This window comes from Coenobita brevimanus, chromosome 6, assembly GCF_032717465.1.
Source record: "Coenobita brevimanus isolate Jiangsu-jjx chromosome 6, ASM3271746v2, whole genome shotgun sequence".
Lineage (NCBI taxonomy): Eukaryota > Metazoa > Arthropoda > Malacostraca > Decapoda > Coenobitidae > Coenobita > Coenobita brevimanus.
The window spans coordinates 60388487-60532665 of record NC_136959.1 but is presented as its reverse complement, the minus strand read 5'-3'; the positions used below and the strand labels follow the sequence as shown (position 1 = coordinate 60532665).

General features: G+C 42.5%; 1 protein-coding gene across 11 annotated transcripts; it reads right to left on the bottom strand.

Moving 5' to 3' along the window:
* Positions 1-49297: 49297 nt before the first annotated feature.
* Positions 49298-123117, bottom strand: Fas3 (fasciclin 3). 11 transcript variants are annotated; one of them, XM_080272500.1, is made up of 16 exons: positions 122791-123117; positions 105463-105605; positions 103108-103282; positions 99802-99986; positions 96963-97095; positions 94574-94764; positions 94034-94181; positions 92830-92922; positions 91898-92005; positions 80324-80375; positions 74540-74575; positions 66948-67053; positions 65286-65381; positions 62551-62631; positions 62145-62222; positions 49298-49876 (listed from the first exon to the last, which is right to left on the bottom strand). In XM_080272500.1, the coding sequence occupies exons 1-16, from the start codon at positions 122900-122902 to the stop codon at positions 49742-49744; spliced, it is 1872 nt and encodes a 623-aa protein (XP_080128626.1). In that variant the 5' UTR covers positions 122903-123117; the 3' UTR covers positions 49298-49741. The 11 variants fall into 11 exon arrangements, with proteins under 11 accessions (XP_080128626.1, XP_080128633.1, XP_080128640.1 ...); XM_080272507.1 differs by having other exon boundaries at positions 66948-67050; XM_080272514.1 differs by having other exon boundaries at positions 92860-92922.
* Positions 123118-144179: the final 21062 nt, after the last annotated feature.

The window sequence follows — 144179 nt, the reverse complement described above, 5'->3', positions numbered from 1 at the left end:
CAAATTACTATTCAAAATGGAGAGATGGAATAATAAGGCCAGGTTAAGGTAAAAAGAGTAGTTATCATGGCAATTACCAGTATGCAATAAAATAATAATAATACAACAATAATATTCTATCTATCTATCTATAGCCTGACGCCCTAATCCCGCAAAGGGTGGCCGCAGACAAAACGCCTCCAAGTCACTCTGTCACCCACCATTTGACTCCCCTCCCCCCAACTCACCCCCCCCTCCCTCATATACCTCTCAACTCCATCCCTCCACCTCATCCTCGGTCTGCCCCTCCCTCTCCCTCCCTCCACCTCACCTACATACACCCTCTTGGTCAGTCTTTCATTCTCCATTCTCTCCACATGTCCAAACCACCTCAGTGTATTTCTCCTAATCTTTTCAACCACATCCACATCTACCCCACAACGTTCCTTCACTTCTTCATTCGTCAACCTGTCCCTCCACGTCACTCCACATGCTCCTCTCAAGTAACTCATTTCCACTGCTCTCACTCTTGACTTGTTCCCCTCTTGCAAGGTCCACGCCTCGCTTCCATACGTCAGGGTAGGGATCACAATACCATCATGCAGTGACTTCTTAACTTCCATACTCACCTCCCTATTTCTCATCACTGCTTTCAGTGTACCAACAACCTTTCTTCCCTGCTGTACCCTTTCACGTACTTCATCCTCCAAAGTTCCATCCTTACTCATCACACTACCCAAGTACTTGAATGCACTCACATTCTCCATATCCTCACCATCCAACCTCACTGCACACTCTGTGACTTCATTCCTCACAAACACCATAACTTTACTTTTGTTTACATTAACTTTCAGCTTCCTCCTCCTACACACTGTCCCAAATTCATTCACCAGACCTTGCAACTCCCATTCATCTTCACTCAACAATACTGTACCATCAGCAAACAGCAACACCGGAAGCTTCCAAATCTCACCCTCATTCATTAGGGCCACCCCCACATCCACTGCCCTACCTTGCACCTCCTTTACAACCCCATCCATATATATATTAAACAGCCATGGAGACATCACACCCCTCCGTTTCAGTCCCACAATGAGATCAAAGAACTCACTCAGCTCACCATCCACTCGCACCGCAGCCCTAGCTCCCTCGTACATACTCTTCACAGCACTCAACAATTTCCCCTCCACTCCATATATTCTTAATACCTTCCACATACCTTGCCTATCTATTCTGTCATAAGCTTTCTCCAAGTCCATGAAGGCAGCATACACTTTCCTTCCCTTCTCTAGATACTTCTCCACTAAACATCTTAGAACAAATATCTGATCTACACACCCTTTTCCCTTCCTAAATCCCCCTTGTTCTTCTCCAACTAGCTCCTCTGTCATATGCCTAACCCTATCAATGAGTATTCTACCATATATTTTACCAGTCACACTAAGAAGGCAAATACCCCTATGGTTACCACATACTTCTCTCTCCCCTTTTCCTTTGTACAGAGGAACAATTATACCTGATTTCCAGTCCTCTGGAACCTTTCCCTCTTCCCAAGCCAATCTACACAACTTCCATATCCACTCCACAACAATCTCACCCCCATACCTAAGCATTTCACCACACACTCCATCAATTCCTGGGGCCTTTCCCAGCTTAATCTTCTTCATCGCTTCCACTACTTCCGACCTACTGATCTCTTCCTCCCTCCTCTCATCTCTTCTTCTCCCAGCCATTCCCCAACCACTTATACTCACACTGCTCTCACTCCCTACATTCAACAAATCCTCAAAGTGCTCCTTCCATCTCCTCAATTTCTCTCTCTTCTCCATCAACAATCTATTATTCCTATCTTTCACTCCCCTACTATTTCCCCTTTCACACTGCCTTACTTTCTTTACCTCCTTCCAAAACAATTTCTTACTCTCCCTCCATTTCACACTCAGATTCCTCCCAAACTCTTCATCCACTTTCTTCTTACTCTCCTTCACCAGTCTCTTAACCTCCCTTCTCCTGCTCACATATACCTCTCTCTCCTCTCTCTCATCTTCTCCCTTACCTCTACTCGCCAACCACTCACCATATGCCTTCTTCTTTTGTTCCACAGCTCGTTTCACCTCATCATTCCACCATGCTGTCCCTTGCATCTCCTCCTCACTCCACAAACCGCCTCACACGCTGCGCTTATCTCTTCCGTGAATATCTTACATACGTCTTCCACCCCTTCCATCTGCTCTAGCTCATACCTTCCCAATCTTTCTTCCACTATGCTCTTATACTCTGTCATTTTCTCACTATCTTGCAATTTCTCCACTCTTCCCACAGGAGCTGCTTCCTCCTGTCTTCCCCTTCGTCTCCTCAACCACTTTCTTTGCAGCTCTACCTTGGCCATCACTAAGTGATGGTCCGAGACTCCATTCCCCCACCCTCTCCACACCCTTGCATCCAACACTTGCCTTCTCATTCGCTCATCCACACACACGTAGTCTATCATTGCCTTTCGTTCAACAAGTTCACCATCCATCCTCCTCATTACTCTCCATGTATACCGGTGGATCATCTTATGACGAAAGTAGGTGTTGGCTATTGCCAACCCCTTACCAGCACAGATGTCCACCAAAGCACTACCATTCCCATCTACTTCAGCTGGCACACCCCACTGACCAACCACTCCATCCACTCGTACATTCCCAACTTTGCCATTCATGTCTCCAATCAACAGCACTCTCTCGCTCCTCTCAAACTTGTCCATACATGCTTCTACTCTTGCCCAAAACTCATCTTTCACTCTTGCCACTCGATCCTCTGTTGGAGCATACACACATACAATCGCCCATGCTTGTATACCTACTTTCATCCTCACCCATACAATCCTTGCACCCACTGTTCCATACTCTCTTATATTCTCCTTCCACTTCTTGCTTATCATCAGGCATACTCCCTCTCTTGCCCTCTCATTCTCACTGATTCCCGCACATATACCTACACCGTATTCCCATTCTCTCGTCCTTTCACCTTTCCATTTAGTTTCAGTCAATCCACATATATCCACTTTTGCATCCTCAAGCACCTGGACAATCTCTCTCTCTTTCACTTCATCATTCACTCCTCTCACATTCCATGTTCCTACCCTCAGAATGTCCTTTGTCCGTTCCTTAGTCGTCAACGTATGGTCCGTCAGGGTCCGAGGCGCTTTATTTGCTTTTTTAGTTAGTTCTTTTTACGGGGTGGGGCACTAACCCACCACCAACCCTTTTAGTCGCCTCGTACGACATGCAGGGATACTGGGGGAGTATTCTTGAAACCCTCCTACCCCCAGGATAAATTACATCAAAAAGGGAGCATGACTACTTAAACCTTCAATCAGATGGCACGTCTTTGGTCATACTTTACGATGACCCAGCGTGTAATGAATGGCTTGTATGATGACTACAAGAACCTTTTCTGATATACAGCATAGCAAAGGTACTGTTCAATCATCAAAACGCCAGCATATTCAATTGTTAGTTTCAAGATGGCCTCTGAACTCTGTCACTACTGGGTGTGTTAGTGTCAGTGATGGAACACTACTGTAGTGGTGTGGCCAAATCTGCAAGTGAAGTGCAGGGAAATTTAAAAACTACCAGAACAGAAGAGTTGTAAACTGATTATTATACATATTTTTTTGGCCAAGAGCAAATGCAATGCAATGAAGTAAAACAATTACCAGTTTAGGTGAGCTGGAAACTTTTTTTGACTTTGTTGAGTAGGTGACCCTCGGCCAAAAACATTCCCACTGAACATATACTATAATGACTACAAACATAACAAATCCCAAGGTGATGGATTTTATTCAAAAACATAATCGTAAAACAAGGGTGGATTGTACTCCTTCTACCTCCACATGATTTAACTCGAGAGACTTTTCAGAGGAGACTTATCCAACTAGATGGCCAGATACAGCCTTCATCAAACAATTCACAAGAAATTACTCTAAAGTTGATATATTTGGAGGTATCAGTGCTACTGGGTGAAGCCATCCCTATCCAACATTTTATCATTAATCACCTTCAAAAGAGGGCATTGCAGGGATGGATGATCTTGCTGCATATCTGCAAAATATGACTGTATTAGTAAATTGGACATTTAATATTTTAACTCATTCAATCAGGTGATTTCTTTTATATTTCAGTCTTGCTACCTCAGACATTTCCATTCTCCTAAACAGTTTCTCTGAGCTAGAATGGTTAGATACAAGCTTTATTAATCCCTCAGCTACTGAATGTTATGAAAAAAAAAAAAAAAAAAAAAAAAAAAAAAAATACTACAAATATTTTGGTGGTATGATTAATCAAGATAAAAAATAAACTTATGGTACATGCCAAAAGTGTAACTGAAACTGAAAACCTACCTGGTAGTAAGAAATACTGAAATGAAATTGTGGAATTATTACTTACCTCCATGGGGTGAACAGATGAGAGTTCGTATGAAGTGGAGAAAGAAATGGTATGTCCTCAGCCACTGATGATTAAGCTTGAAGGCTGCCCATCGGATCTTCAAACCCCAGCCAGTTAATTTCCGAAGTACCTGCAAAACTTCTAAAAATTACCATTCTATACATTACTATGCTGTACATTGTTATACAGTACAGGTATACTCCGGTTTAACAATGCAACTGGTTAAGTAAAAACCTATCACCAGATGGGGTATCATGTATCAAGGTATATGTAACATGTAAAGTATAGGGATTCTTTTTTGAGCCTTGGGTTCCCCCCCCCCCAACCAAGTCCTAAACCCACCGAAATTAGTCCAAAAACAAGTTTCTAGCTCATATACACCCCAAAATAGCTTTTAAAAAAGCTAAACTAAGCCTAAGAGCAGTTTATAACTCACCTAAACCCAAAAATATAATCTAAAAAATGTCAAATGTCTAGAAAAAAATCAATCTTATTAAACTGTACCCCAAAATGACAATGTTCACCCCACCTAAGACTAAAACACATTAATCAAAGTCTAAAAACAGTTTGTAAATCAACCTAAACACAAAATTTGTTATAAGATCATCAAAACTGGTAAAAAAACAAAAAATTTAAACTCATCGTTAAACCAGGGTTTGGCCACCGTTAGGCGGGGTATGATGGTATTTCTACCCCCATCGCTAAGCTGGGGTATTGCATACCGGGGTATACCAGTACATCAGTACAGTTGACCATTATGCTGGAGAGAGAGACCTGCAAACAGTGACAATGATATAACAGAGAATTTCTGCCATTTTCAATAGCGTGTCTCAGCTCCATCCATATTCCCTGAGAGGAGGAGGATGGACTGCAGGACTCTTCTTAAGTAACTGGACAGTACCAGTGCACAGTCATTTCTGTGTCACCAGGTCAAGGCATCCCTCTCCAGCATCTACGTATTATGTGGCCAAAATTCATCTATAACCAACTATGAGGCAGGGATACCTAAGTAGCATACAGATACTACCCCTCCTCCACACACACACAAAAGGCTTTTAACCCACAGCGTCCCGGCCAATTTTTCACCAATGACCTCCTCCACTCCAGGCAGATTTTCATTTTTTTTTTTTTTTTTTTTTTTTGCTCAAACCTCCACTTTTTATGAGAAACATTGGAAAATACCAAAAAAAGTGCTCACCTGAGCTAATAAGTACGCTATACAGGTTTCCGTCTGAACACCTGGTACCGTCTTCTCTGGGCGCGTGCTGCTGCTGTCATGTTTTTTATGGTAGCGGTAACTATTGGAAACCACTCAGAACAGGTAGATATTTCTTCACTCGGTACGAATTTATACGTAGTACAAGAATATATTGGTTTTCACACAATAAAATAGGTGATACAAGCGGTTTCACTCACCGAACACATCAATATACCACACCTTCTTTGGCAACATTACCCCCCTCATCACTCCTGCTCGTTTTTTCCTTTGGCGCCACGTAATCTTTGTCCTCCACATCGTCATCGAATGGGGAATCTCTCTCACCTGTGGAGGCATCAATGGAGGCTTGAATTTTGTCACTGGAGAGACTGCAGAGTGACATGTCTTTATTGGCCAGGTCACTGCTAACAGGTAAGTTGCTGAGACAATGGTGAAAAGGGGTGACTCGGGGTCGGGGAGTCTCAACGCCTGGCGGCAGGTAGAGGAAGGTCTCCCACGTGCCTATCAAAAATCACCAGTGAAACTTTAAAAATGTGCAAATGACGGACCTCACAATTGCAAAACGTGGCGGTACGTCGATGGGTCTTGGCTTGCAAAAAAATTCTGACGTACCCATATGCTGACGGGATGCAGTGGGTTAATCATAATCAGTAGGTACTTTATCAAGATATTTGCATTTTACTAAAATTTTCTTTACATACCTCTAGTTGTACTGTTAGCACTCACCACCTTGTCCCACACCTTCTGTTGATGGCCTGGCTCCTCCAGTGTTCATCGTTATCTTCCCAAACTTTACTGGGCTGTTCCCTCGCCTGGAAAACTGTAAATGAATTACCATATTGTGTGTTAAATTTAATGTTCCATACCACTCCAACAAACCCTGGTGCTGGAGAGGGACACCTTCAAATACTGTAGTAGCACTGGCATGAGAAGACTGCTCCACTGCCTGTTTATAATAAAGTCCCTCAACCACAAGTCACCCTTGTATTCCAATCAGCTGTTTTGCAGTTAGGTATCTGCTTCTATAACCTTAACATTTTGGCATCTTTTTTGGATATACCATCACCATTTCTTCTCAAACAATAACTGTCATGCCCTAAGAAGAACCATTTTTTTTTTTTTTTTTTTTTTTAACATATGATCAATAAGTCCACATGTAAGATCACTACAATCCCTATTTTCAGTATTCAATCACTGGGTATCTGACTGGTTTCCCAAGGACATAACACAGTTGTATAATGTGGCTAGCCTGCCTTCCCTACTCTGAAAATGTTGGGTCTCACTGAGGCCTAAAATGTTGTTACAAGTTGGAGGCCCAGAGGTCTCCTCCCAGAGGCTCACAAAGAGAACTCTCAAGATAAAGGCTGTGTAGTAGTCCAGATCTCGTGAGGAAGACATTCAAGTGGCATAGGACTCGACGTCGTTGATGATGGCTCAGGACCACTCTGCCAAGGAGTATTCGGAGGGAAAAAGTCAGTGTTTCCTAGTGCAGCTAGACGATCCCTTAGGTTAGTGAGAGTGCAGTAGAAACAAAGGCAGTGCAATGTGAAGTGGGCTGTGGTCTCCTCTTGGTTTCTGCACCACTGGCAAAAGGGTGTGAGACTAGTCTGATACGGTGGAGATGAGAAGTGAGGCCAACATGCACTATGTACAATCTGGTGAGTGCCACACCCAGGGCACAGGAAGATACTTAGCCCAATGGGTGATTAGATGAGTCCATGCGGTATGACTCCAATATTGTGGTGGAAAGGTGAACCTCCAGGTCAGCATCACAGGCTCCTCTGCAAGCGAAGCCAAGAGATGATGATGTGTAGCTTCTGTGAGAGGAAGAGGCACTAAAAATAACACGACCATCTGTGGAGTGACACCTACAATCTCACAGCCCCTGATGCCAATATGGGAGGGGACCCACTGAAAGTGAACCTCCAAGTCCCTGATAAGAAGGCACCAGAATAGGGCTGGGACAGCATGAATCTGGTGTCATGCCAGTTGAGGTCATGTAGAAATGATGAGGTGAAGAGCTGCCAAACAGTTGGCAGAGAGTACCACCTGAAGCTGGAAGAGGGAGTTGAGGAATTCAAGGGAGTTAAGCAGAGCAAAGGGGGAATGGAAGCCATCAGAGTGGACTTCCAGGTGTTCTGCACAGGAGGTGGATGCCAGCTGCTGAAAGACTTGGTGGACAAGATGTCCACCCTGGGACTTGCTGAACGACTGAGCTGATGTGAAACCATGATCAAGAGATCCCACCAAGGAGGGAGAGAAGGTACTGATGCCACTGGCTGATGGGGAGAAGGCTGGAGGGACAATGTCCAGTACGCCTGAGGGGCTCGGATCAACAAAGGCCGTCTGGACTTGATGGGCCAAGTAGAGTTGAAATGGTTAACTTCCACAACAGCATGGAGAACTGGTAGAGGGTGGTGGGAGAGACTGCTGAATGGCTAGGAAGTGTCTGCACTTGGCTGGGCAGCATCTTGGCAGTGGCACTGACTGGGAGCAGATGAGAATCAGTGGCCTGGTAAGCTGAAGATGTCTGAAGAGGTCTGGCAGACGGGGTAGGAGGCTGGGCATCAGTGGCTGGGGCAGCAACGCACAGACCTAGGTCCTGATGTGGCTCCTTGGAGACTGATGAGCAAGCCTGGTGCTGCTGACGACATGGACGCTGGGGAAGAGGCGTCCATCTCCTAGCAGGATCAAGACCTCAGCCTGAGATGTCAGTTTGGAGGAAACCCTCACTGTGTCTATTCCTTGCTCGGGGCTGTCCTCCTGATCTTGACTGGCCAGTACATTGTTCTTGGTGGTTCAGGCACAGCTTGCCCCATCCTTTACACTGGCATCCCAGTGAAGCATGAGAGGCACAGATGAGGATGTGACCACAAATGTCGAGGAGTGGAGTGCAGTGAACAATGTTTCTTGCTGATGTCCATCATGGACACACTATCTCCATGTAGGGTGTTGTGCATGCCATAAGCCTCCAAGTACACCGGGCATCCCCCAAACGCTACCCTGTGGTCCCACCACACACAGAACACTTGAGGCTCCGTGAACAAGTCTGACCCTCTGAGTCTGCCTCACCTGACCTAAAGGATGGTAGATGCTGCACACAATGAACACTTGGTCTATTCCTACAGGACAGCCAGTGTGATCAGATTGAAGGCAGTCACACCAACAGAGAACTGATGGTACATATACACTTACCGGGAGTGACACGTGCCCATACATTACCCAGGAGAGTAGAGGTCCCCTGAACATCAGCCACACCCACTGCAAATTGTATCAGGATCTGGGACGTCTCCAGCAGCATCGGGGAACTGTGGTTGTTTGGCCAATGCTTGCTCACCAGGGCTGCCTTGTCCAGGTCCAGTGACACAGGTCTGATTTTCCCAAACCTGATGGATGAGTCATTCCTTGAGTGGGCATAGCAGCAGGTCACCTTCCATTTGCCAAAGGACATCATTGTCTACTTAGGTGAAGGTTGGCTTAAGTGAAGATAAACTTATAGGCTAATAATGGTTGCCTGTTTTATAGCTAAGTTAAAGTTAGGTTTGGTTAGGTGAGGTTAGTAGATGTATGATGAGGGATAGATATGTTGTTATACAAGGTTAGATGGGGTTAGATATGGTTAGATGAGGTTAAATAAAGTTAGACAGGGCTAGATGAGGTTAGATAAGGTTAGACAGGGCTAGATGGAGTTAGATAAGGTTAGACGGGGCTAGATAAGGTTAGACAGGGTTAGATAAGGTTAGACAGGGTTAGATAATGATGAGTTACGGTAGATCTGGTTTGCTTAGTATCAAAACAATGGCTTACATGATGATTCGTGATCTGATTTCTTTAAATTCTGCCTTTTAAATTCAAACTATCTCCAAACCATGAAAAAAAAAAAAAAGAATTACGTAGTTTTCTGGTCAAAGCAATGTGTAAAGAATATAAAATTTACTCTAAAATTTTTCCAAAACGGAGAAGAGGGTGTGGGCTGGGGAGAGAACAGTGAAATAGCAGGGTACAGGGCGACATGGAGGCGATTTGTTTTTGGCCACCCCTCACGGGATTAAGGCGTCTGGAAACAGGTAGACAGAAACAATATAAATCGGCTTATGTCACTTCAAATTAATTCTAACATGTATTCTTTAACTAGGAAGCACCAGCAGGGTAAATAATCTATTCTCGCCACACCTAACCCATCCTAACCTAGCCTATCATCTTAACACCAAACCCAACTAAATGAATCTTAACACCAAACCTAACTCACAATGGTGTTACGGAAAATTGACCTATATTTAGACCCAACCCTGACTGTGTCCTGAGGCTAAGCAATTGCCTTAACATAATTCACTAACCTACTTAATTTGTTTACCTCATATGATTTTCCGCCGATTATACGCGTCTTTGCGGATGGTTCTTGAATATCTTGGTAGTATTAGGCCACTTCATTAGTACCTCTGCATTGCCAAAACACTCCATCCCCAGCCCCGGTCTTGCTCCTGATATCTCCCAATATGGCTGCCAGCCTGCTAGGCACAACATCCGGGAATTTAGTCACCTGAAGATCTATAACAACTTGAAATAACTCTTTGAAAAAAGAAATATTATAAAAAATACATTGAATGACATAGAGAAGGTAAAAGTCTATTGGTGAAGTACTTCTGCTGCTCAAAATATAATTAAATAACGGCTCAGTTAAACATGTAAACAGATGCGCAGGTCTCCAGGGAGATGAAGAGCATGACGTCACGTTGGCTGAGTTTCCCGCTCTCATTTGAATAAAGATGAAGAATCATAAGGTTGATCTGATGCTATCTTTCATCTGTCTTACGTTCATGTAATCAATAAAAAATAAATAAATAAATTGTGTATATGGTCGCTTGAAAACCAAGACTAAAACAAAAAGCACAGAAATTCAGTACACCATATAGACCGATGATGAGATGGAGGGTGGAGAGGTGTATGAGAGAGGGGGTGTGAGTGAGGAATTATTTTTACAGGATGCCCAACTACCACTACCATATAGCCTCCATACAAGGACGAATTAACCGTTACCCTGACAACGCTGCAAATTAGGTCACCACCCATGAAGGGGCACCCATTAAAAAATCACAATATTAAATGTTTTCACCCATTGAGCCTCAGGATGTCTTTCACTTTTGTCTTTCCACCTGACAGTTTTATTCAGCTTAGGATCTACTTTTCGGTCTGCTGGAGTTATATACGTTCTTAATAAAGCCTTACAATACGAGAAGACAGAGTGAAACCGTGTGATGACAGGGAGAGTAAAATAAAGAGGACATCAACCGGATTCAAGAGAATAATAAACTGGCGGAGGGGGGAGAGTGAGGGGGAAGCCACGGATGAGATAGAGGGATGGAGTGGAGAGGTATACAAGGTAGGGGGGTGGGAGCAGGGAGAAGGGCAGCGAATGGCGGGGGAGGGCAGCGAAATGGCGGGGGAGGGCAGCGAAATGGCGGGGGAGGGCAGGGAAATGGCGGAAACAGGACGACATGGAGGCGATTGGTTAGTGGCTACCCCTTACGGGATTAATGCGTATGCCAATACTGTAGATAGATAGACACAATAAACAAGTTGATAAATGATTAAGAGATGACAGCATCCGGTGTCATAATTATAAGATCCAGAGGTGGTCAATTAAGTCTTATGGGGGTTCCTTAGCCTAATTTGGAGGTCCCGTACCTAGCCTAGCCGACCGTCCCCCATTGAGGTTAATCCGATCCTGCCACCACATAACCCTGCCCTCAACACTGCCCTTCCTCCAGCTCCCATCTCCCTCACTCCTAGCCCTCTCTTTCTCTCCCTATCCCCCTACCTCTCCCTCTCCCTCTCCCTCTCTTCCTACCGCCCCCTCTCTCCTATATGACTCCTATGCAAGGCAATTACTCCAGCTGAGGCATTCTAACCACCTCACCATCAGGAAGAACCTCAGTTAATAAAGATGTTGAATAAGTGTGTTATTGTTCATGCTGAAGAGGGACGTCTTCTCGCGGTGGCACCAGCATAACCGAGCCACTCCGCTGCCTGACAATACGAACGCCCCTCGACTCCCTGTCTCACGAAAGGAGGATGGTGGACTGCAGGACCACCATATTAGCCTGCAGTCCACTGGGTCCAAGTCAGGATGAGCCAGCTACTAGCAATTCAGTTCAGTCTTCTGCCTAAACGTAATAAACAGTTTTCCCTTCATGTTATTCTTCGCCCCTTCAACGTGGATGCGTGCCATTCCCTAAGCATTTGTGAGGTATGAATGACACCCTGGTTACAGGTCAAATTAATCCTCCAGTATGTGACAGAAAATGTTAGGAGAAATACACTGTGGTGGTTTGACCTCTCTGGCCTCTCTACTTCATCCTTCCATCTTATCCTCGGTCTTCCCCTTCCTCTCCCCCCCTCCACCTCACTTCCATAAACTCTCCTAGTTGGTCTCATCCTCGGTCTTCCCCTTCCTCTCCCCTCTCCACCTCACATAAACTCTCCTAGGTGGTCTCATACTCTCCATCCCTCCCCCCCCAGCTTACATCTCATCTCTCTCATATACCTTTACTCCATCCCTCCATATCACCCTCTGTCTTCCCCTCCCTCTCCCTTCTCCACCTCACGCAATCATGCTCTCCTCGTTAGTCTCTCATTCTCCATTCTCTCCACATGGCTAAACCACCTCAAAATACTTCTCCTAACACTCCTTGTGAAACTACCGATCACCTGAAGACAGTTTTCTGATGGTGTTGTCGATCAAGGAGTGTGTGAATGATATGGAGGGTGGGGGAGGGAGGGAGAGATCGGGAATGAGCTGGAGGGATGGAGTGGAGAGGGATGGAGTGAAGAGGTATGAGAGAGAGAGAGGGGGTACAAGCTGGGGGGAGGGCAGCGAAATGACAGGGGACAGGGCGATAAGGAGGCGATTTGTTTGTGGCCACCCCTCATGGGATTAAGGTGCCTGGCATTAGATAGGTATAGATGTACAGAGACAGATAGATGGATGGATAGATGGATGGACAGATAGATGGACAGACAAATGGACACAGGGAGATAGCAACCTTCATTTTTTTTTTTTCCGTTGTTAGTCTATAGCTCTACGTAAATCCACAAAGATGCTCCACTTCCTGATTTATTATACCTTACTGTTCTATGTTAAGTTATTCCAATATCACAACACCCTGCATCAATAACGTACAGAAACATATTAGCCAGCTGTATCCAAAAATAAATTGGTAAGGAAGAGGTGTTAGGTAGCGTCCTTAACCGACGAGAATACCAGCCTATGTCACAGCCCGCTATCAGACTGCCCTCTCCCCAGCATCCCACCCTCTCTCTCTCTCCAGCATCCCACCCTCCCTCTCTCTCTCCAGCATCCCACCCTCCCTCTCCAGCATCCCACCCTCAGTCATACCTGGCCAGTCCATCCCTCCATTTCATATTCATCCTACTCCCTCTGTCTCCACTTCTATATTAATAGCCATTTCCAAATGACCAACATATCTATTGAATGAAATTCGCCGAGCATTAGTTTTGAGGGTCCTCTATTTCCCACTCTCTATGACCTCCAGTCTTCTAAACGCTGTGTTCAGGCATCTCGAAATGAACGTATCTTGCATTTGGCTGTTTTTCTTTGAGTTTTATTGGTGGGAACAATCTTGCAGGCTTCTGGCCTATGGTTCCTTCTCCCTTTCATAGAAGAAAAAATAGGACGCATGCTTACAAATGCAAAACTTTATTGACATCGGTAGAAATATGTATGGCGTTCCCGTAACTGAGTATGAGAGAGAGAATTATTCGTGTGGCAGGTTAAGGAAATGACAGTAAATTGTTGATTTTATTGGTATTGGCGGAGATGTGGGTAAATTGTTGATATTACTGGTATTGGCAGAGATTGTGTGCTGTTTAATTCACCATCTGGCTGTCGTCTGCAGGTGCTTCGAAGGCCAAATTCATTACACTGGTTGATCTAGGTCGCAGGAGAGGACATTTTATCTGCCAAGATTAGCACCAATGTCAGACAGGCTCAGGCGTGGAGCAGAGGGTAGGCTGACAGACGTGGAGCAGAGGGTAGGCTGACAAGCGTGCAGCAGAGGGTGGGGGGGCCTTGGACAGATCAGAGGGTAGGGGGGCACTGGGCATGGAGAGGGGGGGGTGTCATCAGGCATGGGTCAGAGGGAGTAGGGGGTTATAGGGCATGGGTCCGAGGGAGGGGGTGTTATAGGGCATGGGTCCGGGGGGAGGGGGGGCCGTCGTCGGACATGGGTACGAGGAAGGGGGGGCGGTCGTCGGGCATGGGTACGAGGAAGGGGGGGCGGTCGTCGGGCATGGGTACGAGGAAGGGGGGGAGAGGTCATCGGGCATGGATCTGACGGTTGATGGGCAGAGGTTGTAGGCAGGGCAGGGCAGGGCAGGGCAGGGCAATATACGGTATAAAATATTTCCACTAAAATTTATCACAATGGTACACTAGTAACAACCACGAAGACCGACAACCAGGATTTACAATCAAGACTGGATCAAACCAGCAACCAATCTAAGCTCATCTAAACCACCTCTCTAATCATTCTAAGCTTATCTAAACTTCTCTACCTCAGTCCCATTATACCCTCCCTTCCTCCTATCTCACCCTCCCATCCTCACATTCCTGAACCTACTCACAGCGAGACAGTAATACCAGTTTAATACCAGGATTTTACCTCAATTTTCATTCATTGCTGCCATTACCCTGTTTTAGTTCAAGCTTTATGAATTAGAGGAATTTTATTATTATTATTATTATTATTATTATTATTGTCATCAGAATTATTATTTTTTTTTAATGCAAACGTGTCAGGAGTTAGTGAATCCTTTTAAAAACTGGTGCTCTGAGAAATGACCAAGATATTATCTTCATTATTATTATCACCATTATTATTATTATTATTATTATTATTATTATTATTATATTAATATTATTATTATTATGATTTTTTTTTTACATAATACGTGGGTCTATGCGGCTGGACAAGAGGCCCACCAAGACAGTAACTAGGTGGTGGGATGAGGGTGTAGAAGTTGCAGTTAAGGAGAGAAGGAAGCTTTTCAGGGTATGGACTTGGGGTGGTAAAGAGGAATACTTGACTGCCAAGCGTAGGGCTAGAAGAGGGGTATACAGGCAAAGTCTGAGTTAGAGATTTTTACCTGATAACCTAAATCGTGTGGAAAGGAAGAATATGATATTTAAGGTGGCAAATCAGGTGAAGAGGGAGATTCGGGATATTATAGGTGAGTAGTGTGTGAAGAATAAAGAAGAAAAGGTAATGGTGAACAGAGGGGATATTAATGACCCATGGAGAAAGCATTATAGCTGGTTGTTGAATGAAGAGTTTGACTGGGACAGGGAAGGTTTGGAGCCAGCAGATCCAGTGTTTGGCCCTTGGCCTTTGATTGACGCTGCTACTGTGAGTGAGGTAATAGGCAGGATGCAGGGGGGGAAGGCAGCAGGTGTGTCTGGGTTGACTGCTGAAATGTTGAAGGCCTCAGGAGATACAGGAGTGAGGTTAGTCACTGACCTGATAATAATGATTATATATGAGTGTGTTGTCCCAGATGATTGGCTGATGAGTATTTTTTTTTTTTTTTTTTTTTTTTATGTGACCGACTCTGGGCATAGGCTTCACAGCCTGCTTTCAAGGCCCAGTAGTCCTCTTACGTACCGCACACCTCTACATGTCACCACTTCGGCGCTAACACCCACCGTCCATACTGAATACATGCTAGGGCTGTCTCATACAGGACTGGTGTAGTGGTATTAGCGGGGGTATTTTTACGACATGTCGGCGGGCCTTCTGGTAGATTAGTAAAGTCTGATTTTATGAAATTCAAATCCTTAAACTGTTCCCTGCCTCAGCGGGATTTGAACCCGGGTCCTTCAGGACTGCAGGCCAACTCTCTACCGATTGAGCCACCGCCTCCCCTAAATTGTACAATGTGTACAAGGGGAAGGGTGATGCCCTGGAAAGAGGAAACTATAGAGGTATAAAGCTTTCAGATCGGATGATGAAGATAATGGAGAGTTACAAAAGGGTATGATTAGAGAAAGTGAATATTAATGAGATGCAGCTTGGGTTGATGCCAAACAGGGGTACCTCTGATGCCATATTCATTGTTCGACAGGTTCTGAAAAATATATAGGAAAGAAAAGGGAACTGTACTTTGTTTTCGTTGATTTGGAGAAAGCCTTTGACAGAGTCCATAGAGAGGCTGTAAAGTGGGCAATGAGAAAGCTTGGGATCGAAGAGTGGCTGGTTATAGTGGTTATGGCCATGTACGTGGGTGCTCGCACCCAGCTGAGAGCGAGTGTAGATTTGAGTGATGAGTTTTCCATGAAAGCTGGTGTACATCAGGGGTCAGTTTTGAGTACTTTGTTGTTTATCATGGCGCTTGAAGCCCTCTTACGTGACTTTAGAAATGGACTCCCGTGGGAGATGATGTATACTGATGATTTGGTGTTAATAGAGAATGAAAGGGAGGTGGAGGAGATTTAGGAAGTGGAGAGATGGTATGGGGCACAAGGGCTTAAGAGTAAATGCAGATAAAACAAAAGTGATGATATGTAGGATTGGTGCCAGTACTGTCAAAGAAGAGGGGGAGTGGCCGTGTGCAATCTGCCCCAAGGGCGTGGGAAGTAATTCTATCTTGTACGGTGTTTGTGATAAGTGGGTGCATAAGAGAAGTAGTGGTATTAGAGGTAGACAGCGAGATAATGCTGATTTTGTGTGTGCGGTGTGTTGGGAAGTGCAGGTGGAGATTGAACTTGCTGGTGTGACTTAAGTGTGTGGAAGAGTTTTGTTATTTGGGAGACATGTTATGTGCTGGAGGTGGAGCTGGCAGCAGCTCTGTGGCTAGAGTGAGGAGTGTTTGGAAGAAGTTCAGGGAGCAGTTGCCTTTACTGACATTGTGGGGGGTCTCCCTACGTGCTAAGGGATCTTTGTATGCAGCGTGTGTTAGTAGTGTAATCCTGTATGGTGGTGAGACGTGGGCAGTAAAGGATGAGCATATTCGCAGGCTCAAACGTACAGAAATGACAATGATTAGGTGGATGTGCAGTGCGTCCTTGAGTGCAAGGTCTGGGGGGGCTAGGTTTATGATGGAAAAGTTGAGAGGTAGGATGGGACTGGAGTGTAATAGTTTTGTGATGAGGTGAGGTAGATTGAGGTAGTTTAGCCATGTGGAGAGGATGGGTGGTGATAACTGGGTGCAGAAAGTGAGACGCGTTAATAGTAGGGGTGGGGCTGAGAGGGGTAGACCAAAAAAGACCTCAGGGTTAAGGGACTGAACAGGGAGGCTGCCAGAGATCGAGCAGCATGGAGAGCCGCCAGTAGGTGACCAACGCCAAAGCATGCAAGCATGTTGGAGCATTCAAAAACGAAACCATTATTACAATTATATATATATATATTATTATTATTATTATTAGCGTCATTATCATTATTATTATTATCATTATCATCATCATTGTTACTCTAGTTCAAAAAGTGGCATTAAAATAGCCATAGCAGCTATGAAACAAACATACGGTACTTATCTTTTACGCAGTATCTTCTCAGTCTCCATGCCGTAGTCTTCAACCTGTTAAAGAAAAGAATTTGCATTATTTTATTGGTAGTGAGCGTGTGTGTGTGTGTGTGTACTTGTGTGTGCTTTGGGGGGGGGGATGCCTGTAGTCCCAGGTTCATCGGAAAGTGAACCCAGTGGACTGCAGGCTTAAGCTGCCCCTCCCCAGTTGTCCATCATCCTTTCGGGGGATAGGGAGGGAGCTGAAGGATAACCATGCCGCTCCACCACCCAGTTATATCTGTGCCACCACGAGAAGGACTGCACTTCCATGCATGCCAGTAATAGTTAAAAAGCGTATGTTATATATGTTACACTTTCAGTTTACGAGTATTACCGAGACTTTGTAAAATACAAAATCCTTCCTACAAGTCATCCTGTTCCTTGCTCGTGCTACCATAACACCAATACACTCCATTCCCATCCTTCCTCCCAAACCATCTCAATCTACCCATCCTCATCACACCACCAATGCACACCCATGGGAGTCCGGAGGGGGGAGCCAAGGCGGGGCAGTTGCACCCCCTTGGAATTCGACGGCTTCACTTCTTGTTCAAGGATGATTGAGTGATTTGAGTCGATTCATGCATTCTGTCACTATGTATTTGATGCAAGTCATGTACCTCATGTAAGTATACTGTATGCCTATGCCTATTCGGAGTGTGTGTATTTTGATAAAACCGCACATATATGTATAATTTCTTTTATTTTGCTCCCCCTTACAAAAAATCCTGCTGACGCCCCTGTGCACACCAGTTCCTTCCTTTCTTCCAAGCATCTCAATTTGCCCCTCATCACAACACCAATACACACCAGTCCCATCCCTCCAAACCATGTCCATCTACCCTTCATCACAACACCAATACACTCGAGTCACATCCTTCCTCCCAAGCAATCTCAAGCTATCTCTCCATTACAGCATAGTCCGGTGGCAGAAGGGTCAAACTTCACAATGTCTGGTAGCAATCATTTTTCTGCATTTGTCAGTACTCTAGACGATGTAGTTCAAGAGTCCATCGGGAATAATGAGTAACTTCACTTAGCATTTTCAAAATTCAAGATGGCCGCCAAATCACATTATTGGCTTTGACTTGTGAACTATACAACAAAATCATTATTTTGGTGTCTAGACTTGGATTTTTGGGGACAAGGAATCCATTTCAGATCAGATATTTGCTTAATCACACCCTAGTGTGATGAGTAAGGATGGAGGTTTGGAGGGTGAAGTGCTTGAAAGGGTACAGCAGGGAAAAAAGGTTGCTGGTTCTTTGAAAGCAGTGATAAACAGGGAAGTGAGCATGGAAGTGAAAAAGTTACTACATGACAGTATTGTGATACCAACTCTAACGTATGGAAGTGAAGCGTGGACGTTGTTGGAAGGACACAAGTCAAGAGTGAGAGCAGTGGAAATGAGTTACTTAAGAGGAGCCTGTGGAGTCACATGGAGAGACAGGCTGACGAATGAGGATATAAAGGAGCGTTGTGGTGTGGATGTGGATGTGATAGGAAGCGTTATGAGGAACACACTGAGGTGGTTTGGCCATGTGGAGAGGATGGAGGGTGAAAGACTGACGAAGAGAGAGTATGTGAGTGAGGTGGAGGGGGGAAGAGGGAGGGGGGAAGAGGGAGGGGGGAAGAGGGAGGGGGGAAGAGGGAGGGGGGAAGAGGGAGGGGGGAAGAGGGAGGGGGGAAGAGGGAGGGGGGAAGAGGGAGGGGGGAAGAGGGAGGGGGGAAGGGGGAGGGGGGAAGAGGGAGGGGGAGGCTGAGGATGAGATGGAATGATGGGGTGGAGAGGTACATGAGAGAGGGGGGTTTGAGTTGGGAGCAGGGCAGTGAAATGGCGGGGGACAGGGCGACTTGGAGGCGATTTGTTTGTGGCCACCCCAAACGGGATTGAGGCGTCTGGCAATAGATAGATAGATCATTGAGCCGAATGGATTTACCTTATGGCTAAGTACAGATTACAAAGAACAAGGTAAGAAATACAAACAGTAATAAATTGTAACAAGCAGTGAGGTATATGCAAGAACTGAAAACTAGTATGACTACATTGAAATACACTGAATAAAAATCATGAAAAATATATTTAATACATTAATGTCCACGTGGTTCAGGTGTCCTTGGTGGGAGGAGTATTGATGCTCAGTTTGTAAACCAGTAAGGGCCACCTTGCCTGCATGAACTGTCCTTGTACTGCACTTAGTAGTCATAGTACCTGCCCAGTACAAGGTGAACAATGGCTTTGTCAAGGTGGTGCGCGACCCATATCTTGAATGAACTGGCAAAGGTGGGGATAATGCCCTTCGTGGGCCAATAAATTTCTGCCAAATTTTACTAATTTTGGTGGTCATATGAGCTGTCTTCTTTGAATCTGAATATCAGGGGTGATCAGATAGTTATTTGAACAACAGAAATGGATTCCTTGACCCCCGAAACCCTACCCTAGACTCTAAAATAATGATTTTATGTGGTAAGGTTGAAAAGTTAGAGTCAATAACGTGATTTGGCGGCCATATTGAATTTTCAAAATGCCAAAAGGGGATACTCGTTACACCAGATGGATTCTTTAATTACATGGTCTAGAGTACTGGAAAATGCAGAGAAATGATTGTTACCAGACACTGCGAGGTTTTAATTAAAAAAAAAAAAAAAGGGCCTGTGCCACCGGACTAGCACCAAATACACTCCAGTCCCATCCTTCCCTCCCAGACCATCTCAATCTATCCCTCCTCGTTACAGCAATACACTCCTGTCCCATCCTTCCTCCCACACCATCTCAATTTACCCCTCATCACAACACCAATACACACCAGTCCCATCCTTCTTTCCACATCATCTCAATTTACCCCTTATCACAACACCAATACACTCCAGTTCCATCCTTCCTTTCACACCATCTCAATCTACCCCTCATCACAACACCAATACACTCCAGCCTCATCCTTCGTTTCAACTCTTCAATTGTAAACCTAGTACCCCCAGGCCTCGCACTCAATGACGCATTACAGAAAATAATATCCACAGACAGTTCGTTCACAGGAATAAAACTGATAAACGAAAATATTATAGCTTTCAAATTCATCTGGAGTCCATTATGATCAATATTCTTTGCATTACTGATTCCTGTCGGGTAAGGAGGCTCTCTCTCGCCCTTTAGAGATTATTTTTGGATAAGGCTGGTTAATGTATTTGTACGCGTTTTATGCAGAGTGGCGATGCTGGACGGATTTATATAACGCAGAGGAGGACAGTAAAGCGTAATAAGCCAAAATAAATCTCTTAGGAGGAGATGTTAGGGAGCCTCCTTAACTTCATAATATTAAACTTCACTAGGATGATTTCTTACCTTAAAAGGCTCTCAGTCCGCTAGACCACCAGGTGACCAAGTGATGGTATATAGACTCAGCAGTGCATTCCCTTAGTGTGCTTGAACCCATCCTCGGCAGGCGCCAAGCCTGAAGAATCAGAAAATTGTAGATGTTAAGATATTGTCCTATGACTAACCGTTAAACTGCTAAGTAGAGGGCAAGGTCCCTATTTTTCATGACTTTCTAAAGTGAGAAGCACCATGTTTAGCCTTCCTGTGTGTGTGTGTGTGTGTGTGTGTGTGTGTGTGTGTGTGTGTTGAGTGGACATATAACAGGTAAATATTCCATGATATAGTAGCTAAAATAAGTAAAAAATAAGCCCATGTTGAGGAGTTACCGCATCTTTCATTATTTTGTAATTACTTCAAAACAGCAAAATCGTCACTTATTTCAGTTACCAGATATTTAAAGCTCCCTAACACCTCTTCCTTGGGGATTTATTTTTCTGCATACGGGTAGTTAAAAATTCTCATGTCATTTTATGCTGAGTAGAGTGGAACTGGAATGATTTAGGGGACAGCAGAGGAGAGTATGGTGTAAAAGGCAAAATAAATCTCCAAGGATCAAATGTTAGGAAGCTTAACCAACGTGAATACCAACCAGAGTTTTCGACTATACCTTTATACCGATGGAAAGTTGACAGCCTCCACTCTCTGGCAAGTTTCTTCCGGCAACTTTCTTCCGGCAACTTTCTTCTGGCATCTTTACCATCCTCCATCCATCCCAATCTCAGGGAACTCCATCCTGAAAGATATGGTTTGATTAGTAACCAAGGAGATTCATTCCTAACCTTACCAAAGATCCCTAACCCCTATCAGCTCAGTTGATGTGCAAGTGTCGTCAGGCTAGAGGGCTGATTTGACAACCAAGGAGACTCATTCCTAACCCCTATTAGCTCAGTTGATGGCCAAGTGTAGTCAGATTGGAGCACTGATTTGACAAGCAACAAAGGAGACTCATTTACTACTGTTGTGGTAGAGCACCCTATCACCCATAAGGAGGATGGTGGACGGCAGAGGGGCAATTCCAGCCAGCAGTCCACCCAGTTCACATTGAGATATTTGGGCCAACAGACTAAGCAGGTGGGTGGGTAGGTGGTTGGGCGGGCTGGCTGGCTGGCAGGCAGGTTGGTATGGAGGTAGGTAGGTAGGTGGGTTGGCAGGGAAGCACGTAAGCAGGTAGGCAGGGAAGCACGTAAGCAGGGAAGCAGGTAGGCAGGAAAGCAGGTAGGCAGGAAAGCAGGTAGGCAGGAAAGCAGGTAGGCAGGAAAGCAGGTAGGCAGGAAAGCAGGTAGGCAGGAAAGCAGGTAGGCAGGAAAGCAGGTAGGTAGGGAGGTAAGGAGGTAGGTAAGGAGGTAGGTAAGGAGGTAGGTAAGCAGAGAGGTAGGTAAGCAGAGAGGTAGGTAAGGAGGTAAGTAAGCAGAGAGGTAGGTAAGCAGAGCGGTAGGTAGTGAGGTTGGTAGTGGGGTAGGTAGTGGGGTAGGTAGTGGGGTAGGTAGTGAGGTAGGTAGACAAAGTAGCAAACTCCTAATAATTTCTAATTTGAATACACTCATCTAACAAACGTATAAACGTCATGGGATTGAAGAGGAATTAACCACTTCCTGCCTCCATCCCTCCCTCTTACATTGTTCTTGCCTTCATCCCTGCAGTTTGTCCTTCCCTACCTTTTCTTGGTTCTCTGTCTCTCTCTCTCACCCTCTTACCTCCATTTCCTCCTCCTCCTCCTCCTCCCACCAGATGCTTATTCATCTTGAGGCTTTTAACAGTGAATGGGTGTATGAAAGCTGAGTAAAATATTTAATGGATATCTGGTAAATTACCAATATGCTGGGAATCGAAGCAGGGACTCTCAGGTGAGAGCCAGGCAGCATACCACTACACCACGACCAGGTAAAAGTTAACTCACGTTGTCACAATCTTGTAACCAACGTCCCTCCGCCCCCACTGTGGGCATCAAGAGGATGAGTTAACCCCCTGGCACTCGGGCAAGATTAAAAGCATCTACTTGCCCGAGTGCCAGGGGGTTAACTCATCCTCTTGATGCCCACAGTGGGGGCGGAGGGACGTTGGTTACAAGATTGTGACAACGTGAGTTAACTTTTACCTGGTCGTGGTGTAGTGGTATGCTGCCTGGCTCTCACCTGAGAGTCCCTGCTTCGATTCCCAGCATATTGGTAATTTACCAGATGATTTTTCCTGTGTACAGTACAGGTTTCCCTCTTCATTTAATGGATATATGAAAATTTAATTCTAATTGTGAATGGATTCGTATCATATCGTTTATAAAGGCTCCAACTGGCCTGCATACGTCAGCCTTGGTCACCTAATGCCGGCTTCACTCTGTTCGATCTCTGGCAGCCTCCTTATTCAGTACCTTATCCATGAGGTCACATTATGACCTCGCCCCTGGTCTTTTTCGATCAGCTTCTCGCAGTCCTACGCCCGACGTTCACACTTCTCACTTCCACACCCAATAGTCGACCTCCATCCTCTTAATGTGTTCTTACCATCTCAATCTACCCCTCATACTAAATCAAACCTCTTATAAAACTTCCATCAAGCTAAAAAAAATCTTAGAAGAAATTTAAGCACAAACTAAGACCATTAATGTAAAAATCTAAGTAAAATGAGTTTAAACAGTACCTTTTCACTGACGCACAAAACCTTCCAACCTTGGGTCAGGGGAGATGGCACGGCTCTAAACAATCCATGAAGTGCTGTGGTCCATACTAGGAGGCTCAACCATCCTCAGAAGTGCTGTGGGCCGTCCTAGGAGCACACAAGCTATAAACAAGAATCCGGAATGAGCAAGACAAGTGCAAGGATATTTCACGATGTATTTCAAAGGCAATACCGGAATCAGGAAGAAAAATTTAAAGATATTTCACTATTTCAAAGGCTATGTCTCATGTACCGTCTATTTTTTTTTTCCAGTCAGTGAAACTCCTGATTCATGCTAACCACAGCCCCTGTTTACAGAGGCGGCCGTTTCAACCTGACACCTGATGGCGCTCTAACCCACCCTCGTTCACCGTTGCAGTCCATCCTAAGGGCTTGATCTGAAGAAGAAATGAACAGAAGAGTACCAGATATGGGCGCAAGGATATTTTACGAAATTTCAATGGGTATGTGAAAATGTCCACTTTTCGGACAAAAAAAAAAAAACTGATGGAAGTTTATATCACCTTTTTACCGACGCAGACTTGCAACCATTTAACCTGAGCAGAGCGGGGGTAGGCTGGGCACGGTAGGGCAGGACATGGCAGGGCAGGGCACGGGAAGCTCAGACATTCTCGGTAAACATTCTAGTCTGTACATTTATAATAAACTTCAGCGGGTTTCGAAATTATGGCAGTTTAAGCTAATTTCAGATATGTTTTTCGTATTTATTCGGACACTAAACAATAATTGGAGCTGTACAGTACCTTTTTCCGGGGCAGGCTTACACCTTCCATCACATCCTTGTCATGGTGGAGCAGGAAGCACATCATTCCTCACGCATGGTCATAGTGGAACAGGGAGCACTCCGATTCATCAGTGTTCACTCATGTCTAATGTGCATGGAAAAAATGCTGAACCTAGAGATCCAAAACTTACATTATTTCAGTATTGCCAAATGCTTCATAAAACAGTATAGTGAATACTAATGTGACAGTATGAAAAACCGTATATAAGCACTGCACGTATTTCAAAAGTACATACAGTTGCTCCAGTGCTGCGGGAGAAAAGGAGGTAGGGAGGTAGGTAGGGAGGTAGAGAGGGAGGTAGGTAGGGAGGTAGAGAGGGAGGTAGGTAGGGAGGTAGAGAGGGAGGTAGGTAGGGAGGTAGGTAGGGAGGTAGGTAGGGAGGTAGGTAGGGAGGTAGGTAGGGAGGTAGGTAGGGAGGTAGAGAGGGAGGTAGAGAGGGAGGTAAAGAGGGAGGTAGGTAGGTAGACAATAATGGACACTGTAGCCAACTCCTAATAACTTCTAATTTGAATACAGTCGTCTAACAAAAGTAGAAACGTCATGGGACTGAAGAAGCTAAGACATGAGTAAGGTATTTCATTTTTTAAATTTCATTACAAAGGAATTACCCACTTCCTGTCACCATCCATCACTCCCTCCCTCTCTCCAACACTGTTCTTGCCTTCATCCCTGCAGTTTTTGTCCTTCCCTACCTTTTCTTGGTTCTGTCTCCCTCCCTCATCCTCTTTCCTCCAATTCCGTCTCCTCCTCCTCCCACTAGATACTTATCTTAAGGTTTTCAACATTGAATGGGTGTATGAAGGCTGAGTAAAATATTTAATGGGTTTATGAAACCTAATTTAATCCTAATGGTGAATGGATTCGTATTGTATCGTTTATAACGGCTTCAACCTGCCTGCATGCACTGGCCTTGGTCACCTAATGGCGGTTTCACTCTATTCGATCTCTGGCAGCCTCCTTATTCAGTCCCTTGTCCCTGGGGTCGCACTATGGCCTCGTCCCTGGTCTTTTTCGATCAGCTTCTCGCAGTCCTACACCCGACGTTCACACTTCTCACTTCCACACCCAACAGTTTACCTCCATCCTCTTCCTGTGCCCTTACCATCTCAATCTACCCCTCATACTAAATCAAACCTCTTGTAAAACTTCCATCGAGCTAAAAAAAAAATCTTGGAACCAAATATAAGCATAAACTAAGACCAATGATGTAAAAAGAATCTAAGTAAAATGAAGGAGATTTAACAGTACCTTTTCACTGATGCACAAAACCTTCCAATCTTGGGTCAGGATAGATGGCACGGCTCTAAACTATCCTTGAAGTGCTGTGGTCCATCCTAGGAGGCTTTGAACCATCCTCCGAAGTGCAGTGGTCTATCCTAGGAGGCTCAACCATCCTCCGAAGAGCTGTGGGCCGCCCTAGGAGCACACAAGCTATAAAGAAGAATCCGGAATGAGCAAGACAAGTGCAAAGATATTTCATGTATTTCAAAGGCAATACCGGAATCAGGAAGAAAAATTTGAAGATATTTCACTATTCAAAGGCTATGTCTCAGTACCGTCATATTCTTTCCCCAGTCAATGAAGCTCCTGATTCATGCAAACAACAGCCCCTGTTTACAGAGGCGGCCGTTTCAACCTGACACCTGATGGCGCTCTAACCCTCCCTCGTACAGCGTTGCAGTCCATCCTAAGGGCTCGATCTGAAGAAAAATGAACAGAAGAGTACCAGATATAGGTGCAAGGATATTTCACTACGTTTCAATGGTTATGTCAAAATGTACACACACACACACACACACACACACACACACACAAAAGCCCTCTGACTGAAGGAGTTTGGATCACCTTTTTTCCGACGCAGACTCAACCCCTTAACCTCGGCAGGGGCAGGGCGGGGCTGGGCACGGCAGGGCACGGCATGGCAGGGCAGGGCACGGGACGCTCAGACATTCTCGGTGAACATTCTAGTCTGTAAGTTTATAAAATACTTCAGCGGTTTTCGACATTACGGCAGTTTAAGCTATCTAACTTCAGATATGTTTTTCATATATATTAAGACACTAAACAGCAATTGGAATTGTACAGTACCTTTTTCCAAGACAAACTTACACCTTCCATCACATCCTTGGTCATGGTGGGGCAGGAAGCAACCCGATTCCTCACGCTTGGTAATAGTTGAACGGAGTACTCTGATTCCTCAGTGTTCACCCAATTCTGTAACTAGCAAGGAAAAAATTCTGAACCCAGAGGTCCAAAAGTTACATTATTATTTCAGTATTGCCAAGCGCTTCATATAACAGTATAATGAATAATAAAGTGACAGTATGAAAAACGTATATAAACACTGCACAAAGTACATACAGTTGCTCCAGCGCTGCTGTAGAAAAACAACCAAGACAAAACCACCACAAAACCAGACAAAACCACAAAAACCAGGATCAACCATGAGAACAAAACCACACCTAGAGTTTACATACCTAATATTTACCTAATATCTACCTAATATTTACCTAATATCCACCTAATATCCAGCTCCATTCTATCTTTCCTAACATCCTCTCTCGCCCACCCATACACCTGGTTCGCTAAACCAGACTCCATCTTGAAATACCTGTTCTATCCAGCAAGGGGGGAAAAGAGTGGTGCACTTTATTATTATTATCATTATTATTATATGAAATCGTACAGGCAAACGAACAAGTTAAACAATACAATTTGTGACAATTTAAAAGAAATCAACTTTTCTGCATTTATGGAGACCAATTTTTAAGAAAAAGGTGGGGGTGACTTAGCTGTTTTGTGTGACGCTGGCCAGGTGGTGAAGTCCATTGTAGTTGTATAATTCCTTGCAGGCGACGATATCAGACATTGCAGCTCAACCAAATGTCTGAAAAAAAAAAAAAAAAAAACTACGGTACTACTGCTACTACTACTGCTACTAAAACTATGTTAAAGCATGATACATGCAGGGAAAAATATTTTACCAGACGCTTTAATCCCGTAAGGGATGGCCATGAACAAATCGCCTCCATGTCCCCCTGTCCCCCGCCATTTCACTGTCCTGCTCCTAACTCTCACCCCTCTCTCTCATACCTCTCCCACTCCATCCCTCCGTCTCATCCTCGGCCTCCCCTCCCTCTCTCCCACTCCACCTCACTCATACACTCCTCGTTAGTCTCCCGCTCCCCATCCTCTGCATATGGCCAAACCACCTCAGTGCATCTCTACTAACGTTTTCTCTCATCCACAACTACACAACGCTGCAGTAATAATATCTAAGGGCCCTGTGACCTTGCCCGTATTCGCGTCGGTAAAGGAAGCTCCCTAACACCTCTTCCTAAGCGATTTGTGCTTATTACACCTTTCATGCGCTACGTAAATTCATTATCGCCAAACTCTGCATAAATAACGTACAAGAGAATACTAACCATCCACATAAACCGCTAAAGAAGAGGTGTTAGGGAACAAAAACCGGAATATGCAACAGACTGACGAGCAAAAAATACAAACTAAAATTAATCAAAATCTCCCAATTAAAAAAAAAAAAATGGTTAAAGCCCTACTGCCATTACTAATACTACTGTTACCACCAATAACGTTACTAATACCACTACTAATACCGTTACTAATACTACTACGAATACCATCACTAATACCACTACTAATACCAATACCGTTAATAATCTGCAATAAGGAGATCAGGGTGTTAATAGAGGGATAGAGATAATTTCAGCCTGCGTTCTCTCCCTGCCGCTGCTCCTGACCGACTGACGTGCCAGGGTTGGAATGTGAAGCCTTGCTGCTCAATTCCCTGATGGTTCATATTTTCGAGATCTCAGGATGCTTTAAAACACCTCTCCCGTAGCGATTTATCCTACCTATCACTTATTATTCCCTTTGATTATATCAGTAGGGACATGGTTTGCATACAGGGAACTATTAATGTACACTCAATTTCCATATATTTATAGCTCAGGAGTGTTGAAGCACCTTTCCCGTGGTGATTCATTCCATCCATCCTCCCTTCTTATACCTTTCAATTAATTACATCAATAGGAACATGGGTTGCACTATAAGATACAGGGAAATATTAATGAATTAAATGTAAAAATAAACTAGGATGATAAAGTTCCAGAGAGCCGCCCGAACCGAACAGAGCACCGACCAAACAATTTCGAACAAGTGATTTATTTCAGCATGGAGGACAAGGGGAGGGGAGGCCATATTTTTGCCATATATTTTACTTGCTACAGGGAATATATCAGACTTTTTTTTTTTTCTTTTAACCTTAGCTTGGCCACAGATGTGAAATTGGGACGTTCGATTCACGATTTTTCGACGATCCTTTTCCTGATCAAAGGTTCGAACTGCAACTCCCCCTCCTCCTCCCTCCCCCTTCTCTCGCTCTCTCTCTCTCTCTCTTAAAAAAGAAAAAAAAAAACGCTGAATTCAAAGCTTCAAACAAATCGGAAGCAAAAATAATCAATAAAATCGGACTGAAGAGTTTATGGCTGATAGCATTTAGAAAAGCTCATTTTTAAAATACTGATAACTATAGATACAGATAGATGTACTGACAGACAGATAGATAGAGATAGATAGAAATAGACACATGGATATAGCAAGAATATAACTACTCCATCGTACTGAAAAGATAAACTAGAATCCTATATGGTATTAAGCATGTGTTTTTTTTTTTTCCCTTGCTGCCTCCACGTTATTTTTCTCAGCTTTGGAGATACTTTTCGAACTGGAGGGGGTTAGACTCTGCTCCCTAACACTTCTTCCTAAATGATTTATTTTACTTAGTACACTTTATTTTTGTCCTTACTGTCTCCACGTTATTTTTTTTTTTTAACAGTGGAGATAATTTTCGAACTGTAGGGAATTAGATTTTGCTCCTTAACACTTCTTCCTAAGCGATTTATTTTACATATTATACCTTGCCATCCACTTTTATGCCTCTTTAATCCCTCCAATATCACCATACTTTGCATAAACAATGTACAAACTATATTAGCCATCCGTATCCAGAAATAAATGGGTACTGAAGAGGTGTTAGGGTGTTTCTTTAACCGACGAGAATACAAGCCTAAGAGGTCTATGCTGAACTAAATGAAATCGACTTAAAATCGTTCATAGAGCATTCACTAATACAAAAAAAATCTCCATTTCAGTTCAGCTAATGGCCCACCGTAGTAAAACTGGAGGATCATATTGTCTAGTAACCAAGGAGACTCATTCCTTCCTCAGTATTAAGTTTTCTGACTGAAGGGTTGAGCTGAGGCAGCAAACAAAACATACGAATAATAATAATAATAATAATAATAATAATAATAATAACTACAGTGATAATAATAATAATAATAATAATAATAACAGTACAGTGATAATAATAATAATAATACAGTAATAATAATAACAATAGTAATAATCTATCTATCTATCTATTGCCAGACACAATAATCTCGTAAGGGGTGGCAATTTGACTTTGAGTTGTTTTGTGGGGAGGGGCACTAACCCTCCACCAACCCATTTACTGTCACGTAGGGAGCACGTATGGTTTGGTTATATGGTTACCACCCGGCGTTGTATATGGTTTCTTGGCTTACAGGAAACCATTTGGCTTGTCACTCAATGTAAAGCCACCTGTAAAGGAAAGAAAAGCAATAAGAAGTGACAGGAAAAATGGGAGAAATAGGAAGAGAGGGGGGCAGGCACAGAAAAAGAATGATACAGGCTAAGGAAGAAGTAGGCAGCACTACATCAAGTGAGTGGATGATGGTCGCCACCACCTACCACTAGTAATAACAGTAATAATAATAATAACAATCATGATCATCAGCATCATCATGAGTCGTGTAAATAAATTCGCCTAACCTTAAGCTGTGTATAAAATGATTATATAAACTATTGTCTTCACTCATACAGCTAACAAGAACTTTACAACCGTATGAGAGAGAGAGAGAGAGAGAGAGATGGGTTAACGAGTGTGGTATGTCTGGTATGCTGAGGAGGGACTGGCAAAAGTTGTATAGTGTTAAATGATTGGCCAGTAATGTAAGAAGCTATCTGATTGGCTACGGGGTGGTGTGGCGAGCTGTCATTGGCTGGTGAGGCCTGGGCGAGGTGAGGTTGGACAGAGAAAAAATCCAATCCGTCAAAAACCAACTGCACATCATAATAGAAAAAACAGCTAACCTCGTCATTTGTAGTAAGATTATTTTCATTTGCTTATATGTTTTTGTGTGTTTATTTAGGCATGTTTTAGTGTTCTGCTTCTGTTTATGAATTTTAATTAACTTCTTTATGGGACAGATAAAACGAGTTCAGTGACCAGCGGTGAGACATGTGAGGACAACCGAAGAGGATGAGGGACGAGATTCGGTGCTACTTGGCAAATTTTTAGTGAGCAAAAGTTAAAGATCTGGATTAGCAGTGAACCAACCGGCTACCAACCGGCTACCGGCTACCAACCGGCTACCGGCTACCAACCGGCTACCGGCTACCAACCGGCTACCGGCTACCAACCGGCTACCGGCTACCAACCGGCTACCGGCTACCAACCGGCTACCGGCTACCAACCGGCTACCGGCTACCAACCGGCTACCAACCGGCTACACACGAACATACACTTGAAATGTGCAAAGTAATATGATGGAACTTAATTTTAAATTGTTTATAATAAATGTACGTTTAATGTAATATTAACTCTATTTTATTTGCCTTCCCGTGTACTGCAGGATTAAAGTTTCCTAAAATTATAGTAAGATTATGGCAATGGATTACTTAATTTCACTAAACTTCAAGATTCCCACAAAACTTGCTACAATTAAATGAGTAACATTAAAAATGGCGTATGAAACTATTGCATTGAAATTTTCTTCACCTGGCATTTTTTTTTTTTTCTAAAACTGACTATGGTTCCATTATATTGGTGTGCCATGTTTCGAAATTACCAAAAAAATGTTAGATGAAAATAATGAAATTGACTTTTCATTCTTGTCCTGGTTCAATAAAACATGATTGTGCACAAAGCACTGGGTTTCCTTGGCTCTAATATTAAACGGACGTAACGCGATGGCTTCCTTAAAATTCCAGGCTTTAAACATAGTACGCCTATAACTGAACACCTATCCATAGGTCTACAACCACCAATAACAAACACCAACGGTACTAGAATATCTTGTGCTTTTGAACTATTCTGTAAATTAAGGATCTGAGTTCTAAATCGGCAAGGGGCCGAATGATTTCAACTTAGTAAATATTACTGCTGGCACAGTGTCTGACAGCTCGTCCCTTAATGCTCACCAGTTAAATTTTCCTTACACATTTAAAGTTTAAATCACCACTGAAGCTCAAACACTATCCACAAGCAACACTCGGTAAGGATGTTGAAAGTAAAGCGCATAGGCAGTGTCTATGGAACACCACCAAACTAAGTTCACGAAATACTATTCAAACAGGTTCATACCCCATCATGGAACCGCAGTCGCAATTTTGGACACCAACCGATTCCTCTAACCACACTGCCAGCACCTCACATTAACTCTACACAGTTACACTTATGCTGTTGTCTTCTATGATATGGACTGCAAAAATAGAACTTAAGACAGCGTCATATACAGAAACAGAGGTAAAAAGATCTGACAATTATATGGACCCATGAACCTTAAGGTTATTATATATGGACCACCCTCACTTCCCAGGCCAAGAGGAAAAAAGGTACCATAAAGAAATCAAGGTGTGGGGTTCCGAGGGTAGTCTACCGTTCTCCAGTAGATTCCAATGTAGTGACTAGCATTCTTCCCCTGATGCCATTACGTAAGAGAAGCTTGTCACACGTCAGGTACTTCACGAGCGAAGCCCCATAGCATTCTCCACCTGAGCTTTGAGGATATTTCACACACTGGCCATTACTCCAGCGAAGCCTACTGTGAAGCCTCATACAGTACTTGAGTTCCCTTGATAATTATCCCACGCACAGTACACCACTGTAGCAAAGCCCCACTTGATGCTTCACTGTAGATCCCTATGATTTCACGCAAGTTGCATCACTCGACGTATCGGTCCTGCTAAGCCTCATATGGTTCGGACTCGATCTAGTGTTTCTGTATTTAGTTTATTCCTGATGCTACCAAATTATTTTACCCAGTCTAAGAAATGGATCGGGCTAAAAGGGTTTTATTGGGGCTATGTAACCCACCCACTTGATAAGTTTGTGCTAAAGAGTATCAGAGAGATAGCAAATAAATGAAAATGTCCCAGATGTCAGTTAGCTTTTTCTAGTACAGTATACCATTACCACCATCCACTCCCTTGATGATGTACTGCCTTCAGGTAATACACTGAGGGCCAAGCCGTGGTTGCCTGCAGGATAACTAGACCTCTTGTGCAGGATGATTTGAAATACTGCTAAATCTACCTAGTATTTAGACGTTTGAATACTGCAGAGGGAGAACATGGTACATACAGTACAGTAAATGGTAATATTACATTATATTCCAGCCAGTCTTCTCTTAAATACTTTGTTCATTATCCCAGTATTTCAAACACAGCTTAAAACATAAAATTTTCTAGTATAATTCTGCCTGAGATGTTCGTAAACACAAACTGCAAAAATGAATGAAGTTTTTATTGAGACCAGCAGTCAGAGAGGGAGCGAAAAAAATAAAATTCAGTTCCATTTAAAAAGCCTGACCTGCAATAAACTTTAACATGCCAGAATAAGTGCAAATAAATTCAGATTATCTTGAATACGTGCAGAACTCGTCTTGGTGCTGAATTTCTTGCTATCTATCTAGCCATTTTCTCTATCTACGGCCAGATGCCTTAATCCTGTACGAGGTGATCACAAACAAATCGCGTCCATGTCGCCCTGTCCCCTGGCATTTTGTTGCCCCCCCCCCAACTTATACCCCCTCTCATATATATCTCTGCTCCATCCCTCCATCTCATCCTTGGTCTCCCCTTCTCTTTACCCCCCTCCACCTCACTCACATAAACTCTCCTCGTTCGTCTCATTCTCGATCCTGTCCTCATGCTAAAACCTTAAATTTCAACTTCAACCAAATACTGCTAAATTAAACGTGATAATGATAAATCTGGTTATTCTGTACCCCAGGAAACTTGCGATGCTGGATGGAAACCATCAAACTCAATGGAGCCTGATAGTCTATTGGGTTAGGCAGTCCAGCAGGATGGGCTCAGTAAGGGTTTACATCCGAAGGGTCGTTGGGGTTTACTTCACACACAGGCTTCTGCGTTCAGGGCGAGGGAGGCTGGTCACCCTCACCTTACATGTCGGCATTATGTTGCACAGCTCCGGGGTCCAGTGCTCCTGATGGGACAGTAAATAAATAAATAAATAAATCAGTGTGTTAAAATTTATTCTTGCTAGCTCCACACAGCCTTGTTCGCCTGAGCAAAGTCACTGTCAGAGGAGGCAAGTAAAGGATGTATCTACATCCTCCATCTGAATAATATTTATCTATCTATCTATTGTCTATCAAGACTGAATTTTAACGAAAAAATCCAAAGACTTGAGAGAGAAACTTTGGCGGTGGTGGTGGGGTGAAATCTTGGTTGGTGGTGAATTTTGATGGTTTGGCGGTGGTGATGGAGTGCATGCTTAGTGTGTGTGTGTATATATAATATATACAGTATATATATATATATATATATATATATATATATTTATATATATATATATATATATATTATAGAGAGAGAGAGAGAGAGAGAGAGAGAGAGAGATAGATTAGATAGATATAGATAGATAGATAGATAGCTATAGCTATAGATAAGCTAACAGGCCTCGTTCTAAAAGTAACTGACCTTTTCGCGTTTATGGTTAGTTCACAATCTGTTATTGTTACTGAATTTTTTAAACATAATTTATTTCTTAGCATGTTTTTAAATATTATTTCAGTGGCAATTCTTTATCCGCAGGTTTAGGGTCCATGTATGAACTTACCATGGGCAAAGATACAAGGGGAGGGTCACTGAATGCAGGTCACGAGGACAAGGGACTACTTCTGTTGGCGTCTTCCATCATACAATAGTACCTAAACTTATGAGGTTAATAAATACAGTATATAAATTATCGGTATGTTTCACAATCCAATATTTTTATACATCGAGAATTTAAAATGTTAATGTATAAAAAATATACTTTCAATATACCGGTATAACTATTTCCATGAACGAAATAAAACTAACCATATGAACTGCAAATCTCTTACAGAATTATCTTTAAATTAGTCATTAAACTACGTGAATAAATCGACCAACAAAAAAGGCTCCTCGTCCACCGTAACCCTCCAATACGGACCGGCAGGGATGTGGAAAAAATATGAAATATATGAAAACTCGTATGCAAGTCTTTATCGGAAAATAAGACTCAAATTGAAGCCTTTAAAGTATTTGAGTTTTTATATCCAGCCCTTAACAGTCGTATACTTAAAACACTAATTTGAATGGATAGCTACTGCATCAACCGAGCTGATTCATCTGCTCTCTTATCATACACAATCCTAACATTCAGTACTACATTATATATCTATGACCAGACGCCGTAATAACGTAAGAGGCGGCAGTTTGTCTTTGTGTTACTTAATTTACGGGGAGAGGCACTAACCCTCCGCCAACCCACCTGTTCTGACGCAGGGAACACGTTTGAGCCGGCCATATGGTTACCGCCCGGCGTTTTAAATGGTTTTCTGACTTACAAGAAACCATAACACTTGTCACACGATGTAAAGTCACCTGAGGAGGAGAGTAATAAAACGCGACAGGATAGATGACTAAAGTAGGGAGAGGAGGGCAAAGGTGAAGGAAGTAGGCAGCACTACATCAACTGTGTGGATGACGGTCGCCACCACCTACCACCAACTTTCATTACTAAAATGAAATTTAGATAGTTTAAAAACGTTAGTTCAAGTTCTACCTGTTTGTACAGTTTTCAAACCATGGCAAGTCGTACAAAAATTGCTTGTCTTAATATCCTCAGTGCTGAACTGTAACAAGACTAACTTGTTGGTAGGAAAAGTATAGAACCGTGATACTGGCTTACTCCATCACAAAACTACGAAAAATAACATGCAAAAAGATGGTTTCAACCTAATATTAAAATGAACTGTACTTTAACCTGAACTCGTGTTGATGATGGAAGTCATGTGGCGGCATCAATATGGCTGGGTAACTCGTCAAAACTGGAGAGAACTGGTGAGGATCAGCGCTGAAAAGGATTTTTGTAAAGAAAAAAAAAATCATAAAAGGGATACCAGAAATAATTGCAGTAAAACAAAAGCATGAATCGGCATCAACAAATAGGGTTGGGATGTTGGAGTCGAAGTAAAACGGAGGAACAAGACCAAAAGGACACAGAGGACATCCCAACATAAGAAGGAAACTGAATACTACAGCTAAACAAAAGCAAAAAAATGGGGAAAAGGAACTGCCGGGCCAACCCAGGAACATCGCCACTACACAAAGCATCACACCCATCCACACCTACCAACACCTGTCCATTTCATAGTTAGCTCCGAACATTATTGCAAGTATCTACAAAACATACAGGTAACCCCTGAAGACAATACTCATTAATCATAACTGCCAAGAATGAATGAATGGTGAGAAAAACTAGCACCATGTCTAGAGAGGCTATGTGGCACTAAGTCAGCAAAGAATGAAAGACAATTAAAATAGATGCAAAACACGCAGAGCAGAAAGAAGAGCAATAATATTAGAAATAGAAAAAGTAGGAGAATCGTCAAGGAAATCAGTAAGCAACAAGGGGCGGAGTAATAATGAGATGAAGGGAAAAGCAGAGAAACGGTCGCGAAGTATGAACGGGCAGTCGAGAAAAAGGTGTCTGATAGTCAAGGGGCAGTTACAGCGTAAACGAAGAGGTGGGGAGTCACCACTCATTAAGTGACCGTGAGTGAGGCGAGTGTGACCCAAGCGAAGTCTAGCAAGGACAGTCTCCCATCGACGATTGGGCTGAGTGGAAATAGAGCAAGGAAGACCAGAAGGTTTGACGAGATGAAGCTTACTGGTGGCCTGGGAGTCCCAAGAAGTTTGCCAGCGGTCACGGAAGAGGAGAGGAAGAATAGGAAAACAATCAAGAGCAGCAATGGGTTTAGTGAGAAGACGTGAGAGACAGCAGCAGAACAAGTCGGCGAGTCTGCATGTTCATTACAGGCAATCCCATCATGACCAGGGACCCAGCAAACTTGAATCGACTTATTACACACAGAAAAACGGAAAAGCCACTCTTGAATTTGGGTGACAAGGGGATGAGAAGAAGAGGCCCGTAGAGAAGAAAGTGTATTGTGGGAAGGGTTGCCAAGTCGCACCCTGCTCTGCCCGCGGAAACCCAACTGAAAACCAGCCCAAAAGTAGCCCAACACCAATAATTATTTTAAAAATCCTCTATTTATGCGAAATTAGTGTTTTATATTAATAATTCATATATAGGTCCCTATTAATGCCTGAAATGATCACTTGATTCACTTAAACTTTCCCTATTTCCCATAAAAACACTATTGCCCATAAAACAACAATGATTCTGTTGAAATATACTTATCATTACACTAGGTAATACAACATGCAAGTGAAGGTATTTTCTCTCCCTCTGAGTCAACTTTCCATCACACTTATATTATTCAAAAATCTATATGATCATCATCACTGTGTTTCGTTGCTGTGTACGTCATATGTGAAATTTGCTAACATAATTTTGTTTGTGAAATCATTACAACAGATTTTATGTCCGCATATTGCTCTAACATGAAGAGTGTTTTCAACTGTTTCATGTTGCTGTCTGTTTCTTCATTTACTTTTCACTAAATATACTGAGAGAAAATCCTCTCTACTGCAGCAGTGCTTGCTGGCAACGATAATTGGGATAAAACAAAACTCTCTCCGGAGTCTCCGCACTGGCTGCATCCACTGGTCCCTGTGGGAGTATTAGGGGGTCTCTCTCCGCCATATGTTTAAACTCTCTCTCTCTCTCAGTATATTGTCGTGATGTGGTTTAACTCCATACTAGCCCAAACAACCGCGACAGTTTTCAAACCAGCCCAAAAAACCGCAACCCGCGACCGGTAAAATCTGCCCGCGGAAGAGCTTCAAAACGAGCCCAATTTGGCGGGAAAACCGCGACCTTGGCAACCCTGATTGTGGGAATCGTAGAAGATAACAAAAAAGGAGGAAGAGGAATGAAACAGAGACTTCAGAGCGAAAAGAATAGTGAAATACCTGCCGCCGCCAGACCGGCCAACCCACCACCCCCCACCCCACCACCAAACCGCCGCCTCACAGCCACCCCAGGAGGACACCACGGAGGGCCGGGTCACCGGGAGGTCAACCCGGGGCAAGAAGGACATCGATGCCCCCCTGTCCTGAGTCCCTCTAACCCTCAACCGCCTCGACGGAAACTACGCCGTTGGAAGACACGACCCTGCGGGGGGGACAGCACTCACCAACACACCACAAAGCCAGTCAGGAGACAGGACGTGTGTGCTGGGCATTCCCCAGGTCCTGTTCTCCCCACTTACTCTTTTTGAATCAGCCCATACACCACTGACCGGGCTAATGTATGGCCCGGCCTGCACTTTATGTGCAGGGAATCTTTCAAAAAAAAAAAAAAAAAAAAAAAAAAAAAAAAAAAGCACTCACCAGGTAAGGGGTGGGACTGATCCAGAGTTAGTCCCAAGCAACACCGCGGTATTGCCTCAGTGCGTACCGGGAAGGGTTCGGCCACTGAGCCCCTCACTTGTACCCTTGTAGCGCCGCCACATCGGCCATTGTACGTGTGGGGAAAGGTTCGGCCACTGTACGCCCTTCAGCTACAGCCACCTCTGGAGAAGGCCTTGGAGTGTCAGCTATTGAGCGCACTCCGACTGGCAGAAAGAGCAGCAGAGTGTCAGCTATTGAGCGCACTCTGACCGGCAGAGAGAGCAGCGGAGTGTCAGCTATTGAGCGCACTCCGACTGGCAGAAAGAGCCTCGGAGTGTCAGCTATTGAGCGCACTCCGATTGGCAAAGACCACCAAGTGACAGCTATTGAGCGCACTCCGACTGGCAGGGAGAAGAGGAGTGGAACCGCAATATCGGCCACTGTACGCCCCTCATCCACTACCTCTTCCTACTACGGGAGTAACACCGCCACATCAGCCACTGTACGTGTGAGGGAAGGATCGGCCACTGTACGTCCTTCTGTTACTTTCTGTGGGGTAGGCAGAACCTGGGTATCGGCCACTGTACGTGCAAGGAGGGTGTAGCCATTGTGCCCCCCTCATCTGCCTCTTCCTCCGGGAGCAGCACCGCCACATCGGCCACTGTACGTGTGGGGGAAGGATCGGCAGCTGTACGTCCTTCAGCTGTAGGCCCTGGAGATCACGGAACCGCCACATCGGCCACTGTACATGTGGGGGAAGGATCGGCCACTGTACGTCCTTCGTCTGTGATCTCTGAGGTCTTCCCGGAGAAGAAGGTCCCTTGCGCGGCCGGCCTTTCACCTCTCGGCTGCATGGGACGCCCCTCTCTCACTCCCTCCAGGTGTGGTTCCCCCGAGGTACTACCGGAGTGGTGGCGCGGCCCTGTGTCGGCCCTGCCGCCTACCCCTGGTCAGTCCCGGTCTCTGACGGACGCCGGAAAGAAGAGGTGCCGCAGTCTGCCCCTGACGGCGCCCTTCACGAAAGGCGACCGCAGCACCCAGGCTCCCAGACTGGGCCGGCAGGCCCCAGAGTCCAGCCACTTGAGTTCTACTTCCCCAAGACTCTCTGCCCGGAAGAAGAGGCGACAGGCCAGCCTCCTGCAGCTGTTCGGCCCGAATCCAGAGGGCCGCCCTTCAGGTCGAGGCCCTGAGTTCAGAGGGCCTCCCTGCACCCCACCGACGAGGCTCCGCCACGAGGGCCTCTCAGATCGAGGCCCCCCCAAACGGGAGAGCCTCCCTGCACCCCCCTGACGAAGGAACCCCGGGCAGGGACGCCCCTACGAGCAGTCAACTGTCTCCTGCAGGAGGGATCCCCAGTAGAGCCCCCTCCCACGCCCGGGTGCCACTTGTGTTAAGCCCCAGGAAACAAGGGCTAGTAGTGACTTAAGTGTATCTCCCGTGACAGAGAAAAACTACGGAGACGTGAGTGAACAGTGATAGTGAAAGAGTGAGGTCAGAATAATATTAGTAACACAGTGAATTAAAATACCCAGGCAGAACAAGAAAGATCAGTGAACTCCAACATAGAACCTGAGCACAGAGAAAAGCCAAAAGATAATGAACATTGTCCCCTCGACTAAGTAACTTCCTCGAGTGTCGCGGCTCGTGCTAGAATCCATTATAGTAATACTCACTCTCTCGACCCTTGGCCCACTCCACCCATAGTGCATCAGGTCGAGATTATTAAATACACATTTTGCCTATAGACACAATACGGGTATATTGAACTTACGATCCACCAGCGAGATATAATTACAGAACTCTACCCGCTGCCTGTGCTGGGTGTGCTATATGTTATTGTGAAGTTAACTCTGTAACCCTGTCCCTATCATATCTTGTAACTCTTTGTGTGTATTGTCACAGTGTATTGAAATAAGCTAATAGATGTGTTAAGGTGTACTGCCTAGTTTTTATGCCCTGTTCCTTTGTGAGTGTTTTATTTCCGGTCCGGAAAGAGGACCCCGCTCAGTCGCGAGCGTTTTTGGCGCGAGAAGTCGCGTCAAAAACACCTCGCATAACAAATAGCATAAAGTTCCCCTGTGAGAAAACCCGCAACAGAAGGAAGGAATTAGAAAAGTAGACTCGGGAGAGACTACAGCAAAACCAGCCCTGCTAAGAGATTTGGAACCATCGGTAGAGATAGAAGTATCAGAAGTGAGAAGGCATGTTCAAGAAAATGGAAGTGGAGAGCGACAGGAGCCAAGAAGAGAGCAAGAACTAGGGAGAAAAGAAGAACAGACCACTGGAGGAGATAGAAACCAAGGGGGAAAAGAAACAGGACAGAGGGGAAAAATGGGTGGAAAGGTGAAACCAACAGATTGAAGAAGGGCGGGGACACGGTGGGAGAAATGAAGAAGGAGACGAGAGGAAGACTGAAAGAACAGCGGAGAGAGGGAGCAGGGCGGAGCAATTTATTAGAAGGAAACTGTAGCAGACGTGCATAACGCAACGGTAGGGAGAGAACGACAAGAGGAGAGGGGGAGGTGGGACGCCTAATTCGACGCAAAGGCTTGTGACCAGGGTTGACTGAAAGGCACTTAAGGCTAAACGAAGACCAGTATGATAAATGGAATTGATTTTTGAAAGAGTATGGGCAAAGGCAGAAAAAAAGACCTGACACCCATAATCGAGTTTAGAAAGAATATGGACAGAGTGGAGACAAAGAAGCATGGTGCGATCAGCGCCCTGCAAAAGATGAGACAGTTTGTAGCAAGTGAAGACGAGGAAAAGTGGAAGAACGAAGGAAAGAAACATGCGCATTCCAGTTTAACCTAGAGTCAAGGACAAGACCAAGAAAGGCTGCAGAAGATCGATATGGAAGAGGGGTGTCATACAGGCAAACAGGTGGTTGAGGTATAGTATGGGAATAGATCAACAACACTGCATATGACTTGGAGGGAGAGAAAAGAAAGGCCCAAGTAAAGGCTGCTGTAATGGCAGACTGAGTAATACACTGGAGATTATGGAGATCCAAATCTGCAGCGTAAATAGCAAAATCATCGACATGTAGAGAGACGGAAACAGTGGGAGGCAGGGAAGAGACAATACTGTTAATGGTAATGGGCAAAAACAGTAGTGCTGAGGACACAGCCCTAGGGGATTCATTCATGATGGGGGAAGACAGAGGTAGAGATGGGTTCTGAGGCAGAAATGGAAGGTGCGGAGGGAAAGGAGATCCATCCATCCACCCTTCATCCAATCCTACGTTGCCCCCCAGAGGAGCTTAGGAGACCGGGTCTAGGCAACTTGGTCCTGACATTTAAGTTGAGTGACCAGCCTCACTCATCCCTGAGTGGCATTACGTGAGCAATAAACCCCAACCATCTCTTGGATATAAACCTTCACTGACTTAGTCCAATGGAGGGCTGTAATAACCCACTAAACTGTCAGGTGACAAAATTTGGTTATATGGTTACCACCTGGCATAGTTAATTGATTTCTGGTGTGCAGGAAACTATTTGGCTTGTCACTCAGTGTAGAGTCACCCAAAGGCAGAAGGAAGAGGAAAGACAGAAGAGGGAGTGTGAAGTAACCCGTAGGCAGAAGGACGAGGAAAGAATGAAGGAAAGAAAAACAGAAAAGGATGGAGGAGAGGAAAGGGCAGACACCTGAGAGCAGCACTACATCGAGTGTGTAGATGGTGAGTGCTCCCACCTACCACAACTTGTGAAGAAAGACACCAATGTTACCACGAAGACCTAGGAAACGAAGACAAAGCAAAATATGATTTTGCCATGTAAACCTTTTCCAAATCAAGAAATATAGCAATGAAAGACCGGCGAAGGGGAAAAGGCAGACAGGATAAAATACTCCTCGTGAAGGAGGATTGAAAGTGCTATGAGCTTTTTAATATCCAAACTGTAAAGGAAAAAGAAGACAATGGGATTCAAAGTGCCACATAAGTCGACAGCTGATCATACGTTCAAGCAGTTTACGTAAACAACTGGTGAAAGCAGTGGAATGGTAGTCTTGAGGAAGGCGACTGGCTATGCCTAAGCCTAAGAAACGGTAGGATGACCACCACACACCAAGCTGTAGGAAAGAAACCCTCAAACCAAATTCTGTTGTAAAGGGCCAAGAGACAAGACATGATATAGGGAGAGAGATGTTTCAACATACGATAGTGAATACCATCGAGACCCTCACTGGAGTCTTCACCCAACAGGTGCGTGGACGACAACTCACGGAGGGAGAGAGAGAGGAACATTAATAGCCCCCTCGGCAGATGAAAAGGAATCGGGACAGATTTGGAAAGAGATTTAATACAGTGAAAATCTGGAGAAAGGTGGAAGCCTGTGATTACAAGACTAAAATAACTACCTAAAGCTTCAGCAACCAAAGATGCATCAGCTACAGAACGATCATCTAAAAAAAGAACAGGAGCCCGAGGCAGGATATGCTTACCAGAGATTCTACAGATACGAGACCAAAGTGCTGCAACGAGAATGTCACTGAAACTAAACAAAGGCCATCCAACTGTGATGTTTGGCTTCATGGACAGCATGGCAGAAACCAGCAGATGCAGGTTGAAATAAAGACTATGGGTACAGTCAGGTGTAGATCGTCAATCTATCTATCTATCTATCTACAGTATCTATCTATAGCCCGACGCCCTAATCCCGCAAAGGGTGGCAGCAGACAAAACGCCTCCAAGTCGCTCTGTCACCCACCATTTGACTACCCTCCCCCCAACTCACCCCCCCCTCCCTCATATACCTCTCAACTCCATCCCTCCACCTCATCCTCGGTCTACCCCTCCCTCTCCCTCCCTCCACTTCACCTACATACACCCTCTTAGTCAGTCTTTCATTCTCCATTCTCTCCACATGTCCAAACCACCTCAGTGTATTTCTCCTAATCTTCTCAACCACATCCACATCCAACCAACAACGTTCCTTCACTTCTTCATTCATCAACCTGTCCCTCCGTGTCACTCCATTCGCTCCTCTCAAGTAACTCATTTCCACTGCTGTCATTCTTGACTTGTTCCCCTCTTGCAAGGTCCACGCCTCGCTTCCATATGTCAGGGTAGGGATCACAATACTATCATGCAGTGACTTCTTAACTTCCATACTCACCTCCCTATTTCTCATCATTGCTTTCAGTGAACCATCAACCTTCCTTCCCTGCTGTACCCTTTCACGCACTTCATCCCCCAAAATTCCATCCTTACTCATCACACTACCCAAGTACTTGAATGCACTCACACACTCCATTTCCTCACCATCCAACCTCACTGTACATTCTGTGACTTCATTCCTCTTAAACACCATAACTTTACTTTTGTTTACATTAACTTTCAGCTGCCTCCTACACACTGTCCCAAATTCATTCACCAAACCTTGCAACTCCCATTCATCTTCACTCAACAATACTGTATCATCAGCAAACAGCAACACCGGAAGCTTCCAAATCTCACCCTCATTCATTAGAGCCATCCCCACATCCACTGCCCTACCTTGCACCTCCTTTACAACCCCATCCATGTATATATTAAACAGCCATGGAGACATCACACAACCCTGTTTCAGTCCCACACTGAGATAAAAAAATTCACTCAGCTCACTATCCACTTGCACCTTAGCCCTAGTTCTTTCGTACATACTCTTCACAGCATTCAACAATTTCCCATCCAGTCCATATATTCTTAATACCTTCCACATACCTTGCCTATCTATTCTGTCATAAGCTTTCTCCAAGTTCATGAAGGCAGCATACACTTTCTTTCCCTTCTCTAGATACTTCTCCACTAAACATCTTAGAACAAATATCTGATCTACACACCCTTTTCCCTTCCTAAATCCCCCTTGTTCTTCTCCAACTAGCTCCTCTCTCATATGCCTAACCCTATCAATGAGTATTCTACCATATATTTTACCAGTCACACTAAGAAGGCAAATACCCCTATGGTTACCACATACTTCTCTCTCCCCTTTTCCTTTATATAAAGGAACAATTATACCTGATTGCCAGTCCTCTGGAACCTTTCCCTCTTCCTAAGCCAATCTACACAACTTCCATATTCATTCTACAATGATCTCACCTTCATACCTCAGCATTTCACCACACACTCCACCAATTCCTGGGGCCTTCCCCAGCTTGATCTTCTTCATTGCTTCCACTACTTCCGTCCTACTGATCTCTTCCTCCCTCCTCTCATCTCTCCTCCCAGCCATTCCCCAACCACTTATACTCGCACTGCTGTCACTCTCTACATTCAACAAATCCTCAAAGTGCTCCTTCCATCTCCTCAATTTCTCTCTCTTCTCCACCAACAATCTATTATTCCTATCTTTCACTCCCCTACTATTTCCCCTTTCACACTGCCTTACTTTCTTTACCTCCTTCCAAAACAATTTCTTACTCTCCCTCCATTTCACACTCAGATTCCTCCCAAACTCTTCATCCACTTTCTTCTTACTCTCCTTCACCGGTCTCTTCACCTCCCTTCTCCTACTCATATATACCTCTCTCTTCTCTCTCTCATCTTCTCTCCTACCTCTACTCACTAACCATTCACTACAGTAGTTCTTTTTATGGTGTGGGGCACTAACCCACCACCAACCCTTTTAGTTGCCTCGTACGACAAGCAGGGATACTGGGGGGAGTATTCTTGAAACCCCCCCTACCCCCAGGGTAGTACATTTAACACAGAGGGCATGTTTGCATTCAGGAGTCCATCATGGCACAATTTTGGCCGCAGGAGGTCTAGTATTTCTAGGGATGGCAGTGAGGGCAGCTCCTGAAACATAGACCAAGAAAAAAGAAAGCAATTCATGGGGAGAGGAAAGGAGAAATATAAATGTCAAGAAAACCTCCCAGTAAACCAATGAGGTTGAAACCAAGTACAACACTCATTCCTTTGGAAGGGTGTTATTAATAACTCTTTTGCAACACCAAAATTTATCATGAAATACATGGTACCAGTTTTCGTTTTCATTTTTGAAGGCTCCAACGTACTTGCATGCATCGGCCTTGGTTACCCAATAGCAGCTCTCCATGCTGCTCAATCTCTGGCAGCCTCCCTGTTCGGTTCCTTAACCAAGGTCACACTTAATGACCTTGTCCTAGGTCTTTTTTGGTCTACCCCTCGCAACCCCACCCCTAATATTAACGCTTCTCACTTTTTGCACCCAACTATCATCCCCCATCCTCTCCACATGCCCAAACCACCTCAATCTACCTTTCCTCATCACAACACCAATACACTCCAGTCCCATCCTACCTCTCAACTCTTCCATCATAAACCTAGCTCCCCCAGGCCTTGCACTCAGGGATGCACTGCACACCCACCTAATCGTTGTCATTTCTCTATGTTTGAGCCTGCAAATATCCTCTTCCTTTACTGCCCAGGTCTCACTACCATACACCATTACACTCCTAACACATGCTACATACAAAGATCCCTTAGCACGTAAGGAAAAAAAAAAAAGTCTACCAATGTGTTAATAGCCAGACGCCAAGATCCCATAAGGGATGGCTGTTTGTTTTTGAGTTGTTTTACAGGGAGGGACACTAACCCTCGACCCACTTGTTGACACATAGGGAACATGTATGGGCTGGCTAAATGGCTACCACCAAACATTGTAAAAGGTTTCCTGGCTTACAGGAAACCATTAGGCTTGTCACAATGTAAAGCTGCCTAGAAAGGAAAAAGGAGTAATAAAAGGTAATGGAAATGATGGGAGAAATAGGAGGAGAGGAGGACAGAAACAGAAAAAGAATGATAAAGATGAAGGAAGAAGTAGGCAGCTCTACATCAAGTGGGTGGATGATGGTCACCACTACCTACACTAAAAATTGCAGTGCATTTAATAGTCTTCACATGACAACAGCATATTTTGATGTGTATACTACTTGGTTTCCTTGGTAATACTTCTTTATATAAAACTGATAGGTAGGGATTACATCATCCACTTACTTTATGTAGTACTACCTGCTAGTCAATCTACACTGAATGACATGCCAAATGATTTCTGGAAATCCAAGAAACTATTTACTATGCTGCGTGATAACCTTACAACAAGTCCTTGGGGTAGGGAGGGATGAATCTGTTGCATGTATTCCCTGCTGGCAAAAAGGAGGGGGATAGCAGGGATTAGTGGTCCCCACACCTTTAATTCTCATTTGCTGGCAAAGGAAAGGAATGCCATGGATGTGGGTCCTGTACCTACCCAGGCCCTATGAAAAACATGGGGGTTTGTATGGCCATGTGGAATGTGAGAAGCATAAATAATGAATGTAAGAGGGTTAAAGTGATACATATGTTGAAGAGTGATGGGTATACAGGGTAATGGAAGTGATAACAATGATAAGGTCATTTACAGGTATGGATGGCAAACATCATATCAACTTCTTCTTCCTTCAGGGTACTGGTAATCTACAGTAATTATATACAGTAAACTTCTTCAACTGAGCTAAATAAGAATCGAGTTTATTGTTTCCATAATATACTGTGCACATGATGATATGATTTTTGCTTTGATAATAAAAAATCACCTACTCTATATATGGGTATCAACTATGAGTTATTTAAGAGGAGCCTGTGGAGTCACATGGAGAGACAGGCTGACGAATGAGGATATAAAGGAGCGTTGTGGTGTTGATGTGGATGTGATAGGAAGCGTTATGAGGAACACACTGAGGTGGTTTGGCCATGTGGAGAGGATGGAGGGTGAAAGACTGACGAAGAGAGTGTATGTGAGTGAGGTGGAGGGGGAAAGAGGGAGGGGGAGGCCGAGGATGAGATGGAGGGATGGGGTGGAGAGGTATATGAGAGAGGGGTGTGTGAGCTGGGAGCAGGGGAGTGAAATGGCGGGGGACAGGGCGACTTGGAGGCGATTTGTTTGTGGCCACCCCAAACGGGATTGAGGCGTCTGGCAATAGATAGATAGATAGAACTATTCTGAAATTGAATACAGTATGGTATTTACACCTCTTACCTTCTAAAATAAAGATGAAGAGGGATGTCTTCCCATGGTGGCACCCATATAACTGGGTGATTCTGCTGCCTAGGTATACAGACATTCCTCAGTTGCCCCCTATTGGTGAACTGCTGAAGAAGGGCAGTTTCAGTCTTCAGTCCACTGGGTTCACATCTTGATGAGCCTGGGGCTGCAACAGCAACACTGACCCCACTAATTTTCCTGTTTACTTCATTCTTCCAAACACCTGACAATTACATATACAGCAGTGTAAGAAGGGTTCTTCATAGGAAATGGGTTAATGGTGATCACCAGACAATCTCTCAAAACTCTTCTCCCCCAACCCCCACCTACCAGGGATGAATGACCATGACAAAGCTACCTCCTGTCTAATTTAACCATCTCTCTCTTTCTCTCTCTCTCTCTCTCTCTCTCTCTCTCTCTCTCTTTTAATCTGTGTCCAGTACTTATCATATCCCTGATGAGACAATACCCTCAGCCTTACAATTCAGAAATCCTACTCCACTCTTTTCATAAGCTTCATCACCATTAAGAATTCTATCCATCCATCCATCCATCATCCAATCCTACCTTGCCCCATGAGGAGCATAGCAGCCAGGGGCTAGGCATGTTGGTCCTGACATTTAAGATGATAGTGACCAGCCTCACTTATCCCTGAGTTGTATTACATGAGCAATAACCCCTACCACCCCTTGGACATAAACCTTCACCGGCTCAATCCGAATGGAGCGCTGCAACTGCCCACTAAACCACCAGGTGCCATAATTTGGTTATATGGTTGCCACCCAGCATAGTAAATGGTTTCCTGGTGTACAAGAAACCATTTGGCTTGTTGCTCAGTGCAGAGTCACCCATAGGCAGAAGAATGAAGGAAAGAAAGGCAAAAGAGGGAGTGTAATGTCACCCTCAGGCAGAAGGACGAGGAAATAATGAAATAAAGAAAGACAAAAGAGAAAGGAAGGAAAGGAGGGAGGAGAGGAAAGGGAAGACACCTGAGACCAGCACTACATCGAGTGAGTGGATGGTGAGTGCCCCCACCTACCACAATTAAGAATTCTACCGTACAATAATTCTTCTCAAAATTAGAAGGGTGAGATGCTTGCCTCCTGGTTTAAAAACAGTCTATTATACAACAACCACATAACTGTATGATGAGTGTTTACAGTTCTGTCTATTTAGGGGTTACAAAAATATAACTTCACAATGAATCATGTTGCAGAGTAGACAAACATAATACAAAATTACACAAGTGTCAGCATATACAGCCATACATATATTTATTTTTCCGCTATTGACAACTATGATAATACTCTGCCTAAACTACATACATTTCATGGAGATGCATCATTTCTATTCAGCCAAAGAACTGTTACAAAAGGAATGATCACATTAATTGAAAGGTGTGGATATTGGTCAACAATACATTAATAAGAATACATACTTTGCATAATGGTTAATAGTGACTCAAACAAGATTAAAAGCTTCTGGATCGGAATAAGCATTGTCATCATTCAGTACTGTACAATGGAATTGTAAAAATTAACATTTTCGTAATATACAGGCAACCATTCCTCTTGTATATATTCTTTGGTATTAGCAGTCCATATGAACACTTAGGGATGAGAGGTGTTGCCTCTGGACTGAAAGCACCCACTCCCAAGGATTTCAGCAAATCTGAGCATCAAGTGGCAGTTATAAAAATATCAGGACACATTGATATCCATCGTGTGTACAGCTGAACACAAATGCAAGATGATACATTCACCTCTGGAAGATCCTTGCTTTAACGTTGTTATACTATATATATATACATATATATTTATATCTGCAAAAATAAATAGAGATGAAAGTTCAACAATACATTCAGTTGCACAGTGTTGTGACCATTCATCCTTATCACCTAAAATGCTGAATGTGCTCAAATTGTTTAAGGTGGGTTAGATAAAGCTCTTCAAATGAGCTATAATAAGCTTTGTTGCATTAACCCAGCATTTGAAGGGAGCCAAAAGTCTTGAATGATAAGGTAGACATATGAAGAATCAGGTACAGAAATTTTTCCAAGCTTCATGTCAAACGATGAATTCGCCCAGAGGGACAAGGCAATTAATTGACTGACAAGTGTGCAAAATCACACAACAAAATACTATGATAATGGAAACCGTCATCCTTCATGGGTGTCAGTTACCTTAAAATAAATTCTAAACTAGAATACATTTGATAGTGATTGATAAACCCTCCCCCCCTCCTTCCTTATTTTTAACAAATCAACATACAATTACTCATGTGAAACATCCTCCATGGTCATGTAGTCTTTTAATAATTAAGAGGAAGAAGATGTTCATGATACACACTACTGATGACTAGATGGATAATCAAAGTAATATTAATCATCATCAGTGTGCATCACAATCATGGTCCCAGCAGCTGCTATGACAGCAAATATTTATATATTTAGGATATGATTGGCAAGTGCTGAAGAAAGCAATACTGACAAAAGTACCATAAATAAGAAAAACATATTATTGTAGGGACTGAAAATTATACTCCATTACAGTTTCCAGTTCACCTCATTATATAATAAAAGTTAAAGAAAAAATTTTTTGACATCACGCGGTAGACAAATAACCACTTAACTTATATGAAAGCACAGTAAAAATTTCCTATGAGTACATTCCACTCTCTCTCTCTCTCTACACCACACTGAGTGTTGGTTACATGTTACTGTACAAACTGTATTAACAAAAGCAATGTGGAAATTATAAGAATCTAGCTGATCTTTAACTAGGTTTTTCTTACAGTAAAAACATGAACTTTAGGTAATGGTATGATGAAGAGAAGTAATGTGCAATTCTATATGACAATTATAAAAGAAATGTGACAGCTACAATAAGCACACCATCTAATGAAGATTGTAAAATCACAAAGGCAGCCACAACGATGATAATCTTCAACCAACATCATCGTCATTTACTCTACTTGTGTTCAGAGTCCACTACAAACAGTCACCTACATAAGTATCTAATGCTCTATTCTTTTTTCTCCTCTTCTCGGTTGTCAGTCAAGGTGCCCACAATCTGTGCATACTCTGTCTTGTCATCAGTTTTTACTTCAGCCTTCTTATCACCCTCTCCCTTACCGAGATCAAGTTCAGCATACACCACCTGCAAAGACCATTAAATAATAAACACTGTTCACTGGCAGAATACCAGACAAAGTAATATACAAGTTACTCATACACCAATAGTATCAAAAGGAAATTATGGTAATGTACAGTATCTATTTGCAAACAGATGCCAAATTCTGAGAGTTCTTAACCATCCTTCACAATCAAAACTAAGCACCTGTCCCATCCTCTATGCTTCGAGATGGAGAAGCTACCGAAAATGGTGGATTTGAGAATAAAACCTTCCACTTACTGAATCACAGAATCTCAGCAAAACTGTAAAACCACAGTGTCTAGATATGCTCTCACATCTACCAAACGCTCCAGATGAAAAGCTAAACAAAAAACATACGTATGCTGTTTCAGAGCACTGTCCAAGTCCTTAAAATACTCAGTGATGCTGTGAAACTGCTCTGGTGTGATTTTCTTTTGCTTTCAACAAGAGTGATTAGGAGAAAAGAAAGCCTAATCTAGGCATGCTATGAATACAGGACACAGCACTAGATCCTTTGAGGTCATTAAATCTGTAAGCTTTTATGATGCAAAGATTCAGATTATCTCTTGGTCAGTCATTAACTAGGAGTTAGTTTAGTATTAATTATCTTTTTTACAGAACAGATTGCATATCTAGATTAAATGTACTTGGGCTCATCAGCAGAAAAAATCTTTTTATAAGCAACATGAAGTCACATTACTATTCTCAAGACAGAAAATTTTAATTAACTGTATTAATCCACATTGAAAACATACAGTCTGGTTTACTTAGCAAATACATTGCAACATTTCCATGTGTAGTGTTCTGAAAATATAATCTGTAGATGATCCAGGCAATTTCCTTGCTAAACAGGTGCAAACAGACATGCAAAAGCTTAAGCAAAAACAATGCAAAAAATTTGCCACAAACACCTTCCCCATAAGGCAAACACTAATCACAACCTTATAATGCACACGCTATGAATCAATTATAACTGTCACATAATTATTTTCACAGGCCTTACCCATGTAATATGAAGCAGTCAAAACAACTCTTTTGCAACAAATTTGTGTTGTTTTTTTCAGTAAATACAGTACTTGCAGTTGTTCAAGTCTTAATAAGCTGCAAAAAAACTGTCCTACTAAATTAGTACAGTTCACTGTATTCAAGATTCAATTTTGCTTAGTGGACTGATTTAGGCTACTTATTGACAATGGCATGAATCTTTGTAGGTAACTTAAACACAAGCTCGTAAAACCACACTTAAAAGCATCAATTTTGTTACCTGTCACACATCACTTTGCAGAGGAATAGTCTGCTGAAAAAAAAAAAAATCAAAATATATGTAACCCATCAAATAGCAGAATTCAAACTTCTGATGTAAGAAAAGAAAATCTGATGACAGCAACATATGAGGCCCTCTTGTGCAAGAAATGAGTATCTGATGAGAGAAACCTATGTGGCCCTCTCAACCAAAGAGGGTCAAACACCATCAGTCATGAGATCCAGATTTTTGTCTCCAAGCACGGCTCAACTCTCATGCCTTTGAACTGAGATTCCTGACCTTCTCAGGAAGGCATGGGGAGTTAGGACTCTCCAGGGCCACAAGTCACAATTCATAAGTGCAGGAATAAAGCTATCCTTGCAGAGAGGGAAGGAAAGGGAGTTTCACAATGGATGATGTTTGTCCCTCTCTGGATGGGAGGACCTCATATGAGGTGCCTGGAGGTAAAGGGGCCAAGTTGCCAATGTGATGTTTTCAGTAAACTTCTCTCCGAGAGAGAAAATGGATTAAACTACCAATTTCTAGGGTAAACTAAAATTTGTCATTTTGGCATGTTGACCCATTTACCTCTGGGCACCTCATATATTCAAAGGTTTGGCATAATTTTGAAAGCAGCTAGCAATATTACATGCACTTGAAAACTACTTATATCAAGGATAGACATAAAGTACATCAGATTCAGCTTACGTACAACGTATTTTTCATGTCATTAACTTGGTTTATTCAGCTAAGGTCCTTAAGGGGAAAAAGAATATCAAAGAAGAGTGCAGGCTACATAAGGGACTACAACACAGTGTATAACAGCTGGGATGCCTGATACAAATACAGTACTGGGTATATTTATAATTCCTACCCCCCCTACTCTCTTCACCAGAAATAGGGTAGTTAATACGCCAATGGCCCTTGGATGATGGGAGGTTTTGCTAAGGTAAATAAAATCATCTGATGTCAGCCAGATTAAAATATGCAAGGTATTTGCTGTCATTTATGGGTTAACTCCAGGGGCTGATCTACGGATATTTAGGAGGTGTTGTCCAATATCTTTCTAAAGCAATGAGGTTTCAGATTCCCTTTTTTCTCGATCAATTAAATAATGTGTGTTAACCAACGACAGACTGTACAATATCTGTCAGATGTAATTACAGTAATATGACAAGTACTGTATACTGATCTCAATGTGGTAATATACAGGTGTTGCCCAGGCAGTATAAGCAACATCACTTGCTCTACCCATGAAATGACTGTTTATAACTCTTGGATGACATGTGATTTGTAGTAGTAGTAGAGTAACCCTGGTCTGTCTGGCTGAGCAGATCCATCAACTGAGGGCAAACAATTTCCCCTGCAGGGCCATCCCATGCAGTGAACTGAAGCTCCCTTGCTATGCAGAGAAGAGTGTAGAGGTTTGGTTCCTGGACAGATGCTGCACTTGTGTCTCAACCCACTTAATGGGGGCACCACATTAGGCTCCACATGACGCTGGTAAGAAGTTTCCCTGTAACAAGTGCTCATCAGGTATTAGGAAATGTTCAATACATGTGATCAGCTGCAAGTCATGGGTTAATCGAGATAATTTTTAACCTCAGGATGACTGAAAGCTTCTTTGTGGAGAGTAAAATTATTCACCATTGGGAAAAACAAATGTAAACCAACTGCCAGTCATTGGTGAACTATTGCAATCTGAATATGTACTATTTATCATATGCTTGCCACCACCAGATGATTTCATTTTACTGACAGAATCTTTGGAACTGAAGTGATTAAGTATGGCTATATCTAATTCCTCTATTTATAACAAATATTTTCTAATCTTAATAAAACTACCTAGAAACAGCAAGAAAAAATAATTTTGTCTGGCTGAAGGGGTTAAACGTTAACTATCCTACTTTCAGCTGAACACATTAAAGTGTATGTAACTACACACACAGTACAGTAGCAGCAATGTGTGAACTATCTGAAACATTTTATGATACCATGCTAGCATCTACCAAGCTGGTCTTTTAGGTTAGAGGAAGAATGCTGGGAACAGCAGAGGCAAATACAATACTCTTTTTATCATACAGCTGTATTTATTTTCACTGAAAGGTGATGATAATGATACTAGTACTACTACTGAGCAGCAATAATGAGGGTATACTGTGTGGATATAGATAGTGGTGTACCCACTGCATGCTAAAAGTAAGTTTGTATTCTTCAGGTGACTCAGAAGCAGACAAAATGCAGTATTATTTGTTTTGAGAGACCATAATAGGATTAATTTATAGTATAAAGCAATATTTATCTAATATTAAAACACAAAAAGTCAATGCATAATATAGGCCTACTTATTCTATTCTCAGACTGTAATTACAGGACCCTATCAATCCATTCCTGTACAAGCCTGAAGCTAGGCTACTGTAGTCCAGAACATTCCAGCAGGTTTGACTGACACAGCACCAGTGAAATTACATGATCAAACTCCTTCAGCTACCTAGTTAGATTTCAGACCTATATGACAGTTGTCCTTGGACCCAAAGAACTAGATCACCGAGTACTGCACAGAAAACATTACAGAACATGAATTGCCATTTTCCTAAGTAACAGAAATTTGCAAAATCTGACAGAATTGCAAAATTTTCTCCTAGTACTGTACGATATACAGAACCACTGATTAGTTTCTTTTTTCCTTTTTTTCCACAGTCAATCCAGTTCACTGTACAGCAAGTCCTTCCTCCTTGCACTCTCTGCAATCAGGCCATCACAACAGTCAAAGATACCACAGTTTGTCTTTGACCAAACCTTTCTCATATTGAGTCACCATAATATAAACAAACAAGTTGATGTCACTTGTTACAGTGTAGTAAAATTTATATTCTTGGCACCACTATCAAACTCCTTCAATGTTATTATCAATCAGTGAAAATACTACATTGCCTTGAGAAAACACAGTCACCAGCAAATGAAAAACCAGTACAGAATTTTATTATCACCATCTGGTGAATTCAGGGAATTTGTAATCATATAAATTCATACAAAATTCTCATGGGAAGCACTGAATTGAGGACGGTCAATGTATAAAAACCTTAAAGTTACACTTTCTTGATGTACTTACCTTTCTCCTTAACATAAAGCACAGTCAAGCCATTGAAGCCAATACTCTCATCACTGTCAGAGGCTTTCTAGCACCTCATCCTTACTACTTTTTTTCTAAATATTACAAGTTAAAATTTTATCTTATGTTACTATAACAATGACTGCCAATATTAAGTGGATATACAAGTAGACAAGGTAAAAAAGGAATACTCAAAAGTGTAATATGCAAACTGTACCACTAAAGAAAAGTTGTTACAATTCCTCCTAAACTAACATGAATACAGTGTTTAATTAAATCTATGATCAAGCAGTGAACCAATATCCTGGTTAGATATCTTCCACCCACAGCTTGGGCAAGCCTTATTAACTGAGCAGTTTAGTGCTGGAACTACTGAATGCAGCATATCACTGGTGCCCCAGTAAACTGCTTATACCTACAGTTAATATGCGGGATTCAGTGAGAATGAGAGGGCAAGAGAGGGAGTATGTCTGATGATAAGCAAGAAGTGGAAGGAGAATATAAGAGAGTATGGAACAGTGGGTGCAAGGATTGTATGGGTGAGGATGAAAGTAGGTATACAAGCATGGGCAATTGTATGTGTGTATGCTCCAACAGAGGATCGAGTGGCAAGAGTGAAAGATGAGTTTTGGGCGAGAGTAGAAGCATGTATGGACAAGTTTTGAGAGGAGCGAGAGAGTGCTGTTGATTGGAGACATGAATGGCAAAGTTGGGAATGTACGAGTGGATGGAGTAGTTGGTCAGTGGGGTGTGCCAGCTGAAGTAGATGGGAATGGTAGTGCTTTGGTAGACATCTGTGCTGGTAAGGGGTTGGCAATAGCCAACACCTACTTTCGTCATAAGATGATCCACCGGTATACATGGAGAGTAATGAGGAGGATGGATGGTGAACTTGTTGAACGAAAGGCAATGATAGACTACATGTGTGTGGATGAGCGAATGAGAAGACAAGTGTTGGATGCAAGGGTGTGGAGAGGGTGGGGGAATGGAGTCTCGGACCATCACTTAGTGATGGCCAAGGTAGAGCTGCAAAGAAAGTGGTTGAGGAGACGAAGGGGAAGACAGGAGGAAGCAGCTCCTGTGAGAAGAGTGGAGAAATTGCAAGATAGTGAGACAATGACAGAGTATAAGAGCATAGTGGAAGAAAGATTGGGAAGGTATGAGCTAGAGCAGATGGAAGGGGTGGAAGACGTATGTAAGATATTCACGGAAGAGATAAGCGCAGCGTGTGAGGCGGTTTGTGGAGTGAGGAGGAGATGCAAGGGTGTGCAAGGGACAGCATGGTGGAATGATGAGGTGAAACGAGCTGTGGAACAAAAGAAGAAGGCATATGGTAAATGGTTGGCGAGTAGAGGTAGGGGAGAAGATGAGAGAGAGAAGAGAGAGGTATATGTGAGCAGGAGAAGGGAGGTTAAGAGACTGGTGAAGGAGAGTAAGAAGAAAGTGGATGAAGAGTTTGGGAGGAATCTGAGTGTGAAATGGAGGGAGAGTAAGAAATTGTTTTGGAAGGAGGTAAAGAAAGTAAGGCAGTGTGAAAGGGGAAATAGTAGGGGAGTGAAAGATAGGAATAATAGATTGTTGGTGGAGAAGAGAGAGAAATTGAGGAGATGGAAGGAGCACTTTGAGGATTTGTTGAATGTAGAGAGTGAGAGCAGTGTGAGTATAAGTGGTTGGGGAATGGCTGGGAGAAGAAGAGATGAGAGGAGGGAGGAAGAGATCAGTAGGTCGGAAGTAGTGGAAGCGATGAAGAAGATTAAGCTGGGAAAGGCCCCAGGAATTGATGGAGTGTGTGGTGAAATGCTTAGGTATGGGGGTGAGATTGTTGTGGAGTGGATATGGAAGTTGTGTAGATTGGCTTGGGAAGAGGGAAAGGTTCCAGAGGACTGGAAATCAGGTATAATTGTTCCTCTGTACAAAGGAAAAGGGGAGAGAGAAGTATGTGGTAACCATAGGGGTATTTGCCTTCTTAGTGTGACTGGTAAAATATATGGTAGAATACTCATTGATAGGGTTAGGCATATGACAGAGGAGCTAGTTGGAGAAGAACAAGGGGGATTTAGGAAGGGAAAAGGGTGTGTAGATCAGATATTTGTTCTGAGATGTTTAGTGGAGAAGTATCTAGAGAAGGGAAGGAAAGTGTATGCTGCCTTCATGGACTTGGAGAAAGCTTATGACAGAATAGATAGGCAAGGTATGTGGAAGGTATTAAGAATATATGGAGTGGAGGGGAAATTGTTGAGTGCTGTGAAGAGTATGTACGAGGGAGCTAGGGCTACGGTGCGAGTGGATGGTGAGCTAAGTGAGTTCTTTGATCTCAATGTGGGACTGAAACAGGGGTGTGTGATGTCTCCATGGCTGTTTAATATATACATGGATGGGGTTGTAAAGGAGGTGCAAGGTAGGGCAGTGGATGTGGGGGTGGCTCTAATGAATGAGGGTGAGATTTGGAAGCTTCCGGTGTTGCTGTTTGCTGATGATACAGTATTGTTGAGTGAAGATGAATGGGAGTTGCAAGGTTTGGTGAATGAATTTGGGACAGTGTGTAGGAGGAGGAAGCTGAAAGTTAATGTCAACAAAAGTAAAGTTATGGTGTTTGAGAGGAATGAAGTCACAGAGTGTGCAGTGAGGTTGGATGGTGAGGATATGGAGAATGTGAGCGCATTCAAGTACTTGGGTAGTGTGATGAGTAAGGATGGAACTTTGGGGGATGAAGTACGTGAAAGGGTACAGCAGGGAAGAAAGGTTGTTGGTACACTGAAAGCAGTGATGAGAAATATGGAGGTGAGTATGGAAGTTAAGAAGTCACTGCATGATGGTATTGTGATCCCTACCCTGACGTATGGAAGCGAGGCGTGGACCTTGCAAGAGGGTAACAAGTCAAGAGTGAGAGCAGTGGAAATGAGTTACTTGAGAGGAGCATTTGGAGTGACGTGGAGGGACAGGTTGACGGATGAAGAAGTGAAGGAACGTTGTGGGGTAGATGTGGATGTGGTTGAAAAGATTAGGAGAAATACACTGAGGTGGTTTGGACATGTGGAGAGAATGGAGAATGAAAGACTGACTAAGAGGGTGTATGTAGGTGAGGTGGAGGGAGGGAGAGGGAGGGGTAGACCGAGGATGAGGTGGAGGGATGGAGTTGAGAGGTATATGAGGGAGGGGGGGGTGAGTTGGGGGTGACAGAGTGACTTGGAGGCGTTTTGTCTGCGGCCACCCTTTGCGGGATTAGGGCATCAGGCTATAGATAGATAGATAGATAGAATATTTTTGAAGGCCTTAGTCATACAGTACTGTATATGCATGTGTATGCCTTTTGTGGCCTGGTGATGGCAATTACGTGATGATGAGTGCCATGGAACTCTAAAACCACCAGTGTGCCACCAACAAGTAGCTTGGGCAAGCTTTTTAATGGCTGTTTGCCTTTACTGCTGCCAACCTTTAACAAAGGCCTTGGATTTGAAGTCATGAGTTTTCATCTAAGCCAGATGTGTATGTACTGTAATCTCAGCCTGAACTGTGTAAATGGGACTGAGCGCCCCCACCCCCCTGTTGGTGCTATACAAGGTCGGCTACTGGTCTTTTGGTCCTACTCCACTTACATGATATATAATACCTCCTTGGGATAAGGGTAACCATCCACCTCACCCATGAAAATAGAGGACACGATCACCTTGAAAATGTTCTCCATCAGAGTACAGTACTGCGAAAAGCAAGAATGAAAGTTTAAAGTGTGAGAAAGAGTACAGCAAGAAAAGGAAGAGAGACTGCAGGTACTGTACATGGGCACTGACAAGGATTAGGGGGGTGAGCATGAAATAAAGATGTTATTACATGACAGTTTTAAAATCTCCATATTAATATATGGAAGAGAAACTTGGACTACACTGGAATGACACAAGTCAAGAGTGAGGAGTGTGCAGAATGAGTCATCTGAAAGAAGTGAGTGCAGTTACATGAAGTGATAGAAAGACAGATGTGGAAGTTTTGAAGCCTTGTGGTGTTGATGTGGATATGCTGGAAGGTGTTAGAAAAATCTTGAAATAGTTTACCCATGTGGAGTTAATGGAAAATGAGAGTCTGACTATGAAAGAGTATGTGAGTGAAGAGGAGGGAGAGAGGGGAAAGGGAGACTGAGGATGAGGTGGAGGGATAAAGCAGAAAAGTATATGAATGAAAGTGGTGTGATATGAAGGGAAAGCAGCCTGATGGTGGAGAATACGGCAAAGCAGGCGGTTAGTTCATGACCACCTCCTCTATGATTAAGGCATCTGGCTATGAACACAGACAGATTATCTTTCATATCATTAAACTGTTAACCAAAAGGCCTCCATGTCATTCATTATTCATTGCATGATGATGTTATCAAGATTCAACTGTTCTTAAATGCCTACCCCAAGTATATTTATTTGTCAAAATTTGCCATAGCTTACTTGACCTGATCTGAGAAGAGAAGAGCTGTTAGCTTTTGAAAGTTGGCAGCTAATTGGTTGTCCGAGTGCATTCATTATTAACGACACAATTTATATTGTTTGAATTCTATGGGTGACAGTAGCTGTTTGACAACATGACTGCACAAATATTATATCTTATATAGTTATTGGCACTGATTACTTTAAAAATGGGGCCTTACAAAGTTTATCAGATGGCCAAGGTACATGAGAAATTTTGAATTCTCAGGACAAATCAAAACATGTCCAGGTAAAGTTTTACGAGCATAATACTGTACCTTGATTTTCTCTGTCATGTCCTGGCAAATTACAGTCAATTATGTCATTACTGCAACACTTGTAAAATCTAACCTAGTAACACATCATAATTCCACTGAAAAATAGCATATTCCCTGAATTTTGATGAATGGTAGACACATGGAGGGTGGGCTGGCGCTCATGGGATATCCCACTTGACTGAATAGATGAATATTTGAATATACAGGAGAGTGATTTGCTCTTGTATCAGTTTACATATGCTTTCTGCTTTCGTATCATCAGTACGTATTCTATATTTTTAATTCTGAATATCTAGTTATAACTTACAACAAAGCTGTGACAAAGTAGGGGCTGTGGGTTATTCAGAGGTGACAGTGACATACAATTTCTTCACCTGTGTCTACCTGTCATTTTTCACTGGAATTCTGATGTTTTACTTGGTTAGGTTTTACAAATGTCATAGTAATGACATAATTTACCTTAATTTGCTTCAATATGCACAAAACAATCAAGGTACTGATGAAACTTTACCTGGATGTGTTTTGATTTGTCCTGAAAATTCAAAATTTCGCACATATCTAGGCCATCCGATAAACTTTGTAAGAGCTCGTTTTCAAATTATTCTATCCAAGTAACTATATTTAGTATAATATTTATTCAGGCAATATTATTGTCAAATGTTTATGGTAACCCACATAATACAAATACAGTCACCGCTCACACAACACGCAATCCTAGTGCACGAAACTCACATAACACGGAAGGCAAAATCTGAGGCAAAAAAATGGTCACAGAGTGAAAATGATACATACAGTAAACCCTCATTATACAATGCCTCATTGTACGATATTTCGCTTATACAATGTCAAAATTTTAGTACCCTATGCCCACTATACAATGGGTACAATTTGCAACAACGATGGATCAACCGCGGCTCAGTGAACAGCGAATGTGCAAACGCAACAAAAACGTCCTCACACTGTCGGTATTAGACCACACACTCTTGTCCACCGGTCCAGCCTCATTAGCTAGCCCTGCCCAGCCAGCTAGCCCAGTCTTATCGATTGGTCCAGCCCCATCAGCCAGCCCCACCCAGCTAGCCCAGTCTCATCCGCCAGTCCAGACTCATCACCCAGCCCCGTGCAGCCAGCCAGCCCTGCCCAGTCAGCCAGTTCTGCCAGTGATGAGTGAGGGCTGTGAGGCCCTAACTGTCCCTTAGCCTCGGAGGGGACATCAACAATCCTATTTACTTAAGTAATAGTAAGAACTACTGTATACTGTTATTTTCATGTTTTTCCCCTCTTTATTCATTATTAATGTGTTACTTTACACGTTTAAACATAAGGATATTTCATGTATGTGAGTGTTAAGGTGTGTGAATGTGCGAGTTTAGGCAGGTCTGGGAACGTATCCCCATTGACTACATGTTATAACAGGTTCAATATACAATGGATTGCTATACAATGGGGTTTTCAGGAATGGAACCCCATCGTATAATGAGTGTTAACTGTATAATGCGGTTGGAGGAAGGTGGCCATTTTTCTGAAAACCATACTATGCTGCGACGATAGAGATAATATGGCCAGAGGCCCCAGCTTATGGCTCAAACAGTCTTAACTTGGAAAAATAAGGCCATAACATGGTGGGAACTGACATAACACGGCCAGTGATAGTCACAGCAGGGGTTGCATCAGCCAGTGATGTATGGCTGTCACGGGTCTGCGAGGGGTGTTGTCACGGTCCATTGAGCGTTCCTGCTCCAGCTGAGCCTACCCTCTCCCCTCGGTCTGGTTGCACATGTGCTCTGTGTGATCTTTGCTCTTTTTTTTGGCCATGGACCTCCACTCCACCTCCCTCCAGCAAACCCACAACCTCTTCCAGTCAAGGTGGGGAATCCTCTAGTGTTCGTATGTAATGAAGTTTTTATTAGGTAAGTAAATGTCCTGGAAAAAAACCCTGAAAACTGCCCCAAAAGGTGAACTTGAGGCTGGCTTGAGTACCATGAAACCCTTTAACATGTAAACATATGGCCCTATAATGTGGAATTTTCATAAAGCAGGAGCTTCAGGGTACAACATTCCTGCATTATGCAAGAAGTCACTGTAATTTACAATGTGTCGTTAACAATGAATGCACTAGGACAACCAATCAGCTGCCAGTTTTCAAAAGCTTAAGGCTCATCTCTTCTCAGATGAGATCAAATAGGCTATAGTTCTTCATCTTCTATTTTTTCTGGAAATAACAGAACACCTACATTAAGCACAATTAGATGAGTGTAGTATGACTTAATGAATCGTAAATAACCACAAGATATATGCTAGGCAAACTGCTGTTGCCCACTGATGTGCTGAGACTCTTCATTTAAAAAATCCAAGTGCTCGCTTCACAAGGCCCGCCCAAGCAAAAGGTAGTATGCAGGTAGTTTTAGCCAGTCTCTCTTGTGCCCCGCCCCCTTAGCCCCGCCCACTCACCCATTGGCCCAAGTACTAACCAGGCCGATGGGTGAGTGGGCCAGTCTTGCCGTGCCAGTATCAGGTAAACATGTCAGGCACTCTTGCTAATTTTAAGGAAATTAATGAAGGAAATAAATGTGGAAAATTGCAAAATGGTTATGATACTGTGGTAACTTACTAGACATGACAGACAGATGACTTAATATGTTTAATAGTAATAGCAGCACAGCTGAGATGTGTAACTGCCAAGCTCCGAACTTACTTGGTGCTAAAACTCAGCTGCTGTCGTGGGACAAGGCAGATTCGTTTTTTTCAAACTTATTTTGATTTAGTTGGCAAATTTTAGTGCTCCCTTTGTCATACAGAAATGAATTCAATGTAAAAACATATAATATGATACTATTTCACAGTAAGGCTCATTATTCTGTCAATAAGAAGAAGAATTAATTCAGTCAATCTGCAACGAGTAGAGCTGGAATAGGGCGGGCCATTAGTAGGGTACAGGGCACAAAAGGCTCTGGCTAGTGCTACTCGTATAGTAGTTCAATTCTGCAGTCTGTGTGTGGCTTGTGCCATGGCATACTCCTTGATCACAAATTTATTAGCATGAGTGTATTATACTTATACAACTAAAAGACAGTAATAAGATTATTGAGTGATGGTAAGTGCTGAGTATCTTTTATTTAGACATGCACAGCTGAGGCCCTACAGTTCAATCCTACAAGTCATCATAACTAAAAAAGCTAATTATGAGTCATACCTCCTTTTTGTCCATTTGGTTTGGTTCAATATTTATCTGTGGTATTACTATAGGATCAACAGCTTTGTCCTCCGTATGCTTGTAAGAAAACAATCAGAAATAAGAGTGCTGACAAAAATCCTCACTTTTTTTTTTTTTTTTAAATAAAACAAATGATTCTTCACAACAAAAAAGCAACATCATTTAAGGATATTAATAACATATTTTCTATGCACTTACTGGATGTAGAAAGGAAAGTCAAAGGACTACACTAGTTAAGCATTCTTAATCCAACAGGCATGTCACTGTCATATCTGATAAGACAGTGTTCTAATAATGCAATTTTTAACTATGCTATCATGTACATTATACTAAACACTAAGCTGGAAAAAGGGAGGGAAAAGAAGGTAACTTCTTTTTTTCCTACCTCTCTCTCATTAGTCAAAGGTTTGTCAGGATAAATATTGGTGATAACCGTTTCTTCAGGCACTTGAGTTGCTTCATGAAGCTTGCAATGAAATAGATATTGCTAAAGTATACTGTCAAGTAAGAGAAATGAGTGCAACATTATCACTAACAAAATCATATACAGGCCTACCCCGATAACCAGGAGTGTTGCGTACTAATGGGAATATTCAGTCAGCGAGTATGTCGGATGTCGAAGCAATTTTCCCCAGAAGATACTGAAGAAAAGCAAGAGATGCATTCCAGCCCTGAACCCAAACTCTCATATAACTTACTCAATCAACAGAGACTGACACAGAAACACCATAGGTAATGTTATTATCCTCATACACAATATTAATGTACTGCTAAAACAGGATACATCAAACATCACATGCAAGAAGGTAAGGTGATGGGATGTACAGTGTTGAGATGCTTCAGGGCAGTTGACAGCCAGGCAGGCAGCTGGCAGCACACCAAACCGGGGTGGGGGAGGACAGGAGGATGAGGATGGAGACAAGCAGGGGTGGGGGAAGGTGGGGGAACTGGAGATAAGCTGGGGTGGGGGAGGGTGGGGGGATGGGGAGGGAGACATGCAGGGGTAGAGGAGGGCAGGGGTATAGGGAGCAAGACAAGTGGAGGTGGGGGAGGGAGACAAGCGGAGGTGGGGGAGGGAGATAAGCGGAGGTGGGGGAGGGAGACAAGCAGAGGTGGGGGAGGGAGACAAGTGGGGGTGGGGGAGGGTGGGGGGATGGGGGAAGACAAGCTGAGGTGGGGGAGTGGAAGGGAACAGGAAGGGAGACATGAATGCCAAACTACCCTACTACCCTCCCCCCCCAGTCTCACTCACTCATTTTCTCTCTCTCTCTCACACACACACACACACACACACACACACACACTGGAGACAAACGAGGATGGTGGGAAAGGGTGGAGGGATGGGGAGGGAGACAACCAGGGTTGGGGGAGGGAGACATGCCTGGCAGTGCTGAGCAAGGAGGGGGATGGAGGAGGGACTGGGAGGGGGGGCAGAGAAGAGAGGGGATGGAGGGAGGACCTGGAGAGCCTCATGCACCACCACATATGCTTTCAGACGCACTTGTTTCAAACCTAAGGAGGGGTCGAGTGTTCCGACTAGTGAATTGACGGTCATTCAGACTGTGGAAATATTCCCCCATTTCTTTTGTTTGGTCTAGCAAATCATCAGTTAGTGACATACCAGATCTCAGGGTATGCCTGTACAGTAACCCCTTGATTATGTCATAATTCAGTAAACGCCATGCTGGATATTGCATTTTTTAAATAATGTCATACTACCCCTCCCGGCCCCTCTACAGGGAGAATAGCACCTACAAAAATCCTATACAGTACTGCATAACTACTCAAACAGGAAAAACAACCCCAGATAGTTTTCCTGATAAACAGTATTGTACACAGTATTTTACAGTAAACTATACAACTACTGTATACTGTGCTCACCATTCTGTAATACAGCTCAGTAAAAGATTTTGTTGATTATTCCTATATGGTCTGTCATGTGCTGTTGGTTAATGCCATTTAAAAATATATATATTGCTTTAATTCAGCCAGAATTCTGCTTGATAGATAAAGCATTGTTGCATAATGTTGCATTACATAATCAGGGCATTACTCCATTGTACAATTGCAACAAGATCTAACAGAATAATATGCATAATACTGTATACCTTGCATACAACACAGATTATTGTTTCTATCTATTAGGTCACTGATAACAATCATCATGGTTTATATAAATTATATCAACACAATCTGCTGAATATATGCCTAAAACTTCCATTAACACTTTCATTGCCAATGGTATCTGTGGACTCCTCTCTCACAGAGTGCCACTGGTACCCATGCACTCTTTATCAAAATGCCATGAGCAAAAGTTGGAAACATACAGTATTTTTTGGCATTGTTAGGGCTCCTCAGCTGTCCACCACTCATTATGTTCAGTAAAGCATCTGAGGGGAGGGGATTTTTAGGATGATTTTGATTTTATGCAATTAATTGAGATGCATTTTTTTAAATTGTGCATTCTATTACAGTACAAAAATAGTGGTCTGCTGCTTTATTTACTATAGTACTACAGTATTTGGCATCAGCAGTTTAAGGTAATTCTGTTACTAAAGCTAGCATTTTTTTTTTCTGTTCTAATTTTGGCATTATGGCATACTTCTTTCCATTTTCTGTGGACTGTTTTAAATGTATTGCTACCACAAAAGAATCTTTAGATTCCTTGCATTCTTAGTGTCACTTGGGTAGTCCGGCCCAACCAATAGCACATTTCCATTATTCTCAATTTGGCATTACACAAGTTCCATAAATCGCTGCAACTGATTCTGGGGTTTTTATGGCTACACACAGGTGTACCTGTAATAGGCATAAAGAATTTGAGGACAATAGTACAAATACAGCTGCTAAGTCTGGAAAAGCCTTGGGACCTATTTGGGTTGACAGGACCTTAGCCCTGTATCAGTAATGAAAGGGTTTAGTAAGGTACAGTTCCAAACTAATGTATTCTACAAATACAGTACTGTACTTGAGTATGATCATTTGGAAAAAAGTTGCCTACATACCAATTACTACTGCAATAAAATAAAAAGCTCTCACAAGTACAAGTACAGTATTGTACATTATATGTACAGTACTGTAATGCTAATTAGATGCCTGTACATAAGTCACAGTGCTTACCTCCTTCTCATCTGGGTTGTGCTCATTACGTGGGCTTCCTTTAGTTGACATATCTTTAGTAAGGGACTTCTTCTCATTGTCCTCTAGCTTGGTGTCCTTCATGTAATACAAAGAAGCATGCTTAAGGCTAAACAGTGATTAAAGGATGGTCATGGCAGTATAAAATCTACTGCTCACAGACATGAGACATACATGGTACTGCAGTGGGCACATTCAAGCAGCTTCAGACTGGTTACAAAAATTAGATACTGAAAATTAAAATAATGCTGATGCTTATATGGACACTCACAGAAGACATGCAAGTGTATGATATCTTTATTAAGCACTGTAAAAATATTCTTACTGCATATACGTAGCAATATTTAACAAGGAGTATTCCTTTTAAGTTGGTATTTTCAGTGTCCAGAAAAAGCCACTTTTATAGAAAATTATTTAAACAATAACAGCAAAGCAGCAGACTGAAAATGCATTAATGGAAATCAGTTTAATAAATCTACATTATCTTGGACATAGCTACAATTATTCATACCAGTGCATTTCTTCTTCCTCTTGTTTGTCTGGTGGCACTGAAACTTTTGAGGGTAAGTGATTTTAAGACAATTAATTGGGAAAAATCCCAGTTCAGTAGTAATCTGAATCTGGTTAGAGAAGCAATATATCATTTCTTTTAACATATCCAATACTATCTTATGAAGTTTCATATTATTAAACAACATGCCCTCCCCGTAAAACCAATAACTCAAAGTCAAATGGCCTCCCTTTATGGGATTATGGCATCTGGCAATAGATAGATAGAGACTTTCACTAACTAAAATGAATTACTGTCCCGCACAGTACAGCAAGACCTCACTATAACGGACTAATTGGGGCCCAAACCATTCTGAAAAACACAAATTTCCGATAAAAGAGACATCCGGACTTCCCCCTGCTAATCCGGACTTTTTCCGATATATCAAACATTAGTTCAGATTGCATGAACGGTTTTTAAACTGTTTTGACTACCATTGTGGTACTGTACTGTGTTATAACTTCACTACAATCAAAGGGTATAATATATATAATAATACTGTACTGTACACTGATAAACATGTTTTTTATTTACCTTATTGTTGTGAACATAACTGATGTGATCAGCCAGTCTGGACTGCTTCTGGCTTTATCAAACTTTTTCCGATATATGGGAATTTAGTCTGGTAGCTCCTCGAGTCCGATAAAAGCGAATTCTGGTCTATTGAAGTCCGTTATATTCAGGTTTAGTATATTTATTTAATCCACAGTGGCTTTGAGTAAAGCTATCCATATGACATTTTTCTTAATCTGCAGTTTTGCAGTTTTCTTTCTCTGTTTAAATGTATTAATACACATTCAGGCCACTACTATTGCAAGTTGCTTTCTACTGTCACCTGGCTGTCTTTGCCTCAAAAATTTCATGACCCAGCATTAAGAGAATTCATATTAATATCATGCTTTTCTTTATGCCACAGTAATGTGAATTCTGATACAGAGTGATCTGCATTACCACTGTAGCTTCACCTTGCATATAAATCATTGATATATTATGTATTACTAAAGAACTGCTTGATTTTTCAGAATAACAGTCTTGTTACTTCAGAAATATGCACAACACAGTGTCATCACAAAACAAAGAACGAGACCACACACCTGCTCCTTCTTTGGCTTGCGAAAGACTTGAGTAAGCTGTCCAAGGCGTGACTTGATGGTGGCGGTGTGTGTGGGTGCTGTCCCTCTGGCACTCTCGGTGTCGCTGCTGAAACAAGCATGCATCAGTATGTGGTCAGTGCAGGCATTACAACAGTCAGGATGCATGGACAGTCGGAGATGTTAGATATGAATTAGTGATAGATAGAAATAATTAGTATAGTTACCATTGTACTGTACAATGTACTTTACTACATAGCTCAATGAACTGTATCAAAATAGCGTCTGTACGAAGGGTAGCAAGAGGATGGAAAAATGGCAGAATGTAAGAGAGAAGTGCAAGAAAGACTGAGTAAATATGCTCTGGAGCAGATGGGGGAGGCAGAACGTGTGTGCTAGATATTCACACAAGAAATCTGTGCAGCATGTGAGGTGGTGTGTGAAGTGAAGAGAGGATAAAAGGGGTGCAAGGATTTGCATGGTGGAATGAAGAGGTGGGACAAGCTGTGGTACAAAAGATGAAAGCATATAGTGAATGGATGGGAAGCAGAGGCATGGAGAAAGTTGAGGTATGGATGAAAGAGTTATATGTAATGAGGAAGAGAGAGATGAAAAGATTAGTAAAAGAGAGTAAGAAGACAGTGGATGAGGAATTTGGAAGGAATTTGAGTGTGAAGTGGAGGGAATGTAACAAAATGTTCTGGAAAGAGATAAAGAAAATTAGACAAGGAGATAAAAAAGTTCATGGGGGAGTGAAAGACAAAAATGGTACATTGCTAGTGGAGAAGGAAGAAAACATGAGCGGATGGAGAGAACACTTTAAGGAACTCTTAAAAGTACAGAATGAAAGTAATGCGAGTACAAGTGGCTGGAGAATGGCTGGGAGAAGGAGGGCGGCGAGAAAGGAGGAAGAATCCATAAGATGGAAGTAGCGGAAGCAATGAAGAAAGTCAAAATGGGGAAAGCCCCAGGAGTTGATGGAGTGTTTGGTGAAATGCCGAAGCATTGGGGAAGAGACAGTAGTAGAACGGATATGGAAGATGTGCAAATTGGCCTGGGAGGAAGGTAGAGTCCCGGAGAATTGGAAGTCAGGTATAATTAATCCCCTGTACAAAGGAAAAGGGGAAAAAGAAGTGTGTGGAAATAATACAGCACTGTCTTCTGAGTGTAAGAGGAAAAGTGTATGGAAGGATACTTACTGACAGAGTTAGAGAAATAACAGAGGAAATAGTTGGAGAAGATCAGGGAGGTTTTAGGAAGGGAAGAGGTTGTGTAGATCAGATATTCATTTTCAGGTCTTTAGTGGAAACATTTCTAGAGAAGGGAAAGAAGTTGTATGCAGCCATCATGGATTTGGAGAAAGCATATGACAGAGTGAATAGACAAGGACTGTGGACAATATTAAGAATATATGGAGTAAATGGAAAGCTGTTGAATGCCTTGAAGAGTATGTATGAGGGTGCTAAAGTTGCAGTACGTGTGATAGTGAACTGAGCGAATTTTTCTACCTGAATGTTGGACTGAAATAGGGATGTTTCATGTCTCCATCATTGTTCAATCTGTGCGTGGATGGAGTTATGAAAGAGATACAAGATAGGGTAGTGGATGTTGGAGTGGCCTTAATGAAAGTGGGCAGTGTTTCAAAACTTCCTGTACTGTTGTTTGCAGATGATACTGTACTGTTAAGTGAAGATGAAGGGGAAGTGCAAGGCTTGGTGAATGAGTTTGGGAGAATGTGTAAGAAACAGAATCTAATGGTGAATGTAGAGAAGTGTAGAGTTATGGTCTTTGAGAGAAATGAAATCGCTGAATGTAGAGCTAGGCTGGATGATGAGGAAATGGAAAATGTGAGTGCATTTAAGTACTTGGATAGTGTGATGAGTAAGGATGGAAGTTGGGAGGATGAATTACTTGAAAGCATGCAAAAAGGAAGAAAGGTTGCTGATTCTCTGAAAGCAATCATAAGAAATAGGGAAGTGACCATTGAAATAAAAAGTCGCTGCATGACAGTACTGTGATACCAACTCCAGCGTATGGAAGTGAAGCTTGGACCTTGTTGGAGGAACAAAAGTCGAGAGTGACAGCAATGTAAATGGGTTATATGAGAGGAGCATGTGGAGTTACACAGAGAGACAGACTGACAAATGAGTAAGTGAGGGAGCATTGTGGTGTAGATGTGGACGTGACAGAAAGTTAGGAGAAATACAATGAGGTGGTTTGGCCATGTAGAGAGGATGGAGAGTGAGAGACCAATGGGGAGAGTGCATGTGAGTGAGGCAAAGGGAGGGAGAGGGAGAGGGAGAGGGAGAGGGAGGCCAAGGATGAGATGGAAGGATGGAGAGGAGAGGTATATGAGAAAGGGGTGTGTGAACTGAAAGCAGGGCACTGAAACAGCGGGGGACAGGGTGACATGGAAGAGATTTGTTTGTGGCCACCCCTTTTGGGATCAAAGCATCTGGTAATAGATAGGTAGGTAGAGATCTGTACAGAGCTTGCACTATTTAAGATGCGAAAATAAAGAGTATAATTCAAAAAGGCTGCCATACTACATAACTCAACATTCTAAGCAAACAAATGTGCTTGGGAGACTGCAGGTACTTTGAATTAATTTAGTGAAACTATCAAACTAGAATTAAATTTTCTTCATTCAGTACTATACTACATGCATTTACCAACATCAATAAGCAAACTGAGTATCCAATATCTGCATCAGACACTACCACTTATGAATACCTTTAATTGCAGTATTTGTTGAAACCAGCTAACCACTTCTGGCTCATTATGAAAAGCTTAAAAAAGAAAGAAAAAGAAAAAATCTGCAACAAATATAATAAAATATCAATAACAGAAAAATCCATATTACCACCTTCTGGGTGTACAGGCCCAAGGCAAGGTTACTGCAGTCCAAATATTAAAAGGTACGAGACTGACCTACACCCCTGGTAACATTATGTAACTGAAAAACTTTCATAATTCATATGATCAATAATATCCTATGACCAATTTCCCAGGATGCTTTCAATACTTAAAGTAATGGACAAAACAAACACTCTAACTTTGACTCTTACGGTAATAGCATGTTCTCCATTTGATGCATGAGTCAAGTTAGAAAGACTTGCAAAAGATGACCTTTCACATGGATACTGGTACAATACAGTAACCACTTTCTTCCATCAGATTAGTTCCAAGAAGGATATACAGTAACTGCACTGTACTGAAAATCAGGAACACATTTACAAGTACTTTTTAATGTAAGGGTGAAGGAACCAAAGGCTAGAAGCCTGCAAGATTGTTCTCTTGAAGCAGGAAAAAAAAAAATGGGGGGGGGGGGAGCCAAGTTCAAGATCTGTTCATTTTGAGATGACTGATGACAAATATAGATGGAGGAAGACAGCTCCATAGTTGACCTGTTGCATACATGGAAGACTGGGAGCATCAATTAACTCTTGCATTCGAGAGCTGGACATAAAAAGATTGAGAGTTGCCTGCCAGATGGGTGCTACATGACTGCCATAAAGGAGGGTGGCTACAAGCAGAGAAGTCAGTAGAGCAGTAACCACTGAAGCAGCGATAGAAAAGGGATAAAACTGCGATGATGTGGTGATACAGATGTTGCAGGGAGTCAGTGAGAGGAGGAGAGTTTTTGCTGAAGGGAGCCAGCATGAGGAGGAGAGTTAATGTTGAAGGGAGTCAGTAAGAGGAGGAAAGTTAATGCTGAAGGGAGTCGGTAAGAGAAGGAAAGTTAATGCTGAAGGGAGTCAGTAAGAGGAGGAGAGTTAATGTTGATGGGAGTCAGTAAGAGGAGGTGAGTTAATGTTGAAGGGAGTCAGAAAGAGGAGGAGAGTTAATGCTGATGGAAGTCAGTAAGAGGAAGAGTGTTAATGTTGAAGGGAGTCAGTAAAAGGAGGAGAGTTAATGTTAAACGGAGTCAGTATGAGGAGGGGAGATGATGAGATGATAAAACTTCAACTCCACTCTTGAGAAGAGCTGTTACACGGGAAGTCCCCCTACACATGATGGATTTAATGTACTGTACTAAACTGCATAAAAATCGATCAGTATACACAGTACAGTACTATATTCAAATGCCACGTTCTCCATACACTGGTAATCTGTATAATCTTCTTATATCTAAATACTGTTGATGATGCTCTGAGACTTAATTAGGCCATGCCATTTAGCTTTAGGCTGGTGTCATGATGATGTCATCACTCCAGTAACAACAGCCAACTAAGACTGATATGGTGGACAGTCTCAACAAAATAAGTTCATTAAGAACAATGTCTTCTGAGGGTTTTATTGATGGTGGAGTGATTACAGTACAATGCTGCTGAAGGTAGTGCAATGTTTTTACATCCAACTCTGGATATAACATTCAAGGTCCATCATATGAAAGCCAGACAGACATGAAACCTGGCTTCTAGAAAGAGGTACCTTCTTTTCTTCCATCCTCTTCTGTCTTTCTTTTCTTCATTCTTTCCTTGTCCTTCTGCCTAAGAGTGACTTTACACCCCCTCTTCTATCTTTCTTTCCTTCATTCTTTCTTCCTCCTTCTGCCTGTGGGTGACTCTACACTAAGTGACAAACCAAATGGCTTCCTGTACAATAGGAAACCATTTACTACACTGGGTGGTAACCATATAACCAAATTTTGGCGCCTGGTGGTTTAGTGGGTAGGTACGGCGCTCCAATTGGATTGAGCAGGTGAAGGTTTATATCCAAGAGATGGTTGGGGTTTATTACTCACGTAATGCCACTCAGGGATGAATGAGGCTGGTCGCTCTCATCTTAAATGTCAGGACCAACTTGCCTAGCCCCGAGCTCCTACGCTTCTCATGGGGCAACGCAGGATTGGATGAATGAATGAATGAAATGAATGAATTATATCTATCTATCTATCTATCTATCTATATATCTATATATATATCTATATATATATATATATACTGTATATATATATATATATATATATATATATATATATATATATATATATATATATATATATATATATATATACATACAGTACTGTATCATCATCAGCCATTACAAGCCGACTGCTGAACAAAGGCCTCCCCCAACCTATATATATATATATATATATATATATATATATATATATATATATATATATATATATATATATATATATATATATATATATATATATATATATATATATATATATATATATATACATACAGTACTGTATCATCATCAGCCATTACAAGCCGACTGCTGAACAAAGGCCTCCCCCAACCTTCTCCATGAATTCCTTGACTGAACCAATCTTTGCCATGTTTTCGGTGCAAATTTCTCTATCTCATCTCTCCACTTCCTGTCTGGCCTTTTTCTGCTACGTTTACAATCTCTTGGTGTCCAATCAGTCAACCTCTTGCTCCTCTCTCTCTCTCTCTATCTATCTATCTCTATCTCTATCTATATACCTAGGCTGCTTCCCCCATGGTGAATGTGTTTGGAAGGGTGAGTAAGAAATGGAATCTAAAGGTGAATGTAGGGAAGAGTAAATCCATGGTCTTTGAGGGAAATGAAGTCACCAGATGTATAGTGATGTTGGATGATGAAGAAATGGAAAATGTAAGTGCATTTGAATACTGTACTTCAGTAGCGTGATGAGAAAGAATGGAATTTGGGGGCGTGAAGTGCTTGAATGGGTACAACAAGGAAAAAAGGTTGCTGGTTCTTTGAAAGCAGTGAAAAGAAACAGTGAAGTGAGCATGGAAGTAAAAAGGTTACTGCATGACAGTATTTTGATACTGTACCAACTCTAACGTATGGAAGTGAAGCTTGGATCTTGTTGGACGGGCACAAGTCAAGAGTGACAGCAGTGGAAATGAGTTATTTGTGAGGTGTATGTGGAGTTACATGGAGAGACAGACTGACAAATGATGTCAAGGAGTGTTGTGGTGTGGATGTGGTGTGATAGAAAACATAAGGAGAAATACACTGAGGTGGTTTGGCCATATGGGGAGGAAGGAGAGCGAGAGACTAATGAGGAGAGTGTATGTGAGTAAGGTGGAGGGGGAGGGAGGGAGAGGGAGGGCAAGGATGTGATGGAGGGATGGAGTGGAAAGGTATATGAGAGACGGAGATGTGAGCTGGAAGCAGGACAGTGAAATGGCGAGGGAACAGACGACATGGAGGCAATTTGTTTGTAGCCACCCCTAAAGGGATGGCAATAGTTAGATAGACAGATAGATATATATGAGGCCACCTATGCCACAACTGGCTAAACGCCACAGAGGACAAATTCTGGTTTATTGCATATATCACTTCACCGACCTTCCCTCTATCAGACAGTGGCATTTAGCCACTTGTGGAGCAGACCCATAAGGCTGAAAATATAAGAAGAATAGCATTAGTGTTTTTCCTTATGGCCTTGGCTGCTCTTGTCTATGGTAACTGTGCCAAAGGTGGTCTAAGAAATGTCATATCTGCATTGTGTGTGGATTGAGGATACCATACCACAAGTGGGTTCAGTGACAGTGTACCAGCAGTACCATAGGGACACTGCCAATCCTACTGAAGTGGTTGGTGCAAGAGAAGAAGAGGAGGATGTGGACAATGTTGATTTTTTACTTGACTATCATCAGCAAAGGCAAGAGTACACAATAGTAAACCATAGTTGTAATTTCCAAGTCAGAAAATATTAATTTATTGCAAAATCATCATCATTTCCTTTAATTAACATGTTAATAGCAGTCTACCCTAATAACTTTCAGTGACTGAATTTCAAGATTACTAATTGTTACTAATTTTCACTTAAGCCATTTCAAGGACTTGCCTTTTCAAGAGCTTCAGAAAACATACTGTCTTTGAAAACAAATATATTTTACATGGTTCACGACTTATGCAGTTTAGTATTCCCAAATTTTAACTGCCTTTTCTCATGTTTTTTACATTTGGCACTTAGCCAGTTATGGTGTGAGTAGCCTCATATATTTAGGTACCATACCCATTTGAGGCTATTAAGTGAGTCATTTCTACAGGCTACAGTCTAGAAAGTTTTCTGCCTTTCAACTAACCAGGTTTCAAAACAATATGAGAATGCCAGGAGCAACTCTCTTCCACTCAGGGTTTCTTCACCTCTAAAACAGAAATCCTTCCTGTCAAATAATATACAGGTATACTGCCCCATTTTTTCTCCTCATGTGATTTCTCACCCTGCATTCAGTTCTACTATGCTTTATACAACACACTTTCCAAATTCTGAAATCTATTACCAACCACGTAATACACTTCATCTCTCAAGTATACTAGTGCCCACACTTCATTATTTGTACAAAATCCTTTGATGGATGAGCAGCTTTACAATGTATATTCATGGTCATTCTATAAAAGTCCAGAGGGGAAACTGACCCATACTGTGCAGACATCACATTTTGTGTCTGGATGAACGACTTGCCCCATCATTTGTGGTGCATGGGCGAAGATGTGGATTGCTGAGCGAACAGTGCACGTGGAATGTTTTCCTCCACAATATTAATGCTTTACATGTGAGAAGCCTTATGCATAAGAGGTAAATCTTGACTGGGTGCAAACATGTGAGACCACATATAATGACAAATACCCACTTAACTGCCTCCCCAGACTGGGGCTGGTTCTCTCGCCTGTGGAGTATGAAGTGTGTTAGACTCCAAACCATCAACGCTGAACAGAATACAACTGTCTTTTCACTCTTACGTGTCTATTCATTACATTGACTGCAACAATTTAAAGATGCAATAGATCTCTGATATCACCATCATCATCCTTAACTGCCTCCCTCATCTCTTTCTCATCTGACTTGCTGGCTGTCGACCTATTCCATCCAATTTCAGAAAATCTCCAGATCTCATCTCACAGTCTTGTGGAAATGGCACACACTACTGTCACACTTATTTCACGTTGCAAATCATCATCCTCATGATCATCCTAGCCCTACTTCCCAACTAATAAAAAATAAAAGAATTCAGATATAGAAAAAGAAAACCACAACAGTAGGCACAGACCCTATATTAATTCACTTACTAAAATCTCTGAAACCCCCACCTCCATCACATAGGCATATGTCCTTCATGTTATGTAGTCCATTTGATTAAATTGTATGGAATGCTTGTGAGGTTGTGTCCTGTTTTAAAACAGGACAAGCAACAATTTTCATGATCATATTCATACAATTCAGCTATTCATTTTCCTGACAGTTAGTTGTACCTAGGAGTTTTGGCGGGCCCTTTTTTTTTTTTTTTTTTTTTTTTTTTTTTTCTGTCCTACTCTTACATAAGAGGTGCCTTTTATGAACCAACCAGCCTACTGTATTTCAATAATTATTCTCTACTGTCCTCACTTGTCCATGCTTTCACTTATCATACCATCTTCTAGTTCATCTATTCTTTGTTCCACCCTCAATCCCACTCTTTGTCCCATAACATCTAATCACTTTGATCAACATACAGTAATGTCATCCCCCGCTGTTTGCAGGTTCGCATATTCATGGATTTTTCTGGGAAATTACTGTACTTCAAAAACTCACAGGGAGATATTTCCTGCTTTTCCCACATCAACTGTTCCTTGTGGTTCATAAGTGATTTTTTTGCTCAACTGTGGTTCATCCTGCTGTACAGTACAGAATATTCATAATTCACTGTCTGTCATGTACTGCACGACAAACTCTCATCATCATCATCATCATCATCATCGCATGGGTGAGTACAGTGTAGTGTACGCAGAAGGGCCTGTGTATCATCCTGTACTGTCTTTTGGGGAAATATTAATGTGTCATGAAATGCATTTACAAGTCTCACAGTGGGCTTGTAGATAATGGGAATTATTAAAATGATGAAACCAGTGATTTCTGTGGAGAGTATGGATTATTCACGGATTTCAACCATTCGCAAGGGGAGTCCGGTATGTAAACCCCGCGAAGAGCAGGGGCTGACAGTACAGTAATCCCTCTAATATCCGAACACCCAATATCCAAACATCCCCACTAACCGGACATAATCGTCCCAGGATCCAAAAAAAAAAAAAAAAAAAAAAAAAAAAAAAAAAAGAATTTTTCCCGCCCGTAATTTGAACTTGCTGCGTGCGGCGCGGGAGAGCATTGTTGTGGCGCGTCATTCCTCCGATGTCCGACAGAGCGCCGCTGCATCCTCCCCACTTTCTGCCTGTCTCTCGCTGCGAGTGCACACTTGTCGTTATGGCTGCCCACATACTCTCTTTTGTGGAGGTGCCTTGCCTGCTACAGGCACTCCTGCTGCTCTCGGGCCTCCTCTTAGTGTGTGTGATGATGGCCCCGCCACCTGAGAAAAGGAAGAGAATGGTGTTGACTCTGGAGAAGAAACGGGAGATACTGGAAAAAGTAGATGCGGGGTGGTCTTCTTCCCGCATCCTCCGCGAGTTCAACCTGGCCTGATCTACTTTGTTCGATATTAAGAGATCCCGAGACAAACTCATGCAGTGCACGGCTAACTTCTCGTCAAGAAGCAAACGCAACGTGGAGAGGAAGGTGATGTTTACTCCCAAGTTTGCTGAAATCGACCGCTCCACGTTGATTTGGTATCGACAGCAACGTGCTGCTGGTGTGTTGGTACGTGGAACGGAGCTGAAGGCTGCTGCTGAGAAGTTCGCCAGGCTTCACGACACCCTAGGCTTCAAGGCATCCGAGGGTTGGCTCTTTGCGTTCAAGTTACGGCATGGCCTTACCAACCGTAAAGCTCATGGCGAAGCTTTGGATGGTAACGAGGATGGAGTTGACGAGTTTCGGCACAAGGTGAAGGGCTTGATCGTCAGGAAGGGCCTCACTCTCGGTCAAGTCTACAACGCTGACGAAACTGGTCTATTCTATTGCTCTTTGCCAACAAACACTCTAGCCGAGGAGACAGAGAAGTATGTACCTGGCCGCAGGCTCTCCAAGGAACGGATATCTGCTTTGTGTTGTGCCAATGGTAACGGCATGCACCAGCTTAAGCCCGTTGTTGTTGGCTGTGCAAAGCAGCCTCAGTGTCTTCGTAGGATGATGGATGTCCTTCCTGTCGTCTGGTACCATTCTTTGAAGGCATGGTTTATAGCCGTGATCTTCAAAGACTGGTTCCACCGCCACTTCGTCAAGGAGGTCATCAATTACCAAACGGAGACACTGGGAATCCCACGCGACCAGGTAAAGGCCCTCCTTCTCCTCGACAGTGCACCTGCCCACCCATGTGACAAGGACTTGGTGGCTGAGAATGGCCGGATTAGGTGCATGTTTCTGCCACCTAATACGACTGCTCTCATCCAACCAATGGACCAAGGAGTGATCGTGGCAACAAAGCGCCTATACCGACGGAAGTTCTTGGACGAGGTGATGGTTGTTCTCAAGGACGAGGACGAGTGCAGGGAGGGACGGGACACACAAGGCCAGCCGACTTTGGAAAACCTTCACCGCTACAACATCAAGTCTGCACTGTACAACTGGGCTAGTGCATGGAAGGAAGTCTCTGTGAAGACTCTGGAAAATGGTTGGTCTCGTCTGCTTCTCGGAACGGATGTGGAGTACGATTTTCTAGGGTTTGACGTGGATGACTTCCATGCACGGCTACGTATGCACGGCGACGATGTTGATGTGGACGATGTTCATGAGTGGTTGGATGACGACGAGGGCGATCCTGGGTATCAGACATTGTCTGATATCGAGATCGCGTCTTCAGTTGCAGGTGTCAGTACCGAGCTTGAAGATTCCGACGAGGAAGGCGACGATGATGCGGACTCCTCTCAGCAGGACACTACTCCAGCCATCCCCAAGCTGAGCTCACTCCGGGAACACCTAGAGTTCATCCTAGACTACGTGGAACACCCGTACTGCAACAGGGAGATGGGGCCCTTGGGACTTGGGGAGGAAGTGCGTGCTTTCAGGCAGCGCATCATCAATCATCAGAATTGTCGGTTATTGCGCCAATCAACCATTGACGGTTTTTTCAGGCCCGTGACCCCCGCTGTGCCCAGCCCTGGCTCCACTCCATTGCCTTCCCAAGACAGGCCCTCATGCTCCGAGCCACAGCCCAGCACATCAGCCACGGTGGAGTCACTGCTCGACGTGAGTTTGTGTCTGTCTTCACAGTCGTCTGCAGTGGGTACACCATCACCACGACCCAGCGACGCACCCCTAGGTCACCTGCCAGTGATACTCTCGGACTCTGACAGTGAATAAACAGCAAGAACTTCTCCACTAGACCACACGGGAATTTACACTGTTGTGCAGTGAAAAGAAACAGTGTGTTGTGTTAAGGATTTACAGTTGTGAGTGAAAAGACTAATTTGGAACAAAATTTAACGTAAATAGACTTGTTTGTTTTTGCTTTAGAAAATTATTAGAAGAATGGGAAAAGTTAAAGTGCAGAGTGCAACACTTAGTAAGTTACAATGGAGCATTAGTTAGACAAGAGTGCGCACTGCGAAGAGAACGACTTCTGAATGCGATTGACTAAGTTCAGTGCAAGACTTCATGAACAGTGTTCTGGAAGCGCTCCAGGAAATCCTTCTTACTGTCAGAGTCCGAGAGGAGGCGGTTATTCATCAAGGTGGACATGGACTTGCTGTAAGTAGGCAGAATGTTTCATACTGTACTTTTTTCCATACTATACTTACCTCAAACACCTCATTTCACTCTTTAATGTCCTTTATTGGTGTGAATAGGGTGTCAGGAGCTATGCATATGCAGTAGGAAGGTGTTTTGCTGAGTTAGGCTAGGTTAGAGTCCATAAGTACCAGTCCAGGAGCCAGTAACCAGAATGTTTAATATTGTATGAACCTACTTCTAAACCCTCATTTTATGCTTCTTTTGCATTAATTTCAGTCATTTATGTGCCTTATTGGTGTGATTTGGGTCTTAAATAGGTGCTATGCATGTCCAGAGGGAGTTGTATAGGTGTTTCTCTGAGTTAGGGTCCATAAGTACAAGTCCATAAGCTGGGGCCCAATATCCGGACAGGACCAGTATCCGGACCTGCCTATGGCTCTATTACATCGGATATTGGAGGGATTACTGTACTTCCTTCCTCCACAAAAATCATGAACCATTAATGAGTGAATATGATTTAAATTGCATCACTTTTGAACACCAGGCCAGAAATGCTAAAAGATGAGAGCTTGAGAAACAGAACTACAACAGCTTTAGATGAACAATAGCTGGCTCAAACACCAACTGTAAAAAGACTAAACTAGCTTTAGAAGGACCAAAAATAGAACATGAGATGAAATTATGGAAAGCTACACTTTATAAAAAATTTGCTGCTGACTTCCAGTTATTGTACAAGGTATGGAGGATGCACAATGAACAAACGAGAATGCAACAGAAATATGTTACAAAGGTTATGAGACAACAACTGGGGTGTAGAAGCAATTAAAAAAGCAACATTATTACAATATACAAAACAGACAATGATCAAAACACTAATTCTGAGCTGAAACCAACAGATGTTAAGCATGTTCTACATTATACCTTTTTTTTTTTGAGGAGGAGGAAATTCTTGCCATCCTCCAGACAATTTTCTCAATTTTGGAGAAAACATATGTAGTGAAAAGGTTAGAAATTGTTGCTATTAATCTTTCTCCTTAAGCTGATGATTATTATTGACAGAATGTAACTAGAACACTGCATAATCTGAAAAATGTCACTGACCTAATTCTAAAGCATGTACAGTTGCTCACCGACTTAAGAACTTTTGGATAAGATTTTCTTTTCAAGGATTTCATGTTATTATAACAATACCATTTTAAAAACATTACATATATAGAGCTGTACTGTGAGTCACTTATTAAGTGTCTAACCTTTACAAACTCAAACCTCAAACACCTTCACTGAAAGATCGACAGAAAAGTTATTTAAAAAAAAAAAAAAAAAAAAAAATGATGTACAGAATATTTACTACCATAAATATACACATGATGGATTTTCAAAAAAGTGCCAAAGTTTACTGAAATTTTTACTCATGAAAATACAACTGAAAAGCTTTGCTAATTTGGAAAACTGAATAAGAGTTAGCCCACTAAAACTGAAGCACACAAGACAGCCAATCTGAAAAAACACTGTCAGTCCAATGATAGTTTTCATTTTAGTCCAGTTACCTTCAACTTATTTTCAGCTAAGGGGAGGTCTCTTGTCATGAGTGGATGACTGAAGGGTATATCGAATGCCTCTAGATGTAAAAGTCTCCCCCAAGCTCAATTAAACTGCCTGATGATAGCAAGGGAAAAAAAAAACTGGATTTAAGAGGCAAAATAATACAGGAAAAAAAAATTAATACGGTATAAACTAGACAAATGAAAAAGCAATAAACAAGACAGAGAGTTAATAATAAAAAACACACAAACACACACACATACAAAACATGGGTACTCACTGTTCTTCCTTGTCGTCCCTTCCTTCTTCGAGGTCCGGCGAGGTAACAGGTGCTGGTGGGTCAAGATGGTAGGTTGCTCATCAGTATAATTTTATACATCATCTCCTAACCCCTTCAATCTGATGACACAGTTTTAGGTCATTTTTGCTACTTTCAGATGCTCTTATTCAGCCCTGGGAGAAAAATCAGGTTATGTTGGTGTTACATCTGACTTATTTAGAAGTCTCTCCCAAGCTGAATAAAATCACCTGATGATCACCAGAGTAAAACTAGAGTCACATCCTAAGACTGAAGGGATTAACCAAGCAAATTCAACACTGTTAAGATAAAAAGGTGTTGGTACCGTCTGTGGGCTGTGTTGATCTGTGGGTGACTATGATTCATATCCCCATACATTTAGGAGGCTAACACAGATCTTCCTGGACCATTTGTCATATGTATTACACATTATTAATTTAGCGATTGTTGTTTTTTTTATTACCAACAAAAGACTGAATACTAATACAAGAAAATATTAACACACCAGATACTGAAATAAATTAGTAAGGAAGAAGTGCTCGGTAGCCTCGTTAACCGACAAGAATACAGGTCTATGTTGTGAGGTCAAGCAGACATGCACTACAGCAGCATGTGGTAAATACTGCAATGGTGGTTTATGCTTGTAGATACATCATGAGAGGCTGACAATAAAATATCAACTCCATTTAACATTTATTAAAATCCTTATGCCTACTTAAAATTACATGGGTAAAAACACTGAATACATCATAATGAACATGATTTTGACTGACCATATCAATGACCACACTGTATGTTGCATAAATGAGACACACTGCAATTTATAACCTCAATTTACTATATTAATCTTAATGATAATCATAAGCAATAATACATAAAAACAATGGCCTTTAATTCAATTTTTTGATATGGGTAAAAGTACTTGCACTTGTTAAGAAGCATAATGCCATAAATTTAAGTAATGTATCATGAGCAGGTGCCTCCATATCTTCCTTTTACTATATAAATTGCAATAAAAATAATTTCAGTACTGTACAGTACAGGTATTTAATTCATCAAAATATAGAAGTGGACCATAGAGTACTGTGTGTAAATATATATATAGAGACCGATAAAAAATTAAATAATTATTTCTCAAATCTTGATCATGAGTGAAATGGCAACATGAACACCAAATCACAAGGATGTTGGACTAGATCATCCATACAGTATTCTGATTTGCACACACCCATGGACAACCCGCAGCAGCAGGACACACAACCACTAATGTCAGGTGTCTGGGGATGAGGCACAATAAACCAGACTTTAATAGGAAGTTTATGTGCCCTGCTGCAAAGGATGACCTCCAGAGTGCTCATTAAGAAAGCCCAGCTTGACCTCTTTGCCGAACAACTTCTAAAGAGACTGTACATCATTGGTTGAGCCGAGAGGTCAGGAACCATATCACTATACCTCCTCTCACATCACGGAACAAGTAAAAGCTAGCATGTGACCTTCCTTTTGTGATGTCTAAAATGTGGAATGAGTGAAACAGCAGCACACCTATTTAGCAATAAGGACTGGCAACATTAAAGGTCTTAAACTATCCGTGATATAAGTGTTCACACACATCATAACTCAGTGTATAAATATAACGTTCTCCATGCACACACATCAGTGCTCACCATTAGAAGTCTTTATACTGTATGTCCCTAGATGATTTACACCCTTTCTAAGGCACAATAACCATTGGCTGTAGAGCAACAATTTCATATAAAACAGTCCATGTAAACCACCTGAGTAGTAACTAAAGAAACAAGCCTGACTATGATGCATGAAGTCATTGATGTACACCCAGTGGTTAAGGTGGTTTGGGAATAATTTCACCCAGAGACATTAAGTAGCGTAATAAATGAGATTCACATTTTCGCACTTGAAACATACATACATGCATACATGATTTGGAGCCTTTGCTATCACTAATCTCCTGAATGAGTCAAAACCCCCAACTATATATAGGATTTGTGTACTGATTTATCAGATTCATTCACCATTCTGATTCAACTTGGTCAGAAATACTAGGCTCACACATCAGTATTCTTTTTTTCATTGTTGACCTCATCCACTTGAGTCTGTTCCAAGTTACCATTCCCGTTGGCCACTCTGCTGTCAGTCTTGCCATTGACCTGGTCAGTTGAAGCCTTTATGGCGTCGTTGGCCATGCCATTATCAGTTTCGTTGCGCTCGGGGTCTTGGATGTGGGCTTTGCTCTCGGCGCGTGAGGCTGTGGCAGACCGGGCCATGGGTTAGTCAGGGAAATGTTGGTGTACAGATCAACACACCAACTATCGTTTTCTGTTTCATTTATATCATTAAGAGCTGCAAATATGAAGCCAATGGATGGCTTTTTGTTGGCAATAAAGAGAAACAAAACACTTAATGACAGAATAACAGCAACTTAGCTCCTGAGTACATTAATCAAATAAATATAAAACATATTACACAAAGCAATTTGCAGCCAAGCTAAGCAGAGCCAAATTTTAATTATAGAAATGTAAATATTACACATTAAAGTTTATACATGTATAAAATATTGAATCTTAGGGTAATCTAAGAGTAAAACTACTTGAATAAAGTTAAAAAAAGGAGAGTAATGAAAAGTACAACATAATAGGAAGGGTATTATTCTTATTATATCAGTCCTTTTACCCTGCACCACATCCCATTATACCTCCAGTAGTTACATTAGCTCATGCATCACTGAACTCGGCATTTCTTCAGAAAGTTACATTTTTCTTGCAACCACCCAAGAAAAACCATCTAAAAAGAACTCAGTAGTACTATGAATATACTGTAATATACTTTTAAAGAGGAGGAAGGGTGAGATGAACACAAGCCAATTCTGTCAGCCAAAACACTTGCCAGTGACCCAAGCCTTCTCACCTAATTCAACTCATCTACTCGGCACAATCTAGAGCTTACGGCCGTATGACAAAAACTGAGAGCTCAAAGGTGTGGAAAGTCCACAGTTTTGATGATTATCTATGATGATACATCATGTTTGACTTTTCTGTATCATTGCTGACTACACTTTGCAATGTGGGATGCAGGCTAATCACATCTAAGAACTGCATTATCAAAAACTGGCTGTCTATAACTGGGAGTTTGCTGCACCTTCACACACTCAGTTTCAATAATACAGCATTAATGACATATTAACCACCCTTCATCTTATGCATCCACGCAGTCTGACAGCCCCAGTACATTAATTTACAGTCATACTCTAATGCACAGTATTGTATACAAACAAAACACAAAACTACCTTTGTATAAAATATACAGAATTCTGTATTTTTTTAATATAAGATGCAAAGTAATGTCATGATAACTATCAATTTAAAGCAAATGTTTTATACAGCACAGATGAGTCATCAACTAATACCAAGGAAAATGATCATAAATAAACATTGCATCTTATGACTGGGAGGATATTGGAAACCTATTACAGTACATATTACTATATAAGTATCTGTCATTCTCATGATGTATCTACTAACTGCATTAACATTACCTAACTTGTTCAACATTTCATGCAACACATGCAAAATAAATTAATATAAGCGAAACTGATTTTCGGATAAGTGTTTTGTTACCCAACAAATCAGTTTAATTTCATCAAACTTTGTGTTTATATGGAGTAGCTTTAAGAAAATTTTGTATCAATATTATAACAATTTTCAGAAAAGAAGCCACTGCATGTCATGCTGTAGTAGTAAAGAAAAGGTAGACTAGCATAATAATTCAAAACTGAAAAATAAATCATGCTGATACTCATGCATCATTAATTATAAATAATAAAGTCTAATAAGACAAGCTGATAAAACCATAATAATGTAGTAAAACCTTGCTTAATGAAGTTATTCTATTATCATAATAATGTGTGTGCCTTATGTGGTAGATATCATTGTTAATATCTCAAACTCTTTCTCCCACCCAAGGATGGAGTGAGGTGGTATCCAAAAACAAAGAATAGGGAAACACCATAGAGGGAGAATGAAATCAACACTATACCCAGTGAAATGAGTCAGACACATAATTCATCACCATTCAAGCTCCATGAATCTTGATTACTTTAGACCTAATCATCAACATATATTTTGGGGATACTTTTCTTTAAAAGACGCACTTCACATTTCTGTTAGGTAGTTAATCCACAAATTATGCAGTTAAAAATGAGGAGCTAAACCTTTGCAATGTGTCACCCAGACATAACTCAACAAACAAGTTGAAGCCCCTATCAGTTCCCAAGCCACATCAACTTTGATACCTGTACCTAGCTTTCTTACTCATTTACCTTAACTGGGCACCTTCTAGCTTAACCATGCTTTCTCCCACCTTTAACCTTACTCACATTTACTCTCTTCACCACCCTGTTCACATCCATTCTCGATGACAACTTTTGTTGTAACAGACTGCCTTACTTCATATCTTTCTGGATCATACTGTTTCCTATCCTATCCACTCTATGCACTCCACACATTCCCCACTAACCCATATCCACTGGTCTTACTGTCATTTTTATGCAACACAAATATGCCAAGATGTTAATGTGGACACAAAATTATCTTAATGAAATCCTCTCGTACCCTCCACACTATGACCTTTGCCTAGCATCAAGGCCGTAAGAGCACCATCAGTTTTTCTTTCCTTATGCCACTCTACACTTCCTTTAAAAGTTTACATCCAATTTCTATTACTGACCTTAGGTACTTATAACTCACTCACCAATTCAAGTCTCCATTCACTGGTACATCTCACTGAGTCACCTTCTCTCTCATTATTTTTGTTTTACTTCACTCATAAAGGTTCCAACATGCTTGCATGCATCAGCCTTGACCACCTAATGGCAGTGCACACTCTCTCTCTCTCTCCTCGATCACCTAATGGCAGTGCTCTCTCTCTCTCTCCTTCCATTCCTTTTTCATTTCTTTGGTGCATACCCTTTCAAATTTACAACTTTTTGCAAACCTATACTTTCTGCTGGGAAATCTACATTATCATCACACTGAAAGGTTATTCCACATGCTAGCAAGTATTGTATTTCTGGTGAGTTTCTGTGTCTGCTGTCTCCACTTTTATTTGATTACTTTATCCCTGAGTTGAACAAACGAGGTATCATAACACAACCTTCACTTACTGTAAAATCTCAACAAATTTCTCCATCACCTCCACACATGGGTTACTTACTGGTGGGTGGGGGTGCCCATCATGCACTCACTCAATGTACAGTAGTGTTGTCTTATGGTCTCTACCCTGACTGACATGTCAAATGGTTTCCTGTACTCAGGAAACCATTTACTACACTGGGTGGTAACCATATACCCGGGGTTTTGGGCTAGGTTAAGTGTTCCCCATATCCCCCTATCTGAAATCACTAAAGCATAGCAGACATTTCGGAGAGCCTCAGAATGCCCAATATCTGCCCAGGGAACCAACCCAATGGGCAGATTTGTATGGCCATGTGGAATGTGAGAGGTGTGAATGAGGAGAGCAAGAGCGTGGAAGTAGGGAATGTGTTCAAGAGTGTGAGATATGCTGTGATGGCATTGTGTGAAACAAAGATGAAAGAGTGTGAAGTGGAGGAGTGGGAGGGTGTAAAATGTGTAAGGTCGGACACAAATGGGCGAGGAAGATGCAAGGAAGGAGTTGCTTTGTTGATAAATGAAGTGTGGCAGAGTGGAATAAGAGACTATAAATGTGTCAGCTCGAGATGTATGTACCGTATGTCAAGTTCAAGCTTGAGAAGGTGAAAATGGCAGTGATTGTAGCATATGCACTGTGTGATGACAGGAGTGAAATAGAAAGACAGGTTTTGGGATGAGCTGGATGAAATACAGTAGTAGGAGAATTGCCCAGGAGTAATAAAGTGTATGTAATGGGGTGGCATGAATGGGAGAGTAGGCACTGGTCCTGTGAATGATATAATGGATAATGATGGAGTACCAGGAGAAAATGATAATGGGAAGTGACTGACAGACATGTACATAAATATACATGGTATAGAGGGAATGGAGATTGTGTTGAATGGAGCCTGATTGATTATGTGCTCATACAGAAATCGATGCTGGGAAGTGTTGCTGATACGAGGGCAGTGAGAGGATGATGTAGAGGTTTGTCAAATCATATGACTGTGGTATGCAATATCAAGCTGAGAGGAGTGAGGTGGAAAAAGAGAGAGAGAGGAGCGGTCAAGGATAAGCTGAGAGTCGAGAAGCTGGGGATCAAAGAAATGGCAGATGAATACAGGGCCAAAGTAGGGGAGGAGTTAGAATCAGTGAATTGTAATGAAATGGATTTGGACAGCCTGTGGAATGCATATAGGACCTGCTTGGTTGCGACTGCTAAAGCAGTGTGTGGTGTGGCAAGAGTAACAACAATGAAGACTGGTATGGCATAGTGGGATGAAGAGGTTAAGAGGAAGTAGTGGCTACAGTGGATACACAACAAGGTTCAGCTGAAATAAGAACTAAATATACTGAGAGCAAAAAGCACATACAGATACTAGTGAAGAGGAAAAAGAAGGAGGTAAATGATGATTTAGGAGGAAAAATGAATTCAAATTACTCTGAAAATAGGAAGTTATTCTGGAAAGAGGTGTGGAAATGTGGAGGTGACAGTGGCAAGAAATGTGAAAGTGTGAAGGATGTAAGTGGTAGATTATTAACCCATAGGGATGAGGTAAGGACCAGATGGAAAAAAATATATTTAAGGTCTGATGAATGGAAATGGAGAATGCAAAGTGACTGTTAACATGACTGGTTTTGGGGGTGTACAGAGAAGGAATGCAGTGCCAGGAAACATGACACTCGCAGAGGTGAGGAACACTGTGAAACAGGATAAAAAATGAGAAAGCAGCTGGGGTTGATGAGGTGTATGCAGAGACGATTAGGCGACCACTCCCAACCCTCCAACTATCGTCCAATTGCTTTAACATCCTGTATTTCAAAAGTTTTCGAGTCAATTCTCAATAGAAAAATTTTAAGGCATCTTTCCCATCACAACTTTCTTTCTGATCGTCAGTACAGGTTCCATCACGGACGCTCCACTGGCGATCTTCTCACCTACCTTTCAGACTCCTTGTCATCCTCCTTTCGGGACTTTGGCGAAAGCTTTGCCATTGCACTTGACATCTCAAAGGCTTTCGATCGAGTCTGGCATAAATCTTTAATTTCCAAACTGCCCTCTTACGGTTTCTATCTTTCTCTCTGTGCCTTCATCGTTAGCTTCCTTTCTGGTTGTTCTATAGCCGCTGTTGTAGACGGCCATCGTTCTTCTCCTAGATCTATCAACAGTGGTGTTCCTCAGGGCTCTGTCCTACCACCAACTCTCTTCCTTTTATTCATCAATGATCTTCTAAGCTGTACATCTAATCCTATCCACTTATACGCTCTCATCTTAAATGTCGGGACTAACTGCCTAGCCCTGGGCTCCTACGGTCCTCATGGGGCAATGTAGAATTGGATGATGGATATATATATATGGAGCCTCTGTGGTACAGTGGTAGAGTGTGCGTTTCACACGCTGGTGAGTGCGGGTTCGCCTCCCGCCAAAGTTGTAAAAACTTGGGAAGCGTTCACCAAGCCACTTGCTACTTTGGCGGACACAAAGGGTGCTGTGTTTGAACCAGTGTTGCATACTAGTATGCTTGCACCCAATCAGCTTAAGGCGGGCCCATTATTATTGGTTCACAGACTACACACACATCCAAAGCCTCTACAACACTACAATCACACTCACAAGCACTTCTCACCCTACATACAGTCTCTACCAGACAGCCAAAGCCACTGGGTAGAGATACAGATACATTGGCTGTATCGTCCCTGCTTCGGTAGGGATAGGCCGGTCCTGCAGTGGACCTCAATGGCTGATGATGATTAGAGAGAGAGAGAGAGAGAGAGAGAGAGAGAGAGAGAGAGAGGCATACCCCGGTTTAACGATGTAATTGGCTAGGTAAAACCCCATCATTAGGTGGGGTATCGTATATCGGGGTACTTTTAACATGTAAAGCAATGTGTGAGTGTTTACCAGCCTTAGGTTTTCCCCCAAACTGAGCCCAAAAACCCACCCACATGAGCCCCAAAACAAGTTTAAAGCCATTCTAAATGGAATAACAGCTGTCATGGAAGCTAACCTAAGCCTAACACCTGTAAATAACTCACTAAAACCAACAAATCTTAAAATCATCAACTATAAGTCTGGAAAAAATCAAGCTTAGTCACCCAACCTATGGCTAAAACACATTAATCTAAGTCTAAAAACAGTTTATAAACCAACCTAAACACACAATTTTAGTCTAAAATATCATCAAAATTGGTAAAAAAATCAAAACCTATCATTAAATCAGGGTCTGGCCACCGTTAGGTGGGGTGTGGTGGTATTTCTATCCTCATCATTAAGCTGGGGTATCACATCCAGGGGTATAGTATATTGAGGTATTGCCATATATGCCATATTTTTTACATGTCTGAATCTGGGCAAAGGTTTCAGGGCCTATCCCAAAGTCCCAATAGTTCTCCTTGGGGCCTAGTAGCAATCCTACATCTCCACATGTCACCACTTTGGCACTAACACCCACCATATTGAATACATGCTAGGGCTGTCTCATACAGACTGGTGTACTGGTATTACTGGGGGTACTTTTATGACATGAGGGTGGGTCTTCTGGTAGATCAGAAAAGTCTGCTTTTCATGGAGTTCAAATCCTTAAAAGGTTCCCTGCCCCGGCTGGGATTCAAACCTGGGTCCATTAGGACTGCAGGCCACCTCTGTACTGATTCTGCCACTGTCTCCCTCCACAAGAAAACTTGGAAAATGGCCATGGAGGTCAATGTTGTCTTACATAAATATACGCGTACTTGATATAAACTTGCAAACCAATACAAGAATAAGAATGCAGAAAAATTGTAGGGAATGTATGGATAAATAATTTCACATGGAAATGTACTCTAATCTAACATTCTGTCCTTGAAAATACTGGCAAAAAATTGGTGCACAGCATAAAACTCAATATAATAAAAACTGAAAATCAATGGTGTATAAACTGGAAAGCAAATAAAAATCTTGCACTGTAGTACTGTATATGCTTGCAATAAGTGAGTGAGCTGTTACTGTGCACACATACTGTTTACTTCTCTTGCTGTAAAACACAGAGATATTACCTCTATGGTGGCTGACCAAATCGTTGGTAGGTCTTATGCGTCACCTATGTGAGACTAAAGAAACAGCTATATCACATATGTGGAGACTGAATAATGATCATTACATTTAACTAACTCTTTCATTGCCAAAACTGCTCACAGGCAGCAAGATGAGATTTTGATCTGTGGAAAAGTATTCTCAAATGAACTTCCTCCAATAATTAGAGTGAGTTAACCCATTAACGCCCAGCGTCCTCAGTATAGGATGGAACTGGTCATTTTCAAATTTAATATAGAAAAGAACCCCGGGGTAGGAACCTATGAGCTTCGCGACCCTGAGCCGATAGGCGGAGGGCAGTACGCCTGGCACCCTTCCAGGAAAATCCCTCGCACAAGAACTCTGGGAGCTAATGGGTTAAACAACAGCTGAATAAAGCATCAATAATAAAATCAAGCACATTAAAACCTTCCTCAAAACCACTAGATAATACTGTCCTACAGATGCATTTGAAAAGATCCAGCAGAAATATGGCAAACAACTGTGCTTTAATGTTGGGTGAGGTGTCAGACAGTTGCTCCTGATGTGCAACAAACAACTGAGTCACTTTACTTTCTAGAGGCAGTGTACAACAGTACCATGATACAGTGCAGTGCAGTTTCTCGGACGTGGTTAAATGTAACACTTTCACATAATGGCAGTGATGTGAGTGTATAATACAGTTACTGTATCTTGTCATTGTGAATGAATGGTACATACCTATATCAGTTTTTAGATACCAGCACCTTGGGTAATAACCATATGTTAGTCATTTTAGGTCTCATTAGAATAAAATTCTATGCAGCAAAAATGAGTCTTTGTTACATATTGTATTAAAGTACCCATACATGAATAATCTGTGCTTGCCAAACTGCAGAGCCTTATGGTTTGTATGTAGGTATTTCATTTTTTTCTTGTGTTTTGCTATGAGAAATATATGCTTACAGTATTAAGATATAACAACACAGCAACTCCTGGTTTAATACTGTTGTCATAAATTGCAAGGTTTTACTGCATTCAGGAGAATGCACTGTTTGGTAAACTGAGCTTTGTTTACTTCTTGACTGTTTTGTATATGGGACTTCTGACATATGCATTATAGGCAATATCCATTACCCTATCATTCATCTAATATTTGTACACCATCATGCAAAGGAGAGAAATTAAGCAGTTGTAAGATGGAATAAGCAATAGTATCAAAACAACGGTCATCCTATGTTCTCATGGTGACAGGAGGCTTTTTCAACACAGTTTCCTTAATGATTAATTTTGCATATTGCACCAACATTCTTTTATGTTAACCCGTACCATGCTAGTGACATAGGTCTACGTCCCCTTAAAAAATGCCGGTGACGTAGATCTACGTCCTGCAGCACTTAGAAGTCATTGCATGCAACCGAAGTAAAATGGAAGGTAATATCATATCTTGCTAGCTTCAGACATTTCTCCGCTATGCTTACAACACCTGATTTAGGAGCGCAGGAGGTGAGTGAGTCTTCACAGGCTCACAGCTGCTCTGCTCTGTCCGTAATCTTGAAGATTTCAGAGGTTGAGTGGCACAACCTGACTTGATTCAACCTACTTTCTGGCTTTGGTGATTACTTTTATTAGTGCCAGGGATCTTATATTAATGTATTAAGCCCATTTACTCACACAAACAATCCAGAATCTGTTCACAAACTCACAGATGCTCTGCTCTCTCAGTAACCTCGAAGATTTCAGAGGTAGAGTGGCACCAACCTGACTCGATTCAAGCAACTTTCTGGCTTTGGCGATTACTTTTATTAGTGCCAGGGATCTTACATTAATGTATTAAGCCCATTTAGGCAGAAAAAAATATCCAAAATTGGTTCACAAGCTCACAGCAGCTCTGCTCTCTCAGTAATCTCGAAGATTTCAGAGGTAGAGTGGCACCAATCTGACTCGATTCAACCAATTATCTGGCTTTAGTGATTACTTTTACTAATGCCAGGGATCTTATACTGATGTATTAAGCCCATTTAGCCCCCCCAAAAAAAAAAAAATCCAAATCAGCTGGCATAGAGAGGTATCAGTCTTTTTATTTTATCTTTTTTTTTTTTGCCCAGCGTGGTACAGGTTAATCATTTAAATTTTGCACATTGCTTGAGTATTCTCTTTTACATTAATTACAGCATTTAAATTGTGTATTGCACCAACATTCTGTTTTACATTATTTTTACCATCTGAATATCCACACAAATTGTATAAATTACACACAGGAGAATATGAATGTGTCCTAAGTAAAAATGAACTGGTAAGGAAGAGATGTGAGTGAGCCTCCTTAAATAATGAGAACACAGGCCCCAAGACACATCTACTCACCAAAGCAGAACATCTGTCGGTAGCGGGTGTAGGCAGCAGCAATCAGCGCAATGATAATCACCAGGATAACAATGATAATACCTGCCACTGCCCCTCCACTCAGGGTGTCTGTTGGAGGAAATAACATTATGTAGGAGACCACAGTCTGATGTATCATTATTGGCTACAAGTTCTGATGCCAAGGTTTATTACAGATGACTACATTAGAACAAGAATATCGGAATAACACTGTACAACAAAGCGCTATCCGGTGATGCTAACTTTCTTTTAATACAGTATTGTAATACACAAGAAGCACAATGAAAGCATACTGGAAAAATGAAATTTCAGTAAATATGCAGCAGACAATAGGCATGCCAACAGAAAGACATTATAAGCAACATGCAATTTATACCATGCATCACCTCTCATTACAGGGAGTCTTTATGAAAACAATTCACTCAAGGTTGAATCACTACTAGTACAATAATATAAAACTTATCCCTGATTTTAAAACTGAAACAATAACTCTGAGAAAGTGTATTCATTATGGAATATGACACCATATGTCACATTACATACATTACAAATACAAAAATGCTGATGATAATATACTGTCTAGTACAAAGTGAGTAACTGGAAACTTAAGCTCATGCATCATGCCTTACATCCATTGATCTTGTAAAGGATACTTAAATTTCTTACCCTCTCCAAGTGTTGGCAAACTTAAGAAATATTATTGTTACACACCATTATTGTTACCCTACTGAAACTTTTTCTGTAGTAGTGCTACAAAATACAATACTGTACTTTAAAAGATGATGGTGGCTGGACCACTGGTCAATAAGAATGTTAGCTGAAAGAGCAGGAACAGTGTCTGAGAGAGTAGAGCAAGACCATGAGAGAACAAGGCCACTGGCTTGGCGACAAGGGACGCTAGCACCCTGACTTACTTGACTTGGTCTCATCATCAAAAACAATACCTTCAGACACTGATAACTCAGAGGGTGGGATTTTGTCATGGTTGCTTGAATCAGACACACCATCTATGGGAGAGACAGACAGACACTCAGGTTACACCAGTGCATGGCATGTGCAGCAACACAACATTCATCTTAAACAAAAGATTGGGACAACAAAGTTTTCAATTTAGTATTGCAACCAGTCAAACTATCTTTCATTCTGAGCAATGTTTCCCCCCAAAAAAAATCTCTAACATATGAAATCACAGTTTGACAGGAGCTACCCTAACTAAATAAATACTAAGCTTTCTATTGTAATTCGGATCCACTGGGCCTAAAATATATGGTAAACATATATTCATTTAATATTACAGTACATAAATGTAACTACTCATCAAAGTAGCCATCAATAATTAAATCTTTAATAATTATCCAGTATTCATGTCTCAGTGCCCTTGCTCACCAAACCTTTACCTTGTGCTGAGTGTAGATTTGGTAGTGATACATCAAATCCTGCGAGAGTGGTTTGAAATAGACCTTTAAGAAAGATTTATAAAGAACTGCATAATTGCAAGTGCACTATCTGCCAATGCTGGCATTTTAAATTGTTGCAAATGTGAGTCACAGTTTTCCACTCAGAATGAATACAAGTAGCCTACTGATTTAACAACTCCACGTCCAGACATCAAAGCATGCAAAGCTAAAATAACACTGGCAAAAGCCAAAACACATTCTGCCTTTGTCTTAGTACAGAGGAAAGGGAAACATGATGGAAACATCAAATGATATAAACTGATTCTGAATCAAATGACCTTATATCAATAGGCAATATCTGACATTATCCTATTAAAAAAAAAAAAAAAAAAAAAAAAAATCTGTAAAAGAAATGTTACTGCATGAAATTCCCTCTTCATGCAAAGGGATGTTAGCAAGATGCAAACATTAAGACACCATAATGTCACCAGAAGTAAAAGCAAGATGTGTGCTGATGCAGTAACACAGATGTTATGACACTCAAAACACCTTAACCAAAAATATATTAGGGCTTGGTTTAAAAGTTTCACTAGTCTAGCCTTCACTTACAAAATCTTTACAGAAGATATGAGTTCCTAAGCTCGTGCAACAACAAAAAAGTAGTAGTAGTAGTAACAGTTAATTGTATAAGACTGTGTCCCTTCTAAGGACATCAACCTACCTGCAGGAGCTTCATTCATGGAAAGCTTGATTTTATACTGTGTCTCTCCGAGGTCATTCTCTACAAACAAAATGTATTCCTTGTTTGCATCTTCCTCCATGAAGGCAGAGATGAGCAGCTTTGCAGTATACAAGCCATTGCCTAAGTCCTGTAGTAATGAGGAAAAATGGGGAAAAACCATTAAAACAGCAATAACAAAGCTAACATGACACCTGAACTGTTTATCTTAATTCTTATGCATTACATGAAGCATATTTATTGAATTTTGCTGAGAAAAACCATGAATTCGACTGTAACATGCTCAACCTTCATCCTGACAACATCCTTTTTAGTTTACTCTATAAACATTAAAGTAAGACCCCTATTGCTGAACAAGGTAATGAAGACTCTTGTAACCCCTCCACTTATATAAGTCTCTCCTGAACTGACACTACTGTATATCATTAGGAGGTAGCCAAAAATAACATACACATTACTGTACAGGACTTAAATACAGAAAATATCTCATATATGAAAGAGAAAAACATCAATTAAACCCACCTCAATTCCTGTTGTATAGCGACCTTCAATGGCTGGGATGGGCAAAGTAGTATCAGGGTTGTCAAAGCTATCCCCAAACCTCCATTCCTGTTTGATGGGCTCTGGGTTGGCTGAGAAGTTAAATCTCACTTCATAGTCACTGCCTGGACTGATCTGGTAGAATGTGGTGAGGGGTTTTGCATCTGGTTTGACTGTAATAAATAAATGTTGTCAATTAACCATAGGTTCATGATATCTGAACTCTTGCACCTGGGCCTGATATTAACCATGGGCGGGATTCTTGAAGATAGTCATGATGGATTTCCTGTTGTAATTTGGATGTGTTTTTGCAGGATGAACTGGGGACATGGAAAGTTCCTCTTTTCTTTGTCCATCTGTCCAAAATAAATAAGTTTTTTGCTCATACCAGGAATGGTTTTTGACTAAAGAACCAAAGACAGGGAAAGACTCTACTGAAAAAAAAAAAAATCCATCGTAAATACCTTTGACAATTCCACCTCATGTCTGACCAAAATATGGCCCTATAACGCACTTAATCTCATAAAGCGGAACCTTCCGCGGACAATATTTGCGTGTTATGCATGAGTTTGCTGTATATATATATTTTGTTTCATACATACTGACCAAGGCTGACACATGCAAGCATGTTGGAGCCTTTAAAAACAAAAACGAAATGAAAACATACTGGCAAAGCTACTTTTCACAGTGTGTCTATATATACCTTAATTGTAATGCACCTATATATATATATATATATATATATATATATATCTCATCCATCCGTCATCCAATCCTATGTCACCCCATAGTGAAGCGTAGGAAACTGGGGCTAGGCAATTTGGCCCTGACATTTAAGATGAGAGCAACCAGCCTCACTCATCCCTGAGTGGCATTACGTTAGCGATAAACCCCAACAATCCCTTGGATATAAATCTACACACAATCAATCTGATTGGAGCATCTTAATTACCCACTAAACCACCTGGCGCCATAATCTGGTCTTATGGTTACTATCCAGCATAGTAAATGGTTTCCTACTGTACAGAAAACCATTTGGCTTGTCACTCAGTGTAGAGTCACCCATAGGCAGAAGGGAGAGGACAGAATGAAGAAAAGAAAGACAGAAGAGGATGGAAAGAAGGAAAGACAGAAAAGGACAGAAGGAAAGAAGGAAAGACAGAAGAGGACACAAGGAAAGAAGGAAGGAAGAGAGGTAAGGGCAGTCACATGAGAGCAGCACTACATTGAGGGAGTGGATGGTGAGTGCCTCCACCTACCATAGTACATGAAGATACTGTACATATATAAATATATACTGTATATATTTTTATGTAAGAATGAGGAAACTAAATGCCAGGAGCCCACAAGAGTATTCCCTCCAAGAAAAAACAAGATAACCGAGAGCCAAATTAAAGATCTGTTCATTTCATTTCAAGATGCCTGAACACACAGCATTTTAAAGTTGCTGTAGAGAATACAGAAAGAGGGAGACTGTTCCAGAGTTGACTTGTTGCATACATGAAGGAGTGGGAGTAAAGGTTAACTCTTGCATTACAGAGTTGGAGAGAATCAGGATGAGAGTTTGTTGATAGACGATTGCAACGCGCCTGCCATATGGTGGACGGATGAAGCAGATATTTCAAAGGAGCACTGACCATTCAAGTAATGATAGAAAAGAGGTAAAGATGAAACAGGGTGGCGAAGAGACAGAGGACGGAGCCAGTAAGAGGAAGGGAGTTACTAAGACGAAAAGCCTTTGACTCCACCTTGTTGAGAAGAGCTGTATGTGGGGAGCCTCCCCACAAGTGACAGTTATACTCTACACAGGGGCAAATAAAACCCATGTATAAAATCAATAACGGTGCAGGGGTACGGAAGGCATGGAGTCTGCTTAGCACACCTAATCTACTGGAAGCAGATTTTGCAAGAGAGGTAATATGATCTACCCAAGTATGTTCAAAGATGATGCAAGACTGAGTTGGATATTGTTAAAAATTAAAGGTTACTCCCATGGCATATTCTGTCGGGTTGAAGGTTGTAAGAACTGAGTTTCTGATACATTTAAAACAACAAGATTACTTTTACCCCAACCAGAGATATGAGCCAAGTCAGACAGTAGGTGTGCCACTGCCTCCATCGTTTCACTAATCACCTGGAATCTTCCTACTTCCCCAGTCTTCTGCAATAACTTCAGTAACCACTCCTCTCCCTCTTGGCCTTGTGCTTTTACCAACTCTATAAATACTTTTGCCATCTACAAATAAAGAAAAGGCTATATGCCTTTTAAGTACTGAATGTACTGGAGATAAGATGGTCCAAAGGCAATTACCAGTGCTATGACATACTGTACTAGGAGTATACAACACCAAAAAAAAATAAAATTACTTACAGACAACATTCAAAGGAACACTAGCATTCTCTGGCACCATAAGCGTTTTGTGTGTAATGCTACAAATCAGTAGCTTCCCGTTATCTCCTGGCTCGAACATCCGTCTCAAGGTGGATATACTTTTGTATATGCCCTGCAAAGAGAGGAAAATTAATCAGAGCTGCAAAAAAAGAACATACAAAATAAACTATACAGTATATGGCACTCTTAAAATGCAGTAGTCTGGTTATGCAGACAGCATTAGCAGCAGAGAAGAGCAACACATTTATGCCAATCATGCTATTTACAAGTGGATCTACAATGAGTGACAAGCCAAAGGTCTCCTGGAACTTGGGAAATCGTTTGTTATGCCAGATGTCAACTATTATTTCCTGTGGGGTCTAAGCAGGTGGGAGGAGAGGGGCATCCCTCACCATCTATATTTATTTAATTGTAAAATTATAATTAGTGAAAGATAAAAATGGTAGATTACTAGTGGAGAAGGGAGAAAAAGTGAGCAGATGGAGAGAACACTTTAAGGAATTGTTGAACAAAGAGGATGGAAGTAATGCGAGTATAAGTGCCTGGGGAATGGCTGGGAGAAGGAGGGAGGTGAGAAGACAGGAAGAAATCAGTAGGATAGAAGTTGTGGAAGCAATGAAGAAAGTTAAATTGGGGAAAGCCCCAGGAATTGATGGAGTGTGTGGTGAAATGCTGAAGCATGGGGGAGAGATAGTAGTAGAATGGATGTGGAAGATGTGCAGATTGGCCTGGGAGGAAGGTAGAGTCCCGGAGGATTGGAAGTCAGGTATAATTATTCCCTTGTACAAAGGAAAAGGGGAAAAAGAAGTGTGTGGTAATCATAGGGGCATTTGTCTTCTTAGTATAATAGGAAAAGTGTATGGTAGGATACTTATTGACAGAGTTAGAGAAAGAACAGAGAAATTAGTTGGAGAAGAACAGGGAGGCTTTAGGAAGGGAAGAGGTTGTGTAGATCAGATATTCATTCTTAGATCTTTAGTGGAAAAGTTTCTAGAGAAGGGAAAGAAGTTGTATGCAGCTTTCATGGATTTGGAGAATGCATATGACAGGGTGGATAGACATGGATTGTGGAGAGTGTTAAGAATATATGGAGTAGATGGGAAGTTGTTGAATGCTGTGAAGAGTATGTACGATGGTGCGAAGGCTGCAGTGCGTGTGGATGGTGAACTAAGTGAATTTTTCTCTTTGAAAGTCGAGTTGAAACAGGGACGTGTCATGTCTCCATGGTTGTTCAATCTGTACATGGATGGGGTAATAAAAGAGGTACTGTACAAGGTAGGGTAGTGGATGTTGGAGTGGCCCTGGTGAGAGAGGACAGTGTTTGGAAACTCCCTGTACTGTTGTCTGCAGATGATACTGTGTTGTTGAGTGAAGACGAAGGGGAGCTGCAAGGCTTGGTGGATGAGTTTGGGAGAGTGTGTAAGAAACGGAATCTAAAGGTGAATGTAGGGAAGAGTAAAGTGGTGGTCTTTGAGAGAGGTGAAGTCAGTGAATGTACAGTGAGGTTGGATGGTGAGGAATTGGAAAATGTGAGTATGTTTAAGTACTTGGGTAGTGTGATGAGTAAGGATGGAGGTTTGGAGGGTGAAGTGCTTGAAAGGGTACAGCAGGGAAGAAAGGTTGCTGGTTCTTTGAAAGCAGTGATAAGAAACAGGGAAGTGAGCATGGAAGTGAAAAAGTTACTACATGAGAGTGTTGTGATACCAACTCTAACGTATGGAAGTGAAGCTTGGACGTTGTTGGAAGGACACAAGTCAAGAGTGACAGCAGTGGAAATGAGTTATTTAAGAGGAGCCTGTGGAGTCACATGGAGAGACAGGCTGACGAATGAGGATATAAAGGAGCGTTGTGGTGTGGATGTGGATGTGATAGGAAGCGTTATGAGGAACACACTGAGGTGGTTTGGCCATGTGGAGAGGATGGAGGGTGAAAGACTGACGAAGAGAGTGTATGTGAGTGAGGTGGAGGGGGGAAGAGGGAGGGGGAGGCTGAGGATGAGATGGAGGGATGGGGTGGAGAGGTATATGAGAGAGGGGGGTTTGAGTTGGGAGCAGGGCAGTGAAATGGCGGAGGACAGGGCGACTTGGAGGCGATTTGTTTGTGGCCACCCCAAACAGGATTTAGGCGTCTGGTAATAGATAGATAGATAGATAATTAGCTACCCTATTCTTTGGTAGAAAACAAGATCTGGGTGATGATAGTGCTGAATAACTGAACAAATAAGAACAACTTAATTCAAATAAATTTTGTATCATAGGTGAGCAAGTCTACTGGATTGGAAGAAATTTATGAAGAAAGGATAATGATTACGGTGTTGCTGATGGTGTTGCTCAACCACAGTTTGTCTAATCGAACAGACCTGTCTATTGCAGGAGAGGAATTGCCCCTGTGGGGTACCATACACAATTTAGTTGCAATTTCTAGCTTCTCTATGCCCTCTTGCAAGGAGAAAGCGAAAGTCAAGGTTGGTGTAATGCCTGGGAAATGGAAACTGATGGTTCAGTAGTGTGTTCGTATATGTGTCTGTGTGTGTGTGTGTGTGTGTTTCTGATGAGATGCCAATAACTGTTCCCCTGATGTTTCTTCAACCTTGTCCTTTACCTTCCTCTCACCAAGGGAGTAAACAAACTAAGGGTCATGAGATCATAGAGCCTCCAATCATCTCCCAGACTGAACCTCTGAAAAACTGTCACTTGGGCTGGGGTGTTCTAACCAACAAACAAAGTGTCATCATCATCATCATCATCATCCTTATTTCTTTTTTTTTTCCCACCTAAGGATGGAGTGCGGTTGTGGACAAACACAAAGCATTACCTACCCCTTTATCTGCTGGCGTTTCCTCTGTTTCTGCAGATACAGTAATGTCACGTTCTCCAAGGAACCATCGCATGCTGACTGCTGGACGTGCTGCTGCCACTGAGCATTTGATAGCAGTCTTCTCTGTACTCGTCACACTCAAGATCCTCTGGTTGTCAATTTCCAGGACAGGACTGGTTGGTCTCACTGGAAAGAAACTGGATGTCAGGATACAAAACAAAGTATGACACAATCAGCAGCATAAAATAGCACTACCATTACAACAGACATGATTCAAAAGCTTCCCTAGGCATTATTCTAACACAATTTCCTACTAACAAAAGGGGTGGGTGAGACCTAGAACACAGAAGGAAATTGTATCAACAGATGAATTACTGTACTATATTAAGAGTAGCCAGTGATATGGGCCATTTATTCATTGATCATTCACTTTAATAATCTTGTCTTCATTCTACAGGCATATGCAATCCATTCTATGTGCCTCATATGAATAAACTCCTCTTGCCACACTTGCTGGGTAGAACCATTCTGTCATCTGAGACATCATATGTTATGTGCATTTCCATTCATACTTATTTACCTAGTGTGTGAGAAAGAGAGGGATGGAGGTTGATGAGGCTAGGGAACTGACAAGAGATCAAGCTGGCTGGATGAAAACCGCACAAAGGATGGTATGACAAGGGTATGGCATCCCCTATTCGACCGACAGTTGTAAGACTGGCTCAATCTGATCAGTGATTGAGGACCTATGTGTCGAAGGTGAAGCCAGGATTCTGGGAGCTTAAATATTGTCTGAATGAGTGTGCTGCCCATTCCAATGGGCATGCTACTGATCAGTTTTCCCACTACTGTGTTTTTTTCCTTATCCTTCCTTTCTGAACCCTACCACCTCCCACCCACAAAGACACAGAATAATTATCTCAATACTTTAGCCTGAATTTCTAAACATCAACATACATTCACTTATGATACCAACCATCTTTATACAGTACTGGCATTCCATGAATCCTCTGATTCTGTAGCTCAATTACTTCAATATTTTTCAATACTCAACTCATACTGATGTCAGCATAATACCTATAATGAAATACTTCAACTCAGTTATAAAAAAATGCATTTGTATGTCATGTCTCCATGGTTGTTCAATCTGTACATGGATGGGGTAATAAAAGAGATACAAGGTAGGGCAGTGGATGTTGGAGTGGCCCTAGTGAGAGAGGGTAGTGTTTGGAAACTCCCTGTACTGTTGTTTGCAGATGATACTGTATTTTTAAGTGAAGATGAAGGGGAGCTGCAAGGGTTGGTGGATGAGCTTGGAAGAGTGCAAAAAATGGAATCTAAAGGTGAATGTAGGGAAGAGTAAGGTGATGGTCTTTAAGAGAGGTGAAGTCAGTGAATATACAGTGAGGTTGGATGGTGAGGAAATGGAAAATGTGAGTATGTTTAAGTACTTGGGGAGTGTGATGAGTAAGGATGGAAGTTTGGAGGGTGAAGTGCTTGAAAGGGTACAACAAGGTAGAAAGGTTGCTGGTTCCTTGAAAGCAGTGATAAGAAACAGGGAAGTAAGCATGGAAGTGAAAACGTTATTACATGACAGTATTGTGATACCAACTCTAACGTATGGAAGTGAGACTTGGACGTTGTTGGAAGGACACAAGTCAAGAGTGAGAGAAGTGGAAATGAATTATTTAAGAGGAGCCTGTGGAGTCACATGGAGAGAGAGGCTGACAAATGAGGATATAAAACAGCATTATGGTGTGGATGTGGATGTGACAGGAAGCATTAGGAGGAACATACTGAGGTGGTTTGGCCATGTGGAGAGGATGGAGGGTGAGAGACTGATGAGGAGAGTGTATGTGAGTGTGGTGGAAGGGGGGAGAGGGAGGGGGAGGCCGAGGATGAGATGGAGGGATGGAGTGGAGAGGTATATGAGAGAGGGGGATGTGAGTTGGGAGCAGGGCAGGGAAATGGCGGGGGACAGGGCGACGTGGAAGCAATTTGTTTGTGGCCACCCGTACGGGACTGAGGAGTCTGCAATAGATAGATAGATAGATGTACCGCAGACCCTCACTATAACTGACGAACTGGGGGTAGTCTGGTTTGATAAAGCCAAAAGTTAGTTAAAATCTGAGGTCCCCCACTCCCCATAGCTGAGATTTCAAATATGTTTGAAAATAAATGAGTACAATATCATGATGTAGTACTAAAAATTAAAACTATGCCCATTTTACATTAACTTGGCCAATAATTTCACCCTTTTGCTGCTTATTTCAAATCCTTGTCATAAACATTTCTTTACGACTAGTATCGTATTACTATAATATGTTTTTACAACTCAGCAATCACAATGGGGAGAGGGCAATTTCAGGCCTGGTTGAAGTAAAAATTGTAGAAAATTCATGTACTGCTAACCAATGCACCATATTTAATAAGCAATGTTTGTCATAGCAGACAAAAGTTCGGTGAGCTCTGAGGTGTTCGTTAAATCTGAAATCCATTATATCAAGGCTTGTTACAGCAAGGGTCTATTGTATTTTGAGTCTGAACCCCTAAAGCCAAAAACAACATTGGCCAAAATAAAATGAAAGCTGTTCTGAGCTGAAGAGGTTCCTAAGACTGTTTCTAGCCACAGCGGACCAGAGACATCCCACCAAAGCTGAACATCTAACACTGTCCAGAAAAAAATAACATCTCCATGTGAAGGCATTACTGAGATTGTTTTTAAATCCTAAAATCTGGCCATGAGTCAACACAAAATTAAAGACATTCCTGGGAAAAAGGAATTATGTCAAATTTGCTTATATAGAGCTGACTTATGTCATGCCTACTCAAATATTTCTGATATTTCGCCAATGTGTAAAGAGGTTTAAACCATAAATGCAGGGGAAAATTACATTTTCTCCAACTATCAAACAGTTTCACTAACTTAACTACCGAAGCATACAGCAGTCCTTTTCTGGTTTTTGGTTATTAACACCACCAATGGTAATGAGCAAAAATCACATGGCTTCTCGAATACACTAGCACTTAACAGATTAACATAGACATATGCTAGTTGGTTTGTTGCACTTGACAGAAGCAAGTCTTTGCACAAATTCAGTACCTGCACTAAGTAGTAGTTGCATGAAATTGAATATTTTAGTTATATGGTAACAATGAGTCTCCTTGTTTACCAGTCAAGTTAATTTTCCAATCTGAATACAAATGGGCATCAACTGACTTTTTTAAAAGGGGTTAGAGAACTTATTCATGTCAGAACAAATGCACTCCAGTTACACAACCTTTTGAAGACACTTCAGTCACTGACCTGTAACGATGACATTCTTTTTTCCAACTAAGGAGTCTCCTACAACAAACACTTTGCATGTCCAGTGTCCATGATGTTCAATGTTGGCGGAGTTTATTACAATGCCACACTCATTTCCAACAGTGTTGGCTGGTTTGCTGATGCCATCATACACATTGCTGTACACATCCTCAACCTGGAATGAAAAACAGGTATCAAGTACTGGATGCATTAAAACTAAAAACAAAGTGTACTAACTGGCTGTTGTTGTTGTTAGACTCATCTACACTGTGAACCCAGTGGACTGCAGGTTGCTCTCCTGCAGTAACAATCCTCCAGTAGGGAGACTGAGATGGCATCAATTTTGTACCCTACCAATGGCTGATTTTTCTTAAAATGTTTTTACAAGAAAATGTTTGGCATAGCCAATGTATATGTAAATGTGGCAGTCAAGATGAGGTCAATTTCTATGTGTGTGTGGGGGGGGGGGAGCACACATTAACCCACAGGTGCTCAGATTTCTTCAAAAAGAACAGAATGTGGCATTTGAAGGGTAAATAAATGGGGAAACCCCTGGGTACAGACCTAAGAATTTTGCACTATAAAGCTGATAGCAGGAGGGTGGTCTGCTAAGCACGGTACCCTTCCAGTAAAATCCCCAACACAAGAAGGCAGGGCATTAATGCGTTAAATACCAGTAATCCCAATTATCAACTGGGGTGCCAGTAGGGTGCAGGACCCCCCCCCCCCGTTCCCCGTAGGTATGCCATTGATAATAATCTTTAATTTTAAGTATGAAGTTTTACTTGCACGTCATTTGATATAGTTTCTAACCCTTTCATATCATGACGTCTCTCCTTGGCTAAATAAAATTGTTCGGTGGTAGCAAAAACTGATATCGTCATACTGTTAAAGCCACATCAGTAGTTATTAAATCAAATGAACAATCAATGAGAGAGAGACGGGAGGGGGGGGGGAATAAACACGCACGGGCCTATTTAAGATAGATTCCCAACAGTAACCAGACAATTAAAAAAAAAAAAAAAAAAAAGTGGGGGAAGGGGGGAACAGTGTACTCTCCTCTTCTTGTTATCGCCCGTCTTTAGAGCGCGGCGCGATAATGTTTTTGCCTGTGTGTGTGTGTGTGTGTGTGTGTGTGTGTGTGTGTGTGTGTGTGTGTGTGTGTGTGTGTGTGTGTGTGTGTATTCCCATTATATTTCATGAACGGCTTGAGCTATCAACATGAAACCTTCAGGGTTTCAAGATGTGGCCAAAATCTTGGACTAGTTCGAAAATGGGCACCCGGGGTCAAGGTCACCAAAATGGCTGCCAAAGGTTAACTAGTTTTTATCGCCCGCTTTTAGCACCAGTTTCCTGATCGGCTAGAGCTATCAACATGAGACCTTCAAGGTATCAAGATATGGCTAAAATCTTGGACGAGTTCAAAAATGGGCACTCGCGGTCAAGGTCAAGGTCACCAAAATGGCTGCCAAAGGTCATCTAGATTTTATCGCCCAACTTAAGCACCATTATATCTCATGAACGGCTTGAGCTATCAACATGATACCTTCCGGGTATCAAGATACGGCCAAAATCTTGGACTTGGCCAACAGCATATTCTGGTGGGCGACTGGCATTCGGCTCCCGAATGCTTTTTTTTTTTTCATTCCTCCTGCAGTGCCATGACTTATCCCCCCCCCCCCTTTTTACAGGAAAAAAATGAAAGCTTCTGTATCCTCCTTTCCGTGTTCATTTTGCAGAAAACCGATAATATCTACGATAACATTCCTCTTTAAATATTATTTGTTTTTGTAACAGGAAAGAGACTGGGAAAGCTTCTGCACTCCCTTTTCCTTGTCTTTCCTCTAAAACAAATACTTCCACGACAAGGAATATACAGTACCTTAAGTTCGTTGGTGAATCTTGTCCCTGTTGCAGGACAGTTGTGTTTGCTCTCTCTCTCTCTCTCTCTCTCTCTCTCTCTCTCTCTCTCTCTCTCCCCTGGAGTTGTATGACAGAGGTTAAACAACTCAGGGTATGAATGGTGAGAGGACGAAAGGTCAAGGTGGCTGTCTATTAACTGTGGGATCGTTGAATGGAGATTATTTCTAACAGCTGCACTGTCAGAGGATCTTCCCAGACAATTAAAAAAAAAAAAAAAAAAAAAGGCTAGCGGGAGTAAGCTAAAAAAAAAAAAAAAAAAAAGTCTAGCGGGAGTAAGCTAAAAAAAAAAAAAAAAAAAAAAAAGTTACGCTACGGCTTATCACCTTTAATACGATACCTCCTTTTCAATGCTTATTCTTGCTACTGAGAGAGAGAGAGAGAGAGAGAGAGAGAGAGAGGAGAGGAGAAATAAAACCCACATAACAATCTCACCTGTAGTATCCTGCCTCCCTCACTCTCCCAGATGCAGTACCGGCTCTCCCCGTTCACCCCGCAGTCAAGGTTAAACTGTTCCCCGGGGTTCACGACGATTTCGGAGTAGTCGAAGATGAGGGACACGTCTGAACCCCGCGCACCTGAAATGGCAGACGGAGGTTTAAAAAGGGGGTGCGTAAAGAACAGCACTGCATGCTGAAAAACAAGCATAGGGTACAGATCACAACCGAGAGCTACCTAAAACATCTGTGCAATGCTGTGTGCTGATAAACACGGTACACTCCTCAAGGAACTAAGTATTTTTTCCCAAGAGATGGTGAATACCGGTACATTAATTTTCAGACACAAATGAATACAATCTAAGTGAACAGATAATGGTACCGTATCTGAAAAAGTATCTTTCCTCGCTGAACATGGCACAGTCTATTTACCTACTGTTTCAGGCCTGGTCAGCTTAACTTTATGTTCAAGTTCTCTTTAGGGATAAGATCAAAATGGCTCAAGGGTCTGGACAAGGCCTAATCCAGCACGAGGATGGTACTGTCGGGCTGATATAGCAGCTCTCCTACCAGAGGGAAACCCCTTAATACATATTGTTTGCGAGTCCACGAGCAGGTATTCCCAAAATATTAACGGGAATATGTTAGATTATCACATTTTTTTTTTAACGGTGGAGTACACGCACATACAGTACATGTGAACCTAGAATGCTGTACGGTGCTAATAAAACACACACACACACACACACACACACACACACACACACACACACACACACACACACACACACACACACACACACACACACACTAAAATGACATATCCATAAAGCAAAACATTTACCTCAACCAGTTAAGCATCACAAATTACCTTCTTGATTGCCCATTATGAAAACAAGACCAGCGTGCCGACCTACTAAAATTGGAGCTAAGGCATACGTTATTTCGACATGCTCTGACATAGCTGCTGCTCCTTAGAAAAATACAGAAGAGAGCCAAATTCAAGATCCATTCATTTCGAGATCCCTGGAAACGCTGTGTTGAATTTAAAAGACTGGAGGTCGTAAACAGAGGGAAATACAGACTAAGGAAGACAGTTTCAGAGTTGACCTGTTGCATACATGACAGAGTAACAGTTAACTCTTGCGTTATTGCGCTTGACAGATCAGGAGTGAGAGCGTGCTGTCATAGTGCTACGCGTACGCGCTCGCCATAGTAGAGGGATGCAAGCAGATAGTTTAGAACGGCAGTGACCATGGAAGTACCACAGCAGGAACTGAGACGCAATAGTGGGACGAAGAGAGAAGCTGGGAGCATGGTGTAAAGGAGACCATGACTTGGAGTCAGTAAGAGGAGACTGATGATAAGGCGAAAAACCTTTAACTGCACCCTGTTTAGAAGACATCTCCGTGTTGAAGCAAATATAAATATCTCCTGGAATGTCTGGGCAAAACTCTGATAAGCGTAAGGACAGGTGAAAAAAAAAAAAATTACGGGTACAGTAGCTAACAAAAGCTTGCTACTATTACACAGAGTTGAATTTCACTTTCCTCCCTGAAACATCAATAAGAATCATCTCTGGGCTGAAAAAAAAATAAATAAATAAATAAATAAAAATAAAACCTCTCCCAACTTTGGTATACCAGCCATGTATAAAGTATACGCTATATGTACTCAAGTCAAATAAAACATGTAACCATACTGTAAGAGACGGTGGCCTTGGGAAGGTTAAAATTACTTCTAAAAAAAAGGGAAGGGAGGGGAAGGAACAAGTGACAATTGCTTACTGTGAACATAGCCTAATTCGTAGCACGAATACAATGATGAAAAAAAAAAAAAAAAAACTTCACGCGTAAAATACCAGGAAGACAAACATAACTGCTAAACTGTGAGGCCTTTGTTATGTAATGTAGGCAGCAACACACATGAAACTAACACGGCACAAATAAATGCAAACCCCGCCCACGTTTCCTTTATGAAGATGTGCAACGTATATATTGTCATCTTCAGCAGCAATGTCTTAAAATTAACAACAATCGCAGGTAAAAGGAATGACGTAAACAAGTTACTGCGCAAACACAGTGTTGGTGCAAGAGCTACGTGGTGAGAATTTTAAAAGCCGAAAAGGTCACTGTTATTTTTAATTTCCCCGTCTTTCTTATAAATGCCATAGCAAATCCCCCCCCCCTCCTTCTCTCTCTCTCTCTCTTTCTAACGAGTAGGTTAAGTGGGCATCTCCTACGGCGTGCTAGTAGAAGTAAACTCTCTTGTTGTGCATATCACGACGCTGCACTTAGCATGTGTGTGTGTGTGTGTGTGTGTGTGTGTGTGTGTGTGTGTGTGTGTGTGTGTGTGTGTGTGTGAGAGAGAGAGAGAGAGAGAGAGAGAGAGAGAGAGAGAGAGAGAGAGAGGGGGTGGGGGGGGGACTGTGCTTGCTGATAACCTAAAGATGAGCCAGTAGCATTATAGTAAGGCCCCGTTCACACTTACACTGTACACGCTACGGTGCTGAAGGCCACTCTAAAACCATACTGATGTGACCTGTAGCTGTTTCCCGTGGTCAGGACATCGCCATGCTTACGCAGAGGACCACGGATGACCACAGTGCAACAAATTTCCTCTACCGGCGTCATCTGTAGCGTGTACCGTGTGTGTGTGAACGGGGTGTATCGCGTGTGGGTTATGTCCTCTGCTGATGTTCTTTTATGATCTCCAGAAAAAAAGAAAAAAGAAAATCATGTGGATGTTTTGTCATGGCAGCATTTTCATAAGGATAGCTAAGGGATTCCTACTAATGCAAAAATTTCCTGAACACACCGGCAGTGTCAAGATGGATGGAACTGGTTAAATCTGCAGGTATATATAAATAATAAACTAACAGGATCAGGATGGGTAAAGAAATGAACTTAATAAACCCGAACTGGTAAATCACACTGCATCATCGAATCATAGACTGGGTAGCCTAAAAGAATACTACGAATTTTCACGTTTATTACACTGATATATTCACTGTGTTTCGTTGTACAGACTAACAAGGAGAAAAATCAGTTAAGCACTTGATAATACGAAGATAATTACTTCTACCTTGTATTAAAAAGTGTTAAGAAGTGGAATAATACATAATCCTTCAACATGGCAAAAACAAAGGCCTCAGGAACAATTACTGACAAAGCAGCGTAAAAAGAGTGAAAGTCGTTAAAACACACACACACACACACACACACACACACACACACACACACACACACACACACACACACACACACGGGATCCGGCATGTGTATACATTCCATGCCAAGGCCACACTGTAGACAAAACCTCATTGTCAAGCCATAAGATGCTTCGTGAGGGGAAAAAATGAGGAAGACGACAGCAACTGGATGCAAAAACGATGAACCACCTTGATACGTCTTGGGGAGGTGACGGGAGGAGGAAAGCTTTGAGAGATGGTTTGGGAGGAGGAGGAGGAGGAGGAAAGATGTGGGATGAGGGAAGGAGGAAAGGTAGGAGAGAAGGTGGGGGAAGAGATAGGAGGAAGGACGATGGGAAAGAACGTAGGAGATGAGGGAGGAACAGTCTGAAAGAAGGTGAAGGTGAAGGAGAAGGAAGGGGAGGAACAGTCTGAAAGAAGGTGAAGGTGAAGGAGAAGGAAGAGGAGGAAAGGTGGAGAGAAGGTGAGGGATGAGAAGGAAGGAGGAGTAGAGTGAAATGGGGAGGGATGTGGAGGAAAGCAGAGGGATGAAGGAGACGGGAGGAGGGGCAAATGGGGGATGAGGTAGAATGAGTAGACGAGGAGGAAGGCAGGAGGCGAGAGAGGAGGGAGGTGAGGTAGATGAGAGAATGGGATGGAGGAAAACTAGGTAGGTGGTAGACGACGGGGAGATGAGAGAAGAGGAGACGGGAGAAGAAGGGGAGACGAGAGAAGGGAGAAGTAGGGGGTGGGGGAAGTAGAGGGAGGAGGAAGTAGGGAGGTGAGCGAGGAGTGGGGAGGGAGTAGGATGAACTGGGAAGGAGGGAGTAGGGGGAAATGGGATGGAAGGAGTAAGGGGAAATGGTGTGGGGGGAGTAGGGCGAACTGGGGAGGAGGGAGGTATTGGGAAATTGGGGAGGTTTGTTTCACTTTCACCGTAACTTCCCACGCGTCGAGGACAATAGTTTCTTCGCCACAAAAGCAACACGAGTTTAGCGGAGTTTGGCAAGGCGGTGTTGAGTTTCTTTCACACACGCACTTGCTTCCTCTCTGTGCTGGCCTACCCTGGTTTATCGCAATGGTTTATCTCAAGCAAGGTACGGTATGGGGAAGCTTGGATTTAGGAATAGGCTTTAACCGGTTCAAGCTGATGACGCGAGGCACCAGGGTTTTATAATTTATTTTGGTAGACAATGTCATTCAGATTTATGAAATTTTTCAGATTGGGCGGGGAGGTTATACGTAGCTTTAACTCCTTCAATCTGATGATGTGAAATACCGGCAGTTTATACTTTATTCTTGGTACTTTCTGACGATATTTTAAAGATTTTTGGGATTTTCTCGAAATGGAGGGCTCATATATAAAGAATGTACAATATATATATATATATATATATATATATATATATATATCTACCTAGGCTGCTTCCCCCAAGGAAAGGGAGGTAGCCGAGACAGGACGACTCACTCTCCATTTACTCATCCATTCAAACATTCATTCGCATCTTAGCCCCAAAGGGGAGAACGGACAGATCCTCACCGCACCACACCGCACAAGGGTCAACTGGGCAATGCAATCAGTGACATCAGCAGCAGGGCCCGACAGCAGAACTGGTTTACCCCTGCCACATCATAACAGACCCATCCCCTTACCCGCACCTGACTTGACTAGCTGATCAGACCAAATGCGGGAGAATATCCCCTCAGGGCTGCGTCATCACTTATTCATTCACAATTTCTCTCCATTTATTTCTGTCACGCACAGCCACTCTTCCTTGCTCAACAGACATCCCTCTCGCATCCAACGCTCTCTTCACACTGTCCATCCAACCTATTCGTGGTCTTCCTCTCAGCCTTACACCTCTCACATCAGATCTAGTTATCTTTTTCACCAATCGCTCATTATCCATTCTCTCCATATGCCCAAACCATTGCAACACCCTCTGCTCAACTCTACCAGCCATCTCCCGAACAACTCCAGTTCTCCTTCGCACTTCATCATTTCGCACCCGATCCATACGCGTCACTCCACACATACTCCTCAGACATCTCATCTCCATTACATTCAAACTTTTCCTCTCTGCTACACCCATATTCCATGTTTCAGCCCCATATAATGCAGTCGGTACCACAACACCCTCATACAGCCTTCTCTTTACATCCATTCTAAGCGAACGACATTTAAACACTTTTTTCATTCCTCCCAGCACCTTTCCTACTTCATTTATTCTAAACTTCACTTCTGCATCTATTCTTCCATCCACAGCAACATGTGACCCTAGATATTTAAAACAATCTACCTCCTCAAGCAACTCACCATTCAAAACTATATTCATCCCCCTACCATCTATCAACCTCGTACACTTCATCACTTTACTCTTATTCTCATTTACTTTCAATTTCCTCCTTTCACACACCCTTCCAAACTCCTCTACCAACTGTCTCAATCTCTCCTCTGAATCAGTCACCAGTGCAGTATCATCTGCAAAAAGCAGCTGCTTCAGATTCCACTCTCCTCCATCAACATTTACCAGACTCAGACCACCTAAAACTCTTGCATTCACCTCCCTTACAACACCATCCATGTAAATATTAAACAACCAAGGCGACATCACACATCCCTGTCGCAGCCCCACTCTCACGGGAAACCAATCACTCACAGCATTTCCCACTCTTACACACGCTCTACTATTTACATAAAAACTTTTCACCCCTTTTAGTAACCTACCATCAAGTCCATACAATCTTAAAACAGTCCACAAAGCCTCCCTATCAATTCTATCATACGCTTTCTCTAAATCCATAAATGCCCAAAACACATCCTTGCCTTTCGCTAAATACTTTTCACACACTTGTCTCACAGCAAACACCTGATCAACGCATCCCCTCCCTCTCCTAAAGCCACACTGCTCATCACTAATCACTCCCTCTGTACCCTCTCTAACTCTCATAATTAACACTCTACCATACACCTTACCTACAACACTCAACAGACTTATATATATATATATAAACTCCTTTACTACAAGGTCTCCCATAGGATGAATAAAGTCGTCTGGTAGCAGCAAGGATTATAAAGATACATAAACTACACTTTTTTCTCTAACATGGTCTAAAATTGCTGCTTCTCCATCTTGAATGCTGCTTTGTAACACTATAGTAACTCTAGAATATGAATATAATGCTAGTGACGAAGAAGTTCTATGGGCAGGATGCAGAGGCACAGCATTGCCTTCTACCCCGAACTATGTGAAATAAGCTACAAATGAATGAAAATATCAGCCAGTGTACTGTGAAACAACTATACTCGACCACTTCAGATTACATATTCTAGTGTATTACTGCCACCTCAGACGGTTTTAATCAACTTGGGGAAATTCTCTCGTACAGACTGGGTTAATAAAGACTATCTAACCCCTCCAGTCTGAAATATGATACACTCCACAGCAGAAGTTCGGTTCAAACTTTCTTTTACCATATAGGCCTGTGATCTGGTAACAACGTACGGCAATTTTGACGGAAAAGCTTTAAATACTTTTCACTCTCTTGTTTACTACTTTAATATAATTTCTTCTACGTAACAGATCAGCAGGCTCATTTAGTTTAATTTAGTTTACAGGATGCTTGAAAGGAAATTACAAACAATATGAAACAGACGTCAAGGTAGTGAAGGAGTTTATCGGCTTTATTACTATTCTTTATATTATTCTGGCTACCTACAGACAATCGATTGACTTTATTCTGCTGAGAAATATGCGTCGTAGCGAGTGATGAGACTGAACGTTCGTAAAGTATATGTTGAAACTACGAATGTGAGTAATTATGCGTTCAGTCCGCAGAGTTTTATGCATAATAGTAGTACGGTATGGACACTGGACAATATGAAGTTAATGACTTATGTTGGTATATATGACTACTGGTATTGAATTAACGATAAATAAGCACAAAATCGCGTCGGTAACATTAAGCTGATCGAAACCATCGATCGGAAGCCTACTGAAGGAATATGATACTTGTTAAGTTCAAGCTTTGAGACAAATTTCAACAATAGTAATATGGTTACGATTCCGCTCAAGACATCATTAAAATAAAGTGTATAAATAAAACTGGTTACATCTTACACTTCACAATGAGGGGAGGTCGCGTTGGCTATATACAGCCAGCCTACACTCACGACCCACAAGTTGTTGGGAACTGAAAATGTGGTAGCTGCACTAGTATTTAAACACTATTTCATACAGTTATATCCCAAGCACCTAATATACAGTGAAACCATGCAGTCCCATACTTACACTAAAACAAGGTGTCTTTGTAGTCCTAGCATGAAATTTTGTGCGTAATGCCCGTAGAGTTTATGATCAGAGTCCCAGCATGAAATTGTGTGTAAAGCCCCGTAGAGTTTATGATCTGTGTCCCAGCATGAAATTTTGTGTGTAAAGCCCCGTAAAGTTTATGATCAGAGTCCCAGCATGAAATTTTGTGTGTAAAGCCCCGTAGAGTTTATGATCTGTGTCCCAGCATGAAATTTTGTGTGTAAGGCCCCGTAGAGTTTATGATCAGAGTCCCAGCATGAAATTTTGTGTCACGTCCGCAGAGTTTATGACCTGGACGTAGTGACAAAATTTACAAGAACCATGTCTATATTCCCTTGAGTACGATGACATCACAACTAGATTTTATAAAGCAGGGCGGAGGGGGGACTGTGGCACCTTGGTCAGACACAATCCATTACTCTATTCACTATTAAATCTTCCCTACACTGAAAGCGATTGTCTGACGGCGGGAATAATCAAGTACAAACGAAAAACTGTATATATTAGAGAAAAAAGTTTCCCTGTACCGTATAAGCTAAGATTTACTGAACGCTGATGCCTGGCTTGAAGAAAGACGCTGAGGAAAGAACTGGTTGACTCAGATTTAAGGGAGGAAATGGCGAGGTGGAGACGCGGCACAGATTACGAGTTGTAGCTATGTAACAATGCGGGGACTATCATAGAGAGAGAGAGAGAGAGAGAGAGAGAGTGTGTGTGTGTGTGTGTGTGTGTGTGTGTGTGTGTGTGTGTGTGTGTGTGTGTGTGTGTGTGTGTGTGTGTGTGTGTGTGTGTGTGTGCATCAATATCTCAGGACATACAATGGTGTTAAGTGAGTCAGGTATAATGCAGCCAAGGAATAGTGTACATTACCTACACACACACACACACACACGCACGCACGCACACACATACACACACGCACGCACACACGCACACACACACACACACACACACACACACACACACACACACACACACAAATAATATCACAAACTCAGGGCACATTGGAGGCGAAATAAAATAAAATCGAGGGTTCAAATCCAGCAAAATAAAATCTAAAATGATCCTTTATGCACCAGATTAAATCATTTCCGGAACCCACTGTTTACATTACCCGTTTTCTATTACATCCGACTGGCAATTTTTATACTTAAATAGAAAATGCACTCGGAACCCACACCTGAGACTCGGCTTGGGTTTGGATCTCATTACCTCTATAAATAAATAAATAAATAAACAGGTAGATAAGTAAATGAATAAGTAAAAATAAGCTTACTGATTCAACTACACAGCTTTCAAAACGTTTATAAAAAATGGAGGGCAATTTTAAGCTTAGTTAAAGTGAAGAATGTTGATTTAAAACTGACATTTTCATCTTTAATGTTGATCTGTAATAAAAGCCAACGTCAAGACTATAATGCTGATCACGAAGAAGTGCTATGGAGAGGATGCACAGTCCTAGTATTGTCTTATTCTGCCACCGAGCTGAGGGACAGAAGCTGCGATGGGACGAGTATCTCCGTCAAGTTGATGTGGAAGAACTATAGGCACTAATAACTTCAAACTGGACATAAACCCGGACCAAACAAGCCTCGTGACCCCTACCAAGGCATGGCGGCTCCCAAGACACCCCCTGAACTTGACCCCTTCAATCCAAGGACGTTTTATACTTTGTTATCAAAAGTTTTCTCGGCTTTTGAGAATTTGGAAAGAACAGCTGAGATACGGTACCGCACAGCCTCACTTACCCCCTTCAAGAGATCTGCCATAAGCTGAATAAAGTCGCCTGGAGAGCAAGAATAAACCAAAGAAACTACGTCAAGGTTAGAATAACAGGTCATAAAATAGACATCAGAAGAAACAAGCCAGAATAAAATAAAAAGACAAAAATAATCACCATGTCAACAGAAACTGTCCTACAAATGGGGATAAAGACAAAATAACCAAAGACCTATACTGCTTTTGCTCTAACCTGGCCTAAACTTGCCATCTCTCCATCTTGAATGCTCAACTGTAATGCTAGATTGACATTATAATATGATGTTGGTCATGATGAGGTGCTGTGGGAAGAATGTCGAGTCACAGCATTGTTTCTCTACCAATGAGCTATGTGAATTAAGCTACAAAAAACGAAGAGCTGGGCCAAGTTACCGTGAAAGGCCTATAGGTAACTGAAGGCTGGTTTGCGTGTTATGGGGTGCGTGGTGTGGCGTGTGGTTGGAAGTCGTTACCTAATGGCAGCACCAGTTTATTCTGTACTAATCAATCACGTTTGCACCACCAACCCCACGGTGTCATAACTCGCCTCACGCTGATCTACCTCAATCACTTTTTCGCAACCTTACCATCTTGCATCATTACTGCAATACTGGAGCAAAATACTGTGAAAGCTTTACTCCTATATGAAACCGTTTATCTATATCCACAAGTCATAATCCCCGACAGCATGAATAAATCGCCTCCATGTTACCTTCGCAGTCATCATGCTGTCCTACCTCCACTTCACACCATCAGAATTCAAATATACACTACACCTCTCCACCCTGTCCTAACGCCTCATCCTCAATCTTCCCCTCCATCCCACTCATATACTCCCCTAACCAATCTTTCACTCTCCATTCGCTCCACATGGCGAAACTAAACAACAAAACAAAACAACTTCCTTACACTGATGAAAATTGTGACTCACACAACCTATAGCAACTCGATGATTTATGCAATTTGACCGTATCGCATAACGAGTGCAACAGGTAAAATTGCTTATTAATTCGTGTTAAACAGCTTTCACTGGACTAATAAAATACCTCACAATGCTATGTTACGATTGACTCAACGTTTTTAGTGCAATTTTATCCCCCTGCACATCCTAACCTCCTTCACCCACTAATACACAATTGCAGTATTGTACGTACGTAAATTCAGCACTTTCAGCAATGTAGTTCTCTGTTAATTACTTTGTCCCACGCTTAGCACAATGGCTTTATGCAACTTTACAATCTTGTATCACAGCTTTGCAACACTGAAGCTAAATGCCTCGTATAAATCTATTGTTATATAATCTGCATTAAAGCTTTCTGCTAATATACATCTATCTCACGTTGTTGACAGAGAGAGAGAGAGAGAGAGAGAGAGAGAGAGAGAGAGAGAGAGAGAGAGAGTGACAAACAGTTTCTCTCAATTTAACAAAATCGTCTAGTTAGTCCGCAGCAATTAAACAGTAATAACTAGCGTATATACAGAGCATTTGGTTAATTATATAGCAGTAACTCCATGGAGAGAAAATATATCAGGAGAGATGATAGGACTTCTTGTACTGGTAGCCTACATAATACAAAAAGACAGTTATAGTACAGGGGTTACAAAACACAAATGAAGCTGCGGGCGCGTATTTTTCTCTCGGTCACGCCGGAGATGACGGGATGTGACGATGGGGTACAGATAAAGAAGGTCCCATGGATACTGTCTCAGGGTACAGTAGTAAGGTTTATAGTTTAGTTGATATATAATGCGCAGAGAGCAGTAATGTATGTAGCGTTAAAATATGCCATGCCTTTAATGTACACTGGTTTGGGGGGTAAGCATTAGAATGCAGGACTGGGGGAAGGGTGCTAAGTTTATCCATAGATTCGTGTGTGTGTGTGTGTGTGTGTGTGTGTGTGTGTGTGTGTGTGTGTGTGTGTGTGTGTGTGTGTGTGTGTGTGTGTGTGTGTGTGTGTGTGTGTGTGTGTCTATGGAATTAGACTGGATAACTAACTGTACTGATTCTGTCATTCAAAAATAATTAGTCTAGCTGTACTTTATGTGGACGGATAACTATAAAACATCTATGACCAAGTTGGGCGCTTTCCGCAATCATCCCTATCAACCTGGAAACCAGAGTATATACAAAACCCCCTAAAAAAAAAAAAAAAAAAAAATAGGTATGTTCAAAGTATGTTGAAAAGGGGACACATCACATAGAGCTTAAAATCGTTGAGAAAATGATCCAGTGGAATGCAAGGCGAAGGAAATGCTGGGCAGACTGAAAGTATCGAGGTGGGGAATCCAGTGATGGGGCTAGGAAGAATGAAGGGAAGGGAGCAGGGAGGAAGGGAGTAGGGAGGAAGAAAGGTTGGGGGAGGACGGCTAAGACGGACTGGGAGAAGAACGAAGGTAGAGGGGAAAGGTGAGGAGAGATGGGAAGCGAGGGGAAGATGAGGAAAGTGAGACAGAAGAGGACAGAGGGCTGGAAGATTTTAAAGAAGCGTAGCGAGGAGGATAAAAGCGAAGTGAGCGGAAAAGTCGCGGAATGTGAGGGAAAACAAGTTAGGAAAGGTGGGGAATGAGGGGTAAGTGAGGCTGGGGTGAACGTACGGGACGGGAAAAATGAGGGAGAGGGAGGAGTGGAGTGAGGTGAAATGGCAAGGACTAGGGGTGAGGGGAGAGGGTAAAGAGTGTCCGTGAGGGAAGAGGGTGGACGTAAGGAAACCAAGGAATGAAGGAGACAATGAAAGGAATGAAATGAGATGGGAAAGAAAGGCATGGGATTAAAGAGAGGCAGGGGAAGGAGAGATCTCGAGTAAGGAAGACAAGGAATGAAGGAGATGAATGTAAGGATAGAGAGGAATATAAGGAAAGGGAGTGAGGAGAGAGGAAGCCAAAGGTATGAGAGGCAAGGTAGGCAGCGAAAAAAATGTGGGGGGAGGGGGGGGGAGGAGAAGCAACGTCCTGGGCAACTGGCCAAGACGGTTCAAGAATATACCCTCAACCACGTCCGGTCTACTGCATACCCCGCCGTGCCGTGACCTTCTCCAGCCGAGGTCAAATATTTATCAGCTCAACCCACAAGGCAATGACGTGCGATTCCGTTAACTAGATGTTCCTCTTTTTCCGTTTGCTAGATCCTGTTTTTATAAGGCCCGAAGCGTTGACGGGGTGCAATGACCGAATCTGAATCGTCTGCCCGTTCAATCACCTTGCTGTTCATGTATATTTAGTCTATTTTTATCTGACGGAACTGAGCCACTTCCAAAACGAATATACCAAGTCGTTATAAAGCGGGAATCAGTATCCTTGGTTATAAGTCAAATTAATCCTCAAACCTCACTAGGCTACACTTGGCGATAAACTAAACTGAAAGGGGTTGGGGATCTCTGCCAGGTTAGAGAGAACACACTATTTTAAACGCCGATCTGCTTTCTTGGTGGTTAGAAGGCTCCCAAACACCTCTTCCTGAAATCTCTGTATGGCATGTTAATATTCTCGTCTTTATCTATGCACATAAATGATAAAAACATGATTATTAAAATGTTACGAGAAAAATAAATAAAAGGTTCCGTTCTAGAAACCCTCCTAAGTTTAATACGATCCCCTGTCTGGCCTGCGTGATACAGACGAGCTAAGAGTATGTCTATCAATCAACGGTTAATTATATACTTTTTCTATCTTGTCTCTCTCCTGGACCGAGTAGCACATGAGCAATAAATAGAAGTTAGCTCAATTTTACCGTTTTAATCGCGGTACATCAGATCCTAGCTCTCCCATATCGAAAAATGATCTCATGACAGCCAAACAAAAAGTGATCAACGGAGAAGTACAAGTATTAGCAACACAAAGGAAAAGAGTAACAGACACTGACCAATCAATCCATAGGTAATACACTTCAAAGAATATAAACTGTAGTTGGGTATGGAAGTTCATGATCGTGGAAATTATGGTGTCACATAAGGCTCTTGTAAAGTCTTGGCAGAAGTCTAACTCTAAATTAAACTCGTAAAACTCATGAACAAACCACTGATAAATGCATCCAATTAAAAACCTCCAATACAATTACAAACCAAAATAGATCACTTTATTTTACACACACGAGAGAGGAGACCGACAAAGATTCCTTCATTTTACACACAAGAGAGGAGGAGGAGTAATGACAGGTTTTAACTGACGTGTTTTAAGTAGACAGGGACTTCCAACCGGGGTCAATAGCAAAGTTTTAAATATTACCGTGGTAGACAGGAACGTTGACAGTGGGAAAAAAACGGGGGGGGGGGGGTCTTCCAATATACCTGTATATAGCTCTCGTTGTCCTTTCCTAAGTTTCCAAATCGTATACTGTATTAATCTCTCTCTCTCTCTCTCTCTCTCTCTCTCTCTCTCTCTCCTGTCTCGAGGGTCCTGAGTGAAAGCCATTCTTTGCTTAGCCTTGACTTATATTCCCACGAGTACTTATATCCCGGGGGTCCAGACAAGACAGTAAGACAAAAGCTCCTGCTAGATTATTATTATTATTATTATTATTATTATTATTACTAGTCCTAAAGGAATTTCCAGGGAAGAACAACTCCACGAAATTTCGGATGTCCTTTTAGGCAACACAAGTAGCCAAAATAATGTTCAATGTGATTAACCTGCATTCCATTGCACAGTGTACTTGCGATGATAAAGAAAGATCAAACATATTAAATTACTGTCGTGTGTGTGTATGTGTGTGTGTGTGTGTGAGAGAGAGAGAGAGAGAGAGAGAGAGAGATTGGGGGGGGGGGTGGAGATGCCCGAGCAGAGCCAACATTCACTGTCAAGGTCTCATCCCCGCCTCGTCCTAGACATTTAATGCCTCACTGACTTCAGCTTAGTCTACCTCATCTTCCAGTATACTACCACTATGCCGGGAATCGAACCCGGGACTCTTAGGTGAGGGGTAATATACTGGATGATTTTTCCTGTGTAAACTACAGGTTTCTCTCTTCTACCGCATCGTTTTATTTATTTACCTTTATTTATTTATTTTTAATCCTGAAATACTGGGGCTATAATGGGAGATCTGATAATAATGCGAGTAGGTGAATGCTAACACATCAAGGATGAACGTGTATACTCATTAAGTTTAGAAACTTGAGTCTTTAAGCGATACGTTTCTTTTCAGTTGCGGTGTACGCCCCGGAGACAAACCTTATATTTCCCTGCACTTCACTGTAGGGACGTACCCTGGTCCGATCTTGGCGAGGTGTTGTCTATCACAAGGGGCCCTAGTTTTCTGCAGTGTTTCTATATTGTACTATATCTGTAGGACAGCCTCACAGAAGCCGTTGCTTACCTGTGGTAGACGGGTCTGCTCGACCAGAAAAACCGGGCTAAACAACAACAACAACAACTCCTTAGCACTAACGATTCTGAAATGGTATATCCTTTGCCTAACCCAGCTAAGTTTGTTGTCGGCTTGATTTGTTAAGTATCGGTACTAAACATGTAGGCCTACCGAACCCAGCAACTCCATCACCATTTGTCTATTTGTTTAGAGAAAGTTCACCAGGGAAAAAAAAAAAAGTATCGCATGATCTGTCTATACTAGTGTATGGTGCCCATATAATTCTATGCTCTTTATAGGCACGGATTTTGGGAGAAGGCGTAGGGGGCGTGCGCCCTCCCCCCCTTGTTTCTGGTAGACAAGTGTTCACTTACGGGGAAAAAAAAAAAAAATCGATGCTGTAAGTTGTTTTGTATCGATTCCTTGCTTTAATTACCAAGATTAAATACTATATATTGCACCTGCCTGTATCACTGTGCACCAATCAACCGTTTAGACGGACTGTGCAAATGCCGCTCCCCCTCCCCTTTTTCTTCCACAGTGCTGCATTATTTTAATTTCTTGTAGGTTTCGTACAGTGAAATATCAGACGTGATGTAATCGTAACTGGAACCTGAAACTACACTCTTCAAGAAATCTTTAGACGAAATGTTACCAAGATAGACCCTGTCTGGAATAACTGGTATTGACCAACTGGCCCATGCTGACTTGCTGTATCAGCGATTATTCACAACCGTAATGTCCTTCATATAGCAAACTAACCAGACTCCATGTATTTCACGTTTCTCATTACAAGCTCACATTTCGTAAAATATTTCCTCAGTTTCTGCAAGTTTACATTAAATTCATCAATTCGCATTGGTACATAAGAAGACTGGCCCTCCATTCCCTTATTTGTTTCCTCTAAACTTCAACTGCCTACAAGTTTATGGACTTGCTTCTATCCAACAGTCCCCTCACGCCATCTCTGGGTTGCCACTGTAGGCTTATCTTACCTGTCCATCTATTATCCGTTTTACGGCATGTCAGATAATTATGACCTTTTGTGTTTCCAAATTCTGACATTCTACTTTTGTTTGTTCTCTTATCCTGGATGCTCAATTTTTACGATCTCTCTCCTTTTTATTTTTTTTTTTATTTTTTTTTTACACAAAGGAAAATATTAAATAAAAAATCCGTGAACCAGATTACAGGTGTCCTCCATTCATCTGCTTTATTATATTCACCTTTTTAACATTAGAAATCTGGAGTGGGGAAGGCAGATTTACTCTCCGTTCATTGCCCATCGCAATCTTCCTGTTTCCTTTATTCTATTATCACGAACGGAAATTATTAGCTACCTCTGTCATCCATAGGTTATACATTCCTCATAAAATTATATAGCAATGTTTCCCGTTTTCAATAAAAAGTAATTAAGAAAAATATTAAAAAGATTCTGGTCTCATGAGCATTTTATGTTTAAGCGTAGTCAGTCTCTCACTTTATTTATCTCATTGTTCATCCTCTCTCTTTAATTTCTCACTCTCTCTCATTATTGATTGAATAGCTTGATTTTGCGGTCTACACACCTTCAACGGAATAATATACCGGTAATGTATTTTTTTTTTTCTGCTTACAGAAGAGTTTTGGAAGTGGGGATAACATCTAGCCTTCATTAACTTTCAATAATGAGATCGTCCCCATGATTAATTGTACTCTTCTTACTTTAACTAGATTCCAAACTTACATCTCTCCATCTTGAATGCTGAATATGATGCTAGTCACGAAGATGTGCTACAGAAAAGACGTATAGCAGTCTGTGGTTGGGCTACGGTAACTAAGCTGCAAAAGGACAAAAATCTCCACCAAGTTAAAATAAACGAACTATAGGCAATGATCCCAATACCGAACATAAGTAAATAAACAAACTATCTGGCCACCTGTATTCGTGTACCTTTAATACTGAATACATTAATCTCTGGGGACTATGCAGTTACCCTTGAACTTGCTGACCCCTTCTGTCGTAACATCTTTTTCTTTTTCAAACTGCCAATCTGTATTCATCACGACAGCGTTTTCGAAGTGATGGGGGTTAGATGAACGGATCTAATTTGGCTCTCTTTTGTATTTTTTTTTTTTTTTTTGGTGGGCTCCTGGCCTTTGGTTCCTTCTTCCTTGCATAAAAAAAAAAAAAAACTCCATTAACCTCTTCAACACCTTGAGGATCTCCTACCACCTACGTTGAATAAAAATCGACTGGTAACAGCACAAAATATTACATCCTCTGAAGGGGTTTATTACTGAATCAACTCCAATCCAGTGGCTTATCTTTGCATTTTATTATCTTAGCCGTTTTTATCCCAGTTTTTATGCAGCTTTTGGGGAGACCTGGAACTAGAGGGGTTTGGTGTAGTATTCATTAACCACTTCGCTACTAGAATACCCTCAAGTTGAACAAAATCGTCTGGTGGCTGTGGATGAAAATAAAAAATAATCGAGTTATCCCTAATGTCAACCCCTTCAATCCGATGACGTGTTTGGGTACTGTTGCTACCTCCTGATGATTTTGTTAAATTTGGAGGTATCATTACCAGTGATGGAGGTATACTGTCTCCATTACCCCCTTCACAACCTGATCTCTCCCTGAAGCTGAAGGAAATAGTCTGAAGGCAGTAGGAATGAAATAAAAATAAGACATCGGACTGGAGGGCTGAGTTGGCAGTAAGATGAAAGTACGTCATCCAACTGAAGGGGATTAAGGAGTGACTCTGCCAATATACTTACTGTCGAACTGGACATCCCCGCTGGGCTCGTTGACGTTGTATTGCTGGGCTTGTGCGAGGGCCAGGAGGGCGCCAGCCAGCCAGGCCACGCGCACAAAGGAACACTTGCACATGGCCTATTGAAGTCTCTCGCAACACTAACACAACACCACACCAGTTACCTCACTCCCACCACACGGCCACTCTCTCTTCTCCTGCTCTCCTACCACCTAGAAATGCGAACTGGCAAGGGCAAGAGACACATCCATTTATCACCAACACATCACCGACTAGCAACACAGGCCACTAGGGGAGAGCGATGACTGGCCCACACCCTTCCTCTCCGACTGCCTCAGGTATACTGGCTCGGCTGAGCCTGGGCTGGAGCGCAACGGCTAGAGGCGGGCAGGTACGCTAGAAAACGCGACACCCACTCACCCTCCAACAACAAGCATTTTCTTTCAACACGTATGTATCCCTCATACATCTCCATACACTCTTTCCTATCCAGAATTCAAATAATCAAGCGTTCTATGGTCCCTATTTGCACTAATAACGACGCAAAACAAGTGGAAGTTCAGGGGATTTATGGCGATAAATGGCAACTTTTCGGCTGGATGTTGGAGGTGGGGGTGAAGGGTGGCGTCGGAAGAGGGGGAAGAGTGAGGAGAGAATGAGGGGGGTTGGGGGATGCCCCTAGGGTCCCCACCTCCCTCTCCGACCTCCCACTCAATCGAGTTAGTGATATCATAACCGTAAAGTTCACTCCCATATAACGTGGAACTGCAGCCTAACCCACAGATATTGAAAATGAGAACGAGTATCAGCCGACTGTTTTCACCATTGGGACAGGGTGATTCTGAGGGGCACCGGGGTTGATATGAGGTTGGCAGCCCTGGAACGGAGCAAAATGGAAGGGTTGGTACTTCAGCCCTGGCCGTGCCCCGTGAAATATCTCCAGCACTAGTTCAGCTCACCAGAAACTAAAAGGGAACAGGGAGAACCCAATGCCCTTTTTGGGAAATATATTCTCTGACTCAGCACACAGCTGATCAGTATAAAAAAAGGAGAAAAATTATAGAAGACACTTGTTGCTAGAACGCATCACCGCTTCTAAATTACTGCTAATTTGACCTGCCTAAAACAGGCACCGGTATGCAAAGTTCGGTACATCACGGGTTAGATAATTTACATATATATATATATATATATATATATATATATATATATATATATATATATATATATATATATATATATATATAATACTTATTATGCTGGCAACCACAAGATAATGAAAACACGAAATTCGTGTTTCTTTATAACCGTGTGGGTCCGTGCATCACGTGCTTCTGGGGTGATATATCTGCATAAACAACGCGGTATTTACGTGAAGCAAATTTGCCAAAAAGAAACGCCTGAAACATGACAATTGCCGCCTGAAAGAAGAAAGCAGGAGGGCCCATCAGCAACCTCCTGAAATGTTACCATCTCTACCTAACACAGCGAAGCACGGTGGCATCGTCCCCAGCACCCCACCCATTTACTACGTCGCTGTGTACTATGTTGTAATGGCGGTGTCGGTGTAGCCTAGCCCTCGAGCCTCACAAGCACCCCTACCCACCCAGCCACGAGACTCGCTCAACCCGTCCCCTTCGCAACCAGAGCGTGGCCACTCACTCCAACCCTTTTTCTCGTTTCTTTTTTGTTCTTATTCCTTCTTTTTATCTCGTGCTAAGAGTTAAGGGGGTACTGAAGGCCAGAACTCTGATTTTGGATTCATGCGATATTTAGCGCGTCCAGGAAATTTAAATGACATATCTCAGGTTCATGCCTAACTGTTACTTTTAACTGTGTTACTAAAACAAAGTTACGTAATGAAATAGGTCTTAGTGTGCAATGTTCCATGGGACTTTGTCTTGCTTCAAAATCTGAGAGAGAGAGAGAGAGAGAGAGAGAGAGAGAGAGAGAGAGAGAGAGAGAGAGAGAGAGAGAGAGAGAGAGAGAGAGAGAGAGAGAGAGAGAGAGAGAGAGAGAGAGAGAGAGAGAGAGAGAGAGAGAAACTACGTATCTTTCTACGGTTTGGTGAATACCTTTACGAATTTCAAACCATCATCATCATCATCATCATCATCATTCCACTGCACGATGAAATAAAAGCACCAACCAATATTCTTCTTCCCAGTGATCCGTCCTATTGCCTGTTAGCTTATTCCATCCAATCCCAGCTCATCCTCGAATTCCATCTCCCCATGTGAAGCTTTGAACCATCCGAAATCTGATCCCTCCACCACGAGAACATCTTTTGCAGCCAGTTCTTGCTATTGCCATATTCGTTTATCCAGGCGTTGGAGAGGGGTGCCTTCACGTGGTGGCACTGTTATAAATGTTGTCCGGTTATAAAAACGTCCCTTAACTCCCTCTCTATAACCCGAAAGGAGGATGGTGGACACACACACACACACACACACACACACACACACACACACAAAACAACAACAACAACAACAACAACAACGACAACCGCAAGAACATAAACAAACATCCTCAGGGTTCATCCAGTCAGGAATTGAGTTATACTTCACAGGCTTAAAATAATCTTCAGACAAAAACAGGAAGATATTTTTGTGCCGGACTCTGGACTCCCCCGACGCGCGCCACACACACTGACTCGGCAGAAACTAAGGAGCGAGAAATGACAGTGAAGGTAAATCCAAATACCAGGGATTAATGGAGACGGAGAGGGATTTACGAGGTGATTATTGCAAGACGTAACCTCTGACTATTTTGGCGATTTATATTTTCCTTTTTTCCTTATCACTAAACGATTTTATTCAGCTTGGGAGAGACGTAATAAACTAGAAAGGTCTGATATTACCTTCATTAACTCTGAATGTAATTGGCGTTGACTATATTCATATGTGAAGTCCATTTTGTACTTAATTTTTGTGTGTGTGTCTTTGTGGACATGACAGGAAACGTATGATAAGTTCGTGCAAAAAGGAAAATATTTTATCAGCCTCCTACGTGGTAATGAAAAGGCGCTTCCTCTGGCTTGAATTGTTTTGTTACTCGTTTCCTGCTTTGACTGTCCTTCCCAATTTTTCTTTATCCATCTTTTAAATAGTGCTTTTGTTTGGTTCTTACTGTTTTCCGTCTCTCCATGCACTTTTATCGTTTATTTTATTTATTTATTTATTTATTTTTTGAAGATGTTTTCATTTATTTCCTAAATTTCGTGCCTTATTTTACTCAAATATTCCCTTTACAAATTTCTTTCTTTAAACTCTTATGATTTTCTACTTCTTCCTGCATTTTTTATCTTTCTCTTTGTCCGGTCCCCGAGAGAATTTTTTTTTTCTGTGATTTTCTGCTTTTCCGAATTCTGTAGTTGGTTTGTGTGTGTGTGTGTGTGTGTGTGTGTGTGTGTGTGTGTGTGTGTGTGTGTGTGTGTGTGTGTGTGTGTGTGTGTGTGTGTGTGTGTGTGTAACAGGAGACATTTTACGAATGAGAAAAACATTTTATAAGTTTCCTACGCGATAATATAATGAGGTTTCCTTTGGCTTACATACATCTTTTTTTAGTTATTTCTTACTCTAAATTTCCGTCTTGATTTTTCTTATTTCTTTTTTCATATATATATTTTTTCCATTTAGGTCTCACTACTCTAATTTTCCGTCACTTAATCTCTCCCCCCCCCCTCTTTCTCTCTCTCACGATCTATCGGTATAATTTCCGCTAATATACTCCCTCCACTCTACTGAGGAAAGGAGTGGAGGGAAGAAGAAGGGAGGATATGAGGGAGAGAGGGAGGGAGAAGAAAGGGAGAATAGTGGAGATGGAGGGAAGAGAGGAAGGGAGATTATGAAAGAAATACGCAGGGAGACAGGAGAGATAAGAGACGGATAAACACGCAAAAAGAGAAAGAAAAGATAAAATACGAGGCACGACAGAATGACATTATTTACTGATAACAAGGAAGTGGACATAAGAACATAGGAGAGACAATTACTGCAGCTCCTACGAGAGTGATTATACTACTAGAATAAGACAAGGCTAGCAAAGAAGAAGGCTCAAAGAAACAACGGCGAGATAAGGAAACAGAGACATATGGTATGTGGGTATGACGGATGAAAGTGAGATATGGATGAGGTGGCCGTGGAGGAGGAAGGAAGCTGGTAATAAACTCCAGTGCATACACACACGGCTTTCAATACAGGTGGATGTGTGGCTGGATGGAAGGGGAACTCCACCCATACCGCACCTACTCCACCCTACCACGCTTTCCACTTTCCCTTCTTCCACACGGCTTCATTTACGTCGTTCATTTCTTTACATCTCTGACTGATATTTCTTCCACTTTCATCGCTCTTACTAGTTCCACTTACAACTGCTGCTGCTGCTACTATTACTACTACTATTACTACTACTACTACAACTACTACTACTACTACTAGTACTGCTGCCGCTGCTATTGTTATTATTATTATTATTTTTTTTATCATTATTATTATTATTTTCACTAATTTTCTTTACCAATACGTTCGCTCTCCTATCACTATCAACTCTATTTCCTTCCTCCCTCTCCCTCCCTCTCTCTCTCTCTCTCTCTCTCTCTCTCACTCACTTTCACTGTTTCCACTCGCTCTAAATTAATCTCTCAATATTTTCTCCCAATCTTTCTCAAATTAACCCTATCAATACCCTCTTTCACCCCCTCTCCAATCTATTCCTTTATATTCTTTCCACAAATACACCATTGGAGCGGGTTCGTTAGTATTCCTTTTGTGCTCTCTCTCTCTCTCTCTCTAATATAATAAATCCTTCCCTTGCTCCCTAATTATGCCTTGTTGTCTCTTCTCTCGTTTATTGGTTTCTTTCTCGCTTCCTCTCTTTGTTGATTCGCCTTATTTCTAGTTTTATTCTCTCTCTCTCTCTCTCTCTCTCTCTCTCTCTCTCTCTCTCTCTCTCTCTCTCTCTCTCTCTCCAATAGAGCACATTAAATTTGTCGCTGCAAAAACAGAGAGACCTCTACGTCCGGATGCATGACGAATGGAAATGGGCGAGAGGGGGATGGCGGGGAGAAAGGGGAGAGGGGAGAGAAAAGTGAGAGAACGGAAGGGAAGAAGGGGAGAAGAGAGGGGAGAATGAAGGGGAAGAGGGAGATAATGGGGAGAATGGAGGGGATTGGAGGAGAGTAGAGGAAGGGAATGGGGAGAGGAATGAGAGGAATGGGGAGAGGAATGAGAGGAATGGGGAGAAGAATGGGGATTTGGGGGAAAATTGGGAGAATGGATTGACGAGGGAGGAAAGGGAGGAGAATGAAAGGGAGAACAGGGGGAGAATGAAGAAGAGGAAGGGGAGGAAAGGGAAAAACATAGGGGGGGGGAAGGGGAGGGAGAAGAATATCAGATGAGATGGAGGGATCAGGGGTTACATAGTAGGGATGAGGACCGATAGATCGATAGATACAGATAGATTAATAGATGGCCAGATACAGATAGATTGGCGTATAGGCAGAAAAAGTGAGGGGTGTGGAGTCGAGGAGAGGAAGAGATGTGATAAGAAAGAAAATGAGAGAATAGAGGAAGAGGGGAGGGGAGGAGAGAAGAAAAGATGGGAAGAGGGGAGAATGGAGAGAAGAGAAGAGAGGCAGGATGGGAGGAGATAACACGAGAAGAATGGAAAGGGGAGGGGAGGAGAGGAAATGGGAAGGAGAGGAAGGAAATACAGAAGAGTACGGAGGAAAGCAAACAGCAACAGCCCTATTGTTCCTTTGAGGCTGTGTTTATGGAAAAGCATGAGAGGAAATGGAGGGAGAGGAAAGTAGGGGAGAGAAAGAAAAGGGGAGGAGAAAAAAAGAAGGAAGGAAGGAAGGAAGAAAGGAAGGAAGGAAGGAAGGAGGGAGGGGAGCAGTGAGGTATGGAAAGTTTTCGAAGGGAATTTGATTTTGGAAGAGGGTAAACGAAATGGGGAGGAAAATGGCAGCAGGGAAGGAAGAGAGGGAGGGAGGGAAGGAGAGGGAGGGAGGGAGGAAAGGAAGGAAGAGAGGGAGGAAAGGAAGGAAGAGAGGGAGGGAAGGAAGGGAGGGAGGGAGGGGAGGGAAATAAAGTTACATAGATACACAAACCACACAGATCTTATGGTCCTTTGGTCTTTCTATGGGGCCTGGTCAAAATATGAGAGAGAGAGAGAGAGAGAGAGAGAGAGAGAGAGAGAGAGAGAAACAGAGAGAGAGAGAGAGAGGGGGGGGGAGTGAAAGAGGTAGGGAGGGAAAGAAAGGGAGGGAGGGAAGGGAAGGGTGTGACAGGGGAGAGAAAGAAGGGCATGAAATTAGAAAGAAAATGGGTGTGGCAGGGGGTGGAGGTAGGGGAAAGAAGGGTAATCGTTGTGTGTGTGTGTGTGTGTGTGTGTGTGTGAGAGAGAGAGAGAGAGAGAGAGAGAGAGAGAGAGAGAGAGAGAGGGGGGGGACGGGAAAAAGGGGAATAAAGGTGGGTCAGGGGGAAAAAACAGGGTGGTAAGGAAGCATGAAAAGGGAGGTCATTTAGCGAGAGGGGAAAGTGGGAAGAGGGAGGGAGGGAGGGGAGGGGGGAAAGCCGAAGGGTGGAGGAGAAAGAGAGGAGCGAGGAGAATTGGAGGAAGGGGGGGAGAGGTAGAAATTGAAAGACTGAGACTGGATGGAGAGTTGGAGGGTGAGAAGGGAGAGGGGAATGTGAGGGAGAGAAAGCTGGATGGAGAGAGTAGAGGAAATATCTGGGGGGAAGGAAGAGGGAAAGGAGAGAGGGAAATGGGGAGGAGAGAAGGATAAGAGGATGGAATGATGAAAGAGGGGATGGAGGGAAGGATGGAGGGCGGCGAGAGGGAGAACCTATGGGATGGAACAGAAATGGCCAGGAAAAATACTTAGAGTGGAGGGACATGAGGGAGAAAGGAAGAGGGAATATCAGAGGCAGTGGAAGAAGAGGGGGGAGGGAGGGAAAGTTTTAGGGGGTGGAGGGGGAGAGGGGAGAGAAAATTCAGAGGGTGGAAGGGGATAGGTAAAACACAGGGGAGATGGAGAGAAGAAATGGGAAAGTGGGAGGAAAATTCGAAGACGTAGAGAGAGGAAGAGGAATTAAAAAAAAAAACTCGAAGGGAGAGGGAAAATTATAATTCGAATGGGTGGAGAGAAAGAAAGAAAATTAGAGGTGGTAGGGAGGGAAAAAGGGGAACTGGAGGGGTGGAGAGGCATGGTAGCAGTTGGAGGGAGGGAAATAAGGGGAGGAGGAGAGGGAGTTCATCAATATGGGAGGAAGGGGAGAAAGAGACATCATGGAGTGAGGAAAAATGGAGGAGATATGGTCACAAAGGGAAGGAGGAGGGAAAGACGGAGAAGAGGAGGGAAACAGGGGAGGAGATGGCAAAGAGGGGAGAAAACAAAGGGTAATAGAAGAGGGGAAACAAGCGAGGGTGATGGAAGGGAAGGAAGCTAAGGGGCTGGAGCGATAAAACAGAAGGGGAAAAGCATGATGTGTATTGAAAGGGGTAAGGGGGGAGAGGGATGAGGGGAGAGGGAGGAAACAGAAAAAGGGGAGACAGACGAGGGGAAAACAGAAAGGGTGTGATACAAAAAAACGGTCAATAAAACAGAGGGGAAGAGAGATGCCGAGGGAAGTTAGGAGGGAAGAAAGATGGAGGGGAGAGGGAGGTAACAGAAGAGGGGGAAGGAGAGGCAGCGATGGAAAACAGAATGGGTGAGAGAAAAAGGAAACATGAAGAGGGGAAGGGGAGGAAGGAAAATGGAGGGGAAAGAGAGTGGGAAATAGAAGGAGGGAGGGGGAGACAGACGAGGAAAAACAGAAGGGGGTTACAGAAATTGGTGCAATAAAATAGAGGGGCAGATCATGGAGGGGAGAGGGAGTTAAGGAGAGGAAGGAAGGAAGGAAGGAAGGAAGGAAAGAAGGAAGGAAGGAAGGAAAGAAGGAAGGAAGGAAGGAAACAGAAAAGAAAGATGTCCAGGGATGTACGAGGAAATAGGGAAGATGAGGGAGAGGGAAGATGAGGGAGAGGGGAGACTGGAAGCTGGGATGGATGATGGGGGGAGAGGGGAGCGAAAATATGAGGGGAAAAGCGTGAAGGGTAATGAAGAGGGTGAATAGTGAGGGGGTAGCATGAAGGAAGAGGGGTGAGGGGAGGGGCTGGGGGGCTAGGGGCAGGCAGGAGGGGCTGGGGGGCTAGGGGCAGGCAGGAGGGGCTGGGGGGCTAGGAGCAGGCAGGAGGGGCTGGGGGGCAAGGGTCAGGGAGGAGGGGGTGGGGGGAGGAGGTGGGGTAAGGGGGGTCACAGGAGGGCAGCATAATCCAGTTAGGACACAGCTGCTGGTGATCCATCGTAATCCATCAGGAGGGGGCACTTTCCCTTATTCCCTCACCCCCACCCCTCCCCTCCCCTCCCCTCCCATACCCCCCTCTCATCTGCTCTCCCCCTCTCATACCCTCATCCTCTGCCTCCCTTCTACACCCCTCATTCCCTCCCCTTCCCACTTATTTTCACTCTCCCCATCCCATACATCAATCCTCTCCCCACTCCCATACTCCCCTTTCCTGTTCATCATTATTTTTTCTCTCCTTCTCCCTCCTACTCCTGTCTTCTCTCCCTCCCATCCCTGTTTCTCTCTCTCTTTCTCGCTCTCTCTCTAATTTAGGAGTTCAAGAAAAGGCTATCTGTAGATTGCTCACTCTCCCCTCCTGTCCATATTTCCTCCCTTTCCCTCTTCTCCCTATTATCTCCCATCCTTTTTATCCTCTTCCCTCTCGTCTCCCCTTCATATTCTTGTTTCTCTCTCTCTCTCTCTCTCTCTCTCTCTCTCTCTCTAACTGCCTGCCTCTGCCTCTCCCTCTCTGTCTGCTCTCCCATAGTATTTCTCCTTCCCTTCCCTCTCTCTATTCTTCCTCCTCCATCCTCCTCCTCCCAATCCCTCCCCCTCTCCTCCTTCTCTCCATCCTCCATCCTCATCCTCATCCTCCCTCTCCGCCTGTCTGCCCCTCTGCTTCCTCCTCCATCATATTAAGTCCTCAAGCAAGACGTTCCATTTGTGCTTTCCGCCCTGCTAAAGATTCGACCAGATCAACCGTATAGCAATCTCGGAAAATAAAGGAATAAGCCACTGAAGTAAATATGTTAAGGAGGAATAGAGAGATATGGAAGGGGATAAACGAAGAGGCGTTACAAATCCGACCAACTCAATCCGTAAATAAAAAGCTGGAGATAAAGCAATAAAGAGAAGATGTGAAGGGAGATACGAAAGACGATGACGAAAGGAAAATATAATGAAACACACACACACACACACACACACACACACAGATCAAGCCACCCGCACCGAAGGGACAGAAAATAAGTATCAAGGAGACGGCTGTGACCATCTTGACCCCAGATGACCGTGTATTCTGTCCTTAATTACCACCCCATCAAAACCTTATTCCCCCTCTACCTTCCCCATCCCCCCAATCCCCTCCCCACCCCTCTGTCTCTCCCTTGCACTGTCTACTCTCCTCTTTATCCAAATTCTCTCGCCCAAAAGTCCCTCAAATCTTCTTATTCTGCTCTCTCTCTCTCTCTCTCTCTCTCTCTCTCCCCCCAACAACGCATCAATGGCCAGGCCAACAACACATCAGTGGAGAGAGAGAGAGAGAGAGAGAGAGAGAGAGAGAGAGAGAGAGAGAGACAGACAGACAGACAGACAGACAGAGACATTAAAAGCAAGGCGGTATTTCCCTGGAGTAGAAGAACAAAGACCGCCATGACGAAAGCTAAGAATTCCATATCCTATTTATAAAGAATCCTAACAATTATATTCCAGTTATAAAGAATCCTAACCAATTTCTTCTGTTTATAAAGAATCCTAACAAAATTAATTCCATTTATAAAGAATCCTAACTAATTTCTACCATAACCAGGCGTCCGAAGTAATTAATTAGCAGCTTGAGAGAGATTATAAATACCTCTTTACGACCTGTATTTATAAAGCTTCTAAGCCTAAGTTGTGCGTATGACTGATATTATTTTCCTTCGCTCAAACACCTGGCAGACTTAAAAACTACACCCAGTAATTTTATACATAACTCATACTTAAGAACGATTTTGATTATGGCCTCATTTGCTACTGACGATAAAGTATGAAAAATAATAGAAGTGAAATGAAAAATAAAAAGTATATGGTAATTAGGATGCTGAGAAAAGGTAATGAGACAAAAAAATATATATGGTTACTTTTGGGTACGTTAAAATGTTGATATGACTTTGATGTGGAAATCTGAGAAAGCTGTGAAATTTTGCGTAAAGATGCGATGTTGGTTTTCTCTTGTGACGTCTTGCCCAAGGGACTGTGTTGGTGCATTATCCCTAGGAGCTCCCCCCCCCCTCCTCTTCTCTTCTCTCTCCTTTCCTCTCCTTCCTTCCTACCCTGTCTCTCCTCGCCTCTCCTCTCCGCTCCTTCTTTCCTATCTCCTCCCTTTCTTCTCTTCTCATCATCTTACATACCCCCTCTCTCCTACTCACTCGTTTCCTGCTCCTCTCTCTTCTTTACTCTTCTCTCCTCCAATCTTCTGCTCTATCTCTAATCACGTCCTCTTTTTCTCTCCTCTCCTCCTTTCGTTAGCTCTTCCTCTTCCCCCTCTTCTCTCTCTACATTCTTATATCTTCCCTTCTTACTCTCTCTCTCTCCCAAGATTTCTACTCTCCCCTCCTACTATCCTCATTCTCCTCCCCCTTCACCTCCATTAACCCTCTCTCTGCCCTTTCTAATCCTGTTTTCCCCCCTTTTACCCTGTCCTCTCTCTCTCTCTCTCTCTCTCTCTCTCTCTCTCTCTCTCACACACACACAATAACCAAATTCCACTCATTCACCCACCGAACCGCCTCCAAACCCGCAAACCATCCATCTTTTCTCGCCCAAAAGTTTCCCATTTTCAACTTCAGTCCCATATTTCCACACAAAATCTACCAGCTTTCTTCTTACATCCTCACCTTTTCAATTAAGACACCTATCCCTCCTTAAAAGTTACCTATGTTCACCTTGGGCAGCTGTTCTCCCTTTAAAGTTACCATCGCAAAAAGTGGATACAAATTAATTACACAAGAACGCGATGAAGAGAGGCAAGTGTATTAGCTAAAGAAATAAAGCAAATAGTGTCCTAGGGTCGTGAGTGGGACATCTTAGCTCGTATTCTCGTCGGTTAAGAAAGCTCCCTAACGCCTTTTCCTAAGCAACTTATTATCCTTATTAGACCTTACCGTCCATCTCCGTGTAACGTATATCATTCAATCATTGCCATTCTCTGCATATATACCGTGCAAAAGGATATCAACCAGCCATATCAATCAATAAATCACTCAGGAAGAGGAGTTAGGGAGTCTCCTTAACCCACGAGAATACAAGCCCTTAAGTAATACACCTGAAGACTGCCAAATTAAGGTCTTCTTCAGGTAGGGCAAAGGTAACCAGAACAATATATCACATGGAGCTGTTACCTAAAATTCTACCTCTTTCTGCATCATAAAGAACTTAATAAGATTCTGATCCTTTCACAAATTCCATTATGCCTTATCGAATATGTCTCAGCTGCAATACAAAAATCCTACACAGTTAAATGCCTCTTTCTATATCACAAAGATCTTTATAATTTTCCACTACCTTTACCAACTCCATTATGCACAGATCTGCCCCTGGTCTGGCCCCAATTAGTGGCTTATCGAATATTTCTCTGTTACGGTATAGATATCCGATACCATTCCCCCTCCCGCGTCCATGTTACTTCCACGTGGCCTCACAGACACACATTTCTTTATTTTTTCTATTATTTTATTTTTCTTGCATTCTGGAATACGGAAAGGGAGATTATTTTGTGGCTTTTTGATGGTAGGAGGTGCTAGGGAGACGCCTTCATGTGGTGGCACCGATATGACTAGGCGGTGGAGATGCCCGGTTATGCAAACGTCTCTCAGTCTCCTTCTAATCCCCCCGAAAACAGGATAGTGAAATGCAGGATGAGGGCAACTTCAGTCTGCAGTCCACTGGGTTCACGTTCAGATGAGGTTGGGTTCCAACTACTGCTATTGCTGCTGCTACTACCACTACTACTACTACTACTACTACCACCAGACGGCAGGATTTAAGGATATGTTAAACGCACTGAGGCTCCTATGACTCACTCATAGCAGAATAAAATCGTCTGGCGTCATCTAGGATGGATTACTTGAAATGTCTCGATAAGAGGAGAGCTGGGGAGGGGGTAAGGGAGGGTTGGTTTGGTAAGTTTGGGCAGGGAAACAGAGGGCAAGGTAGGGCAAGGTAGGGTAGGGTAGGGTAGGGCAAGGTAGGGTAGGGTAGGGTACGGTAGTGTAGGGTAGGGCAGGGTTGGGTAGGATGGGGTAGGATAGTATAAGATAGGACAGGACAGGGTAGGGTAAGGTAAAGTAGGGCTGGGTAATGCGTGGTAGGGAGAGCTCAGTAGGGTGATGCAGGGTAGCAATAACTAGGCAAGTTAGTGTAGAGGAGAGACAGAGGTTGAGTGTGTAGGGCAGGGTAAGGTAGGGCAACGACTAAGGTAAGATAAAGGGTAAAACAGGATAGGGAGGACTATGTAAGGTAGTGTAGGGCAAAGGAGAGGTTGAGAGTAAGGTGAAGGGAAGGGAACTGGGTGGGATAAAGAGAACCAATTACCTGAGAGGGTACCGGTACACTCACCTGGATCTCCCCCCCCCCTTCTCTCTCTCTCTTTCTCTCTCGCTTGCCTTTCGCTGTGGTTTCTTCATTTCCGCAATTTTCTCTCTCTCTTTTCCATGGTCTGTCTTTTCACCCATCCGTTCATTTCCGTCTCAAGTCCTATAAACTGTCTCCTTTTATTTTCTTAACCCCTTCAGTACGAGGAATCTATTGTACGCTGAGAAAATTCGTCTACTCTCTCTCTCTCTCATTCTCTCTCTCTCTCTCTCTCTCTCTCTCTCTCTACCTACCTACCTACCTAATAACAAACGACCGCCATCTTGGGTCTGTTGCTGTTTGCTTTCCATTGTACTCCATCGTATTTTCCAACCTACGCTTCTCTCCCTCCTCTCTCCATCCTCTGGTTTTCTCTCCCTGCTCTCTTTATCCTTCTAATTTATCTCCCTTCTCCCCTCTCTCTCCATCTCTCTTTTATTCACTCCATTCTCAGTACTATCACATTCATTCCCTTTCCTTCCTTCAGGTTTCTTCTCTCCTCTCTTACTTTGTCATTCCCCTCCGTCCCACCTCTTCTCTATTGCTCCCCCTACCCTGTTCCTTTTATTCGTCCACACTATTTTTCTCTTTCCCTTCCCTTCCTTCTCCAAGCATCCCCCCCCCTCCTTTTCTTCCACCTGGCCCCCCCTTTCGCTCCCTCATCTCCTTGTTCCTCAACTCCCCCCCCCCCATTTCCCTTTCTCTTTCTTCTTTCTTTCTTTCAGTGTTTTCTCTAGTCCTCATTTTCACACCGTCTCTCCTTTCACCCTCACTCTCGCCCTCCTGTCCCCGTTTTCTTCCCCACTTCCTCCCCATCCCCTACTCTCCCACCTTCTCTATTTTCTCTCCACTCTCACTTCTCCCCTTTTGCGGCCCCCTCCTCCTCCTTTTTTACTTTCCTCTCCTCTCCTCTTTCCTTGCAACCTCTCACACTTTCTCCCTTCTTTCCCTCTCATCTCTTTTCCCTCCTGCCTTTCCCTTTCTTCCTCCCTTCCCTCTCCTAAGCGACCAGAGGGTAGGTATCAACTGAGCTGATAGTTGGGAATCTGCCTGATTAAATGCGCTAAAAATAACACACACACACACACACACACACACACACACACACACACACACCGCTCGCTGGCTCAGTGGTAGCGTTCTCGCTTGCCATCTGGCAGACGGGAGTTCGCGCCTCGCTCAGGCCGCGAAAAGTTTCACTGACGAAGTGGGCGGTTACTGTCCCCCTTGAGCAAGAGGACGGGTGTGTGAGTGTGTGCAGGTCACAGCCTTGCCCTTAGATCGGACTATATGAGCTCTCAGCTCCCTTCCGGGAGGGTAAAAGCTGACGATCACGACCATCAATGATTCTGACCGACCCGGTGAATTACACACACACACACACACACACACACACACACACACACACACACACACACACTGAATCATCTCTTTCATAAACCTAACAATATTCACACCTAATAATATATAATAAATCAAGGATCCATAGAGAAGTTCAGACAATTTTTAGATAACGAAGTAAAGATATTTGGGTCACTATCTTATTACAGATCTGAAACTGTTTGGATGTGGACTGCGCTGAGAAGGAAGACAGGGATGTTGATGAGTATTTTTTTTTTTTTAATGCAAGGAACAAGGAACTAAAGGCCGGGCAAAACCTCCCATTCTTTGAGGAAGGAAAGTCAGAACAGCTTCAAAGCAAATATCCTCATCAGCGATGTTGGGGTCACACGAATTTCCAGCCTCCTCTTGCTTCTGATCTATGTAGAAACTTGGGAAGGAAATGTCAAATACTTTCACCATTAAGATGCATCATCAGCTACAACTTTCTTTATTTTCCCTTGAATACTGAACCGATTGACAATTTCCTCATAGGCAGATGCAGTGTCAAATGGTGTGTGTCGACCATCAAAATTATCACAACCCAGCTCAACCCAGGCCACTTTTCTCGGTGGCCTCGACTCAGGTGGGTCAGGTGCCATGAGAGTGTTGAGGACAAAGGCAGGAGAACTGTCAAAACGCAGCTTAGCTGGGTTAATCCTGTGGCATCTTAATCCCATAATGACGGCTGGGTATGGGATAAACTTTCCACTATAAACCACTCTCCTTCCCTTTCATAATACCAATTCAATTACAATTAACTTTTCAGTTAATTACAATTACAATTCATTACTTCAATTTTACTTTTAATTACAATTACGATTACAATTACAATATTTCTAAGTAATTACATTTCATTTAAATTACAATTACAATTACTCCAACCCTGCTCTCATCTCTTTTCTATACGATTTACTCCCAGTCCTCCATGTATGCAACAGGTCAACTCTGGAACTGTCTTCCTCTGTATTTCCTACTGCCTATGACCTCCAGTCTTTCAAACGCAGTGCATCCAGGCATCTCCAAATGAACACATCCTGAATTCAGCCCTCTTATTAATGTATTTAATTTCTGGGAGGGAGAAATCGTGTGGGCTTCTGGTCTTTGGTTCCTTCTTCCATGCATAAAAAAAATAATTCGTAAAGTTTAAGTAATTACAGATGCAAATTCACCCTTGAATCTTTGTTGGTTAGCGGGGAGAGAGAGAGAGAGAGAGAGAATGTGTGTGTGTGTGTGTGTGTGTGTGTGTGTGTGTGTGTGTGTGTGTGTGTGTGTGTGTGTGTGTGTGTGTGTGTGTGTGTGTGTGTGTGTGTGTGTGTGTGTGTGTGTGTGTTCTACTTAACTGCTGCTTAAGATCAAGTTCCACTTAAGTGCCACTCAAGTTCCACTCAAGTGGCACTTAAGTGAAACTTGAACTTAAGTGACACTTAAGTAGAACACTTCCACATAGGTGCCACCTGAGTGCCACTTGAGGCACTTAAGTTAGCACTTAAATTGGGACAAGTTGGGAACTAAGTTGGCACTTGAGTTGGGACTTTAGTTGGAACTTGAGATGGGTCTTCAAGTTTGCGCTTGAGTTCGGTCATAGGATGGCACTTGAGCTGGGACATAAGTTGGTGCTTGAGTTGGGACTTAAGTTGGCGCTTGAGTTGGGACTTAAGTTGGCGCTTGAGTTGGGATTTAAGTTGGCGTTTGAGTTGGAACTTAAACTGAGGCTTCAGATGGGACCTAAGATGGCGCTTGAATTGGGACTTAGGTTGGCGCTTGAGTTGGAACTTAAGTTGGCGCTTGAGTTGGAACTTAAGTTGGCGCTTGAGTTGGAACTTAAGTTGGCGCTTGAGTTGGGACTTAAGTTCGCGCTTGAGTTGGGACTTAAGTTCGCGCTTGAGTTGGGACTTAGGTTGGCGCTTGAGTTGGGAATTAAGTTGGCGCTTGAGTTGGAACCCAAGTTGGCGCTTGAGTTTGGACCAGAGTTGGCATTTGAGTTGGCACTTATTTTGTCACATGAGTTGGCACTTGTGTTGTCACTTGAGTTGGCACTGATGTTGTCACTTGAGTTGGGAGTTACGTTTGCGCTTACTGTAAGTTACAACATAAGTTGGAGCTTTAGTTGGCACTTAAGTTAGTTCTTGAGTTGGCACTTACGTTGGCACTTGAGTTGGATCTTACGTTGAAACTTACGTCGGCACTTGGGTTGGCGCTTACGTTGGCACTTATGTTGGCACTTGAGTTGGAGCTTACGTTGGCACTTGAGTTGGGACCTATGCTGACCCTTGAGTTGTGATTAAGCTGATGCTTGAGTTGGGACTGAGGTTAGCGCTCGAGTTGAGACATGGGTTGGCACTTGAGTTGGGATTAATATTCGTACTTGAGTTGGCACGTTGTCACCTGAGTTGGCACTTAAGTTAATTCATGAGTTGGGACTTAAGTTGGCACTTGAGTTGTAACTTATGTTGGCACTTGAGTTGGGAATTCATTTGACGCTTGAGTTGATACTTAAGTTGTTGCTTGAGTCGAGACTAAGTTACCGCTTGAGTTATGACTTGAGTTGGTACTTGTGTTAAAACTTAAGTTGGTACTTGCGTTTGGTACCTGAGTTGGGACCTGAGTTGGTGCTTGAGTTTTGACCCAAGTTGGCACTTAAGGTTTCACCTGAGTTGGGATTAATGTTGGTGCTTGAGATGCAGCATAAGTTGGCGCTTGAGTTGGGACTTGAGTTGACTCGTGAACTGGGACTTAAATTGCTGCTTGAGTTGTAACTTACGTTGGCACTTGAACTGGGACTACAGTTGGTGCTTGAGTTTTAACTTACGTTGGCACTTCAGCTGGTGCTTGAGTTGGGACTTCAGTTTGAGCTTAAGTTGGGACTTAAGTTGGTGCTTGGATTGGGACAAGTCGACGCCTGAGTTGGGACTTATGTTGGCGCTTGAGTTGAGACCTTAGTTAGCGCTTGAGTTGGGACTTAAGTTAGCGCTTGAGTTGGGACTTAAGTTAGAGCTTGAGTTAGGACTTGAGCTCGTACTTGTGTTAGGATTTAAGTTGGTACTTGTGTTTGGACCCAAATGGTACCTGTGTTGGGATTTGAGTTGGCACTTGAGTTTGAACTTTTGGTGGTACCTGAGTTGGGATTTAAATCGGCTCTTGTGTTGGATTTAAGTTGGCACTTGTTTTAGGACTTAAGTTGGCACTTGTTATAGGACTTAACTTGGTATTTAAGTCGGAGCTTTAGTTAACATATGAATTGGCACTTACGTCAACACGTGAGTTTGCACTTAAGTTGGCATTTGCGTTTCCACGTAAGGTGGCATTTGACTTTTCTCTTAAGTTTGCATTTGAGTTGACACTTAAGTTGGCACTTGAATTGGCACTCACGTTTGCACTTATCATTTACGTTAGCACTTTATTTGGCACTTAAGTTGGCAGTTAAGTTTGGACTTAAGTTGGCGCTTGAGTTGGGACTTAAGCTGGTGTTTGAATTGGAACTTAACTTGGTACTTGAGTTGGGACCTAAGGTCGCCCTTTAGCTGGGACTAAAGATGGCGCTTGAGTTGGTACTTAAGATTGCGCTTGAGCTGAGACATGTTGGCGCTTGAGTTGGGACTTAAACTGTCACTTGAGCTGAGATCCAAGTTGGCGCTTGTGTTTGGACCTGAGTTGGCATTTGAGTTGGCACTTATGTTGTCACTTGAGTTGGCACTTGTGTTGTCACTTGAGTTGGGAGTTATGTTTGCGCTTGAGTTGCAACATAAGTTGGCGCTTTAGTTGGCACTTAAGTTAGCTCTTGAGTTGGTAATTCCGTTGGCACGAGTTGGAACTTACGTTGGCATTTGAGTTGGAGCGTACGTTGGCACTTAAGTTGGCACTTGAGTTGGAGCTTACGTTGGCACTTAAGTTGGAGCTTACGTTGGCACTTGAGTTGGAGTTTACGTTCGCACTTGAGTAGGGACCTATGCTGACCCCTGAGTTGTGATTAAGCTGGTGCTTGAGTTGGGACTAAGGTTGGCGCTTGAGTTGAAACATGGGATGGCACTTGAGCAGTGCTGGGAATAGCGCCGCTACTATTTTAATAGCGATGGTGGTAACGCCATTACTTTTTTTTTAGCCAGCAGCGGAACTGAGAGCGCCGCTACTTTTTGGCTGTACTCACGCGTTACCGCGCTCCTCGCTACTCACGCGACGAATACAGTCCAGAGTCGTGAGTACACACAGATATGCCGACGGTTTGGTTGTATTTATTAATGACGAAATATACTACTTTCGTCAATTCTGTCAATTAAGGATGTATGTTCTACATTACATCAGTAATTTATTAAACTATATATATTATTTATTAGTAATTGTGCAATAATTAGACAGGAAGTTGCTAGTTAATTATCGATCATTTAAATTAAGTAGGCCTAAAGATAAATAAGGATGTCAGCTAGATGTAGGCAATGCTAACACACACACACACACACACACACACACACACACACACACACACACACCTCTAACTATTCCCGTCTCTAACTTGCGCTCTCTCCCTCACTCTCTCTTTCAGACTAATTCTTACTCACTACGTTATTATTTCGTAAAAGTATGTTACTTTCAGTTTAAGGTAATGGAAAAAACATTGCCATTGTATAGCCTTTAACAGAAAGCCCCAGTTCATTTTTACTCTCGTTTTCGTATATATCTTAAATGAGTATCATTGAAAATATAATAAATCTATATAATATGTATCAATGGTAGGCCACATTTTTTTGCCTGTTACTTACGTATGTTACTTTCAGTAGGTATACTAGGTAACAGTGTAAAAGAACATTTGTTACATTATACAGAAAATAGCTTTTTTCCTGTACCTTCGGCTCTAAGCTTCATTAAAGTGACACCGACATGTATGATTTTATTTATTCAGTATAAGTGTATACTGACATTACTGGTACACAACATAACCACTCAGACTGACTAATATTATCAAAACAGTATATAGTGTATTGCTATATCACAGATTTTTGTTAACCTTTCCTTCGTGTACGTTTTTCTTATCCAAAGCAGCAGGAGCGGGAGCACCGCTACATTTCGTATCAAGTAGCGAAACCAGTAACGCCACTACTTTTTCCGGCTAGTAACGGGAATGGGAGCGCCGCTACTTTTTATTAGTAGCGTTCCCAGCACTGCTGATGAGGATATTTGCTTTGAAGATGTTCTGACTTTCCTTCCTCAAAGAATGGGATATTTTACAGTCAGACTCCCTCTCTTCCTTCTCTCTCTCTCTCTCTCTCTCTCTCTCTCTCTCTCATCTTTTGTCTGCCTGTCTTGAACCTTTGTGGGAACGACCTTGCTTCACCTTACGTCTCAGGGTAACTCCTTCTTTCCTTTCCTTCCATTCTTCCTTAATTCCTTCCTTCCTTTCCTCGACGTCTCTTTCTTTCCTTGTTTCCCCTTCCTCACTTTTTCCCATCCAGTTCCCTTTTCCTCCTCCTAATTCTTTTCATCATTTCCACTCCTTTTCCTTCCTTTCTTTTCACCTCCTTCCATATTCTCCTTCCCAGTTCTTTTCAGCATTTCCTCCCTTCCTTCCATTTTCTCCTTCGCCCCCTCTTTCTCTCCCCTCCTTGCCCGTCCTCGTACCCTCTCCTCTCCTCCCCCTACGACTCCCCCTTCCTCTCCTCCCTCTACCCCTCCCCCTCCTCTCTTCACAGGGGCCAATTTAAATCCCAACTCAAGTTCCAACTAAAGTTCAAACTCAAGTGCCAACTCATGTCCCAACACAGGTACCAAACGCAAGTACCAACTTAAGTCTTAACACAAGTACCAACTCAAGTCATAACTCAAGCGCTTAGTCCCAACTCAAGTACCAACCTAAGACTCAATTCAAGTGCCAATGTAAGTTACAACTCAAGAGCCAACTTAAGTCTCAACTCATGAATCAACTTAAGCGCCAACTCAAGTGACAACGTGTCAACTCATGTACGAACATTAATCCCAACTCAAGTGAAACCTTAAGTGCCAACTCAAGTGCCAACTTGGGGCAAAACTCAAGCGCCAAAGTAGGTCCCAACTCAAGTGCCAACCCATGTCTCAACTCAAGCGCCAACCTTAGTCTCAACTCAAGCACCAGCTTAATTACAATTCAAAGGTCAGCATAGTTCCCAACTTAAGTGCCAAGGTAAGCTCCAACTCAAGTGCCAGTGTAAGCTCCAACTCTTGCCAACGTAAGTGCCAACTCAAGAGATAACTTACGTGCCAACTCGTGACAACACAATAGCCAATTCAAGTGACATCATAAGTGTAAACTCAAGGGACAAAATAAGTGCCAACTCAAATGCTAACTCAGGTCCAAACTCAAGCGCCAACTTAGATCCCAGCTCAAGTGACAACTAAAGTCCCAACTCAAGCGGCAAGAAGTCTCATCTCAAGCGCAAACTTAAGTACCAACTCAAGCGCCACATTTAGTCCCAATTAAAGGACGAACATAGGTCCCAACTCAAGCACCAACTTAAGTTCCATTTCAAGCAGCAGCTTAAGTCCCAACTCAAGTGCAAACTTAAGTCCAAACTTAACTGCCAACGTAAATGCCAAATAAAGTGCTAACGTAATTGATAGGTGCAAACTTGTGTGCCAATTCAAGTGCCAACTTAAGTGCCAACTCAAATGCAAACTGAACAGAAAACTCAAATGTCAACTTAACTGGAAACGCATATGCTACCCTAAGTGCAAACGCGAATGCCAACTTTAAGTGCAAACGCAAATTCCAACTTAAGTGCAAACTCACGTGGTGACGTAAGTTCCAATTCAAATGTTAACTAAAGCTCCGACTCAAGTGCCACATTAAGTCCCAAAATAAGTGCCAACTTAAGTCCTATAACAAGTGCCAACTTAAGTCCCAAAACAAGTGCCAACTTAAATCCAACACAAGCGCCACTTTAAATCCCAACTCAAGTACCACCTAATGATCAAACTCAGGTGTCAATTCGTCCCAACACAGGTACCACTTGGGTCCAAACACAAGTACCAACTTAAGTCCTAACACAAGTACGAGATCAAGTCCAAACTCAAGCGCTAACTTAAGTCCCAACTTAAGCGCCAACTAAGGTCTCAACTCAAGCGCCAACTTAAGTCCCAAGTCAAGCCTAAACTTGTCCCAATCCAAGCACCAACTTTAGTCCCAACTCAAGCACCAACTGAAGTCCCAACTCAAGCACCAACTGAAGTCCCAACTCAAGCACCAACTAAAGTCCCAACTCAAGCACCAACTAAAGTCCCAACTCAAGTGCCAACGTAAGTTACAACTCAAGTGCCAACGCAA

What these genes read in the sequence shown, in the direction of transcription:
- Fas3 (XM_080272500.1), bottom strand. Translation starts at nt 122,902, where the DNA reads ATGTGCAAGTGTTCCTTTGTGCGCGTGGCCTGGCTGGCTGGCGCCCTC. An exon ending in GCTATACAACAGGAATTGAG is followed by an intron (nt 94,182 to 94,573) that starts GTGGGTTTAATT and finishes TCATTACTACAG; the next exon opens with GACTTAGGCAATGGCTTGTA. An exon ending in GCAAGCCAAAGAAGGAGCAG is followed by an intron (nt 65,382 to 66,947) that starts GTGTGTGGTCTC and finishes TATTACATGAAG; the next exon opens with GACACCAAGCTAGAGGACAA.